Source organism: Salvelinus fontinalis, chromosome 1 (assembly GCF_029448725.1).
Source record: "Salvelinus fontinalis isolate EN_2023a chromosome 1, ASM2944872v1, whole genome shotgun sequence".
NCBI lineage: Eukaryota > Metazoa > Chordata > Actinopteri > Salmoniformes > Salmonidae > Salvelinus > Salvelinus fontinalis.
The window spans coordinates 27,323,694-27,467,872 of NC_074665.1; the positions used below are offsets into that span (position 1 = coordinate 27,323,694).

A 144,179-nucleotide genomic window follows, 5' to 3' on the forward strand; every position below is an offset into this window, starting at 1 on the left:
GCTCAATGTAACATCGATAGGTTTAGGCTACTATATTAAAAACTTATTCAGGATCGGTGGATCCCCTGTGGGACGGTTGAGCTAACGTAGGCTAATGCAATTAGCATGAGGTTGTAAGTAACAAGAACATTTCCCAGGACATAGACATATCTGTTATCGGCAGAAAGCTTAAATTATTGTTAATCTAACTGCACTGTCCAATTTACAGTAGCTATTACAGTGAAAGAATACCATGCTATTGTTTGAGGAGAGTACACAGTCTACAACGTTAATAAACATGTTAATAAACAAGTTAGGCACATTGGGCAGTCTTGATACATTTTGAACAGAAATGCAATGGTTCATTGGATCAGTCTAAAACGTTGCACTTACACTGCTGCCATCTAATGGGCTGGAATAATACATTATGGCCTTTCTCTTCTTTTTAAAAGATGATGGTAGAAAAAAAATACAAAAAACTGTTGTTTTTTTCTTTGTATTATCTTTTACCAGATCTAATGTGTTATATTCTACATTCCTTTCACATTTCCACAAACTTCAAAGTGTTTCCTTTCAAAGGGTACCAAGAATATGCATATCCTTGCTTCAGGGCCTGAGCTACAGGCAGGTAAATTTGGGTATGACATTTTCGGCGAAAATTTTAAAAAATTAAAAAAGGGTCCGATTCTTATTAAGGTGACCAGATTTCTGAAATGAAAACCGGGGACATTTCCAGTTCGGTGGTCAATATATCATTAAAATATCCAATGTTATTGTCTATTAAATAAAAAAGGGGACAATTCCGATTTCATGTATTTAGTCTAACAGGCACACTGTGATAGACAGAGAAAACAACTATATTACAGAAACACTATAGACAAGACAGAACAGCCTTTCAGTGGTCTGGGTAGAATAAGAGCAGAAGAGAACATGAGCTAAATTTAAGAAAACAGAGAAATGTCACGCCCTGATCGGTTTCACCTGTTCCTGTGATTGTCTCCACCCCCTCCAGGTGTAGCTTATTTTCCCCATTGTATTTATCCCTGTGTTTCCTGTCTCTCTGTGCCAGTTCGTCTTGTACGTTTAGTCAAGTCAACCAGCGTGTTTTTCCCGTACTCCTTTTGCTACTCTCCTTTTTCTAGTCCTCCTGGTTTTGACCCTTGCCTGTTTCTGGACTCTGTACCTGCCTGCCTTGACCTTGAGCCTGTCTGCCACTCTGTACCCCTTGGACTCTGATCTGGTTTTGACCTTTTGCCTGTCCACGACCATTCTCTTGCCTACCCCTTTGGATTATTAAACATTGTAAGACTCCAACCATCTGCATCTGGGTCTCGCCTTGTGCCTTGATAAGAAAATAGTATATGTGAAATATTTAACAACATAAAAAAAGAAATAAGATGATGAGATTGGTAACTACATAATATACTTAAACCAACCTAATCTGTATATTTCTCAGAATAATGTATTTTTTTCTCTGGCCAGCTTCTCTGTGAACTCCTGGCAGGGGAGGTTGAAGTTTGTCTTCACAATAAGCATGACCTTGATGGTAGGAACAGTGAACCTACTTCTTGCTGTTGTCCATAGATCATTAATTTGGGAGAACACTCTCTCGACTGGTGCATTACTTCCAGGTAAGCACATGACAACAGATGCTAATCTAGCCAGGTTAGTGTGTGGGATATCATTTTCTTTGAAGTGGGTAACCACCGTGCTCCAGCTCTGACTAAGCAGTGTCTCAGATGTTTTCCATGCACCAAGCATTTTTTTTTCCCCCTTTAGGAAATCTTGCTGGCCATTAACCTCATCAAACAATGCATCCTCATTGATGGTCACATTGGGGCATTTTTCCTGCAGTGTGGCTGCTGCCTTCTGGATCTCTTCACCCTGAGGTTGCCTTTTTAAAAGGAGACTATGTACATATTTTGGATTATCTGTGTGCTTTCCCCATGCTTGCAAGTAGTTCACAGCCGTAGTGAAGAATGATCAGGATGTTTTGAGAAAGCTCTCTTTAGACATGGTTCTATTGCCCTCTAGCTTTGTCCTCTAGCTTTTCCATTGTCCTCTCAGAAGTCCTCTGACCAAAACTGGAATGAAGTCGTCATCACGTCTTGCAGTCAATTTTGCCTCAACGTTTCTCAGAATTGCAGCTGACCTCACAGCACAGCGGTCCTGGCCTTCAAGCATCTTGATCAAGTCACTGAACACGGTCAGGTTTCTATGGACAAAGGCCAGCCAAAGTTCAGTCAGTAGATCTTCGAACGTTGTTCGCAGGACAACAGGGTATTTGTCTTCAGAAAGAAAAAAGGATTTCAATGGCACATACATTTTCAGCACTCTTTCTAGAGCAGGGAGCATGGACATCCAGCGAACATTGTGGTGTCCTAAAATGTTATGGTACTCCTGGCCAACAAACTCACAAAAGCTCTTCAGTCTTTCTACTCCGACGGCGAACATATGAAAATATCCAAATACCTTTGTGAGCAGGTACTCAACATCAAGGGGAATCATATCCAAAGCTGTTCTGGTCGTGTTATGAATGATGTGGGCAGGACAACCTAAGCCAATCACCTCCCGCTGCAGAGCATGTTTAATTTTGGTATGGACATTGACCATCCCCAGCCTATTCAGTCCTCCAAAGTTGATATTTGTTATCGGCAGAGAATGCCACGACTTTGTTTTCCAGGTTACATTTTTGGATGACCACCAGGACCTCCGCTGCAATCTCCTCTGCTGTTTCTCCTTTCAATTCAACAAAATCAAGCAGTTTTGTTTCCACAGATGTGTTGCCATCATATATCTGACTTCTATTGGCAGCAGCTTTACATGTCCATGATTGGACGCATCAATGGACAGGGTCACAAATTCAACTTGGTCTAGGTTCTGTGTTACCAAAGTAGTTGCTCATGGTGCTAACACGTTACTCACTGTGGCGTCACATTTTGTCCTAGCACATGTAGACTTTGGCTCATAAAGCTTCTGTGTCAGTTGTGCTGTGCAGTCCATAGATCTGTAACTATGATTATGTTGCATAGTGTGGTATGCAAAGACACACTCCTGCACAACTAAATCATATTCTTCTTGGGAAGGCTCTACATTCTTGAAAAATGTGGTGACAGAGGGCATACCAACCCGGGCAATCAGAGAGGCTTTATGCTTTTTCGATCTACCACTGCCATTCTTCCCCCCCACTGCCAATTGAAAAAGAGGAATTACAAAGGGTGCAGTGAACCATTCTACCGTCTTGACCTGAGTGTATAAAATTCTCTCATCATGTTGTCATTAAAAAGGCATTTCCACTTCTTGGAAAGAGCCATTGTACCTCCTCTGTCTGCTTCTCTTCACTCTCCTTGTGTCACTCTTCTTACTCTCAACTTTTTCTTCTCCAATATTTCTCCTCCTCTTTTCTTCACTCGTCTTCCTGCTCTTTCTTCCTTTCCTTCTCTTTACCTTTCCACCTCACTCTTCTACACTCTCCTCGCTTCACTCTTTTCACACCCTTAATTTTTCCTTCTCTCTTTTCTCCTTCCGCTCCAATCTTTCATAATAAATAGTACACTATTAGATAAAATACCTTGGTTAACAGATTCCCAATGCTTGCCTAATTTTTGTATTTTTATCTCAAAAACATTGTTTGGTAATAATAAATTGGCAGGCTGTGTAATCATATCTTTACCTTTCCTCCTCTGTCTCCTTCACTCGTCTTCCTCTCCAGTCTTCCTCCTCGCCTTCCTCTCCACTCTCTAACAGAAAACATTATGCTAATGTTATCTATGAAAATGGAGAGGGGGCTCCCTTTTTAGTAATTTGTGTATCTTAATTTTTAATCGCAATGCTTAAAGCACGTGCCCGTGGAATCATGCTCAGATCACATAAAGAATTTGCGATAGTAAAGTTTTGAAAAACGCATTTGTTATTCAAATTAAAAGCCCAATGAATACTCGCCTTTGGGTAATGATTTAACTCCCAGCGTTTGTGGGACATTTATTTTGAAGGCACGTATAAATAACAACAGCACGAGGACAGACAGTGACTGACAGGCTGACACACACGTCATATTCTTACTAGGCATAACCCCAGACTTTGAAATTACAGAGGCGCTTGCTGTCAATGAAGAGCACATCCACAGGGAAAGATATATTGGAGGAGGTTAATATGTGTGTGGCAAAGCTGGGACTGAGTTTTTAAAAGTTATCCAGTGTGACCACTGATGGGTGCCCAAACTTGACAGGAAAAAACGTTGGCCTTTTGAAAAGGATACAAGATCAAGTAGCCGAGCTGAACCCAGATCAGAGAATTATTTTCCTGCTTTGAATTATTCATCAGGAGGTGCTCTGTAAATGTGTTCTGAAAATAAGCCATGTTGGGGATACAGTCTCTAAAGTGGTAAACTTCATAAGAGCAAAATCTTTAAACCACAGACAGTTTGTCTCACTGTTGGAAGAGAAAGTCGGGTCATGCAGATCTCCCCTACCACACAAACGTGAGATGGCTGAGTTTGGGGAAGGTGCTTAAAAGGGTGTGGGGCCTGAAGTCGGAGATTGCCGAGTTTTTGCAAATGAAGGGAAAATATGTGGATTTCCCTCAACTGCAAGATAAAGAATGGTTGGCTGATTTTGCCTTCACTGTGGACATCATGGCCCTCATGAATTAATAACTGAATTCCAAACTACAAGGGAATGTACAGATGTACCGCCTTGTCAAAGCCTTCAAGGGAAAATTACTCCTCCTGACTCACCAAGTAGAAGCCAACAATCTCACCCACCTTCCGCCACTACTAGTCTGTTCCCTATCAGGTGACCAGCGGGAGAAGTATACATCGCTGCTGCGTGCTTAGAACAGTGAGTTTTCTCATTGTTTTGAGGATTTCAAAGTGTTAGAAAATGGCATGCTGTTGGTTTCCTCTCCTTTCACCTTCAATGTGGATAACGCTCCCACTGACCAGCAACTTGAGCTTATCGATCTTCAGTCTGATGCAGTGATTGGAGAACTATTAAAAAACAAAACTTTCCAAAGATTAGGAGTCATGCTCAGAAGATGTTTGTACTGTTTGGGTCAATCTATGTATGTGAACAGACATTTTCAGTGACAAAATATAACAAGTCAAGGCACAAATCATACCTTACTGACTCTCACCTCTCAGCATAGCGACGTCAGAAACTATACCGGACTTCACTGCTCTAGTCAATGCCCATCAGAGACTTCACTCCTCACACTGATTGAATAGTTTAAATGGCATCTCTCTCTTTCTCGTGTTTTTGTACATACCCGTTAACAAGAGTTTTGTCCGTGGTGCTGAATGCACAGAGTACTTTTCCCTCTGTGTAGTTCATTGCATGTTTAATAATGAAAATACCTACCAAAAGGAGAACATGGATGTGGTTTATTTCTGTGCATGTTAAAAAAGTAAAATAAGTATCATATCTGGACATGATTTACAGTAGATATACCTGTCAACACAGTCATACACATGATAATCCTGTAATATGACGGCAAAAATATATTCTAATGTGGCCCTCCATGGAAAATAATTGCCCAGGCCTGACCTAGCCTATGAATGAAAGTTTACAACGTACGCTAGGTGCACAGGTCGAGAGGAATTTGAGGAATCAAGGTGACACATTGACACACATTACAGCCTTGCACTCTCTTGCCTGCATCTAGCTGATGTAGGGTGTAATCATTAGTCCAGCAGTTGCAAAAGAGAGTTTCTATTGTACAAATTCAGGTATGTTTACCCCTGTTTCGTTCCGTTTGCTTCTGTTTAAGAAACGTTTTTGAACAGAATCGGCAGAATGAATAAACCCGTCACACGCAAACACAGGTCACTTTCATAGCAGCCATGTACACACAGCATAATCCCTTTGATCGTTGTATACTTTCTTCTCTCATCTATGCTCTCTCCTCCTCTCACCTTTTCTTTTCACTTGTGGCCTTCAGTGCACAACACATCAGCTGTCTGTTACCAGGCAAAAAAATAATAATCAAGCCAAACCTTCATATCATAACCGCTAACCGCCACACACAGCCTATATTGTTGTCACCATATTATAACGTCATAGTCAACATAGCTACCATAACTAACATGTTAGTAAACCTGCTGCAGTCATGCAGTACCATCTACAGTCAGCAAGGAGTTTAGCAGTTATACCAGCGGTGGCAATAAATGAATCAAACCAAAAGCTTACCTTGACTTGGAAGAGTTCCAGTGTTGGATAGCCATAGCCATAGCCATAGCCAGCTAGCTAACATAGCATCCCTCTTGGTTTGTGAGCCAGGTGTTTGAGTAGGTTAAACTATCTAGCTGCATTCGCTAGCTAAGTAAGTGAAAGTGAAAAAATATCTAGATATATATAGCTAGCTCTCTTGCTTCTACTTCATTTTTGAAGAAATGTATTTGTTCAAAACTATTCAACTATTGTATTTGTCTCTTGAGTCAACTACTCACCACATTTTATGCACTTCAGTGCTAGTTAGCTGTAGCTTATGCTTTCTATGTTAAACCCCTCATACTCATACCCCTGAGTCAATACATGCTAGAATCACCTTTGGCAGCAATTACAGCTGTGTGTCTTTCTGGGTAAGTCTCTAAGAGCTTTGCACACCTGGATTGTACAATATTTGCACATTATTCTTTAACAAATTCTTTAACGTCTGTCAAGTTGGTTGTTGATCATTGCTAGACAGCCATTTTCAAGTCTTGCCATAGATTTCCAAGCCGATTTAAGTCAAAACTGTATCTAGGCCCCTCAGGAACATTCAATGTCATTTTGGTAAGCAATTCCAGTGTATATTTGACCTTGGGTTTTAGGTTGTTGTCCTGCTAAAAGGTGAATTAATCTCCCAGTGTCCTAATCCTTGCAGATGACAAGCATACCCTTAGCATGATGCAGCCACCATCATGCTTGAAAATATGAAGAGTGGTACTCAATGATGTGTTGTGTTGAATTTGCCCCAAACATAACACTTTTTATTCAGAACATAATGTACATTTCTTTGACACATGTTAACAGTTTTACTTTAGTGCCTTATTGCAAACAGGATGCATGTTTTGGAATATGCATGTATTTTTATTCTGTACAGGCTTCCTTATTTTCACTCTGTCATTTCGGTTAGTATTGTGGAGTAACTACAATGATCCACCCCCAGTTTTCTATCACAGCCATTAAACTCTGTAACTGTTTTAAAGTTACCATTGTCCTCATGGTGAAATTCCCCGAGCGGTTTCTCCGGCACGGAGTTTGGAAGGACGCCTGTATCTTTGTATTGACTAGGTGTATTGATACAACATCCAAAGTGTAATTAATAACTTCACTATACTCAAAGGGATATTCAATGTCTGCTTTTTAAAAATCCATCTGGATTTGATCTCGACTTCGTCTCGAGCATAACACCCGTGCCAATATATCCTCCAAACATCGGCTTCTCGGGCATTATCAGTTAAATATTTAATCCAGTTTCTTTGGTGAAAACAAGCATTAATAATTAATTCACGTAATTCCCAAAGGGGGCAGTATTTAGGCACAAAACATGAAAACCCGGCCATTACGTGTGATAACGCCCTCCTAAGGGCTGTTTCCTCGGGTTTAAGAACAGCCCTTAGGAGGGCGTTATCACACGATAATTCCCGGGTTCGAGGGCCTTATTACTTTTATAAAACGGTTGCAAACATGTATATTTTTTAAGATGAACAGCATGTTTTCAATTAAACGTTATTTTAATTAGTAAATTTGTTTTATTTCATCCTTCCACCAGACAATATAGTCTAGGCAAAAGTCCGTTTTTAGTTCTGCAGTTGCTAACCAAACAGGCTGGTCATTAATACTCATGTTTTGAATCATTGGCATGGATCTAGCTAGCTGAGGTTTCATGATAACAAGAGAGACAATAACTACAATAAATCATTATTTAGTAAATAAATTATAAATAGACAACAACCAACTGATTGTTGAGTAAATAAGATAGCTATGGAGGATAGCTAGGCTAACGTTACTTCTGTTTTACTAGCTAGCTAGCCAACTACAGGTAATACACAATGACATTAAACCACGTGCATTTTTGTTTGTTTTACTTTTGTTTCTTTTGCCAATTCTTTGGATATATCCATAATAATGATCCTGATAATCATTGAGTTCATGCACATGGCACAGTGGAGATCCACCCCAAAAAACGTTGAGGTTTATATGACTGCGTTTAGAGAGGCAGTCCAATTCTGATCTTTTTTCCACTAATTTTAACCAGTCACATTAGATCTTTCACATCAGCTCTTTATCAGAGCTGTTCTGATTGGTCAAAAAAATATCAGAATTGGGCTGCCTGTCTAAACTCAGCCGATTAACCCCCTTGTACCAAACCAAATGCTAGGCTAGTAGCATGGGGAAATATTGTCGAGACACTTTTTTCCCCGGAGGGAGCTAAAGTTAAAAGATTGATTGGCTGGGCTGTGGGACAGTGGATGCGCATTGATTATAAATAGGCAACAACCAACTGATTGTTGAGTAAATAAGATAGCTATGGAGGATAGCTAGGCTAACGTTACTTCTGTTTTACTAGCTAGCTAGCTAGTAAACCTGTTACAGGCATTACCCGTGATATTAATGGATTGTGGTGCTATAACTCTCTGCTATCAATCAATCAGCATACAGGATCCAAACAACCCGTTTTATAAAGTTAGGTAGTTGAGTTAAATTACTCTAAATAAAGTATGGCATTTGTACAATTCTATCACTAACTGATGGTTAGTCATTATGGTTGTAAATAATCTGTAAATGAAAATGCATTGTAGATACAAAACAGAAAGCTAGGCACTATTGGTTTTACCCTGGACAATCATTTTGGGCATGTTGCTTTGAATGTGCTGAAACACATTTCTGATGACCGGTAATTTTGGATTGATATATTTCCTTATATGAATGTTGGAATGTTGGTATCGGAGCAAATATATAATAATATATAAGTAGTATATAAAACATAATAATGCAGCATTAATGTTTACATAACTCCAAACAAGTATGTGCACCCTTAACTTATTGAGAAAAGCTCTATTGCAGCATATGGATTTGTAGTTGTTACCAAAGTGAACCCAATATTTTTTCTCTTTATAATTAAAAAACTTTTTCAATTCGTTGATACCAGTTCAACATTTTCAAGGTTGTTGATTTTGGAAGTAGTCACACCATTGCGATGACATCACAATGAATTTAAAAAATAATAAACATTTTAGAAGCATTACAGACAGACAACATTTTATAGCAATAACTATTGCATGTCATTTTGGTAATTTAATTTTCGTTCTGTGAAAACGTGGCTTTGTAGAAATGTGTGTCATTCTGTGAACCACTCAAATTTGGCCTTACAACGGTTTTAAGGAAGCAATGGCGCCCTCATCTGACCAGAGCCTAGAGAACAATGCCTTGAAACAGGTAGTCAAAAATAAAGATTTCAACCTTCCTTAGTAGGGAAAGGGGATACCGTCAACTGAAATGTGTCTTCTGCATTTAACCCAGCTCTGAATCAGAGAGGTGCAGGGGGCTGCCTTAATCAACATCCACAGTGCCCGGGGAGGTCGGGCACTAGTGAGGTCGGGCACTGATGTGGTGATTAGGCCTGGTTCGAAGTCAACTTTCCAATTCATCCCAAGGTGTTTGATTAGGTTGAGGTCAGGGCTCTGTGCAGGCCAGTCAAGTTCTTCCACACCGATTTCGACAAGCCAGTCCTGTATGGACCTCGCTTTGTGCACAGGGCATTGTCATGCTGAAACAGGAAAGGGCCTGCCCCAAATTGTTGCCACAAAGTTGGAAGCACAACATCTTCTAGAATGTCATTGTATGCTGTTACATTAAGATTTCTCTTCACTGGAACTAAGGGGCCTAGCCCGAACCATGAAAACCAAACTTTACAGTTGCCACTATGCATTGGTGCAGGTAGTGTTCTCTTGGCATCCGCCAAACACAGATTTGTCTGTCGGACTGCCAGATGCTCCTTAATTATTTGTTCCTTTCATTTATTATTATTTATTTTTTTTAATCTTAAAACTGCAGTGTTGGTTAAGAGCTTGTAAGTAAGCATTTCACTGTAAGGTGAAATACCTGTTGTATTCGGCGCATGTGACAAATACATTTGATTTGATTTGAAGCGTGATTCATCACCCCAGAGAACGCATTTCCACTGCTCCAGAATCCAAAGGCGGCGAGCTTTACATCACACCAGCCAACGCTTGGCATTGTGCATGGTGATCTTAGTCTTGTCTGAGGCTACTCGGCCATTGAAACCCATTTCATGAAGCTCCCGACAAACAGTTATTTTGCTGACGTTGCTTCCAGAGGCAATTTGGAACTCGGTAGTGATTGTTGCAACCAAGGATGTACTTTTTTTACGCGCTTCAGCACTTGGCAGGCCCGTTCTGTGAGCTTGTGTGGCCTACCACTTCTCAGCTGAGCCATTGTTGCTCCTAGATGTTTCCACTTCACAATAACAGTTACAGTTGACCGGGGACGCTCTAGCAGGGCAGAAATTTGACAAACTGACTTCAACGTGGCATTCTGTGACGGTGCCACGTTGAAAGTCATTGAATTCTTCAGTAAGACCATTCTACTGCCTGTTTGTCAGTGGAGATTTCATGGCAGTGTGCACGAATAGCCAAATCCACTAATTTGAAGGGGTGTCCACATATTTTTGTATATATAGTGTATTTCCCTTGCTATGAGGTAAGATAAGTCAGAGGTTAGTCAATAGACACTTGATACTGGATTAATTCAGGGGATCTTCTGTTGTGACCTTAAATGACTCCTCTCTAGGCTACACAGATGTGAGAATATCCCAAAACTGGATGTGAGCACTCTGCCTAGACTTTAATAGAGCTCAATATGTGCAAAGATGACATACCTTGTCTCCATGACAACCAAGCTGACCAGTCAAGGAACATTAACACTTGGTGAAACGTCCCCCTGTACTCTTATCACAGCCCCTACCTGCCAGAAAGTGAGGATGATGCTTTCATCAATATCAAGTTCAATGCGATCCATCACGCATTTGAGTTAAGCAATCCCCTTACTGGTCATGTGTCAGGCAGAGGAAGACACATACGCTGAATATAGTGCCACTCATCCATGTCTGTTTCCTGCACCACAGCACATCCTCAGAGACCCATGGGCCAAACACATCCTGAAGGAGACAGGAAAGAGCCTGATATGAGGGCTGCTAGCTTTAACAGGAAAGTTATGTAGCTAGTAGTATACCCACCTCACCCACTGGAAAAAATATGTTCTGCGTGGAGAATAAATGCTTTGGTAGGTATTCAATACTTGCATCCATTATATTAGCTTGCATCAGAATATAATTTTTTACATCTACTGTAAGAGTTTGGCATTTATCAAGACAAGCACCGAAGGTTTTGAAGTTGTAACTCTCCCTGCTATGTGAAGTGGGGGGTATAATAGCCCTGTCTATCTCTCAGTGGGTTTGTACAGTACACAATTCTCTATGCATCGTACGTTTTTTCCTGAATTCCTCTGGAGGTAGGCAATAGAAAACAGCCTAATTTCCTCAGAAACTCCACACAGTAAATATCAGATATGTCCCAAGTTAGAATTATGCCATTAGACGCCTCTGAGTGTTTGTTTGGGTCTTGTGTGCTGATCTCTGTCGAGCCCAGTGGGTTTTGGTCTGGTATGAGAAAAGCTCATGGCATTCACTGAAAATCCAACACTCGTTGACGAGTACCAAGAGGCAGGGGTGAGCTGCTGTCATAGAGACACATTATATCAGTACCATCCGAGCTCTCGCTTTTATACAGTATGACCATATGCTGTTGTCAACGTGTTATAACATGAATAGCCACATTATATTCTTATTTTTATTTGTATATTCGTGTTAAGTGTGCCCCCAACCTTCATAGCAATACATTTGGCCTTATACAGTACAGTGGGAAGACAAAGTATGTGAAACCTTTGGAATTACCTGGATTTCTGCATGCATTTGTCATAAAATTGTATCTTATCTTCATCACAACAATAGACAAACACGGTCTGCTTAAACTAATAACACCCAAACAATTATACATTTTCATGTCTTTATTGAACACACCGTGTAAACATTCACAGTGCAGGTTGGATTCAATAACTGGTTGACCCTCCTTTGGCAGCAATAACCTCAACCAAACTTTTTCTGTAGTTGCGGATCAGACCTGCACAACGGTCAGGAGGAATTTTAGACCATTCGTCTTTATAAATCTGTTTCAGGTCCACAATATTCTTGGGATGTCTGGTGTGATCCGCTCTCTTGAGGTCATGCCACAGCATCTCAATCGGGTTGAGGTCAGGACTGACTGGGCCACTCCAGAAGGCGTATTTTCTTCTGTTCAAGTCATTCTGTTGTAGATTTAATTCTGTATTTTTGGGTTGTTGTCCTGTTGCATCATTTAACTTCTGTTGAGCTTCAAATGGCAGACAGATAGCCTTACATTACAGATAGCTCCAGGTCATCTATAAGTCTTTGCTAGGTAAAGCCCCACCTTATCTCAGCTCACTGGTCACCATAGCAGCACCCACCCGTAGCATGCGCTCCAGCAGGTATATTCCACTGGTTACCCACAAAGCTAACTCGTCCTTTGGCCGCCTTTCCTTCCAGTTCTCTGCTGCCAATGACTGGAACGAATTGCAAAAATCACTGAACCTCGAGACTCATATCTCCCTCACTAACTTTAAGCATCAGTTGTCAGAGCAGCTTACAGATCATTGCACCTGTACATAGCCCACCCAACTACCTCATCCCCATATTGTTATTTTAATTTTTTTGCTCCTTTGCACCCCGGTATCTCTACTTGCACATTCATCTTCTGCACATATGTCACTCCACTGTTTAATTGCTAAATTGTTAATATTTCACCACTATGGCCTATTTGTTGCCTTACCTACCTAATCTTACTTCATTTGCACACACTGTATATGTCCTTTTCTATTGTGTTATTGACTGTACGTTTGTTTATTCCATGTGTAACTGTGTTGTTTGTGTCGCACTGCATTGCTTTGTCTTGGCCAGGTCGCAGTTGTAAATGAGAACTTGTTCTCAACTGGCCTCCCTGGTTAAATAAAGGTGAGATAAAAAATATATAAAAATTTTAAAAAATTCTCCTGCAAAATGTCTTGATAAACATGGGAATACATTTTTCCGTCGATGATAGCAAGCTGTCCAGGCCCCGAGGCAGCATAGCAGCCCCAAACCATGATGCTCCCTCCACCAAACTTTACAGTTGGGATGAGGTTTTGATGTTGGTGTGCTGTGCCTTGTTTTCTCCACACATAGTGTTGTGCGTTCCTTCCAAATAACTCAGCGTTAGTTTCATCTGTCCATAGACTATTTTGCCAGTAGCGCTGTGGAACATCCAGGTGATCTTTTGTGAACTTCAGACGTGCTTCAATGTTTTTTTCTACAGCAGTGGCTTCTTCCACGGTGTCCTCCCAGGACGACGTATTGTAGACTCGTCAACAGAGATGTTAGCATCTTCCAGAGATTTCCGTAAGTCTTTAGCTGACACTCTAGGATTCTTCTTAACCTCATTGAGCATTCTGCGCTGTGGTCTTGCAGTCATCTTTGCAGGACAGCCACTCCTAGGGAGCGTAGCAACAGTGCTGAAATTTCTCCATTTATAGACAATTTCTCTTACCGTGGACTGACTTTTAGAGATATTTTTTTAGAGATACTTTTTTTGTAACCCTTTCCAGCTTTATATAGACAAGAAAAATACAATAATTTGTGTGTTATTAGTTTAAGCACACTGTGTTTGTCTATTGTTGTGACTTAGATGAAGATCAGATCAAATTGTATGTCAAATTTATGCAGAAATCCAGGTAATCCCAAAGGGTTCACATACTTTTTCTTGCCACTGTATCTCTATAGAACATTGTTCATCAAAGCACCATGTGAACCTACACAATATACTAAAGCTATTAGAGCTACCTGTATTGTTAAAAGGGTCTGGGGAAACCTGATTTAAACATAAAGGGAGCAGTAAGATTTTCCCTGCAGTAAATCATCCTTACCAGAAAGAATTTCCTCCATATTTCACTGAACAATGGCTCTGCTCCCGGCCTGCTATCTTTAAAAGCACATGTTGGGCTTTTATTACATAGTTTACGAGTCCATTGTCCAGGAGCACATTCCAGACGTCTTAAAGCCAACTCTATGCACCCCATAGATCTCAGAGGACACCAAGAAAACAGTACACTTTTTTTATAATTCTCATAATCAATAACACATACATTTTATAAATCATATGTGTACTCAGCATTGATTCTAATGAGATTTCTACAGATGATTGGACATACTTTCACAATGGTAAAACGTTGTATCTTATAGTAAACACGTGAAAGTAAAACCTTTATGTTCTGGTCACATTCAGCACGTAATAAGGTGAACCCACAATCACTGTCTGTTTTAAAAATGTCTTCACAGACTGTGACGTTCTATGCCTGGTTACAAATTAAGAAGAAGATGGAGTGTTTAATGGTAGGGTGAAAGAAAGGAGGGTGTGGGCAAAAGAAATTCAATAGTATCAATATTTTTCCTTTATCATACATGCATTATCACATATTACCAGAAGATGTCAGAATGGTTCTGAGGTAATGTATCCATGTGTCTGTGGAGGCCTGGCCTGGACTGTGCCATCCACCAACTGTATGAGGTGTTCAACTACACAGACCCAAAGATTTATGTGGGCAGCCTATGGACCACAGAGCAAAACCAAATAATTATACATCCTTCTTCAGGTATGTGACTTTTTGTTTCCCCTTTTCTCCTTTTTCAGTAGTTCTGTATGCTGAAGTAATTTACTATTGTGTAGTATCCTTTCTATGCCAATAGATCCAGTTGCAGCATTTGTCTTTGATACAGACCTACTTAACCATGACGTGGCGATCAAATACTTTCCCTTTGCCTTCAGATACCATTCTTTAATTCTGTCTTTTTATCCGACAAAATTTCAGCCTGGACAGAAAGAGGTATGAATCTCTGGAGTCACTGGCTGTGAAGGTCCTTTCTGATTGGAAAAGGCTTTTCTGCTTACTGTAGTCCTACCTGGATGAAAATCAGTATTCATTACCTATTAGTGTTGTGATAAACTGAGTTTATAGATGATATGGCCACACATTGATTCATTCACCTGCGTGCAGCTAACTAGGGGGGAACTGCACAGGTGCGAGTAGGACTGGTTAGGAAACCCAGTTCTCTGGTGTTGGGAGCAATTGCGTTTTGGACGCTGCAAGGAGAACTCCTTCGTTGTGGTGAAGCTACAGCAAGAGTTGTTACCAGTATTGTTGGGCAGAGCCCAAAGAACAGTGGGTGTATAGATGCAAAGACTGAGTGTTGGGTATTAGACCGAAAAGTATCGCACTAGCTAACATAGGTTAGCCTGGTTTATGCCGAAGATGGGAGTGTGCGAGCTAGGACAGCGTTTGGCATTAATTTTAAATTTGAGTCATTTAGCAGACACTCTTAGCAACTTACAGTAGTGAGTGCACACATTTTCCCCGGGGGAATTGAACCCACAACTCTGCGTTGCAAGCGACATGCCCTAACAACTGAGCCACAAGGGCATTTGTTTGAAGATTTAGGAGTAGCGTAACCATTTCACACAGACTGTGTTTCTGACCCTCGGCTGAAGAGTGATTAGTACTAGGTTGGCATCGGCCGAAGAGGAGGGGTGCTCACATGAACTTTGTCAGGACTTTGGTCTGAAGAAGAGTACGGTTTGCACTGTTCAATAGGAGACCGAACCTGGGTGGAGCCAAAAAAATCATTGCCTAATGGATACAAACATTGCCATTGGCGTTCCGGCTAGGGCTGTTGCGGTGACTGGCCTCTATTAAAAAGAGGAGGTTCCCATGAGCTTTCTTATAGGCTAGGCCTACTATATTTATTTCTCAACATTCCTAATATTAAGCACATTGCTTATCTTTACAACAGCAGTATTGTCTACCTGACTGGCATGAACATGAACCACTGGAAAAGCTTCCTCCATTTGCTATTTAATAGATGACATGTATTTTTTCCCCTGCCCCTGTTTCGAGTCAGGTGCATGATAACGGTCCATTTTAAATCAAAACAAATTTCACACATATTATTTAGTATATGTAAAGACAAGATTACATCAAGAATAGTCTGATGGGTGACAATATTAGCCTATTTCTTGTGAATTATATATGATCACTTGTGAATGATGCCCAGCTTAAGGCAAGAATCATAGTCACACACCTCATGTAGCCTAGCCCATAGGCCTATATGTTTTGATAAGGTTTGTATCACAACTAAAGTGGCCAAATAACTTCTTAAAATTAAGCACATAAATCCGCTTTACAAGTGGTGTAGAGTCGAACTGGCATACATAAGCAGTGCGAGTTTCAAGTTTGGGGAAGATAATTTTCACCGTAAAAATGCACCTTTATAATAAAAGCATTACATGCAAAATCGCGTTTGTGGTCACTTTGATAATGGTGTTTTCCCGCTTAATGGAACATTCACGCTTATAGCCTACAGCCTTGTGCGCATTGCTGCGCTTGTAATGTGAAGAAATAGCCTAATAGTTTATCAACATGTTAAGCTAAACGTTCTGATCTGTTATGTCAGCCACATTGTGGCCAATGTCAATTACCGTGAGACCGACAGTTATTTGCTTGACAATCACCGGCTGATGAAATTCCATGACCACCACAGCCCTTGTTCCAGCAACAAGGATTACAGGAACAAGCGTGGTGTGACAAACTTCCTGTCTGGTTCCTACAGCTATGGGGCTTCTCCCCTGGGCGAATTTATCCCGCTCTCTTCTGCTCCATCTAAATATAGCGCTCTCCACACCACTTCCAATTTCCCTCATTTAATAGACCCCCCCCCCCCCTTCCTTAACATTCATAGACAATATCTGATGTCCCTTTGCTTTATCATCTTATTTACCCCCCTATGTTTAGTTAATTTTAGAGTGTTTAGGGATTAAGGTAGAGTGTTTAGGGATTAAGTGCAGGGACCTGGTGAAAGGCAGGGTAAGTTAGGGAAAGCGTAAGGTTACTGGGCTGTCTATTCATGGGATCTGCTTCTGCTAGCTTCTGCTAGCTCTGCTAGCTTCTGCTAGCTCTGCTGGGCGATTGGTTGATATTCTATGTGTTTAATAAATGGATTACTGTGAACTACAAACTCTGTGTTGTATCCAATGCACACTCTACCCTGTGAGGGAAAATGTTATGTTTGTGCTTTTCTAATAACCAATTTCTGTGTTCTCTGTTTGAGCTGTTCTAATAACCAATTTCTGTGTTCATGCAAGTGACTGATTGAACGTGCCTGGGAGGAATCCTCACTATCAGTAGAGCAATTTGGTAGTACGCCCAGAACCTTGTTTTGAGAACGCAAGGACTCAGTTTCTCAGTTTCAAGGTCTCAGCTTGGAGAGGAAGCCTTGTGAGGTATTGGTCGGTCATATGCATGAACCAAACGTTAATGTAGAATTAATTATGAATGATGAATAAGCTCAATCATGCACGTGTAACTTGTCTGTGTAAGCAGTATATAAGAGAACTAACGGGACTGCCCCGGGAGAGCTCACTTCAGACCGGTACTTTATGCATCGAAGTTTGACTGTGACCTCTTCAGCATGCTGTTAATGAACAATGATTCATTTAAGTGTGGATATCGAGTGTCCCTGTGTAGAATTTCCAAGAAAACCGCATAATAGGTTTTTACTGTAGAATGAATCATAAAGAGAGGGGAATCTCTGAGGGCACACTGTTGAGTGTATCTTTCCACTTATTTGGAAACTCTAGTTTCTAGTGAATGAGTGATCTTTACATCTTTCTTTCCATGAGAAACATGATTTGCTTTATATCCTGCAGGACACTGTGAGTGGTATAAAATTACTAAAAGCACAGCATTTCATGTCATTGGAAATGTCAACTTTATTTTGAAAAATAACTTTGAATTATGATACATTATGCATATTGAGATATTCCATCCATGTACAACTTACTGTAAATCTACAATATACAGATATCACAATCTTTTGTCTTTAGATCCCAGTCCTGACAAAACATGTAGGCCTATCATGCATATTGACAGCATTTACTGCCTCTCAAGTTGCAACAGATGTATTTTCTACTTGATTAGAGTATTTAGAAGTACATTAATTGCGTATGATACAGCTACAGCTGTGCTACATGTACAGTACTACAGAGTACATTATTATTTTAATAGGAGTACATGTTGACCATGATGAATAACTCATTGGTGTTGTACTATACTGTTGTTCACATTTCTGAAGTCAATACTGGATAACTAACTGTTTTGTTCGTTCTGTGGGATTTGTGTTTTCTAAAATTTGATGACCTCCATTCCTGTTGTAAACAACGCTGGACAGTTTTGAGCAGTTGGAATTGACTTCTGCTGTATTTCAATTCGATGTCAAGGCTTTGAAGCCATTTTAAATCATCCTTTTCAAAGTTTCTGTGTTGAACTTTCCTTCTGTAGTTACCCAGTGAGATTTCCAAGGTACCATGGCACTTGCCTGTCTGTTATCAAAGGAAGCTCATAGTGATGTAACTAAGGTTGCAAAATTCCAGTAGCTTTCCCAACATTCCCAATTTTTCAAGGAAGCCTGTTTGGAAGATTCATGGAATTACGTGGGAAAAGCAGAAAATACGGGAATATTCCAACCAGGATTTCTGGAAACCCAGGGAATGTAACCGTGGTGTAGAAAAGCTTCATCACCGTTAGCTTGTCAAACCAGACTTGCATGTCACAATAAAAAAATATATATCTTGAAGATGAACATGTGCAACAGCAGCCTCTGATAAAATACATGTTGCAGTGATATGAAATTATTCTTTCTGTTTTTTTTTTCCATAAATGTTTGAGAGGAACATTTAAAAAACCTTGGGGCAATGCATCACAAATGTTTTCTAGCGTCCTCAAAGTGTTTTTTATCATAAGGGATCTGGATCCCCTATCTCCAAAAGGTATACATTTCCATCATATAAACATAGGAATTTACAGAGGCATACCTCCCCTCCTGTACATACACAATGACTGTACACAATTAACTTTTGTTATATACAGTACATTCACACAACATCGCCACGATCTATTATCCCTGTATAGTGCATGCACACACAGCCTCGTAGGCCTACACTCAAAACAAAACAAGAGAATTCATACAAAATATGTTGAATAGTTAAGTACAATCCTGAAATATGTATGATATGTGTGTTTCACATTTGTTCAAGGGGGCATGTGTAAGAGCTGTCGCTCTCCTCATCCTCAGATGAGGTGAGGAGAGAAGGATCTTCTGACCAAAATGCGGAGTCTGGGAAATATGCCATCTTTATTATATTTACAACGATGAAGATGGTACCACGAAACAAAAACAAAACACTTTCAAACTACAAAATAACAAAAACAACGTAGAACGAAAACCTGAACATAAACTTACATAACTGAAACGTAAACTCACGAACAGGCAACAGACGACATCGAAACAAAACGAACAGCCAAACAGTCCCGTTTGTGAATATACATCGAATAACGACACGAAGACATCACAAGAGACAATCACCCACAAACACACAGTGATAATGCCCTACCTAAATATGACTCTTGATTAGAGGAAAATGCAAACCACCTGCCTCTAATCAAGAGCCATACCAGGCACACCGAAACCAACATAGAAACAGATAACATAGACTGCCCACCCAAAACACATGCCCTGACCATAAACACATAAAAAACAACATAAAACAGGTCAGGACTGTTACAGTACCCCCCCCTCAAGATGCGCACGCCGGGCGCACAAGCACAAAGTCCAGGGGAGGGTCCGGGTGGGCAGTTGACCACGGTGGTGGTTCCGGCTCAGGACGCTGTCCCCATACCACCATAGTCACTCCCCTCTTCTTTCTACCCCTTCTAATGCCCACCCTAACACTACCTTCCCCTAAATAAACAGCTAGCACCAGGACAAGGGGCAGCACCGGGACAAGGGGTAGCACCGGGACAAGGGGCAGCACCAGAACAAGGGGCAGCACCAGGATAAGGACCATCACTGGGACAAGGGGCAGCACCGGGACAAGGGGCAGCACCGGGACAAGGGGCAGCACCGGGACAAGGGGCAGCACCGGGACAAGGGGCAGCACCGGGACAAGGGGCAGCACCGGGACAAGGGGCAGCACCGGGACAAGGGGCAACACCGGGACAAGGGGCAGATCCCGGCTGAAGGACTCTGGCAGGTCCTGTTTGGACGGCTCTGGCAGGTCCATGCTGGCTGACGGCTCTCTACGCTCATGGCAGGCTGACGGCTCTTGACGCTCATGGCAGGCTGACGGCTCTCGACGCTCATGGCAGGCTGACGGCTCTCGACGCTCATGGCAGGCTGACGGCTCTCGACGCTCATGGCGCTCTGACGGCTCTGGCTGCTCATGGCTCTCTGACGGCTCTGGCTGCTCATGGCTCACTGACGGCTCTGGCTGCTCATGGCTCTTTGACGGCTCTGGCTGCTCATGGCTCTTTGACGGCTCTGGCTGCTCATGGCTCTCTGACGGCTCTGGCTGCTCATGGCTCGCTGGCGGCTCTGGCAGATCCTGTCTGGTTGGCGGCTCTGGCAGATCCTGTCTGGTTGGCGGCTCTGGCAGATCCTGTCTGGTTGGCGGCTCTGGCAGATCCTGTCTGGTTGGCGGCTCTGGCAGATCCTGTCTGGTTGGCGGCTCTGGCAGATCCTGTCTGGCTGACGGCTCTAGCGGCTCCTGTCTGGCTGACGGCTCTAGCGGCTCCTGGCAGACGGGCGGCTTTGCAGGCTCATGGCAGACGGATGGCTCAGACGGCGCTGGGGAGACGGATGGCTCAGATGGCGCTGGAGAGACGGATGGCTCTGTAGGCGCTGGGGAGACGGATGGCTCTGTAGGCGCTGGGGAGACGGATGGCTCAGATGGCGCTGGGGAGACGGATGGCTCAGATGGCGCTGGGGAGACGGATGGCTCAGATGGCGCTGGGGAGACAGATAGCTCTGTAGGGAGGAGAAGGAGAGACAGCCTGGTGCGTGGTCTAGGCACCGGCTGCGCTGGAGAGGAGGAAACAGCAGGAGAGAGAACCCGGAGAGACAGCCTGGTACGGGGGGCTGCCACCGGAGGACTGGTACATGGAGGTGGCACCGGATATACCGGACCGTGAAGGAGGACACGTGCTCTTGAGCACCGAGCCTCCCCAACCCTACCAGGTTGAATGAACCCCGTAGCCCTGCCAGTGCGGCGAGGTGGAATAGCCCGCACTGGGCTATGCAGGCGAACCGGGGACACCACCTGTAAGGCTGGTGCCATGTACACCGGCCCGAGGAGACGTACTGGAGACCAGCTACGTTGGGCCGGCTTCATGGCACCCGGCTCGATGCCCAACCTAGCCCTCCCAGTGCGGCAAGGTGGAATAGCCCGCACTGGGCTAAGCACGCGTACTGGGGACACCGTGCGCTTTACCGCATAACACGGTGTCTTACCAGTACGACGCCTTCTACCTCCACGGTAAGCACGGGGAGTTGGCTCGGGTATCCTACCCGGCTTTGCCACACTCCTCGTGTGCCCCCCCCCAAGAAATTTTTGGGTCTTACTCACGGGCTCCCAACCGCGTCGTCGCGCTGCCTCCTCATACCAGCGCTCCTGGGCTGTGGCTGCCCTCTTCTCCTCCTTAGGACGGCGATATTCCCCTGGTTGAGCCCAAGGTCCTCTACCGTCCAATATCTCCTCCCAAGTCCAGAAATCCTTATTGCTCCCTCGAGCATTCCCATACCGCTTGGTCTCTGTATTTTGGTGGGTGATTCTGTAAGAGCTGTCGCTCTCCTCATCCTCAGATGAGGTGAGGAGAGAAGGATCTTCTGACCAAAATGCGGAGTCTGGGAAATATGCCATCTTTATTATATTTACAACGATGAAGATGGTACCACGAAACAAAAACAAAACACTTTCAAACTACAAAATAACAAAAACAACGTAGAACGAAAACCTGAACATAAACTTACATAACTGAAACGTAAACTCACGAACAGGCAACAGACGACATCGAAACAAAACGAACAGCCAAACAGTCCCGTTTGTGAATATACATCGAATAACGACACGAAGACATCACAAGAGACAATCACCCACAAACACACAGTGATAATGCCCTACCTAAATATGACTCTTGATTAGAGGAAAATGCAAACCACCTGCCTCTAATCAAGAGCCATACCAGGCACACCGAAACCAACATAGAAACAGATAACATAGACTGCCCACCCAAAACACATGCCCTGACCATAAACACATAAAAAACAACATAAAACAGGTCAGGACTGTTACAGCATGATAACCAAAGCGATAGTTCACCCAAACACAAAATTACATATTTGTTTCCTTACCCTGTCATGGGACCGATATTAGTATTTTTCAAGCATCATGTTCAAATAATCTATGTGACTTTGTTGAGTTTGACAAGCAACTTTAGATACTTTTGAATTATTTTTACCTTTACATTTTAGTCATTTAGCAGACGCTCTTATCTAGAATTTAAATCATGTATTGATTTGGGCATGATGCGCAAATAATATTGGTCCCATGACTTGAATGGGATTTGTGCCACAAATGCTAAAATGCTAGCATGTTGAAACAGTGGCAGGGAAAGTAAACCAAATGATGCATTGCTGTCATAGCTTGTCCATAGACTGCTTATAGTGTAAGGAAACCAATGTCATTTTGTAATTTGGGTGAACTATCCCTTTAATTTCACCCCAGAATATTGTCTAGGCTATTTCTTAGTTGGAACAACCATATCAAATAGTTATTGTTTTCTTCAACACATAGTACTGAAATGTCAATAACATAACATATATTTCGAGAAAGCATTACAATATGAATTGAATAGAAAACGATTATAGTACAAGATTAAATCATTTGTATCGTACTCATGTACATTGTGGAGTACATGCATGTCTATTCTCATATAAATACCAATGTTCCCTTATCTGAGACAATAAAATCCCTTAGTTTAGATTTTTATCTCAAGAGAGATGTCCATGACCATCCCTCTTTTTGTTTTCTTTTCACTCCTCACTCAAAGTTTTGTCATCCATCACAAGTGTTATTTCTCACATCCCCTCCTTTCACACTACCCTCTCAGTCCAGTCAAGAATCTGTGCAACTTCACCTTATCCTCTTCCGGACATTCTCTTCTCACTTCAGGCCATCTGTTTCGTATCTGAGAAGAAAACAAAGACGTTCAGTGTGGGCAGTGTTACAAAAGTGTTGCCTCTTCACCTCTATGGATATCTTTATTACACATGTACGCTGAGAATAGATCATACGATAGCTGCTAAATCAGTTGTGCTCTTACATGCACAGCATGCTTCCAACATGTTTCACTACGCATTAACAATATTTTGCGTCAGAACTTTGTGTACCAACAATGGTTATCGGGGCCACTGGAAGTCCAGTTTGTTCTGATGGCCCAAGGCGATCATGGAGTTCCTGTTTCTTCCTGGTAGGTCCACTGGTCCCAGGTCAGGGCTGTAGGGAAATGGGTCATTGTTATTGGTGTGCTCCAATGCTATTACAATGAGCAATGCATTAGTTTGCACAATGCTAGAGACCAGGATGGTTTTTCCACATGCATTTCTTTCCAAGAGAGGGTCTCCCTTTTGATAAATTCTGCATATCTCTATATATCATTGGACCACTCTGAAATACATGTGGAATTCTCCAACTCCTCCCTGCATACCTCAAACCTGACACTGCAACCCCTCCGCTATTTGTCTGGGTCCGTGCCAAGCTCCCTCCCTCTGAGGAGTGCCCATCCAAGTTGTGGAATACATTGAAGGGCACAACAAATAGCTGTTTTTTCCTCAAGCTCTTCAACTCCCACCAGATTCTTATGTTCTACAACCCTCAAACAAAATAATACCACAATCCATCCACTGACACACCCGTCTCGCATTAACAAAATAAAATACAATCTTGAAGTGCCAAGAACCTGTCATAGTTTGGTATTCGCCTAAAGTCGCTAAGGGTGTCAATACTTTCTAACCCAAAATAACCACGTCTTTTTTGTCTACTCCAAATATGTTGGCGTAGATTCCTGCTTGCAAAAAAAGCTGACATATTGTTAGAAGGGGCCAATTGTGTTTTGTTGAACAAATGAGGGAGATTAGTTTGTTTTCAGTGGTTTTGAGCTTTGGCCATTTAAACCCAGTGGTGCTAGTCACCAATTACCACCAGTGAAGAGAGCCAGTGAACTTGGGAAGTATAATTTTACAAGCTTGTGCTCAGATAAAAACACTTAAGCTTATCATGTTTGCCTCAGTCATATTGAAATAAACGGTGAGTAGTCGCTCCCTGACACTGAGGAGTGCATCTGCTTTGTGTACAAGTCTGTTTTTTTGCTTCATTGTGACATTTTACGGACGCTATTTAAGATGGATACCAGTGGTTGTGGGCTAAGTTCTCCATGGCGTATGCTGAATGTTGTAAAATAAAATATTAAAGCCGTGGTTATTACTCAAAAGATAATTTGTCAAGGCACATTTTCTGATTAGTGGTACGTTTATTCTCACAATCAATTTGATTTTGATGTGTTTAGCTTGGCTGATAACTTGTCACAGGGGAAAGTTAAATCGCTACTTACAAGTGATGTGTTAGAACTGCATTTTAAATAGCAATATAAAAGTAATTTTATTTAAGTAATTATCTCTAAATGGTAAGATGATATGAGTCGGTCGGGCATTTTCAGTATTTTCAGTGTCAATATTCTTTCTAGGAAGTAGTTGAATCATTCTGCAAACACAACCCATGACCTACTGCCAATGACAGTCTTAACTCCTCTTTCTGCTAAGACTAAATTATCTAGAAGTAATAGGCACCCACAAAATATGAAACTAAAGCGATCTGTGATTAATGACAACTTAACCTCTCCTTCCATGTATCATGATTAGCTCAAGATTTTCAAACATCCTTGAAGGAGCAACAAGCTCCAACTGTTATTTTTTTATTTTATGAAGTTAAAGGTAATCCTAGTGTTAGTTGCGTGTTTGTTTACAGATAATGTAGTAAGAGATACAGTATTTTGAGTAGACTGAGTGTTTCCTTCGAGAGAGAGCGGGGGTGGGTGGGCGGGGAGTGTCCTCACCGGTAAAGCTGTGGACAGGATCTCTTGAGGGAGGTGGATGTTTGTCCCAGTCTGCTCTGGTTCCTCAGCTTGGTCTTCTTCACCAGATCCTTCACTCTGCCCCACGTGTAGTTCTCACTCAGCTACACAACCAAACACACATCTCTCATCATTAACGGGTAACATCGTTTACCCACTGCTTGGTCGTGGTAAAATCGTGTTGCACTGATGTAGATATTTGCACCGTAAACAGGGGTTGAGGGTATTGTGCAGAGCCAGTGAGTCAGAGGAGGGATGTAAGAGTGACTCACCCGTCTGTGTGGGGCAGAGAGACCCTCTGTACTATCAGAGAGATAGGAGCGCGTATCTCCCTCTGTGTAGCTCATCCGATACAGGCCCCTCTTCCAAAGGGGCACCAGGGGCTGGCATCCACCCTGGTCACTCTCTATAGAGAGAGAGAGAGAATAAATGAATCACAAGATCTGTTTATACCTGGTTCTAGCATGCATCCTTTGTTCTGATCTTGTCCACATTCTGATTGTGCCCACATTTTCAGACCGGTGTAGACTGGAGATGATTAAAATACGCATTGTGATCTGATTGTGATTTTTCTGACCACCTACGAAGGTAGTCAGGCACGCATTGTGTCTGGATACCTTACAAGTGTAAACGGATCTGGACAGTGAAACCGTTTAATTCATCATTATCCCACCTTCTTAAATCATTGACAGGTGGCACCATTTGACTTATGGCATCAATATGGGTCTTAAAATAAATAAATATTTTTTTTTTTTAAAGAATAGCTGATCACAATGCAAACACAGTGAGACACATTTTAATACCATGTGTAAACATATTTCTGAAAATGTGGGCACAATCAGAATGTGGGAAAGATCAGGACAAAGGACGCATGTTAGCGCCAGGTATAAATGAGGCTAGAGTCACAAGGGTTGGAACCACTCGCTACTCATGGTGGGGGGAAACTGTTATGACACATGGTGATGGGAATCAGCAGTCCCAGAGGAACCCCTTCTTTCAACCTGCCGCCACTGCCCACTCAACCTCCCCACCTCCTCAATCTGTTATTGCAGTACAGAGAGGACCGTTCGCCATCCTCCTACTCCACAGCTCCAATTTCCTGAATCCTGCCTATCGGAAAAGCAAGAAATTCCTGAATCCATGGGACTCTATATGTTCCCTCCATTTAACTACCTCATCAGTATGTTTTTTTAATCGTTAGATCTTTATCAATCCAAACGCACAGATATTTGTAGGCTGGAACCCGCTCGATGAGAGAGCCGTCCAATGAGGGAATATGATTGCAGCTCTAACATAGCTCAGTCAACAGTCAGTGCAGTGGCATACATAACCGTATTGTCTGGATAGTGATGAATACTACAGGATTGAGTACATAGACCAATATTATTTATATAAATAGTGAAGAGAACAGGTCCCAATACAGACCCTTGCGGTACACCTTTCGTAATATAGTGGCAACTAGACTTGACACCATGAGAAAGCACACATTGTGTCCTGTCGCAGGGTTCGTTAACTCGAGGTCCCACTTGTCTCCATAAAGTAAACCTGCCTTTAGTTTTAACGCACCACAGTTCTAGAATATCTTACAAAACAAATTACACCTGGATTCCCTGGTGCCGATAAGGAAGTTTAAAACTCTGTTGTTAAATGAGTTTATTGAATTGTGCAATTGTTTCAATGGACTATTATAACTTGTTGTAATAACCTTATGTAATGTATTTTTAGCTATCTTGTGTCTTATCTTTTGTTGTTGTGTTGATGGAATTTCTGTCCTCAGGGCACCATTACAAATGAGACACTGGTCTCAATTGGTCTTCCCTGAATAAATAAAAGTCAATAATAATAGTCAGAACCACGACACTGTCACCAGCCCACCTGAGGGAACGTGAGCCACTCCGAAAACAGGAGAGTACAAACATTTGGGGAAATAATTATATTTCTGGGGGACTATTGTCGCTCGGAATGTTATATGAGATGATGAAAAGGTGAACATTGGGCGAAAACACACCTGGGGTCGTCGCCCGGTCACATTTTGAAAATCTCTAATGATTTTTAAATAAACCCAGAAAATCCATTTCAGGAAAACTTTGGGCAAACATTACTATAAATCGGTCTTGTGATTGTTTGTGACTGAATGATTACTGCAGGAGCAGGTTATGAAGTGCTAATCTACCTGCCAGTGAAATAATACACTGTGGTTTTCCGAGGGAAACGAAAGGATTGGGCTGGAAACATCTGATGAAATTACAGTCAAACTGGGACAAAAATACGTTTGGAGAATGTATGGGAATATCCATTGGATTTTGAGTGAGGAGAGACAACTGGATGTAGATTATGGGTTGTTATCATGTTATTAAGTAGTTAACTGACCTCCCCTGGCAGTGAGTCCTGTGTGGTGTGTGACCTCAGGGATGGTGGAGAGGTCAGAGAGGGTGCCGCTCATGGAGGTGGTCAGGAACTCACTCCTGGAATGTCTTTTCTGCTCCTGCAAGGCCATACCGGCCGTTCCACAGCTACAGTGCTGCAGGAAGAAGTCCTGGGGGACAGACAGGAAGAGAAGGTACAGGACTGTGAGTAGGAGGCATATGAAATGTATTTTACAATATCCAAATCTAGTTTTGTTGTTTTTCTCGCTCGTTGGTCAAGAATGGCCCTCCAATACTGCAGACTTGGCTCAGGAGAGTGAAAATGTGTTATGGCCATCACACTCTTGTATTTCTTGGCCTTATATGCTACCACATTTTTTACAAGAGTCTTTGGGATATCTGAGTTTATTTTTATTGTTTTAAACCTACTTTAACTTAACTTACTTTAATTGTTGTTTTCACAATTAAAGTAATATACTGTGTATTTACTATTTATTTTCCAGATTGAGTTGGGTTTGTGCTAACCTAACCTCAAAGATAAACTTCTGAACTCGACATTAACTTGTCCAAAGTAGGCCTTACAACCTATGTGCTATGCCGATACATGTATGGCAATTCAAAGAACAATGAGCGAGACTTTCCGAGTCATTGTGTGAAGTTGGAATTTGCCAGGAAAATGTTCACATCCTTTTATCCCAGCTGAGGAAACTCTCGATGTCACATCCACGCTAATGTAAAAAAATCCCATTATAACTCAAACAACGCAGACACCCAGCAGTAGCATAAACGGAATAAGATGAAAGCCTGGAGACAAGTGTTGTTTTTTCCTGCTTCATTGTTAACATTTAAACGTGTAGTGTCACTTCTACAGTAGGGGGATTTTTCATCACGTGAAGGTTACACACTCGCCACTTGCACAACTTTAGAAGCCAGGACCGATGCCCAGGGGGCTCATTAGGTGAAGTCCCTTCCTAATCTTGTGCAAAATAATTTCCTTCGCCGCACTGAAGTTACCTCTACCCTGGACACAAGGTGCAAACTCTACACTAGAATAACATTATCTCTGGGCAGTGCTCTCTCCCAGAATTCCTTGTTCGAACTCTGAATAGCCTGTTACGAAACCACTGGACGTTTAAACATAGAAAGGGGTAAATAGCATGATGAATGACCACTGAAGTCATTCTCCACGGCTTTGTTTGTGTTTCACAGAACTTTGACCATAGTCTGACATCCCCGCTGGAACCACGGCCACCCTCTCCACTTGGTGAAGACACCGCCTCATACTGAGAAGGGGCTTGGCTCAGGTTCCTGGCCCAGGTTCCATGAGCGATAACAGTGTGGTCTTTACACTCTCCAAGGACCTACCCCATCTGTGTGTGCTTAGCCCTTAGAAGGAGGCAGCCCACATTTGGGGACTCAGAGGGCCGGCCACACCAGGCCTTTGACCTCGGACCTCTGAGAAGAGGATTAAACTGTTGCCTCTGTGCACTCGGGAAAAGGGAAGGTCCAGAACACTTCGGCCCTGGAATGTTCCCCTCCATCCAATCCCGTTCCTCAATACCCCAGAGACAGCCTGCAGATGGCTCCATTGTCTGAGGTAGTACTGCTTTGAGGATAGGGAAAGGGGGAAGCTTGAGTCCGTAAGAGTGAGCTCATGTTCATTGCTCACATTAGGAACTTGATTACAAGTCTTCTTCCACTCTAGTATTGACTCTTGCATCTCAGTTCATCACGAGAAACCCCAAAGGACGCTGGTCCTGGTAGAGAACAGATGAAGCTAGAAAAGAGGGCTCTGTGTAGGTGGTAACTGGCCATTGTCTCATTGATCTCTGTGTTTATAATGAGCCCAGCGGGGACCCTGGTGTTGATTTGAAAGGTGGGGTAGACGTGTGTAGGCACAGGGAACCATGGGTGTCATTCATGGAGCTTAGATGTGCCCCAGCTGACTTGCTCCTCCTTTTGATGTGTCATCTATGAGGTTCAGCTTGTGGCGTAACCATAGAAACACTCACAGCAGGGGAAAAGACCAACCGCTTGGGAGGCCAGCCGGTGTGGTCCTAAAAATCTTCTTTCAAGTCAGGGTTTGGCCCAGAGAGAATAACAACACCAAGTTATCTGGACAAATATAATTATCGAGGTGAGATCATGTCAGATTTTGATGACCTCAAAGAATTGTAAGTTCTGCTAAGATTGTTAAGAAATAGCTTTTGTAAGAGAGGATGCGGTTGTCTTTGAATGAGCACTTTTTGGGATCTCGCTCTCTTACTGTCCCCCTTTCTCCCTCTCTCTCACTCTTTCTCCCTCTTTCTTTTTTTCTCTCTCTTTCTGTCTTTGAAGACTTTGTAGTGTATGCTCCTGCTGGGCTCACCCTTTGCTTCAGTGGAAAGCTTTTCCGGCCCCCAGGCCCAAACTGACAGGGATAGTTTGGAACAAGCTCTCTGAAACCCCCTGAACAGAGCCGCTTCGGTATTGTGCCAAAGTCTCAAAAAGAAAGGGAGGCATCCACACAATGCCAAAATACTTTTCTTTAGAAGCACAGGCAACTGTCACAAGAGAGGGGGCAAAGTTGAATACAATGCAATAGGGTTGGGAGAAATCTTGTGCCAATGTTGTTGTTTTTCATATTCAAGGTCACGTTTTCTTCTTGTGTTGAGCTGAAAACAAAAACATAACATTGAGGTAGCTTTGGGACTCTGTGAACTCTACGAGCCTCATTTTCTATTCAAGTGTGTTTAAATGCCATCCATGTGCCCATGTTATTACCATACGGATTTTCTAAAAATGACAACAATGCCACAACTTTTAAAAAGCCATAAATTATAAAAGAATGTCTCTCTGGCGTTGGTAAGATAACATTCAGAGCGAACGCATTCATCCTGTTTGGGAACGGAAAGTGAGAGCGAGGTGAGCTGGCCTGGGAATTTTATAGGTTACACATTGTTAACTGAGCAGAATTGTAGCTATTTTATGAGAGTTTACTGGAATACTACTCTAAATGGTGCTTACTACAGAAAAACAAGAAGCGTAATTTGCCCTATTTTACTGCTGATATTGTGCTTGCATTTGTACATTTTCATAGCCACATTTGTTTGTTAAACCTTTGTCTATCTAATTTTGGATAGCTGTGAGAGAGTGATGTTACAGATACAGTACATGGTTAGCAAACATGGACATTATTTCAGATATAAACAGATTATTCTTATTTTTTTACACCAATTCTGGTAAACCGTCTCTTTTGTACGATGTTGTTTGGGTTCAGATGTAGATTTTTCAGGTTTTTCAGGTTATCATCATGAATGATGCATCGTTGGCCCAGCCACAGACTCTAACTTCTCTGCTCTCTCTAAACAGGTGACCGGAAAGCCCCTGATGTTTGTTATTAATAAACATAAATATGTTATAGCACGGTAAAGGGGTAGTTATAGCATTGCCATGCTATAACAGCCCCGTTACCGTGCTATAACAGCCCCGTTACCGTGCTATAACAGCCCCGTTACCGTGCTATAACAGCCCCGTTACCGTGCTATAACAGCCCCGTTACCGTGCTATAACAGCCCCGTTACCGTGCTATAACAGCCCCGTTACCGTGCTATAACAGCCCCGTTACCGTGCTATAACAGCCCCGTTACCGTGCTATAACAGCCCCTTTACCGTGCTATAACAGCCCCTTTACCGTGCTATAACAGCCCCTTTACCGTGCTATAACAGCCCCTTTACCGTGCTATAACAGCCCCTTTACCGTGCTATAACAGCCCCGTTACCGTGCTATAACAGCCCCGTTACCGTGCTATAACAGCCCCTTTACCGTGCTATAACAGCCCCTTTACCGTGCTATAACAGCCCCTTTACCGTGCTATAACAGCCCCGTTACCGTGCTATAACAGCCCCGTTACCGTGCTATAACAGCCCCTTTACCGTGCTATAACAGCCCCTTTACCGTGCTATAACAGCCCCTTTACCGTGCTATAACAGCCCCGTTACCGTGCTATAACAGCCCCTTTACCGTGCTATAACAGCCCCTTTACCGTGCTATAACAGCCCCGTTACCGTGCTATAACAGCCCCGTTACCGTGCTATAACAGCCCCTTTACCGTGCTATAACAGCCCCTTTACCGTGCTATAACAGCCCCTTTACCGTGCTATAACAGCCCCGTTACCGTGCTATAACAGCCCCGTTACCGTGCTATAACAGCCCCTTTACCGTGCTATAACAGCCCCGTTACCGTGCTATAACAACCCCGTTACCGTGCTATAACAGCCCCTTTACCGTGCTATAACAGCCCCTTTACCGTGCTATAACAGCCCCTTTACCGTGCTATAACAGCCCCTTTACCGTGCTATAACAGCCCCTTTACCGTGCTATAAGGACCCCTTTACCAGGCTATAACGACCCCTTTACCGTGCTATAACGACCACTACCGTGTACCCAGCCGTTCTATTTATTAAATACACTTTCCTCCGGCATGACTTACAGCTCCTACTGCCGTTCTGAAACCGCTGGATTAGCACTGGGACCTAATGGTGAGTAATCACTCACTTCAAGGCATGGCTCTCTCTGCACCACCTGGACAGCAGTCAGCTGCAAATCAAAGATCAATGGTCTTAGGTCTGCCCTGCACGACCTACAGCTACGTTTACAATGTCTTTACAACATTTGTAGGAGCTTTGTATCTCTGACAAATTAGGTAGTAACTGAGATAAATCATAATACCGTAACATTAGAACATTCACACTGTTAAGGCCCCTTTGTTTGCTGTAACTCATTGAGAGAGATGGTTTGACCATAAGCTAGCTTTGTCTCAGTACTTACTGTCTTCGCCCTCCCTGATCTGACAAGACTGGATATGTCATGCAAAAGCTATGTGACGGAAGCCTATCTTTGATAAGACGCACAAGTCCAAACCAGATGTTTTAACCTGGGATTCTTCCCAGGGTGCTCACCAGTGACCAGCAGACACACTCACTGTGTGAGTATGCTGATAAGGATGATAGCGCATAGTATGTGTCTGTATGTGACTCACCTCTTTGGTCTTGGTCATCCTTCCATCCTTCTGCAGCCCACAGATTTGTTTCTGCAGCCTGAGGTTGTGTTCCTGGAGCTGACCAATCTTCTCAATGAGCTGGCAGATGTGCTCCAGGTAGCCCAGACCGGAGCCCAGGGGGTTGGAGCTGGCCTGGTGGACCTGAGGAAACAGAGAGACAATTTGGTTGGTGAGTTTAGTGAGGTCATTAGGGCTCTGTAGGGCTACCATAGAGCGCAAAATCTGGAACAAAAAGGAAACTTGGCTGCTGAGAACTAGTGGTCAAAGGTATTTGGTCAAATGATTCCAGAGGTTTATATCACCCTGTCATTCATGAAAACCAGATTAAAGAAAGGGCTACTGATTTACTGATCCCCAATCCACAAAATGTTCCTGTGTGATAAAAATATCTTTATGTCCTCTGAAATTCTTAGGTCCAGATATAACATCGCCTTAAAGGTGCCCCATGTGATCGGTGGATTTAACAAGGTGATGTTTGATGAATGATGTAACCTGCCAGGCAGGTTATCCATCCACTCTGATATTCAACACATTTTTATTTTATTCCATTTTTATCATAGTCATGTTTTTATGGGATATTTTATGACTTACAAAAAACACTGTTACATGTGAACCATATAGACTGAGTCTGTTTTACTACGCCGAATCATTGTACAAACTCGTAAATACATTCCCCCGCTGCCGCGTGGGCCACTTGTCTTCACCTAGCTTCGTCTTCATCGTTGACCGGGAGGAGACGAGTCAGAGAGTCTGAAAGGGATTATGTGTGACTCATATGAATGTATCTTAGGGTCTAGCCTCATCGTGACGGTATTGCATAATCTATCGACATACCATACTGGCAGTGCATACGTTTCTAATCGTTTGATGGATGGTAATGGCGGGTGGTTGTTTTATTCCCATGGTAGTTATGAAGATGTTCAATTTAAACATCAAATCGCCCATGAGGCCATTGGCTGGAGATGGGTAAGTGAAAGGTCTGCGATAACAATGTGAGGCATAGTGCCTTTGGTAGGAGTGGAACAGAGTCATTGCCTTTGGTGTGGGAACACAAAGTCAGGTGTGTGCCATTTATTTGTTTGTTTGTTTTATGGTGTGACCGTTACCCCGAGAGGCGCAGATGCTAACGCTTTCAGAAATATGAAAAGGATATTTTGAGCAAATATTTATACAATCGTCCACCATTCCACAGTGTCCAAACAAAAGCAGGAAGTAAGCTCAGGTCGAAGCCTTTCTCCACCCAGAAGGCTTTTCCGTGCCACTTCTGTGAAACTCCAGTAAGGGATCTGTCCACTAATGGAAACGCAGGCCAAACAATGGGACAAAAAGTCATAACAGTCAGGAGAACTGACATCACTCGTTTCCTTCGACGGAGAAATTAACCGTCTACCCATTACACACGGTCTTGACTTACTACTCATTTCCCAGACAGTGGTTTTGAAGCATTACATTTTGTCAATGGCTCATGGAGACATCCAGTACTGTCCTAGCTCTCCCCTTATCTCCCCAGATATGCAGGTGTCTGGCCAGGGCCTCAGCGATGATATGTCGGGTGGACAGTGAATTGGTGCCTGTTCCTCTAACCTGTAGCCTGTAGCGTGTTGCCTGGCCATCCCAGCTTTGTTTTACAGGGGTTCAATTAAGATGAGGAGATTCCTCCTCACACACAGTAAGTCATGGGCAGAGGGTATGAGACCGGCCGTCATTAGCAGTCTTCCTGGCAGAGGCGGTGATGGAAGCAGGTTGGGACTGATCTTATCACCCCTCCATGTCCCTCCTGGTCCCCCGTGGGTCATGGAAGGGGACTAGAGGGGAAAAGAGAGGGGAAGATATGCCCCCACTCCCTTCCTCAGAACTTCCTCTGGCCCCTTATGTTGTGAGGGGGTAACAATGTTTCAAACGTGGGAATCGCTGACGTGTGGAGGAAATGCCAGGCTTTGGCCTAGTTAGTGAATTACTTTTCACTTGGCTCTTTCCTTTAAAGTTGTGAGAGTGTGAAATAGAGAGAAAGGAGAGGTGCATGTGTTAAAATGGCATTCATGGGCAGGTCCATTTTCCAAAGCAAATACACAAGACCATCCATTGCCTTGACAATGAGAAACATATAAAAAACCAACAACTGTGGATTATTTTTCTATTTTTTCCATATCATACAGTATCTTAACGATGTTATTCATTTAGCAGACATTTATCCCAAGCGACAGCATACATGGGAATCGAACCCACAACCCCGGCGTCGCAAGTGCCATGCCCTACCAAGTGAGCCAGACGCAACGTAGAAAATATGAGCATGATACGCCAACATATCAAAGCTGTGGAAAACTGAGACTCTCCTCGGGTCTTGGTTCTGGACATTCCACTGCGTCTACTGCATCACAAAATACTTTCCTAAACATGACAGCGTTGGAAAGGAATTGGCCGTCAGATGTGGGATGCACACAGAGATAGGGAGAAAGACAGAGCGAGGAAGAAAAGACAGAGCGAGGAAGAAAAGACAGAGCGAGGAAGAAAAGTATGTGCTGAACACGTTTACTCGTTTTCTATCCAGAAAGCCCCATTTATTTTCAGCACACACAGTCTGGGGAGAGAGTTGAGATAAACAACAAAGCAGAGAGGCAAGAATATTATCTCCCAAGGCACTCTCTGGGGAACACTCTGTGTGTCAGTGCTGGCTCTGTCAAACTTTAACAGGAAAAGGGGATCTTGAGGATTTACAGAGAGACAAAATGTATGACGTAATTCCGATAAGGTAAAAATGCCGACAAGGTACAAATCTGTCGTTCGCCCCCTGAACAAGGCAGTTAACCCACTGTTCCCCGGTAGGCCGTCATTGTAAATAAGAATTTGTTCTTAACTGACTTGCCTAGTTAAATAAAGGTTAAAAGAAAAGATGGGTTAGTGGTGAGATTAACTACCCTAATGATGCTAGCTACCTGTCTCAATTAGCCACCAACCACACCTCACCAAAACGCTGGTCTACCCCAGTAGCTCTTACTACCTGCCAACAATAACCAGTGTAAGTCCTTGGGTGTCTTGCATCAATTCAGCAGCTGTACTTCACAGATACCTTGAGAAAAAGGGCATATAGGAACAAGCACCACAATACACACAGGCCAGCTCATCATAAACAGACGAATCAGTGGAATGCATCTGAGGCCCCTAGGAAGTGTGTTTGGTACTGTACATCATGTGCACGTTTATGGGCTGCAGCTGAGGAATTCGACAGGACCGCCATTTTAATTAACCGGGGTTGCCATCTTCCCCGGTCTTCATAGTTTTATGACACCATATTCCACAGTGTTCCACACATCCTTCAGCGGAGGGGAAAATATGCTTTGAATACCCTGTGGTTCCTCCTATGGATAGAGTCCTGCACGCTGAAGATCAGACAGATAGCTAAACACATCCATATGATAAACCTCTTCTCCTCATGGTGAAATATGTCTGCGCTGCACTCTGCACTCTTACGCTGCCCTGCAGCCCTGTCTCTATATACAGTAGAAGGCAGTGTTATTGGTTACTAACTGACATTACTGTTTCCATGTTCAGCATGCTTAGGGAACGTTCTCTTCAAAACATTTGATTGACAGACCATCTTGAGGCCATCATACCACTTAAAACTATAAATCAGGGGCAGAGGGAGAGAGAGAGTCTTTGATGTTTGACTGAGGGTGGGGGGGGGGTGGGCTTCCAATATCTAAATTCCTGGGGCCACAGAGCCCCATTTGGCAAGCAAAGGAATGGCATTATTAGCTGTGGTGACAAGTGATGATGATGATGATGATGACGAAGAGTTTTACTGCCGGACTGCCTGTCAGCAATACACCTCTAAAGTAAGCCACGGAAGGGCCCCTTAAAAGAACCACCACCCGCTGGTAGCCGGCTGTTCCCTTAAAAGGGGCCCTAGAGGCTATCAAAGGGGCTTTATCTAGGTAAATATGTGAGTAATTTGAGCAATTTGACACCTGTTTGATGCGTCCAGGTAGATCGTCCATCTCTGGGCCCAGGGAGCGGCAAGACCCAGATGAGAGAGAGAGAGAGGGGAGCTGGCTGGCTGGCTGGTTCTCCAGGACAATATCACCACAGTCATCTGCACAGTCACTCAGCACAGATGAACAGGTGCTGTTTGACATGCGGCAGCATGAAATAGGCCCCCGCACTGTAACACATGCCCTCTCCACCTTCCCTTTCAGTCTGTAAGCTACTAGGCCCTGTGTTAAGATTCCCCTGCTGTATGCCATAATACAGCCTTGTCTTCACCGGGTCTTTGAACGTGACATTGTTGTGAAAGGTCTTTGAGGGAGAGATGGGGAAGTATGTGTTAAGAGGTGCAGGGCTTTGAAGTATGGCCTAGTTTTTCTAGTTTGGCCACCTCAAATTCTTTAACAGATTAGTTTGCTCGTTAATATTGGATTGTTGAACATTTGATGTATCATGTAAAGGATGTGAGATCAACTAACAGCTCGTGTGTCATCCAAGATATGATCCGAGGAGATACCCATCTGTGTCCTGGGAAATTGTCAAAAGGTCATAGATGTCATGGGCATCACTTTCACCTTGCCTGGCTTGACACAGCACACCAAACTGTCCACGGTAAACTCTTATAGCTCACGTATCCCTTATTGCCTAATTAAATGAATCACTAGGCTACTTACAGTGAAATAAATGTTACGCAGATTTTTTTTGGGGGGGGGAGGAGATCAAAGCGTCTCAGACTCTTCACTCAAAACCAAAATCGGCCAGACATTCAGATGAGAGAGCATTTGACGCCGCATCAAAGACAGAGCTGAGAGCTGATAGTGATGTGTACAGAGGCACATCAAACAGGTTATCGTGGGTTGGCAAACCTCGACAGTTGTCAGGTGCGGCTCTGCAAAGACAACACTGTTTTCTCATCTGGAACATGAAAAATAAGATGTATATTTTTTTCCAAACATGAATGAAAGCACAGCTGTCATTCGCAAGCTTTCATTAGGGAGCGTGCCTCTACTGGTTCTTTTGAATGGGTAAAGTAGCTCTTTGTTGCTCAGCTATCTCACTAAGGCCAAGTTGAGGTCACAGCTATCTTTTTATTTGTACCTTTATTTAACTAGGCAAGTCAGTTAAGAACAAATTCATATTTACAATGACGGCCTGGGAACAGTGGGTTAACTGCCTTGTTCAGGGGCAGAACGACAGATTTTTACCTTGTCAGCTCGGGGATTCAATCTTGCAACCTTTCGGTTACTAGTCCAATGCTCTAACCACTAGGCTACCTGCCGTCCCTATAATGGAGATTCAGTATGAGAATACTGTATGTATTTATTTTTTACCTATAATTAGAGATTTAAGCTGTGCTGTTTGTAAAAATCAACAAGCACTTATCTTATAACAGCGTGATGTTATCTTATTGCAATAATGTGATGAGGCGGTCTACACCTCTATTGGCTGAGTTCTAATCTAGCACTTACTTGTAAACTCAAAGACAAAGTTTAGTCATTTCTCTCGAAATACACCCAAATTCCCTGAAACACTCTCCTGCCCATAGAGATACTTTCCTAGAGCCGTGATGTCGTTAGAGGTTCCATGATTAGCTGCTGACATAGAGACTGGAAAGGGCTGGTAATCAGGGATAATTAGGGAGCGTAAAGATCTTTGTTGTCCACCACCCAAAATCCATCAAACTACTGAGGGCATCATGTTTAAATTAGTGAGAAGTCACTATAGTATCCCTGGTTTGAATCATTTTAAGAGATGTGCGTTTTTCATATGAATGAAAAATGAGGTCCTTGATTCTGTTCAAGTAGCCAACACACTTAATGCTGCAGATGAAAGTACACAGATGGCATAGCTACAACACATTTCCCCATCAATAAACCTTTATCGTTCATACATAAAACAGAATAGAAAACATTGGGAGTAGATAAAGTGTGGGGGGGCGGGGATATCTTTACCTCACTCAGTCTACAGCATTCCTCCATATACTCCTCTAGGCTGTCGCTCGTCGTGCTTTTCCTCAGAGGCCGCTGCTCAAAGTTATCTCCTGTCATATCATCACAGGCCCCTGTAGAGCACTGGCTCTTGGACCTTGTGTTCTCGGAGTTGATCCCGTCAGTCACAGCCCTGTTCTCACCCAGCTCCTCTGAAACCCTATCACTGTCCTCAGCAGTGTCCTTCAAGGCCCTGTGTTGGGCCCTCTCCATATTTATGTCCTTCTCAGTTATATGAAGGTCTACCCTCTCAACTTCTGTGTTGAGTTCAGCCCCCGACTCCACAGTATTGCACTCCAGCACAGCATTGTCTACAGTCGTACACGGTGTGTGTCTCATACCCTCTGTTTGTTTGGTGTCAGAGCACTGTTCAATGGTGAGGAGTGGACCTGGGGTAGGGACAGGAGTATTGAGGTTACAGGAGTCATAGGAGGGTTCCCGGCTGTGGACCACAAAGCTCTGCTCTGAGCCGGTGGGTGTGGAGGGAGAGTTGGTTCCACTGGGCAGTTCCACTCCAGAGTCCTCCGACTCAAACTTGTACAGCATGGGAAGCTGAGAGTCTGAGAAAATGTCAGAGAGGTAGCCTGAGTTTGACTCCATCAGGGGCTGTCCAGGCATGTTATCCAGGTCAGCATTCCCCTTCAAGCCTTTGACAGGCTCTGAGATGTCCTGCTCAGATACTGACATGGAGATAGTGGATGAAGAATCATCAGCGTTGTTGAGGAGCTTCTCATGGAAGTTGTTGAAGAGCTTCATCTTGGTCAAGACAACCTCATTATCCAGCACATTGTCCCCCTTCCCTGTGAATAATGAAAAGCACAATTAGTCAAGCAGCTTTTTTTTGCACATTACCCGAGTTGCCTATTTCGAGTGTTCCCACAAGTGACATGAATTTCACTCACAATTATCCCCAATTAAATCAAATGTATGCCAGTTTTCAAGTGTTGCATAGTAGTCTACTCTAAGGGATACAAAAAATACCACATGCCAGAAAGCTTCAGGTGCACTAAAGGGATGGTGAAGCAAAAACTCTTTCAGATTACAAAATGTACTTTTCTTGACCAGAGACATAGAATACCTAAGAACATCACTAACATCTAATTACAACATCTCTTTCTTAAGGACAGTAGATGTCAAGAGTAAATGTAAGACTGGAGCCGCTCAGGTATTTGAAATATTCTCTCTTTTTGTGTAAGCAGGAGGATGGTGTTTTTGTTCCAAAGGACTCACAGTTGCATGTCCAATTCCTTTGACCATGAATGACAGATGTACTCTCAAAATATACATCGAAGAGGTATTTGACGATCTTCCAATGAAACCTGAAGACTGGTTTTATACAAACCAGCATTCTTTAACTCGGGCGTACACAGGACACACACTATTTATCTGTGCCCCACACTGGACTGTCCAGCTTTGATCTTAAGGTCCGGTTAATACTATGATGGGGTGCATTCATATGTGACATCTCCTCTTTCTCGCCACGGGCAATCTGATACTCCTCGGTGTCAATCAAACATTATTTTTTCCCCCTTAATTCGAATTCCAAAACAACAAACTTACATAACACCATCTCCTAGAGGCCTTCATGAGTCCACCTGAATCCGAATACCCAAGACCCGACCCGAGTCCAAAATTCTAACTTTTCCTTCCAGTCAATGTCAGGTCCTGTTTGATTGTCATTGAGTCTATGTAACTACAGCTGATAGACGTGAATGGCCCCAAATGAACCCGACCACGGCTCTGCATGGCCTATAGCATAATTATTTGACGCTAATAAGGTGCATGTATTGACTTATAAAAGGCTTAGCCAACATATTGTTACGTTACCCAGCTTCTGTGTTGTGGTTTGTGTATTTGTATGTATTTCAGGAAATGGCTTCCTGGAATCCCCCAAGCAGCTGATTGTCGACTCCATGGCTAATTGGAGCTGACCCCGCCCCCTCGTCAGGATACAGCTGTATCCCATTAGACTCCTTCTCCAGCTATAAAAGCCAGTGTTCTGTTGCTGAGAAAAGGAGATGATTGCTGAGAGAAGAGGGTGATATCGTGTGTTGGTTGTTGTTAGGAGAGAGAGGATTAGTGTGTTCTGTGTTGGTTGAGTGAAAGCGCTGATTGGTTATGTCTGTTGTCTGTCAATAGGATGCAGTGTTTTGATTATTGAAATTGTTTTTGTTATTCTGTTTTTGTTCCCAGGGGGAATGGTAATTCTCTACCTTTTGTCATCCTTACTCGCACCTACAGTCCCATACCTCTTTCACTCCACGGGAAGTTGAGTTGTAGCAGGGTGTTGCGTTCCCTCTTCCTAGAGGCGTACGTAACACATATTAAGACCTATTCATTAACCAGCAGTGCAACTTGGCTGATTAACATATTGTTTTTGTCACTTGGGTCAGGTCTGTCAATGTATTATATATACTCTAGATGACTAATAGGGGCCGCTGTGTTGAAGCCAGCATGCCTCCATCTTGGCATACTTTTAAAGTATATTATGTGAGCTAAACATGTTTTATATATGAAGACATTAGAGATTACTATTGTAACTGTTCCCACTACAACAAGAAAAATACTTAAATACATGTAATTATGTCTTTAAAACATTTCTTGGAAAATATTGTAGAATTCCATTCATTCCTGTGGAGGACTGCTCCTACTGGGGAGTGCCAATATGGCCGACCTGTGGCTTCAAAGCCTCTCAGTGAACACGTTTACATGCGTACAGTATTCCGGATAGTAGCTGGACCTTTGATATCCCACTCATGAGTTTCCCTGTAACCATGAATAAAGAGAATATTCTTAATTTAAATTAATATGGGTTAAATGGAATAGTAACTGAAATCTGGACACTGACTGTAGGTATATAACCTCTCACATGTAGCATAATATTAACTCCTGCAGAATTATGTGTTTATTGCAGTAAAATGATACAAATGTTAATTTTGTTTCAGGAACAGGAGTGGAGAAATATGATTTCTTTCATTCAGTATCTCCTAAGAAAATGTGAATGTGCACATGTAAATGTGTTATCTTTGACACTGTTAAGCAGACAGTATTTCAACCACATAAAATATGCACCCAAGATGAGTTGAAGTCCCATCAGAAAGGTATTTCATAGTTTTCTCAGCTTTTCATTTCCTTAAAACCGGTCAAACGTATGACATTTGGACATTTTACACAGGACCAATCTGTTTTGGAGTTATTGCGTTTTTCTCCCCGGTCCCTAAACAAAACAGTCAACTTTACAGGTGTTGACTAGATTTCTAATGCATTCATTCTATCGATGTAAGATATTATTCTGGTGAGCACTACTTTATTTAGTCTTCTGGGTCAACAAGTTATGACAGAAGAGAAGCTGCATTCATCTAACTGTAGCTGACAAACAAATGGCCTACCTAATGTCGGAAATTATAAATCAGATAGTTGTCTAGATATGGGGTGAAAGTCACTAGTAGGCTATACGGTCCAGTAAGGAGTATCAGCAAAATAAATAATTATGGAATAATAGGGGATGGAACTGCGAAAGTAGCCTACTTTTTAAAGTGATTTCTTTGACAATCAGATGAAAACCTCATCACAACAACACCCATGTTATGTGAAACTGAGCCTGCGCAGACCGCGAAAAACAACAATAAACTAGATAAGATGTTTACATGCCACAGTATCCCCTCTAAGATCAGCATATCCCAGGCATCTTAGCCGGGTTTCTCATAACTGGGATACAAGCGTTTTCGGGTTATTGTAAACGGGATATGATGTTTACATGTGTCAACTCAAAACCAAAATACTTGAGTATCCCGAATAATAACAGGATATTGGTGTGCATGTAAATGTGGTCAGTGACCAATACACAGTAACAGCAATCCAGGGTTTATATACACTGCTCAAAAAAATAAAGGGAACACTTAAACAACACAATGTAACTTCAAGTCAATCACACTTCTGTGAAATCAAACTGTCCACTTAGGAAGCAACACTGATTGACAATAAATTTCACATGCTGTTGTGCAAATGGAATAGACAAAAAAAATTTGGGCCTGCTGGAGGTCATTTTGCAGGGCTCTGGCAGTGCACCTCCTTGCACAAAGGCGGAGGTAGCGGTCCTGCTGCTGGGTTGTTGCCCTCCTACGGCCTCCTCCACGTCTCCTGATGTACTGGCCTGTCTCCTGGTAGCGCCTCCATGCTCTGGACACTACGCTGACAGACACAGCAAACCTTTTTGCCACAGCTCGCATTGATGTGCCATCCTGGATGAACTGCACTACCTGAGCCACTTGCGTGGGTTGTAGACTCCGTCTCATGCTACCACTAGAGTGAGAGCACTGTCAGCATTCAAAAGTGACCAAAACATCAGCCAGGAAGCATAGGAACTGAGAAGTGGTCTGTGGTCACCACCTGCAGAATCACTCCTTTTTTGGGGGTGTCTTGCTAATTGCCTATAATTTCCACCTTTTGTCTATTCCATTTGCACAACAGCATGTGAAATGTATTGTCAATCAGTGTTGCTTCCTAAGTGGACAGTTTGATTTCACAGAAGTGTGATTGACTTGGAGTTACATTGTGTTGTTTAAGTGTTCCCTTTATTTTTTTGAGCAGTGTACATCATTGGTCTAGGTTTGGTTGTCGTTGGGTCCATTCGGATTCGGGTCTGATTGTTCTCGGCTCGGTTTGGGTCCGCGGTCCCACCTTTTTTAAAATTATCGGGTCGGTTCGGGTCCTGGTCTGATTGTCCTCAGGTCCCTTTGGGTCCAGGTCCAACTTTTTGGACCCGAGAAGACCTCCACCATCTCCTTGAGCATCTCATATGTTTTAATTAAATCTGAGTATTACTTTATTCTATTTATTTCGTCCTGTGCTGCAAATCTAACCCAAGCATCTTTCTGGTATAACGTAATAGCAGATTGTTAGATAAGACTTCAACAATAGAGGCTATTATAGAGGCTATTTAAATTGAAGATCTGGCCAAGGCAAATGTGAGATTAAAAAGGGCTTTGAAGATGTAATCTAGTGCTTTCATTCACTTTAGTGAGGGGAGTTTTTGAAGGAAACGTTTGTGAGAGCTAAAAGAAAAGTAAAACGGAATTATTTTGAATATAAATACTAGTTGAATCTCATTACCACCTTACCTCAATACCAAACAAAACAAAACTTCCTAACATGATGCCTACTTAAATTATGCCTACTTAAGGAGTTGTGGTAGGCCATTTAAAATATTTTACTGCAGTGGGCTGCAGGAATATATAAACCCTCCCAGGGGAATTCCATAGCTGATTGTTAGGAAATTAGGCAGGCAGAGTTTGTGATTGGATTGGAGGGGACATGGATAGAACGATGAATGATCAAATTCACAGGAGCGCAAGCTGAGTGATGATCCTAAAACCTAATTGGCAGGAAGTTGGTCACTGAGATGAGCACACAAAACTGATTGGAAGTAGGTGTAACCACCATGTTTTGTTATAACATTCTACTGCCAAACTATTTGGAGATGGTGACGTGTCAGATTTAAAAGCAGCCAGTCAATTACATTGTAATAAATCATATTACAGTGATCCTATTCCCTCATTTTTGAAGTTGAATGAATTATCTTAGCATGGAATTGCATTTGAATATTAGTGGGGGTTGTGAGGTGGAGATACTTCCACCCTGTTTGCTCGCTGCTTTTTCTCACAAAACAAAACCCATTGTTTTATTATTTCACTGTGAATAACATCCACAACAATGGAGGCACACCCATGTTTTCCCTGAGAAAACAATCAGTTGTGATAATACTGTTTTGGGGTTAGATAACAGCTCCTATCAGCCTTGGTTCTGGCTCAGGTCTCTTCCCATTTCAAACAATGGCCTTGTTTTCCCAGTTAGTTTACATTTAGCGATTCTGGCCTAAGCTTGTGAATCAAGGTAGCGGAGCAGTTACGTGGGTTTTTCCAGACCACAACGTTGGCCTCTTGGAAATATTATAAGATTCAGAAATTCCACTGGTGGACAAATAACTTTAACATTAGTATCAGAAAGCAATACTTGCTAGCATATACTGTCAAATGTAGCCTACATGTGTTTTCTCTTTCAAATTCTGAGTTCAATGCGTTCAACCGAAGAACATTCAGTCAAAATTCCACTGTTTATTTAAGTAGATATCATGAATGAGTTTTAATCGACAAAATTGTGTGTGGTGTACATGTGTCATGTGTCATGTGTCTCACTTAACTAGAATGAGATGTGTACTTTCTACATGACATTCCCATAGTGCTAATGTTACATGTGGAAAGAATTTCACTGGCTTAACTCAAGACAGTATTCTCAAAGCAAATTATTGCAGTAGAGGCAAGGGAATGTATTTCCTGTTTTCTTCAAATGCCGGTAAAATGTAGCACAACTGTTTCCACTGTGGTCAGAGCAAAAGTACAACTACAGTGCCTTCAGAAAAAAACATCTGTGGAAAGACTTGAAGATTGCTGTTCACCGCCACTCCCCATCTAACTTAACAGAGCTTGAGAAAATGCCCAAATCCAGATGCGCAATGCTTATACAGACATTCCTAAGACAACCCAAAGCTGTAATTGCCGCCATAGGTGCCTCTACAAAGTGTTTATTCAGGGGTGTGAATACTTATGTAAATGAGATTTCTGTATTCCATTTTCAATAAATTTGCAAAAACATATTTTCACTTTGTCTTTATGGGGTATTGTGTGTAGATGGGTGAGAGAAAAAAAAGATTTAATCCATTTTGAATTCAGGCTGTAACACAACAAAATGTGGAATAAGTCAAGGGGTATGAATACTTTCTGAAGGCACTGTATTTGAACAATATTTATGCCCTATTGTGTCAACAATTACCTAGCAACATCAGATGAAAGACTTGTCCAAGTGTGAGTTATTTCTGAGTCATTCTTTAACATGTCTCTGGAGTCTGGAGAATACAGCCTTTGATCAAATCAAATCAAATTTTATTGGTCACGTACACGTGTTTAGCAGATGTTATTGCGGGTGTAGCGAAATGCTTGTTCGTGCTTGATCTAGCCTGAGTCCTGAACAAAAGCTTATACAGGATCATATGGTGCTTCCCTTAAAAGAGGTTTCACCAGTACAAACAACATCAAGACTGCAAATAAAAACACACTTAAAGACACATTTAACCAAGCCCTATTGCTCCCAGATGAACACATAGCATGGACACTCCTGAATCCTGAGCAGTCCAATCAGAAGTATGGAAATGGATGTCTGGGATGGCCCTCAAGGTATGACTGTACACTAAAGAACTTGTAAATCTCATATGTATACCCATTTACAGCAGCTCCCTAAGCCTTGATAAGGCTGTGGTCCCTTGGGGGAGATATGAGAGACTGCAGTCCATGTGTAACCCTCTAGCAGTACCGCTCTGACTTTCTCTTAATTGTCTTTATCAGGTCAGTCTATGGTCAGTCATGTGTTATCAATACGAGTGTAATGGGAACTGGTGTATCTCACACGATGGCAACAGACCAGAAGGAGTAGATAGTTAAAGAGCAACATTGATGATCTCCTGCATAACAGCTCCCAGAGCCGGTTCCATGAGCTCAGTCGAGGTCTCAACTTACTATTGAGAGTAAGAATAGTAAAATACACTGCGCAATTTAAAAATGTGGTTATGCATCAGCATTTTTTCTCTTGCTATGTCAGTCACTGACAGTCACTCAATTAGCCACTGACAGTCACTCAATCAGCTAAACATTTTTTTATTGGTAGTTAGTCCAGCCAGCTATATAAACTTGTAGTAATCGTGGTTTGTTAGTCATTCTCACTCAGATATCATATTAACATGGCATAAGTCATTACAAAATGGGTAGAATTGCAGGAAATTTGCTGTAAAACTGCACGTTTGTTCTCTCTGCCCCATGGCAAAAGGAGTAGAATTGCATGAAATGTATTATGAAATTGCAGTTCTCTCCGCACCCATGGCAAAATCTGCAGAATTACAGGAAATTAACTTTAAAACAAAAAAAATTCTCTCCGCCATCAAGAGGGGGGCCACTAAAATGTTTTGCCGTGAGGTGGGGAGCCCCTAACCCAATTTTGCTTAGGGCCCCCACAAGACTAGAGCCGGCCCTGACAACTAGTGTACTGCATTTCATCCTATAGACCGACATACTGCACAACATGTAGGCTGTTGTATTTTGGCTGAAAGTTACTAAATGTTTGTATCTGCTACTGTAAACTAAAGCCCCCAACTGTCCCACCAAAAATAACTCACCTGAGTTTTCTTTAACTTCTTAGGGCTAGGCCCCTTTTTTCTCAATTTCCGCCGAGTTTTCTGTAATTAACATGCAAGCAAATTGTAAACTGCATTGCCATAATGTTTACGCTAGCAGCCAAAGCTTTACTCTCACAAGGTGTCATTCACCTTGTACTTCGAAGTTCACTGACATCCTGGGTATTGATATGCACTAGTATTTAAAGCAGTGCTGGGCTTCTAATTGAGCACAGGGATTTGCTGATGAGGGGGCATTTTTTTCTGTTGTCCTGAGGAGAAAGCAATCTGCATCCAAATCCCTTTGGATTTTCAATTAATGACCTAGAGACCTGGCTCTCTGTTCAGAGAGATCAAACAGCACCTCACCCAGCTCCAGGCAGCTTGGAATGTGAATAATGCAATACAATGTAAGTGCCCAGGAGTATGAATAAAGTGGAGGTATGTGTTTTGTAAAATACAAACAAGAGAAATAGGTCAATGCCTGTGTTTGCAGAATATGTCGAGACCCTATTTCCCAATCAGTTTTCTTCCATAACCTCGACCACAAACTCTTTAATCAAGATCTTATCTTTCAGCAGAAGTACTGGAATGACTTCGTTGGAGAAGTTGACCTGGTTTTGGTCAACTGGTTTTGGCTATAGGTTCTCACTCAATAGCAAACCAAAGAACTAAAGGGTTGCTATGTTTCAGGTTGTCTACACAGAGCAAGCTTAGAGGAAATCATTTCTGAAGTCCCTTTATGCAAACCATCTTTTTCAACAGCACCAATTGACATTTTGATGTGCAAAGCGCTCTGTGAACGCCTTCGGGTCTCATACCTTATAAAGCCAGGAAGCCCCATCTGTGTCAGGTTTCAGAACCCACATTTGCATAGGGAGTAACGTGTTATGTTTTCTGGCCTATCCAGACAAATAATCTATTCCCTCTGAGTGAGTGAGCCCAGCCTGGGAGAGCCCAGCCCGTCATATGAACGGTGACAGTCTAGCGATTCCAGTCGTTATGGTTTCATCTGACTGCGGGGTTGTTCCACCTCAAAAAAGCACAATATAGAGGATTTCGACACCCACCATGTCAAGTTGTTCGGAAATCATTTCTGTTGTTAGAAACAAATAAGATTAGCATTCCTGCAACATTGTTTTGTTTAAATATAATTTGATCTCTGATAAGCTAAGATAATTGATTGCACCCAAATTGGCAATTTTAATTTATAGGATTAATTTAATATTCAATAAATATAGTACCTAACATCCGATTTGGATCAAAGTCGGAGTATTGTTTCTTCGCCATTTGTTATGTATTCTCAGTGAATTCAGTGATGTTTTTCCCACCTGTTCAGAGAAATTAGTAATTGAAGTTGTTAGGTCTATGTCCCTTCATACATCCTGATATGACCAGGTTCTGTCCACTAGATGGTGCTGTTCCTGCTGTTAGGTGATATTTAAAAAAAGACCCCCCCCCCCTCAATGTTAAAGTTCACCCTAATTACAAAATGACAATTTATAACAAACTATTATTAGAATGGTGAGTTCCAGACCTTTCTAAAACTATGTTATTGTTTATGGCCATCTCATGAAAAATAATTATGTTTGGGTATGTCTATTTAGGAGGAAATAGAAGAGGTTTTAAGAGAAAACATATATTTTTCTGGGACTGAAGAAACTAGGAACCTATTTTCAAAACCAAGAATGTGGAAATTAATAAAAAGTGTAGATTAATAAAAACATTATTTCATGGATTAAAGTTAATCAAGAAACTGGTTCAATAAATTAGAAAAACAACATTCTTGCTTTGTGAGAAAAAACATTTGCCTCTTTTCTTCTCTGTTTATGTTATCTTATCCTTACTCATGAATGTAGTAATTGCCGGTTCCTCTGAATTAGCAGCAGACAGAAATGGGACCAGATTGACATTAATCACACACTGAAGTCACCTTGCTTATTCAACCATGTAATCCAACTACCCATCATTGTGATACAATCTGCTTGGCTTGATCCCTCAAATTATCTCGTATTGCACCCAAGCAAGTTACCCATCATTGTGATACAATCTGCTTGGCTTGATCCCTCAAATGATCTCGTATTGCACCCAAGCAAGTGTCAACATCATCCAGGTGTCATCATCGGAAAGACAAAACAGATCTGAAATCCCACACTGTAGTTGAACAGACAGCTGAGTCAGCCAGTTTTCAGTAAGGCTGAGTAACCCCACAACATATAATTAGGCTACACACTGTCCGCCCCCCTAGACTCGTCTTTAGCGTCCTTTCTGTCATAAAAGACGGAGTCAGGTGTTTCCCTTAACATTCATTTCACATTCCAGACACACAGTTGATTACTGTCAATCAGCTTAGCCAACAAAAATAAGCCCCGGATAATCAACTTCACAATGATCTCTCTAAAGGGGAGTTTAGATAAATGGATCGCCCTGCCGCCTTCCCAAATGCCTGGAGTCTCCACTCTACTGTGAGAACAACGGTTTAAGCTCCTGGATGGCTGTCACTCCCTCACAGGGAAAACACAGCCAGCCAGCCAGTTGGCAGAAGCTGGTCTGATTGGGGAGGGGCTAAAATATGTGCTGTAAGGAGGGGTAATATCCATTCCTCCCCTCTGCAGTGTGTGTGTATGTGTGTGTGTGTCCTTCATTAGATTTCACAGACCCTCCCTGAGGTGTGTTGACCTGTGTATGTGCAGACTCAACATTCCACTACTGCTCTCGCAGTAGGGTAGAAGCAGGGATTCCAACAAACAGATGATTTACAACTAGAGAATGACAGATGTTGTTAGGTTGAGCATGTACAGTATATTTCTACTGAAATGCTCCCATTAATTAAACTAGGCCAAGAAGAGTTTCAAATAAACTTTTTTTCCACTCACTGAAAAGGGTGTTTTCCTGCTTTGTGTTTTTGAAAGTAGGCTTTATCTCCCCAAGCAGGTGTGCTCCTCCGAATGCAAAAGGCGGGCTCCAGTAGCTCAGGCTCTGGGCAATGGCATGTGTAAGCCCCGGGCAAAACTATTAATTCAGTTGGCCCCTTGGATCCTAAGTGGAAAGGTCAAAAACAGGTTGTGACAGGCGTGCTATTTTTACGGCCGGGGGGCTTTGGAGAATGTCCGTTCTCTGTTAGCACTTTGAGTGGTTAGTTGAACTGACCATAAGTCTGCTGGTAGAACTTCATGCCCACTACTAGTCACTGTCATGAAATGTTTTTTAATACAAGTTTCAACCTCAAGTTGTTATGGATGTAATAATAACTGGAGGTGAATACTCAAGAGACACATTTATAATTCAAGGAAAACACCATTATGATCCAATTGACCGAAAGAAAACAAAAAACATATTTTCCAACATAATTTCAACTGCAGTTCAGGTGACAGAAACAAGATGCCCTGATGAGGTGTGAAATACCACAACACACCTTCCCTCTCACCCCTTCCCCATCTCTCACCTCATCCCCCAAGGAAACCCACCAGGGCACCTCTCAGCTCCATGTCTCTCAACACACAGGCCTTGTATCTTTTTTCCAATTCCACCTCTTCCTTGGACGTAATGTCGACCCTAAGTAGGATTCCCAGACTGCGAGCTAGAAGCTAGCAGGGACCCCGCTCCCCACTCCTCCACTATCAGACGCCATTAGGATAAGGCAAGAATGAGCTAACTCAAGTCAAGTCTCCTTGGGGCTAGTTTCCTCCAACACCTCAGGTCTGTAGTTTGAATCCTCCCACAATCCCCCTCACCAACCAACTCTGATGTTTCAAAATAACACATATTACTTCAAAATTGAACACAAATCACCATGAATATGTTTAAATAGGTAATTCCCAATCTTGTTGGAGATTTGATGAAGGAATCCTATAATCCTACTGCTATTGGCTTTTGATTATTGTGATGATCAGGAATTATTGTGGCAGGATCACACTGGAAAAACTAGGGCATCAAGACACAGTTGAACTTCACACATAGTTGAAGTAAATCTGATGTTTGACATGTAAAGTACTCCCCTTACTCCCTTCAGGTGCTCAAATTCCTCAGGATCTGAATCATACCTGTCAGCCTGTCCTCACAGGATGATTCCATTCCATATATCAGTGAATTCCACTGTGTGCCGTTCTACCTGGTTGTTTATGAGTCAGGGTGATGAATACGGGGAGGCAAGTGGGGACTCTTGATTTGTTTATCGCTATAAAGTTAACATTTTAAAACATTGCTGATATAATTCCTTAGTATGTGCTCAGGGAAACGCTATACACAAAGGGTGTGTTTGGAAATGCATCAGTTATTCTGCGCTCTGGCACACTCAGACGAGAGTGCTCTGAAATCAGAGTAGATAGCCCGAGTGAATGTACAAAGTAAGAGCCCAAGGATGTTTCTGATTGTTAGCTCTTTCACACCCTGATCTGTTTCACTTGTCTTGTGCTTGTCTCCACCCCTCACCAGGTGTCTCCTATTCTTCCCCATTATCCCCTGTGTATTTATACTTGCGTTATATGTTTGTCTGTTGCCAGTTCATCTTGTTTTGTCAGGTCTTACCAGCGTGTTTCCCATTTTGCCAGTTCTCTAGTTCTTGTTTTTTAGTCTTCCCGGTTCCGACCTTTCCTCTTTTCCGACCTTTCCTGTCCTGACCCTGAGCCTGTCTGCCGTTCTGTCCTTGATTGACTCTGCCTTGGATTACGAACCTCTGGCTGCCCTCGACCTGCTCTTTGCCTGCCGCTTTATTATAATAAATATTCTGAGAACCAAACTATCCGTCTCCTGTGTCTGCATCTGGGTCATATCCTGAGTTGTGATAAACTCCTTTTACCCCCCAAAAATTTGTGTCATTGTATTTCACGATCCTCTTTCTGTGAACTAAACAGGGATTGCAGACGACAATAGGGCCACACAAGAATACACCAATAAATTACTTGCCTTGATGTACTGTACACAATGTGAGTGTTATCTTTACAATGGTTATTTTCTTCCAACCCAAGGATCATGGCAAACAACATGATTCCTGCCAATGGGAGTCTAGACTCTTTCACAACTACAACAATGCTGGAAATTCTCGGTCTCAGGACAAAACAAATTGAGGATCTGGGGGGGACAATCCTTCTCAACATGTGTTGGTCATACTGTACATAAACTGAGATCATTTTCTGATAGAGGCGGATTCTTGGAATGTAGATAAACCTGTAAGCTACAGAATAGTCCCATTATAAAGGTGTGGAAGGAGAATGAGAAGTTACACTGTATCACAAGAGCCCCATAGATTCTGTGACTATTAACAGGTCCTAAACACAAGATGATAACTATGTTTTTGAGTCAGGATATTTCAGACTTTTTTCCCCCTTTAACATGCAATATGTAGCTATTATGCTTTATCCGATGTGATTCGTCAAAGCACTTGGTTTTGCATTGTCATATAACATCAAGCTTTTCGTCTGCTGATTACCATCTGTAATGTAATATGATGTTCTTCAATTACCACAGACATGAGGATGTGGATTGATATGAACGGGTTTCACAGCTTTTTTCAGAACGGCTCCACAACACCGACTATTAATGTCCCTTCCTCTTAGGTTTGGTTATTTCATGACACTGCCGAGTTTTGAAGACTCAACCTAATTTTTGGTGGCACGTCTGTACAATATGCTTTGCTTTAGCTTGGATCGTATATAACGAACAGATGGTACATAAATTCGTTTTTTTTTTTTTTTTAATGTCTCACTCCCCAATGGTATAGTAATTAAATGGAAAGCAAAAGTTGGAAAGCAAAAGTAATTGTTCTGTCTGGGCTCCAAATTAAAACCATGCTAGGCTATATAAGAGCATATTGTTGCTTATTCTAATCAAGAGACCATTACACTGTATCAAGTCCAGTTCTCCTCAATCCATTCTATTGGGACATACAGTGTGTACGTCAGTAAAACTCTGAATTTAGAACCTGCAGATTCACAGCAAAGCAAATGTGTTGTCTTGCCCTTGCAACTTTTCACAACTTTTCACAAAATGCATCCCTAGTCAATTGAACTACAGATGTGAGATCTTAATTTGAGCCAGTTTGCTACATCAGGAAAATAATCCTTCAGCAACAGGAAATGTGAATTATTATGTGGATTATAAATAATGGACATTTCTCTAAGGGTTGATACATTTTTCATTAGGGCAAATAAATTGGAAATTTCAAAATGGAAATTACAAATTTAGAAGACTTTAAAAAATCAAATACACTAGAAGTTTGCATTTCCTGCTTTTCAGGAAGATTCTCAGCAACAAGTGATCAAAGTAAGATCCTACATCTGTATTTGTATTTATTTATTTAACCTTTATTTAACTAGGCAAGTCAGTTAAGAACAAATTCTTATTTACAATGACGGCCTACCCCGGCCAAACCCGGACGACGCTGGGCCAATTGTGCGCCGCCCTATGGGACTCCCAATCACGGCCGGATGTGAACCAGGGACTGCAGTGACGCCTCTTGCACTGAGCTGCAGTTCCTTAGACCGACAGGCAACAATACTACATTACTCTCCGCTGTTCACTGAGAAAAAGTCCATGTGGATATGAGTCAATATATGTTTGTTTTTGTCTATGTTAGCGGTTCCCAACTCTAGTCCTCGATTACCCCAACAGTATTTTTTTTTATTGTAGCCCGGACAAGCATACCTGATTCAACTTGTCAACTAATCATCAGGCCCTCAATTAGTTGAATCAGGTGTTTTTTGTCTGGGGCTACAACAAAATATGTGTGCTGTTGGGGGTACTCGAGGAGTTGGGAACCACTGGTCTATGTGATGAGACTATCAGTCTCGGGAAAATCCTGACACCATAACAACCCAATGCTCTTAACTAAAGACACCCTCTACTTTCAGACTGAAATTACACGTGTCTCAAACCACAAAAACACATCCATCAGACACTCAAATTACAATTTGTGCTGGCAAATCTAGCTGGTAGGATGAGACAACATGATGGCACAAGGGACAGAGACAGGTTCAACATGAAGCATACTGTACCTTTCCTCCAGGGGTTCAGGATGGCAAATGACTTTTGCCAGCTGAATACCATGCTGGCTTTAGTCCTCCCCTGGCTCATAGATGTAATTCCACAGGTTCAGCAACTACAGAAAAAGTGTGTAAAATACCCCCTCCTCCTCAGCCTAAAAAACAGCAGTCAAGAACTCCTCATCCCGTCTTGTTATTTGTCTTATTTTCTGCTTATTCCAGCTCCACTGAGGCTCTCAAAGTAAACTTCAGTGTTCAGTTCTGTGGGAGGCATCTGTTGTCACAGAGCTGAGTCTGTCCCCTGTTTGCGTCATGGTGCCTGCCTCCTGCTTACCTGTCTGCCAGTCTGTCTGGTAGCGTGCCTGCCTGTGGCTTGTTGCGTCTGTATGTGTGTCAGTGAGCTTCACTCCTCCATCTGAGAAGAGAGAGGGGGCCGGCCTCAACCGACAACATACACCACTACCACAGGCACAGATCCGCTGGGAGGAGTGGCAGCCAGCCAGAGAGAGGAGGAAGGGAAGAGAGGGAGGAAGGAAGAAAGGAGGAGAGGGAGGAAGGGAAAATACTAGGGAGAAGCATGGGACTCAAATTCAACCTGAGGGTGAATGTCTGAGAATAATAACAGATGGATAGAAGGAGAGAGAAAGGGGTAGAGGGGGTCAATTGCCAGATAAGGTATTATTCACTGAGATATAGTATTTTTTATCCCCCTTGTCATAGGGAAAGTGAGGGAGTGGAATCTGCATCATGTGTCAATTACTCTATTGGGAAAACAGATATGTTTCACTTTTGCATCTCAGAAGAGAGACAGGGTGGAGAATGTGCTGTCTTTCATTATAAACACTCACATCGGCCAGGAAATACCAAAGGAAAATGAACTGGATGATCCAGTCTGCCTCACAGTAGAGTTCCTAATCTACTTTTACACCAAAATAAAATCCCCAGGTAGATTCTTTACTAGATATCTGACATTTTATCCCATTGTTAAAGCCAGACTGTATTGGCATCTGCTAACATATAACATCTCAACAAAACAATGGCTCTGGAAATGTTTCACTGCACTTCAAGCCTGATACTGTACTACTGTTAATCAATGATACCCAAAGTGAGACATTTGAAAAAATTCCAGAAATATACACTACATGGCCAGAAGTATGTGGACACTCCTTCAAATTAGTGGATTTGGCAATTTCAGCCACACCTGTTGCTGACATGTGCCTATGTGTCCAATGCAATTTGATTTGCTTTGATTGGACAGGTGTATAAAATCGAGCACACAGCCATGCAATCTCCATTGACAAACATTGGCAGTAGAATGGCTCGTACTGAAGAGCTCAGTGACTTTCAATGTGGCACTGTCATAGGATGCCACCTTTCCAACAAGTGAATTTTTTAAAATCTCTGCCCTGCTAGAGCTTCCCCAGTCAACTGTAAGTGCTATTATTGTGAAGTGAAAACGTCTAAGAGCAACAACGGCTCATCCGTAACGTGGTAGGCCACACAAGCTCACAGAACAGGAGTGCTGAAGTGCGCAAAGCGTAAAAATCTACTGTCCTCGGGTGCAACACTCACTACCAATCCCCAAACTCCCTCTGGAAGCAACGTCAGCACAATAACTTTCCGTTGGGAGCTTTATGAAATGGGTTTCCATGGCCGTGCGACCACACACAAGGTTAAGAGCACCATGCACAATGCCAGGCGTCTGCTGGAGTGGGGTAAAGCTCGCCACCATTGGACTCTGGAGAAGTGGAAACATGTTTCCCTAGAGTGATGAATCATGCGTCACCATCTGGCAGTCCAACGGACAAATCTGTGTTTGGCGGATGCCAGGAGAATGCTACCTGCCGAATGCATAATGCCGACTGTAAAGTTTGGTGGAGGAGGAATAATGGTCTGGGACTGTTTTTCATGGTTCGGGCTAGGCCCCTTAGTTCCAATGAAGGGAAATCTTAACGCTACAATATACAATGACATTCAAGACGATTCTGTGCTTCCAACTTTGTGGCAACAGTTTGGGGAAAGCCCATTCCTGTTTCAGCAGGAAGCGAGGTCCATACAGAAATGGCTTGTCAAGATCGGTGTGGAAAAACTTGACTGGCCTGCACAGAGTCCTGACCTCAACCCCATCGAACACCTTTGTGATGAATTGTAACGCTGACTGCGAGCCAGGCCCAATCGCCCAACATCAGTGCCCGACCTCACTAATGTTCTTGTGACTGAATGGAAGCAAGTACCCGCTGTTCCAACATCTAGTGGAAAGCCTTCCCAGAAGAGTGGAGGCTGTTATGATAGCAAAGAGGATGTTGTGGAAATTCTTACACAGGGACACTCAAAGTCAATCTTAAATGAATCACTGTTTATTATTAGCGAGCTGGCGAGGTTCCAACAAACTTAATGCACCATAGTGGCTGTCTGTCAGGAGCTCCGCTAGGGCAGTCCCAGCAGTTGTCTTATATATGGCTATTATGGTTCATCCTGGCACCAGAGGGCAACAGAGACCGCCCTAGAGACTTGTATTAGACTCAGGTGTGTCATATTATTTCATGAGTGTGTCCCTGTTAAAAGAGGTGTGTTTTCTGTGGTCCTTTGCAGAAGCTTGAATTGTTTACTGTGTGTGTTCATTTCCTGAGTGAGTTTTTGAGACGTAGTGTTTGTTGTTTTCTATTGTACTGTGATCCTGCGGCTACTGTTTCTCAGTAAAGTATTTATGTTAATCCTTAACCACTGATTCCTCATCTGGTCTCTTCTCTGCACATGGGTCCAACCTCATCACTTCACAGCAAGCTTCTGCCACAACATGGACCCAGCAGAGATCACCCAGATCCGGAATGTGGTAGCCTACCAAGGAGCACTGTTAGGACGGCAGCAAGAACACCTCTCCCAAATCTCCGGGACCCTTCAGGGACTTGCCAAGTCTATCACATCTGCTCCTGCCACACCCCCTAGTGGACATACGGTGTCTCCTTGACCTGCAGCCATTCCCCCAGTACCCTCTCCCTCTCTCTGTGTGTGATTGTATGGTTGGAGACACGTGTGCTGGAGTCAGAGCAGATCCCCACCAGCTGCAACCTGTTCCATAATCAAGACCTCTACAAATACTCAGTCCTGCCACTTCCACTGCCAGATCGTAATCTCCGTTCAGTCAGTCATTCTTCAAGCTTTTTGTTGTTATTTAAGATCCTGTTGTGCCTGTTTTCCTGCCTGACACTGTTTATCCTTGGGGCAGCAGGTAGCCTAGTGGTTAGAGCGTTGGACTTGTAACCGAAAGGTTGCAAGATTGAATCCCCGAGCTGACAAGGTAAAAATCTGTCATGCTGCCACTGAACAAGGCAGTTAACCCACTGTTCCTAGGCTGTCATTGAAAATAAGAATTTGTTCTTAACTGACTTGCCTAATTAAATAAAGGTAAAATAAATTTTAAAAATCCTCTCGCTGCAGTTCTTCCACTATGGTTCCTGTTCCACATCTCACTGCTACCCTGTTCTTGATTCAGCTCACCACCACTCCCTTGGATTCCCCTTCGGACCTGTTAACCCTGTCCCAACCCAGCTCACTCCAACCTCAGCCTCCACATCTGGTTTCCTACAATTCATCCGAGCTTCCCCGGATCTGCACTCCATTTCTCCCTATGTTACAATAAATACCGTGGTTCATTCATCCCTGTGTTTCCTTGTCTGAGTCTGCTTGGCTTCCCCTGTGCTGCTCCGCCTAACAGAATCGCATGCAGCTGGGTCACACGTCTGAGCCCACAGGAGCGTGACAGGTGCATGTGCGAAGGCTGCTTCCTCTACGGCGGAGGTCTCAGCAATCTCTGTGCTACCCGCCCAGAGTTTACGGAATATGCCAGGGCTCGCCAGCATAGGGGAAGAAACTGACGAGCTGTGCAGTTACCTCTCGGCTACCCAGTCACCATCTGTTACTACCCACAACCCTCCACTGGGACAACTGTCAGCACCAGATTCAAGCCTTTGTGGACTCCGGGACTGCGGATAATTTCATTGATCAAGACATCGCCAGAGATTTACTGATCCCTTGCATGAAATGTCCCATCGATCTGCAGATTCAAGCCCTCAATGTACGCCCCATTGGCTCCGGTCAGGTGGAATATCAGACCAAGCCCATTCTACTGCAGGTTGGGGTGAACCACTGAGACTCTTAGTTTTCTGTTGATCGCTGCTCCCGAGAACTCCCTTACACTAGGGTACCCCTGTGTAACAGTATAGCTTCCGTCCCTCTCCTCGCCCCTACCTGGGCTCGAACCAGGGACCCTCTGCACACATCAACAACAGCCACCCTCGAAGCATCGTTACCCATCGCGCCACAAAAGCCGCGGCCCTTGCAGAGCAAGGGGAACAACTACTTCAAGGTCTCAGAGCGAGTAACGTCACCGATTGAAACGCTATTAGCACGCACCACTGCTAACTAGCTAGCCATTTCACATCGGTTACTCTTGGCTTGCGCTACATAACCCACTAGTTTCCTGGTCCACGGGACACCTACTAGACTGGGGTATGGACTGCCAAACTAAATGTCTAAGACCCCCACCAAGAGCCTCATCGTGTCCTCCTGCATCCCTTGAAGACCAATGTTTTTTTTCTGCTCCTCAACCTCCGGGAGGCCTTCAGTAAGAGGCAGGCCGCCACCCTTCCCCTCATCGTCCTTACAACTGTGCCATAGAACTCCCCAAGATCATCTGTGCTCCCTTTCGACCCCTGAACGAGCAGTCATGAACAATTACATCCGGGAGTCACTGGAGGCAGGTTTCAATCGCCCCTCTACATCCCCTGCTGGTGCAGGCTTCTTCATGGGTAAGAAGAATGGAGGCCTGTGTCCCTGCATCGACTACAGAGAGCTGAACCAGATTACGATCAAGAATTGTTACTCCCTACCCCTGATGTCCTCCGCATTGGATTTGGTCCAAGGGGCCCAATTCTTCACCAAACTGGACCTCTGTAAGCGTTGCAATCTGGTGAGAATCAGGGAGGGAGATGAGTGGAAGACTGCCTTTATCACCCCTAGTGGCCACTATGAGTATTTAGTCATGCCCTTCGGATTATCAAACTCTCCGGCAGTCTTTCAAGAATTGGTCAATGACACCCTGAGGGACATGTTGAATTGGTTCATCTTTGTTTACCTCGACGACAACTTGATCTTCTCCAAGAGCATTCCGGATCACACACTGCATGTCCGCCAAGTCCTGAGACGCCTCCTGCAGAGTCAACTATATCAAGATAGAGAAGTGTGAGTTCCACGTATCCCAGGTTTCCTTTCTGGTCACATTACCTCTACCACAGGCATCCAAATGTACCCCGTAAAAATTGAGCCAGTTGCCGACTGGCCCCGTCCCACCTCACTCAAGCAGGTCCAGCGGTTCCTCGTGTTAGCCAATTTTTACTGCCATTTTATTCACAACTTTGGTGTGGTGGCAGCGCCTCACACAGTCCTAACCAGTAAGTCCCAGACCCGTTTTTGCTGGACCCCCGAGGCTGACAGGGCATTCATGGAGCTCAAGGGACATTTCAACTCTGGACCCATCCTCATTCATCCTGATCCAACTCATCCCATTGTGGTGGAGGTGGAGCAGAGACGGTCCTTTCACTGCGGAACGAGGAGGACAAGAAACTGCACCCATGTGCCTTTCTCTCCAAGTGGTTCTCGCCAGCGGAACAAACCTACGATGTAGGCAACCAGGATCTCTTGGCAGTTGTGGGCTCTTAAGGGGTGGAGACGCTAATTGGAGGGGGCACCTCCTCCTTTTGTGATCCGGGAGGGTGGGGGGGGCTGTCATTGTTCCTCTTGGCACCAGAGGGTATTTTATTGGAGGTGTGTATTATTATGCCTAGAAGACCAGCATCACGGAGTCCCCTCTTCGTTGTTGAGACTGATGTTTTGCGGGTAATATTTAATGAAGCTGCCAGTTGAGGACTTGTGAGGCATCTATTTCTCAAACTATACACTCTAATGTACTTGTCCTCTTGCTCAGTTGTGCACTGGGGCCTCCCACTCCTCTTTCTATTCTGGTTAGAGGCAGTTTGCTCTGTTCTGTGAAGGGAGTAGTACACAGCGTTGTACGAGCTCTTCAGTTTCTTGGCAATTTCTCGCATGGAATAGCCTTCATTTCTCAGAACAAGAATAGATTGACGAGTTTCAGAAGAAAGGGCTTTGTTTCTAGCCATTTTGAGCCTGTAATCGAATCCACAAATGCTGATGCTCCAGATACTCAACTAGTCTAAAGAAGGCCCTTTTTATTGCTTCTTTAATCAGGACAATAGTTTTCAACTGTGCTAACATAATTGCAAAATGGTTTTCTAATGATCAATTAGCCTTTTAAAATGATAACTTGGAGTAGCTAACACAACGTGCCATTGGAACACAGGAGTGATGGTTGCTGATAATGGGCCTCTGTACGCCTATGTAGATATTCCATAAAAAATCTGCTGTTTCCAGCTATAATAGTCATTCGCTGTATTTCTGATCAATTTGATGTTATTTTAATCAACAAAAATGTTGTTTTTCTTTCAAAAACATGGACATTTCTAAGCAACCCCAAACTTTTGAACGGTAGTGTACCTTAAAAAAAAGTTAGGGGCGTGGATCCTAAAACCACTCTGCATTTGGTGTGACCACCATTTGCCTCATGCGACACATCTCCTTTGCATAGAGTTGATCAGGCAGTTGATTGTGGCCTGTGGAATATTGTCCCACTCCTCTTCAATGGGTACGCGAAGTTGCTGGATATTGGCGGGAACTGGAACATGCTGTCGTACACGTCGAGCCAGAGCATCCCAAACATGCTGAATGGGTGACATGTATGGTAAGTATGCAGACCATGGAAGAATTGGGACATTTTCAGCTTCCAGGAATTGTGTACAGATATTTGCGACATGGGGCTGTGCACTATCATACTGAAACATGAAGTGATGGCAGCGGAGGAATGGCACGACAATGTATTAGGATCTCATCATGGTATCTCTGTGCATTCAAATTGCCATCAGCAGTCCGGGTGGCTAGTCTTAGGCGATCCTGCAGATGAAGAGCTGACGTGGTTACAAGTGGTCTGCGGTTGTGAAGCCGTTTGGACTTATTGCTGAATTCTCAAAAATGACGTTGGAGGCGACTTATGGTTGCGAAATGAACATTTCATTATCTGGCAACAGCTCTGGTGGACCTTCCTGCAGTCAGCTTTCCAACTGCACGCTCCCTCATCACTTGAGACATCTGTGGCGTTGTGTTGTGTGACAAAACGTCACATTTTAGAGTGGACTTTTATTGTCCCCAGCACAAGGTCCACCTGTGTAATGATAATGCTGTTTAATCAGCTTCTTGATATGCCACATCTATTAGATTAATCGATTATCTTAGAAAAGGAGAAATGCTTACTAACAGGGATGTAAACAAATTGTTGCACAACATTTTAGAGAAATAAGCTTTTTGCTTATAAGCATATGTCAAACTTTTGGGATCTTTATTTCAGCTCATGAAACATGAAACCAACACTTTACATTTTGCAGTGATACTTTTGTTCAGTATAGTTTTCATGCATCTAATTAGCCTATTTCTCAGCGGCGCCGACGGAGGCCCGCCTCGGCCTCCTCACCTAATTGCAGTGATGTAAAGTACTTAAGTAAAATTACTTTAAAGTACTACTTTAGTAGTTTTTGGGAGTATCTGTCCTTTACTTTACTATTTATATTTTTGACTACTTTTACTTCACTACATTTCTAAAGAAAATAATGTACTTTTTACTCTATACATTTTCCCTGACACCTGAAAGTACTGGTTACATTTTTCCAACTCGCTGGAGGTTGAAACCAGAGATCTGTATAAAAGGACAAGATGCTCATGTCTCCGCCCTAACAATAGGAGTCTTTGTCCCAAAGGCAGGAAGGCAGGAGACAAGCTTAGGTTTGCATATTATGCCCATAGAAACATTGAGCTTATTCTGGACAGAGTTTGGCAAGAGTGAGACCTCTCGCTTCGCATCTTCCTCTCTGCTCAAACAGTGCATTTGGAAACTATTCATACCCCTTTACTCTTCCCACATTTTGTTACATTAAACATAAATCTACACACATTACCCAATAATGACCAAGCAAAAACAGTTTTTTATACATTTTAGCAAATGTATCAAAATAAACTGGTTTACATAAGTATTCAGACCCTTTGCTATGAGTCTCAAAATTGAGCTCAGGTGCATCCTGGTTCCATTGATCATCCTTTAGATGTTTCTACAACTTGATTGGAGTCCACCTGTGGTAAATTCAATTGATTAGACATGATTTGGAAAGGCACACACCTGTCTATATAAGGTCCCACAGTTGACAATGCATGTCAGAGGAAAAACCAAGCCATGAGGTTGACGGATTTGTCCGTAGAGCTCAGAGACAGGATTGTGTCGAGGCACAGATCTGGGGAATGGTACCAAAAACTATCTACAGCATTGAAGGTCCCCAAGAACACAGTGGCCTTCATCACTTGAAATAGAAGAAGTTTGGAACCACCAAGACTCTTCCTAGAGCTGGCCGCCTGGACAAACTGAGCAATCGGGGGAGAAGGGCCTTGGTCAGGGAGGTGACCAAGAACCTGATGGTCATTCTGCTGAGCTCCAGAGTTCATCTGTGGTGATGGGAGACAATTCAAGAAGGACAACCATCTCTGCAGTACTCCACCAGCCTTTATGGTACAGTGGCCAGACGGAAGCCACTCCTCAGTAAAAGGCATATGAAATACCGCTTGGAATTTGACAAAAGTCACCTAAAGACTCTCAGACCATGATAAACAAGATCCTCTGGTCTGATGAAACCAAGATTGAACTCTTTGGCCTGAATGCCAAGCATCACGTCTGGAGGAAACCTGACACCATCCGTACGGTGAAGCATAGTGGTGCCAGCATCATGCTGTGGGGATGTTTTTCAGCAGTACGGACTGGGAGTCTAGTCACGATTGAGGGAAAGATGAACGAAGAAAAGTACAGAGAGATCCTTGATGAAAACCTGTTCCAGAGTGCTCAGGACTTCAGACTGGGGTGACGGTTCACCTTCCAACAGGACAATGACCCTAAGCACACAGCCAAGTCAAGGCAGGAGTGGCTTCGGGACAGGTCTCTGAATGTCCTTGAGTGGCCCAGCCAGAGCCCAGACTTGAACCCGATCGAACATCTCTGGAGAGATCTGAAAACTCCCCAAATACAGGGGTGCCAAGCTTGAAGTGCCATACCCTAGAAGACTCAAGACTTTAATTGCTGCTAAAGGTGCCTCAACAAAGTACTGAGTCTGAATACTTATGTAAATGTGTTATTTCAGTTTTGTATTGGTTATAAATGTGCAACATTTTCTAAAAAAAACTGTTTTTGCATTGTCATTATGGGGTATTGAGTGTCGATTGATGAAGTTTTAAAAATATATACATTTTTGAATAATTCTGCAACATAACAAAATGTAGAAAAAGTCAAGGAGTCTGAATACTTCCCGAATGCACTGTATGTATCACAACCAGCCGTGATCGGGAGTCCCAAAGGGTGGCACACCATTGGCCCAGTGTCATCCGGGTTAGGGGAGGGTTTGGCCAGGGTAGGCCATCATTGTAAAATAAGAATTTCTTCTTAATTGACTTGCTTGGTTAAATAAAATAAAAGTGTCACCGGAAAAAGCATCAGAGCAAGCTAAACTTGCCCTTCTATATCTAGCCCATGTATCTGATGCTGTCTGGCCAGAAATAGTATGACATGACATACTCTTTTGATCCAGATAGCATCAGATACATGGTCCACAGATACTGAGACAGAAGACGGGCAAGTAGATGCGGTAGGGTGGACCAGGCACCCTAAGTCTCTCCCATAACGCCGGACCTGCCAATGTGTCATTTAAATAGGCTACCAGCTAAATACTGTATATAGCTACTGATAGGCTAGAAGGCATTGTCTACATAATGAAATAATCCCTATTGGTTTGACAGTGGACTTTGTCACATGCGCAGAATACAACACTTACTGTGAAATGCTTACTTACAAGCCCTTAACCAACAATGCAGAGTTCTTTTTTTAAGTAAGTAAGAAAATATTTGCAAAATATGACCTGAAGATCACTGACGTCATGATATTACCTAGTTTTCTTTTCTCCAGGTTCCCAATTGTCTTGAAAGCAACATGACCATCAGTCCTACAGAACTGTTTTATTAGCTTAATGTTACATTTTTTAAGTCATGTTTAAAAAAGAATCTGAGCGGTAGATCTTGGCTTGCTTTCTGACTGCAAAAGTGATCTTGACTCAGAAAAGGTTGGTGACCACTGCAGTAGGGGTTACATATTTTAGTTGTATCAGCTTGAACATTTTGAGTAACTCCACTAAACCACACCTATAATTCCCCAGTGTGCCTTGCCTTTGAGTGAATTGTAGTTACCACCCACGACTCTATTTGTTAGTGATAGAAACATGGTTGTTGAATTCAGTAATCTTCAGTTCTGTGCCCTTCACCAAGTGAGTTCCTAAGGGCAGTGTTTCCCAAAATTGGTTCTCGGGACCCAAAGGGGTGCATGTTTTGGATTTGCCCTAGTGTTACACAGCTGATTAAAAGTATGAAAGCTTGATTATTTTAATCAGCTGTGTAGTGCTCGGGAAACGCTGATATAGAGAGCAGCTATTGCTTCATGATGTATCTCTACCTGAAAATACATGATACATGATAAGTGATTGATAGTTTGTATTCAGCAGTCATAAAACTATGCTTATTTACTTTAAAGAACTATAAAATAGTGGTTTTGTCAGACAGCATAGGCAGCAGCTCTATAGAGATGAGATGATGACTTGGAATAAAACAAATTATAATATACACAACTGAAATATTTGAGTAAAGTAATGTGAATAAATGGCTAATAAGTGATAAGCAGTAATGGGCCGTCACTACCATCATGGGACTTATATTCATTGTTTTATTCTGTGTAGTTAGAGCATGCAAAGTGTAAAATAAAATAATCTTGAAATTGAAAACTGTGATTATTTTTTAAATAATCGAACCAAAACCGAACCGACCTCAAAAAAGTACTCAACACTAGAAGGTATTCGCTCCCCTTGACTTTTTCTAAATGTTGTTGTGTTACAGCCTGAATTAAAAAATATATATATTTTGTGAATTATGTTATTTTTTTTTTTAATAAATGAATTAAAAATGAAAAACTGAAATGTCTTGAGTAAATAAGTATTCAAACCCTTTGTTATGTCAAGCCTAAATATGTTCAGGAGTAAACATTTGCTTAACAAGTCACATAATAAGTTGCATGGACTGTGTGCAATAATAGTGTCTGTACCCAACACATACAATTAGCTGAAAGGTCCCTCAGTCGAGCAGTGAATGTCAGACACAGATTCAACCACAAAGACCAGGGAGGTTTTCCAATGCCTCGCAAAGAAGGGCACCTATGGTAGATGGGTAAAAAAAAGTTATTAATTACACTTTGGATGGTGTTTCAATACTCCCAGTCACTACAAAGATAATGGCGTCTTTCCTAACTCAGTTGTCGGAGAGGAAGGAAACTGCTCAGGAATTTCACCATGAAGCTTTAAAACTTTAAAGAGTTTAATGGCTGTAATAGAAAACTGAGGATGGATCAACAACATTGTAGTTACTCCACAATACTAACTGAAATGGCAGAGTGAGAAGGAAGCCTGTACAAAATAAAAAATATTCAAAAACATGCATCCTGTTTGCAATAAGGCACTAAAGTAAAACTGCAAAAAATGTCGCAAAGAAATTAACTTTATGTCCTGAATACAAAGTGTTATGTTTGGGGCAAATCCAACACAACACATCACTGCGTACCACTCTTCATATTTTCAATCATGGTGGTAGCTGTATCATGTTATTGGTATGCATGTATATTGGCAAGGACTAGGGAGTTTAAAAAAATAAAAAATAAAGGGAATGTAGCTAAGCACAGGAAAAATCCTAGAGGAAAACCTGGTTCCGTCTGCTTTCCAACAGACACTGGGATACAAATTACTTACCAAGACAACATTGAATGTTCCTTAGTGGCCCAGTTACAGTTTTGACTTAAATCGTCTTTAAATCTATGGCAAAACTTGAAAATGTCTGTCTAGCATTCATCAACAACCAACATGACAGAGCTTGAAGAATTTGAAAAAGAATAATGAGCAATTATTGTACAATCCAGGTGTATAAAGTTCTTTGAGAATTACCCAGAAAACTCACAGCTGTAATTGCTGCCAAAGATGATTCGAACATTTATTGACTTAGGGTGTTAATACTTATGTAAATTAAAATATTTCTGTATTTAATTTACAATACATCTTTTAATTTTTTTAAAATCTAAAAACATTTTTCATTTTTTTATTTTGTCATTCATTTTGTCATTGTGTGTAAATGGGTGCAATTATTCTTTAAATCCATTTTGAAATCAGGCTGTGTTACGCACGCCTCTGAGAAGAGGGAACGCAACTCCCTGCTATAACTCAACTCTCTGAAGTGCAAGAGGTATGGACTGTAGATGCGAGCAAGGATGACACAAAAGCAGATTTTACCGTTTACTTGGATTTATTTTCTTACACGGTAATATGGGGAAAAGGGGCTGGACGGAACCAAAGCAAAGAAAGTAAATATCAAAGTTCCCCCTCTCCTATCTAACCTGCCTACCCACTTAACTTACCTAACTTAACACAGCCTGGTGCCCTAACCAAAATACAGGGGGTGGTCCGCCCAGGTCACACCCTGACCTTAGAGATCCTTTTAATTCTCTATTTGGTTAAAGACTAGGGTGGTCAATCTATGTTTTCTATTTCTTTGTTGGCCTGGTATGGTTCCCAATCAGAGGCAGCTGTCTATCGTTGTCTCTGATGGTGGGATCATATTTAGGCAGCCTGTTCCCACCTAGTGTTTGTGGGATCTTGTTTTTGTGTAGTGCCTGTGAGCACTGCATTTGCTTCACGTATCGTTTATTGTTTTTTGTGAGTTTCAATATTAAAGATGTGAAACTCTACGCACGCTGCGCCTTGGTCCATTTATTCAACAAATGATCGTGACAGGGGGGGGTCGTTTTTATTTCAGATCAAGCTCTCTCGAGGAGGGAGATGACCTCAGTAATCTGATTACTGTCTGTGTTATCATAAGGCATTCTGACTCCTTTTGAGTAAATCTAACTGTGTGTCTGCAATGGTGTTGCTGCTAAACAAACATATTGGGTTTTCCTGAACTTTAGTAAAGTTATATAGACTGAAAGCACCGGGGTGCACCTTTAACCTGAAGCAATAAGATAGGGGCTTATTATTTAAGATGTCAGTCTAATATGTGACAATTATTTGTGAAGATAATGGTACTGGCAAATCATCTCTAAAGAGTTATGACTAACATGTCAATCAAGGCAATTACCTGTCAATATTAATCAGACAATATACTGAATGTTATTTGATTAATCATTTTATGTTAACAACTGTGGTCATAATAGTGCCCACATTAGTAGAAATGAAAGAGCATGCACGTCCAGTTTCTTTTTTTCTTTTTGACAGCAAACTTGGAATGACGTTGTATGTTTATTTTAAATGCCGACACTTCAAAACCCATTGATAAAAGTGTGTGTTGATTTGGAATTCTAGCCATTTCTGTGTGAAAACCATAACAGGTTCTTGAAACCAATTTAAGTTCTGATCCAGCACTTTTTCCTCTTGATCTTTAAAAGGCATTTTGAACTACATTTGGCCTTAATGAGATTAGTTTATGCACACATGATAATGACTATAAATCAGAACAAATGTCAGAATGATTTTATTCATTGTTAAGGCGTGTGGGACTTGTGCTGTGTCTTTCACAGTACTTAGAATACAGTGTTTTCCACATGCAGTATGTGGACAGTTGCGATGTATCATTATCATGTTAACACTGGAAAATAATTGATGTTTTGACACCCATAAAAACCAAAGTACTCAGCTCCATAAAAGTATGTCAACGTAAAGCATTTGACCTAGCTGTACAATTTAACGCTTTAAAAGCTAAGCGTTGTTACACTTTTTGATTAATATGTTATTTTGTTCTGCTTGTGTGAGATAACAATAACAATATGACCTGTGGGTGAAAAAGCTCGAGAAATGCTTCAACATTACATATATCAGGAGATATCGCGACAGGGAAACACAAACAGTAACTGAAGAAGCAAATGTAATGAGTCTTTGCACCAGGGTACACCAAGATCAACCGTCCTGAATCACACTGTAAGACACTGGCAGGGAGTCCTATCGAATACTGCCATGTATAGGTTACAGTGTATTTACAGCTCACACCTTGACTACCACATCGCAACATGAACACTCTCCCCAGTAATTCAAGCCTGCTTGACTCTCCTTACCGAGGTTGACTCGATGGAGGAGGCTTGCCTTTAGCCTCTAGATTTATGATGAGGGGGGGGTGGCCTTGATGTGTCCACAACAAAAACCCAGACAAGTCGTTTCTTGCATGTTGCTCTCTTGGTTGAGGGTACAGTGAGAATAACAATTTTAAAAGGATTGAACAATCAGGCTTTGATGAAAGTCGTTGCAAATGAAGGGTGGTGGGGAACTTGGTGTTAACGACATTTGGTTCTATTTGGAACAGTAAAGCAAAGGAACAGTAGCCCTATAAAGTATCAAAGGGTATAGGAACATGTACAGGCCTTTTAAAAATAAAGTACAAAGCTTCCTACACTATGGGACAAAAAGAAAACAGAGTTGAGGAGCCTTTTGCTAAACTAACAGATGCAGCGATGCAATGGAGGAAATTGGTTAATGGGTCGTTACCATATGTTTACAGCTAGCAGTCTCGTTGATAACCTCACAGATAACCCAGGCCTATTTCTCTCCACCCCCAGCATGTGGGCCCAAAGCCTGCACATGCTGACTCAACAAAGAGCATATTTACCAGCCCAATGGCTGCTCCTTAGTGCGGGGTTTGTAGTCTAAAACTGGCAAGTCATCCTGGGGTTACAGTGCTGTTTCACAGTTTCTTTTTTATCCTCACCACACACTGGCATGACTCACTCCTGTGAAATTGATATAGGCCAGGGTGTGATGTGGGGGATTGTATGTTTTCTGATATCTTACCAAAGGTCAATTTGTGGTTGAATAGGGTTCCCATTGCGTCGATGGACCATGAACCGCAGTAAATAATGCAGAGCCCACATGTAAAATGACTTTATTCCTTATGTACTTTTCTTTCTGTTGGATAACAGATAATCTATGTTTTTTTTTTACTTTTTCAAGTGCCTCCTTGATTGAGCAACATCAGTGATTGTAAAAACATGGGCACACAAAACGCTGCTCTTCAGGACATCTTTGCCACAGATTTACACAACATGGTTAGCTAAGCCTGGGCAAAACACCCAGGAATGCAAGAGGCACACAGCAGCAGCTAGTTTACGCCATCTACAAGTTTCCAAATACACTGTCTCCCTGTCAAGAAGCCTATCACATGCAGTCTAACTGTCTACGATTGAACAATCCATATCATTTGATTGGTGTAGTCTCTCAATCTTGTGTTATGGTAAAATAACCAAAAAGTAATTATCTAAGGCAAAAAGCAGGACCACAAAGAGAGGGCCACAGAAAAGGGCTCAGAAAAGGAGAGGGCTAACTTAGGATGGGGACAAGCTGAACTGAAATGTGACACAGATCACTCACTTGCCCTGGGAGAAGATAAGATGGTATAGGGGAGAGGGGGGCAAGAGCCTTGTCCCTGGACCAAAAGTTGTTTTGTAAAATGATCCACTGTTATCAAGCATGAAGAATTCTAGAAGCGCTTTGGACTCAGCCTTTTCGCTTGCGGCAGTGGTCTCTGGAGCCATGTCTGCACTGCATTAAAAATACAAAAAGAAAACCCCAAACCAAGAAGGCTTTGAGTCAAGCATTGCTACAGTACAACATCCTGAGACTTCAAAGCTTTGATTCCTATAGGAATAATTTAATATCATACAGATGAAATAGGGGAAACCACAGCACAGGATCCAACTTCCATTAATAAGTACAGGGTTTCCAGCACACCCTGTATACATGCAGTGTGAAGTCTCTGCGTTCACAGTAGTCTTTGTTGCATGAGACTTTGTTTCAATTCATTATTTCAGAGCCAGCACTATATGATCATGGGTTGAACCAGAGACAATGACCCTATTGTCTAGTCTAGGATAGACATACAGTGCCTTCAGAAAGTATTCACACCCATAGATTTTTCCCACATTTTGTTGTGTCACAGCCTGAATAAAAATGGATTCAATTGAGATTGTGTGCCACTGGCCTACACACAATACCTCATAATGTCAAAGATGAATTATGTTTTTTGAAACGAAAATGAAAAGCTGAAATGTCTTGAGTCAAGTATTCAGCCCATTGTTATGACATGTCTAAATAAGTCTAGGAGTAAAACATAATATGCTGCATGGACTCACTTTGTGCAATAATAGTGTTTCATGTGATTTTTGAATGACTACCAAACACTAATTCAACCACAAAGGCCAGAGTTTTTGCAATGCCTGGCAAAGAAGGGAACCTATTGGTAGATCGGTAAAAATACAAATAAATCTGACACTGAATATCCCATTGAGCGTGGTGAAGTAATTATTTACACTTTGGAATGTGTATCAATACACCCTGTCACTATATTATACAGGTGTCCTTCCTAACTCAGTTGCCAGAGAGGAAGGAAACTGCTCAGGAATTTCACCATGAAGCGTTAAAACTTTAAAACAGTTAAAGAGTTTAATGGCTGTGATAGAAAACTGAGGATTGATCAACAACATTGTAGTTACTCCACAAAACGAACTGAAATGACAGAGTGAGAATGAAGCCTGTAGATAATAAAACAAATTCAAAAATATGCATCCTGTTTGCAATAAGGCACTAAAGTAAAACTGCAAAAACTGTGGCATAGAAATTAACTTTATGTCCTGAATACAGTGTTATGTTTGGGGCAAATCCAACACATCACTGAGCACCCCTTGTTATATTTTCAAGCATGGTGGTGCCTGCATCATGTTATGGGTATGCTTGTCATCGGCAAGGACTAGGGAGATTAAAGAATCCAGGTGTTTAAAGCTCTTCAAGAATTACCCAGAAAAACTCCATTTGTTCGTTGCCAAAGGTGATTCTAACATGTATTGACTTAGGGGTGTGAATACTTATGTAAATTAGATATTTCTGTATTTCATGTTCAATACATTTTTTTTTTATCCTAAAAACATGTTTTGACTTTGTTATTATGGGGTATTATGTGTAGATGGATGAGAAAAAAACGAACAATTTAATCAATTTTGAATTCAGGCTGTAACACAACAAAATATGGAATACGTCAAGGGCTATGAATACTTTCTGCAGGCAACTAAAACCATGTATCCTTTAGTACATATACAGTAAATTACAATATACAATAATAATTTTATTGGCACTTTATGTTATGGTACAGAAATGACCAGGGAACTCAAAAATAAATACATATATATATATATATATGGTCAAACTATAATTACATAGTAGTGACCTCTGAATTACTTATTTGTTGGGATTAGATGAATCAGGCACCAGTAGGGACTATTTGTCAGAACATCTGTAATTTGCATGTCTTGTATTCATGGAGTATGTAAAATGAACTATGCAAAACTAGCTAGTCTACATCCCAGCATATTCAAATATTCAGAGGAACAAGATTTCTAAGGTCTGCTCTCTAAAAGTATTTTTGACATAATCATGTTGAATGTATTGTTTGTAGCTTATAGCTATTTATACTATTGCACACACACACATACACACACACATATATCTAAACATCTGAGTAGAGGGTTTGTCCATTGTGGTCCTCCCAGGTGACACACACCCTAGGTCTGTAGGCCATCCTAGTGACATCCAGCTCAGGCTTACACTGGAACCATGTTTGAAGCAGTTGATCCATCTGTTCCTGCTTGGTGATCCCATGGAGTCTCTCCTCCTCTTCATCCACCATGTCTTCCTCCCCCCTGTACCTGACTTCGGGTGAGAGAGGCAGTCTGAGTACTGCGTCTTCCCGCATGCCCTCGAAGAACTGCACAACGCACTTGCGGGCAAAATCGCGGCAGTGAAGAACGCAGGTCTCATCGAAGAGCTTCTGCTCGATGTCCAGGTAGTTGCTCCAGTAGCGCGTCTGGAGGTTGGTGGCGTGGTCGTCGAAACAGGGCTTGATGAGACGGCCCAGCGCACCCAAGAGAATGAAGAAGAGGAGGATGGACCAACCAATCGCCTGTCAGGAAATACAGTACAAAGCATTGGCATTCTCGAATGGAGAGTGGAGGACATGGGTGATAGTTTCTGACACACCCCGGTTTAGGAATGGGATTTGACTGTACAAATAACGAACAAAAGCCAGCCTACCTAAGTAGTGGAGCAACATTTTTTTTATCCCTTTGAATACTAAACCCATCAACTCAAATACGCAAAGTAAAGACATGAGTTTCAGAGGTATTTAAAAATGGGAGTGCACTCACTTGGGAGTAGCAGCGCACGTAGCGTGAAACAGCTTTACGAAATGTGCTGTTCCTGAAGATCATATCCTCCTTGCAGGGCACTTTGGCCATGAGCTTGATCAGGTCCAGGCCAGTATTGTTGGGCATGCCTGTGAAAGTATAGAGTACAACTAAAGTTTGTGTTTGAGTCCAAGTTCAAATATTATAGTGGACAAGACTACACTATTTTGACTCTGGGTGAGGGTTTGGGTGAAAGTCAGAGTTAGTTACAGGGCTATGAGTTAAGGTTATGATTGACAGGTGTTTCAGGCTATAGTTACCTGAGAAAGGCTTGGGGTCTACACTCATGCTGAAAGCACAGATGAAGATCTTCCCATCCAGCAGAGTGACCAGAATCCACACCATGGGCGCCAGTAGAGCCCTCTGCATCATGGCAGAGAACATGTACCTGCAGAGGGTTAGGAATAACATCACAATAATCACAGGAAGTAGTAGTCGTTTTTTGGACGAAAAGCTGTGATGGTAGTGGTCGTAAACACAGGAACATGAGGTGGTTTGACAGCAGCACTTGACAACTCACTTGACAATGGCAGGATTTTTGCTTCTCTTCCCAATCGGTCTCAACCATTCGTCCATCATGACCCCTGTGTGTCGATTGACCAAGATTCCCAGGAAGAAGAATATTAAAGGCGGGACAAACATCACCCCCAGTGCGTAGAGTTTGTTGTATTGTGGAATACAGGGGCAGTTGAAGTCAAAGCTGGTGTAGAGCTTCACACTGATCAGGGCCAGTACAATACAGATTCCATTTGATATGGACTCAGAGTTGGACTGGAAATACTGCAGAACTAACTTCAGACGATCCATGGTTTAGTGAGACCGAAAACTTATGGCACACATATGACAATGATCCGGTAAAGTGGTCAGACTAGGTTAACACACTGTCAAAATACACTGTACAAAATTAACCTCAAACACCTTATTTTTTTTTAAAAACAAGATTTGCCCTACCACAAAATAGTCCTCACTGAAGAAATCAACTTAATTCCATTGTTGAATAAAAAAGCTCAATACCGTACTAGTTTTTTTTAGGTCGAGTCAAGAGTCAGAGCAGAGATTGAAAACGCACCAGCCAGGTTAGTGTGATCGGACCACACCCCAGTAGTACGTGTGCAGGTCGCAGCACACTGACATCAGAGGCTTTAGGAGAGAATGGAGGATGTGTTCACTAGCTGCTCCTGTGCAGGTGCAACAGAGTTCAACACTGTATAACAATTACTGATCTTTGAATGACAGGTGCTTGTAATGACTTTGCTGTACTCTTATAAGAGCCAGAGCCTTTCCTACCAATTATTATTTACTCTGAATAACCCCAATGTGAACTGTTCACGGCAACTTTGTGGCTCACATTGCTTCCCAACCACGACATATGATAACATTGTTTTATTAATACATTTGAAAACATTAATACTCCTTTCAAAGACAAAGGTGCATTCACCAGTGCTGCTTACACTATGTACCTCAATAAGAAACAGAACTCACATGATCGTAACTAAACATTCAAGTGGTAGTTTATTTTTAGAACACGAGTTGCATACAAAACATTTAAAAGGACATGGTCTCAGCATGCGTAAAGTGCTTGGAGTTTTGCTCCAACATACAGTGTCAATGAACCCATTAAGCGAACAAGATATAGGAGTTCAGCATTTACTTTAGCATGCATTATGAAAAGTAATTGATTCCAATTCAAGTGGTGCTTACGAATGATTACTTCAAGTGATTTAATCGTCACACCTAAAAAAATGGGTAAAGGTCCAACCAGCATCCAAATCCACAGCAAAAATAGCAGTTATGAGATTTGTCCAAGAAGCAAAATACTTCATTATACACCGAGTATACAAAACATGCTCTTTCCATGAGACTGACCAGACGAAAGCAATGATCACTTATTGATGTAACTTGTTAAATCCACTCCAATCAGTTTAGATGAAGGAAAGAAAAGTTTAAAAGTATTTTTAAACATTGAGACATGGATTGTGTATGTGTGCCATTCAGAGGGTGAATGGGAAAGACACAATTTAAGTGCCTTTGAACAGGGTATGTATGGTAGTAGGTGCCAGGTGAACTGGTTTGAGGGTCAAGAATTGCAACACTGCTGGGTTTCACACAACAGTTTCCCATGTGTAAGTAAAATGGTCCACCACCCGACAACTGTGGGAAGCATTGGCGTCAACATGGGCCAGCATCCGTGTGGAACGCTTGACACCTTGTAGAGTCCATGCCCTGACAAATTGAAGCTGTTCTGAGCAGAATTCAATATTAGGAAGGTGTTCCTGAAGTTTTGTACACTCAGTGTATATGAACACTATCTTCTGGAAGACATGATTCGGTCTCCACTATAACAAACAGCATTTGACAAACTCCACAACCAAAAGATAAACATTTACCATAGGCAGTAAAGAAAGACATCAACTTTAGTATAAACAGTAGTTTCAAGGGAATGGGTTGAGTAAGTCCTCGGGTTTCCATCTCAGTTGGTTCAGTACTACAACGAACAGCAGAGCAGTGGACCCTTAGGATCCAGCTCTAGCCATTAGGAGTATCACATCTGCGCCTTTCAAACTTAGGTCAAGCTGATCTCCGATGATTCTTTGGCTTCGATCACCTTGAAAACGCCAACCTTCAGTTTGGAGCTCCTCTTGGCCTTGTCTGGAAAAAGACAAAATGGTTTCATTACACACAATACAACAGAGGCCAAACAAAAGCAAGGTCATCAGGTGACCATGTTACAGGGAGAGGCACTGGTGCTCTGCAGTGGTAAAGCATCCTGACAAAGGCCGAGGACTTTAGTATATTGTGACGCAGATATGATCAACGTCATTCATGATAACAGTAGTTGTGAATCAAACCCACAGCGTAACTCACCCAGAAGGTCACTGCGGTCCAGCAGAGCCTCCAGGTCCTTGTCACTAATGACCTTCCCCTTGGTGCTTTTCACTTCCCTGAAAAAGACAAGTCATTAGATAACCATAGACTTCTGACCAACCTAATGTAAAACATTTGAGTTTCATAATGAAAATACAATATGAAAATTGATCGGGGGGAAATAACACAAAAAAACTAGTACTTCTCGTAATCTCTGGCGTTGAGAAGATCCATCAGCTCAGACACGTCGACGCAGCTCTTGGTCTGTTTGAGCTCAGCCTTTCCCCCTTTGAATTTTTCTAATAAAATAAAAAAGGTAGTCAATTCAAAGAATTAAATTCCCCAATTGTCACACTCAAGCTGATCATGTCACTGTTCAGACAGCCTAGCTATACAGGAAATCTAGTTTTGATAGTGCATTAGTAACATTAATGTCTCAAAGTCAAACCATTGGGGGGGGGGGGGTCTACTAGGTTAATAAACATATGGAATGGTTAAGATGTTCATACCATTGATCATTTAGTCAGATTTAGAATTTTAGGTACACTATTATTTGATAAAATATTGAATTTGGCCTTTACTACTATAGCCCATAGAAACGCATTGAACATTCATAAATGTATCATAAGGAATATGGTTTTAAAGTGTCTGTCCTATATCTAGGAGATAAGGAAGCTCAGGAAATGTTTTTTGGGACATATTTAAAACTAATTTGTGGTGGTTGTAGAGCAAAACAGAGAACATCGTGTTTGTGAGAATCATCTTTACCAGAGTGGACTGTTTGTAGGCCAAACCATTCAGACATTTGGGAAAATACTGATTTTCAGGATGTCTCACGGTCTGGCAAACGCAGCTGTAACTCGGCCACCTTAAACCGCAGATGAGGAAGGCTGACATAGGCGGATTTAGATGCAGCCCATGCAATAAAACTGCTCCAAAACTGACTGATTTTGATGGGGATGTTTTGTATTATGTCACTTAAATTGACACGGGTGAATTCAAGAATTGGAATTTCAAATGAACACCAGACAGGAGTTCAAATGCTGTTTCAAATCTCAATTACTTTCAAAGTAAGTATTCAAATATATTTTATTTAAGACAAGTAGTTGAATATTTAAATGTATTTGGAAATAAACTTGGAAAGGTTGTTTTTTGTCCTAGATCAAAAAGGGGCTTAGGTGGTTGGGGTGGCAGGGGGCATGGTCGCCCATTTGAATTTGACAACATTTTAGAGGCTCCCCATCTTGGCGGTATAGAGACAGGTTAGCATTTAAGTACATTCCCTGTAATTCTACAAATTTCTCCATGGAGCCAAGATACAATTTATAACCCCACCCTCGGAGAGTGGGGCCACGGCCAGGAATCAGCCATTATTGACGGCGACCTTGGCGCAATTACAGAGAAGTGCCTTGCCTTTACCTTGTCGGCTCGAGATTTAAACTTCTGCCTCAACGCTCTAACCGCTAAGCTACCTGCCACCCCATGTCTCAAATACATTCCTATGCATTTGAAAATAGTATTTAAATTATACTTAACAAAAATATTTAAAAGCAAAATGCAACAACTTCTTTGATTTTACATAAGAGGAAATCAGTTGAAAAATTAGGCGCTAATCTATGGATTTCAAATGACTGGTAATACAGATTTGCATATGTTGGTCACAGATAATAAATGTAAAAAATCTTCAGTGGGCCTCAGGATCTCGTCACAGTATTTGTGTACGTTCAAATTGCCATCGATAAAATGCAAATTGGGTTTGTTGTCCGTAGTTTATGCCTGCCCATACCCCCACCATGGGACCATGGGGAACTCTGTTCAATGTCGACATCAGCAAATTGCTCGCCCACACGATGCCATACAAGCGGTCTGTGGTTGTGAGGCCGTTTGGACATACTGCCAAATTCTCTAAAACGACTCGTGGCAGCTTATGAAAATAACATTACTTTATTTCAGTTCATGAAACCAAACTTTACATGTTGCGTTTATATTTTTGTTCAGTGTAAATATTTGATAAAAATACATGTTTCGCGCCGTGAATATACCAGACACTCAAATACACATGCATTTGAATCCAGGTCTGGAAGACACGCACCACAATAGTTTTCTATTCTGACATACTTACCAGCTCTTCCATGCACCTTCTATTCAGGTGGGTTTCACATTTACCTCAATGTAATAACAGTTTTGATGTGTCCTGGATGTGAGAGGAGTGGTACTCTACTCACTCTTGTGAATGACCATCTTCTCCAGCTTCCTCTTGGCTGACGCTCTCTCCAGGATCTTCTCGTCGATGGTGTTAGCAGTGACCAGTCGGTACACCACCACGGGTTTTGTCTGCCCGATACGGTGGCATCTGTCCTGGGCCTGCAGGTCAGCCTGAGGGTTCTGACAGAAGAAGAGGCCATTAATTATCGTGTGGCACTAGAAGAATCAGTACCAAACATGTAGCAGTAAGCAACAGTTGTTAAGCTCATCCTGAGAGCATGAGTTCTACACCTACCCAGTCACTGTCAAAGATGATGACCGTGTCAGCAGCAGTCAGGTTGATGCCCAGGCCACCTGCTCTGGTGCTCAGTAGGAAGAGAAACACCTCTGGGTCAGACGAGAACTTTGTCATCTGCAACAACAAAAAAATGATGGCAGGATAAGCTCACAACCCAAGAAATAGTGAGGGAGAAAGACTGCGACATGATTATAAGTAGAGGTGCACGATGTTGGCAAATGTAATTTGAGCAAATACTGCGATTTACTTGCGATATTATTCTAACTCGATGGTTAGAATATAGTGGGCAACTCGAATAGTGTTGTTTAGCATGACAATGATTGTGGCCTGTTGTCCCTCAATTGATGTGCGAAGTTGCTTGATAGTGGTGGGAACTGGAGCACACTGTTGTACACGTCAATCCAGAGCATCCCAAACATGCTGAATGGGTGATATGTCTGGTGAGTATGCAGGCAATGGAAGAACTGGGACATTTACAGCTTCCAGGAATTGTGTACAGATCCTTCCGACATGGGGCCGTGCATTACCATGCTGAAACATGAGGCAATGGAGGCGGATGAATGGCAATGGGCCTGAGGATCTCATGATATTCAAATTGCCATCAATAAAATGCAATTGTGTACGTAGCGTATGTCTGCCCATACCCTAACCCCACCATGGGGCACTCTGTTCACAACATTGACATCAGCAAACCACTCACCCACAACGCCATACACACACACACACTGTCTGCCACCTGCCCGGTACAGTTGAAACCAGGATTCATCCATGAAAAGCACACGTCAGTATGCCAGTGGCTATCGAAGGTGAGCATTGTCTACTGAAGGTTACAACGACGAACTGCAGTCAGGTCAAGACCCCGGTGAGGACGACGAGCTCCCCTGAGACGGTTTCTGACATTTTGTGAATAAATTATTTGGTTGTTTCAGCTGTCCGGGTGGCTGGTCTCAGACCATCCCGCAGGTGAAAATGCCGGATGCGGAGGTCCTGGGCTGTCGAGGTTACACATGGTCTGCAGTTGTGAGGCCGGATGGACCTACTGCGAAATTCTTTAAAACAACGTTTGAAGGGGTTTATGGTAGAGAACTGAACAGTCAATTCTCTGGTGGACGTTCCTGCAGTCAGCATGCCAATTGCACACTCCCTCAACTTGAGACATCTGTGGCATTGTTGTGTGACAACTGCACATTTTAGAGTGACCTTTTGTCCCCAGCACTAGTTGCACCTGTGTAATGATCATACTGTTAAATCAGCTTCTTGATATGCCTCACCTGTCAGGTGGATGGATTATCTTGGCAAAGGAGAAATGCTCACTAACAGGGATGTAAACAAATTTGTGCACAAAATTTGAGAGAACTAAGCTTTTTGTGCATATGGACAATTTCTGGGAGCTTTTATTTCAGCTCATGAAACCAACACTTCACATGTTGCGTTTATATTTTTGTTCAGTCTAGATTTGAGATGACATTAATCACAAGGTAACATTCATGCGTCGCCCATTACTCTCCGACATACCGTTGCAAACAATATGCTGATCTGGTCCTACAGCACCATAGCCTGACGACTCACTACATTCTCCCGCTGCTCTTGTCTTTTGCTACATACTTTGGCCATCATTGAAGTCGTTTGTGGTGACGAGGGGCATTGTACAAAAACATCAGCGATTGGGTCGCCTCTAACCAATCAGAGTATCAAAGCCAATGATGAATTTTCAACCGCCGCTTTACCTACGTGTTTTCAGGCTCAACCCATCGGTTTCTGGACCCGAGTCTGGGTAGCCAGGTAAACCACACCAGTGGTATCAGACTGTACTAGTGATTAGCTGCTAACAGATTATTTTGGCACCAACTTGCTAAGACTGTGTATTGAACTCTGCAAACAAAGTAATAGCAGAATTATAAAAAGCGTGGATTTATGTTAAGATGCAAAGTGGAAAGCAGCATCTTTGTCATTAAGCTTTTGTTTCGTTAACGATGAGCGAACTTGGAAGGAACAGCAAGTGGGTAAGGCGAGCGACTGCGCTCCTTGAGTGACGGGCTGGGGCTTGGTGTGTGCGTGCAGCGGGAGAGAGGCGGCTCAAGTAACAAACTATATAAAAAAAATATATATAAAAAAAAAAATCACACCTTAAACACTGGAGAGGAGCTTCAAAATATTGCAGACATTTGCAATTTAAACATTGCACATGTCAATATCAAAATTATATTAATCATGCAGTCCTAATTATAAGCGCTTTATGACAGCTTTGAGGATAATTCCATTGTGGGGAGTAGACCATGCCACTACTCACGTTCTCTTCTCTGTCGGGATAGGCCATGCTCCCATCCAGTCGGCTGTACTGGTAACCCCGCAGGTAGCAGTAGTCCATTAGGATATCCAAGATGGACGTCATCTGGCTGAAAATCAGCACCTGTCGACAAGGTACACAACAGGTCAGAAGTGGTCACAAACATCTTACAATAAATACATATTCATGGCCAAGTTAAATTTTGGGGGATTAAAAATCAATCACTTGCCTGAGGACATTAAGTATAACAACTGAATTTGGACGTTTACCTTGTGTCCTCTCTTCTTCAGCTCTGGCAGCATTCTGTCTAGAATGAGGAATTTCCCTGAGGTCTGGACCAGTTGCTCATCAATCTGCAATGGAAAGAGATTCAAAGGGTGAAACAAGATCATGTATTTACACGAGCTACACCAACTGGCAGTCTAACTCCCTAAACACTCTGACAAAGCCTCCACTTAGCAGTGCTGAGAGATATCATGAATGCACCAACAACATTCATTGGCCATGTCATTTCTACATAATTTGGTCACAGCCATTTCAATCCCGCGGGGCCTTTACCTTGAACCCCTGAGTGGCCGGGTCCAGTGGGTACTCTATGAGGTAGGGGTGGTTACAGCACCTCTTCAGCAGCATGAGGATGTTCTGCAGTTTCAGGTTGATTTGGGAGTCCAGGGGCATCTGCACGTCCACAACCGGGGCAGGGCTGGAGAGGACCGGGAAAGGCAATGAGTGAGTTGCCCCAGCAGAGGTCTCACGTGCAACTATCAACCTCTAGTCTTTGGTTAATTTATTTTAAAAAGGGAGCACACATTAAAATGTTTAACATTCACAGGAAAAAATTGAATTGGTACAATCATGTAGTTTGTCTTCATGGACACGTGTGTATCAGATGTATCAAGTCGTATAACAGAGAAAAGATAGACTTGATAAACTATCATTGGTATGACCAGTGCACCCCCTAGTGAGTAAAGGCACAAGCATAAAAATAGAATCATCCCATTTCTATGGGCACCGCAGTGTTTCCTTCACACAGAACACTACCATAGTAGAAGATATTCTGACCTCTGCTCAGCCTCCTTCTGAACCCTCTCCAGGTATTTCTCCAGGTCGTAGGGCGTGTCACCATCAGTCTCTTTGTAGTCCACAGGCCTCCTGGTCCTGCGCTTAGGCCTGCCGTCGGTCGTCAGCACCACTGGAGCCTCCACCTGACACGTCAAAGTCTGTTAGAAAGCTCCTTCAAACAAAGTCTGGCCTCTGAAAAGTCAGCAATGCATACATTTGCCATTCTATATAACAGTGTAGCAGTGAACAGAGGGCCTTACCTTCACCTGGCCCAGCATTTTGGCGATGGTATTGTTGACCACAGCAGTGTAAAAAGACTCCTGTTTGGCAGTGAGTGGAGCGTACACAACAATCTCCTTTTTGGGCGGCACCTCCAACGTCACGTCAGACTTCAGTCTTCTCAGCAGGAATGGTGTCAGAATCTGCAGATGAAAGAGAAAGTTTATAGACTACCTACTGGTTTAACCATTTTATCTTTCCCAGTGTATTGCAGAGCTAGTCAGTCTGAGGGCTTACCTGGTGGAGCATGTGCAGGATGTTCTGCTCTCGTTCGTTAGCCACAACATTTTTTGCATCCGAACCAATGGTGTCAATGTCAAACCACGACTCAAAGCTGTAGAGATATAGGCGAAGCACAATTACACTTTTTCTATTTTAAAGACTAAAGAAAAACATTCCATTTAGCCCCATTCCAACAGTAGAGACAGACATGTCCCCTACCTCTTGAGGTCATCAAACACCTCAGGCAGAAGGAAGTTGAGCAGTGACCACAGCTCAGCTAGATTGTTCTGCAGCGGTGTGCCCGTCAGGAGCAGCTTGTTGTCCGTGGGCAGCATCTTCAATTCCCTCACCAGTCGACAGTTCAGGTTCTTGATCCTGTGGCCCTCATCCACAATCAGGTACTTCCAGTGGAAGCGCTGGGGAGGAAAAGCAAGGGGGTTATCAGTGAGAGGCTGAATGGGTTAAATAGGTGGCACAACTTGATGCATGCATAACTAGAAACTTGCACGCAAATTTACCTTTGATACCAATGCATTATTTGCACAAAAAGGAAAGTTATGCTCATCCCTTTCAATAGATAAGAGCTCAGTATCGTAAGTTCCAACCAACAGCTATATCAGAATATAACAGAAAAATAACACATGTAACACAAAATAACACAGCCTACATAGAAATGATAGGAGTAGGGGAGTTGGGCATACCTGCAGAAACTTCCTGTCAATCATGGCAATCTCAAAGGAGGTGACCACCACAGGGAACATATTGTGAGGTCCCTGGGGCTTACGAATCTGCTTTAACAATGCCATCCTATCCTTAGCAGGCCCATGGTACAGCTGCACTGACACCTTACAACACAAGATGAACAAAGACAATTTAACAGTGAAGTCAGTAATTGGCATTGGTGATACACATGACATGAATTCACTTTGAAAATTGTATCAATAGCACAACTTCTGTAATACCTTGAATGCTTATTTTTAGCGAGGAGTGTTTGTTTTTATTTTACCTCTGGAGTGAAGCGCTTGAACTCGTTGATCCAGTTGGGCAGAGTGGACAGGGGGGCCACTACCAGGAAGGGACCCATCACCTTTCTCTCCAACATCATGGCCACGTGGGCGATGCACTGGATGGTCTTCCCCAGACCCATCTCATCTGCCAGGATCCCATTGATACCATTCTCCCACAACATCTGGAGAAAACAAAATACAAACACACCAAGGATGATATGAAATACTGCATCTATGATCTATGATCAAACAAAAGAAAAATGTGCATAACCAACAGTCCACACTCACCCTGAGCCACTCCACACCCTCTATTTGGTAAGACCTCATGACTCCCCCAGTGAAGAGCAAGGGCTGCTGGGCGGGCACAGCCTGCCCGTTCACCTTCCTGTCTGGGTCCAGTAGATGCTCGGCATTGTCTCTCACAGTCTCCGACAGACGCCCCTTGATGTCAGCATTGGAGTCACTCATCTTTTCGATGTCCTCTGCTTCTAGCTTCTTCATCCAAGGGACATCCTGTTATTCATGTACACAGATACATTATTGACATTTGAGGTACGGTACATCTAAAAACACCCTCCAAGTTCTTGACTCTTAAGAGTAAATCAGTCCAAAAATGTCCCTTGCAGTGAATTAACAAGTCCTTTACCTCCTCCTCCACTTTACGTTTCTTGGCCTTGGACATAATTTCCTGAAACAAAAACATGGCCAAAAAAAAAACATGTTAAAAAATGTCAAATAGTGAAATAGGCCTTGATTTATATGTTGAGACACCGTTTACCTCTTTAGACATGACATCAGCAATTTTATAGTCTTCCTCTCTCTCCCTTTTATTTTTTTCAACTGAAAAAAACAAAGAAACTTAAGTTGGAAATTGTCACTATAAACGGTTTCCACATCAACTATAGAGAGGAACTCAATTGTCATGGATGCAAAGTAACAGAACACAAGTGCTGCCTACCTCTCCCAGCCTTCTTGCCAATGCTCTGTGACAGAAAAGTTGATAAGGTTAGTGATTAAGGACCTGCAGGCAGTAATTGTAACTGAACGACTCAAAGAAAATAAAACTCACTCACCTTCTCTGCCTTCTTTACCAGTCTTTCTTTCTTCAGCATTTCCTGAGTTTACAGGGAAAATGTACAGTTAGACACAGCTTTTCAAAGACTCCTCACACTCCTTGGGTAGATTTGACCATTGCCTTTCCATGTATTTTCTGACCATCAAACATGAGACAGAAAGCAATTAAGGATAGCTAGAGCAGAGTTCTATATGACCACAGAAGGGGACTGGGAAGATCAGGGCTAAATTACTGTGGTCATTTGCATTTGTTCACCCATGAGCTGTAACAGGATAAGTAGTTGTACAATATGCTGTGCAAGGGCTACTTCTAATATTAATATCCTTTGCACTGGTATTAGACTTACCTCCTGCTGCTGCTGTTCCATCTTCGTAAGAAGGAATTTGGAATATATGTTACTTTTCTCCAGCAAGTGTTGCAGTCTCTTGAAGCGAATGTCATGAGTTTCCTTCTTCTGAGCTTCTCGAGCCTAGTAAAAAAATACAAAAATGCCAATGTTAGGCATTAACAACATCCACACTTGCCAAACAAGATCAATAGTTTTCAAATATGTTCAAAAAAAATTGAACAAAGAAACCTTTTTCATAATCTCCTCTTCTTTTTTCTCTCCTTTCTCCACCAACTGCATCTCCTCGTCCTCCATCTCTTTTGTGATGACAACTTCAGACACCGCATTTTCAGCGTTCACACTTGCATCTGCTGAGAACAAGTGGTGATATGGTTATGATATGGTTCATTTACATGAAAGGGAGAATTCTCAGTTAGCAACTTCTAATGATAGTTACTACATGCCATTTAGTTAACGCATTAATTGGCCAGCGGTGGCTAACTTTACTTACAATTTCCAGGCAAAGTCTCCTCCATAGCCGTACCCAGCGGTTCTTCAGATTCGTTAGGCTTCGGACAATGAGGAGACACGCTTCGGGTTTCTTTCTTTACACTGGGTTGTGAGTGAATATTCAATGAATAAGAGTGTGATAAATAACCTTGCCTGTGTTAACTATGGCAAGTTACCAGTTCAGCTAGCTAGCCTTGAAGCTATGAAACACCACACTAATGTTAGTAACATCACGCTCGGGCAATAGCTTCGGCCCGCAACTAGCCATTGCAGACGGCTCGTTGCGGAAGCCAAGCATCCTAGATAAACCAAATCTAAAATATTCAGTTTCACCAAGATAACGTTTCCAAACAAGAGGCATATCCAATAGCTCTAGGAACAACACTTAACGTTACAATTTGATGTGTTGAATGTGTCCTTCACTACCAAATAAGCATTTAAAAAACACGTTATCCAGGGTCTCCCATTTTCCGCATGTAGAAGATCGACGGTTACGTATGTAACCATGTTTATGTGAGTTATATGGATCACTCTAATATATTGATATTGCATCACTCCGTGGCGGAGGGATACATCCGAGGTGAGGATTTACAGATTGATCCATATAGCTCACATAACCGTGGTTACATATGTAACCTTTGTTAGGTTTCACTATATTGGATCACACCAATATATTGGTATACCCGTACCAGATTAGTCAGTGCTAGAGGGACCTGGCCAGCCAGCGGCAAAGTCCAGCGTGGGACCGAGAGGCAGGGGCCGTCAATGTGGAAGGGGTGTCCCGGCACAATCCCTGGAAGGGGAGGCGACACCCAGGACCGCTGAACCAACCACAGAGGGAGGTGCCACATTTACCTGATTTGCATCTTTGCTAGGTACAGAGGAAGCCCAGCTGGCCACAGCACAGATATCAGCGAGGGGCACTTGTCTCAGTAGAGCCCAGGACACAGCCACACCTCGTGTTGAATGTGCCACCACAGATCCCAGCACTGGCCTGCCAGCCAGGCGGTACGCTGTCGTAATCATGTCCACGATCCAGTGAGACAAAGAGCTGGTCTGTTGATTTCACTGACCGTGTCCGCTCCACATATGAGGTGACAGGCTGCCTAAGGCACAGCATGCCAGAGGGAGGCCCAGACTCCCCTGCCACTGCCGGGGGACTCGTAAACAGACAGTATATAAAGGGATGCTCACATACCTGTGACAGAACCGTCGGGAGGAATGAAGTGTTAGGGCGGAGAGATATATACTCCTCCCCACAGGGTCCATCCGGTAGCACTCAGAACTTAACGAAAGAGCATGGAGCTCACCCACCCTCACGGAAGATATCTCTACCAAGAATACCACCTTCATAGAGAGGTGTTTCAGGGAGGCAGAATCCAATTGTTCGAAAGGCGGCTTTGCCAAAGCTGCCAAGACCACATCCAGATCCCAGCTCGCCATTGAGCGGGTCCTAGCTGGACACGTGCAACAAACTCCCTTCATAAACATGGAGAACAAGGGATGGCGCTCCACTGGCCTGTCTATCCAACCCGCATGGCAGGCAGATATAGCAGCCAAATACCCTCTTAGTGTAGAGGCTGCCAAGCACTCATCCAAGCGAGACTGCAGGTATTGGAGAACATACTGCACCCCACATGACTTGGGGTCTTCATGGTGTTTATTACACCCTCTTGTAGTCCTAACATAGACCATTGGTGCCGTTCAGTGGCCAAGCCCACAGACTGAGGTGGTGCGGCCTCGGATGCCACAGAGTTCCCCCGACCTGAGACAGCAGGTCCGGTCTCAGGGGAAGTTGCCAAGGTGTACCAAACAGGGACAGCAGAAGGCTGAAACAGAGTTGTCTGGAACTATATGGGGCCACCGGAAGCAGACGATGTACTGCCATCCTGGTCCTGTCCAGCACAGCCTGGGTCAGGGGAAAAGGGGGGATGTGTAAGCAATCGTGAGCCAGAGCATCCAAGCCCAGAGGCCCTGGTGGCTTTGACATGGAGTACCACAGGGGGCAGTGTGCATTGCCCAGGGAGGCAAACTGGTCCACCTGCACCCCCACGAACGTGTCCCACAGGCACTGCACCACCTGGGGATGTAGGCTCCAGTCCCAAGGTGACGGTCCCTCCTTCAAGAGCATATCCGCTGCCACATTTAGTATGCCAGGAACGTGTGCTGCGCGTAGAGACGCTAGACATCCCTGAGCACAGAGAAGGAGCTCCCGTGCCATAATATGGAGGCGGTGGGACCTCAGTCCACCCTGATGGTTGATGTAAGCCACCACTGTGGTGTTATCCATTCTCACCAGGACAGGTCTTACCTTCAGATGTGGAAGGAAAGACTGCAGGGCCAGCAGTATAGCTCGGAGCTGTAGTGTATTGATGTGCCTGCCGCTCCAAGGGGTTAGCCAACAGCCGACCTGCCCTTGGTCACACCCCCCAGGCTGATCTGGGAGGCATCTGTGCTGACCAGCTCCCGGCGGCACATCCTCAGCTTCTCCACCCCATCTGACAGAAAGGAGTGACAGCCACCTCAACAATGCCCTGAGGCACTGTACGGTCACTCCTGAAGAACAGAGGCCGGCACCGGAATTGGAGTCAGTACCCCTCGACCATTGAGGTCAACACCCATGGGGACTCCACACACTCCTCCCACTTTGCCCTTTGAGACCGGGAGAAGCGGCCGAGGAAGGGTGTGTCAGGGGACCTGCCAGGGCCCGCCTCTCCTCTGGCACCCCCAGGCACGTCACTATGGCGATTGACACCATCACACCTGTCACAAAGGGAAGCCATAAGCTCAGCCAAGCAAACAAGGCCACGGAGCAAGGGTCCGAAGCCCTGGAAGAGCTTATGTCGTGACCCACTTGGAGGAATAGGAACCCGGCGAGGGATAAATTACCCAGTAACTCTGCCAAAACCAGGGGAAAACCTGTGTGGGAAAAACAGACTGTTGCTTCACCTCACTGTGTCCCTCTCTGCTGTCGTCCCTTAGCACGAGGCGATGGGGCAGGAGAGGGACCCCACCGTCGTTCGGGTGGCGACAGTCCGTCTGCCTTGAACCCAGGGCCTGAAGAGGTGGCATGAACCGTCTCAGGGTCACCAGGTCCCCACGAACATTATCGGTCTGCTCTATAATGTCATCAACCCAGGGGTGATGGGCAAATGTGCTCTGGAGAGCAGCTGCCAGACATGAATGGGCCAGCCAAACACGTCGCCAGGAGATAACCATCTGCGCCATGGCCAGTCCGTTGGCAACATTCCTTCTGGAGCAGAGAAAGCAGGCGAGACACCTCCATCACTTCCCGGAGGACCTCCTTAAGGACCTCCTGTAGCCAGGAAAACAGAGTATGCAGGTAGGCCTGCAACAGCATGGCCGTGTTGGTAAGGCGGCCAAGAGAGCAGAGAGACCCATATGTGGCTCTCAAGTCCGCATCAGACTCTTTGGGGGGGGGGGGGGGCTCAAAAGTTAAATGTCTCAACATAGTGGCAGCCCACCACCATACTCTTACATTCGGCAGGAGAAATAACAAGAAAACCCTGTAGAGGAATTAGCTGAGAACCCATGTAGGGTAATTAGCAGAGAAATCAAAGCAATTCACAACACATACAAAACAAGCCAGTCGGCAAGTTGTAAGGTAAATACAGTTTGTGGCAGCAAGAGCAACCAATATATTAATGGATGCACACAGAGTCGTAATGAATGCTAACGAAACACAAGTACTACAAACCACGTGCGGAAGATACAGCTCAACCGCACGCTGTAATTACAGCACTCAAGAGGGGCTGGTCATGTGGCCAGCTGCAAACAGCCAGTGACTTCCACGCAAGTTATTACGATTACTAGTGACTTACCAAGCGCGCTTCAAAAAGTTTGTACCTCAAACCATACGGAAAATGAAAGGGAACGTGTGTCACGGCCATGGGGTCTTTACATAAGGGAAGACCCCAGCCGTGACACAGGTATAAACGGGAGTAAATCTAAATCCTCACCTCCGACACCCGAAAGAGTCTTTCCCTCCACCGCGGAGTGATACCAATATTGGAGTGATCCAATATAGTGAAAACTACTATGTGGTAGAACGAATAACAATTGCAGCCCAGTGGCACAGGTGGAAAATAGGAGATACTGCTGTATACAAACGTGTTTTAAAACACTTATTTGACAGCGAAGGACACATTCAAAATGTCGAATCGTAAGCATTCTTCTAGAGAAACTAAAATACCTCGACTGCAAACGTTATTTTGGTGAAACCGAACATTTTAGATTTGGTTGATCAAAGGACGCCAGCCTACGGAAGCTTCTCCAACGAGCCATCGACATGGGTTACTACTTACCTTATCTAGCTGCTTGGAACAACAAATACAGTTTTGAAACAAACAGAAGGACTTACCAACTCATATTGAAAAACTGCCAAACTAGATATGTAGTAAAATGTTTACTACAATTTTCCTGGGATATTTGTATGAAGAACCCGTTACAGCAAATTACACAACATAAAGCATGCAGTAGTCTTTGTGTGATTGTATAATGAAGGCGGGGCTTTAACATTTCGCGCCAAAGTGAATGCAACCAATGTAAAAGACAGGGGTGTCTGATATTTTGCAAAACCAAGTCTCTATATTTTTGGTTTGCAGAGCATCGAAAGAAAGAAGACTTGCTAGTATGATCATTACCAAGATCATATACACATTTTACTCACAATAGAATTGTTCAGACTTGCGATATGAAATTGCTTCATGAAACATGTACCCCTTCTTAGGAAATCTAGATCCATTGCCTTAATATTTCCCGCAAAACTCTTGTGTTCATTCATTCGCGGACACAGTGGGTGATTCGTTTTGCATGGCCTGGCCAGGCGCCAGCTGTACATGTTAGACCATTCCAGTGGTCCTTCAAAGGAAATTGCAAAATGTTTTTTCAGAATCTCCAGCACCACCCCAACATCAACATATGTGAAAATGGCACGATTCTATGTTTTGTGGGGGAAAAAATATAGAAGATGATACTTATGATTTGTCGCCACAGTGGTTTGTTTACAAAGCAGGTTAGGATAATTAACGTGGCTGGTTAGGTAAATTATCGTGGCAGGTTAGGAGAATGAGGTTAGGGGTAGGCTTAGCTACAATGCTACAGTTGTTGATAAATTAGATAAAGAATGATAGCAGCAAACTCAGCTGCATCCTTCAATGTGGCAGAAGGTGTGTTCAAAACAAAACCCTTTAATATTGCCAACCACTTTAATAACTTTTTTGTTGACAAGATTAGAAAACTTAGCTATGACATGCAAACAACAAACACAGAGCCTTCATATTCATGCATAATGGACCAAATAATGAAAGACAAGCACTGTAATTTTGAGTTCTGCAAAGTTGGTGTGGAAGAGGTAAAAACATTGTTGCTATCTATTAATAAGGACAAGCCACCTGGTACTGACAACCTGGATGGTACAGTAAATTGATGAAGTTGGTAGCGGAATACATTGCGACTCCTGTTTGCCATATCTTCAATTTAGGCCTAGAAAACTGTGTGCCTGAAGGGAGGCAAAGGTCATCCCTTTAATGGTTCAAACGGTCGACCAATCAGCCTGTTACCGATGCTTAGCAAACTTTAGTATTTGGTAAAACACCATTTTTTCCAATGTTATTTTACAGAAAACAAATGAACAACAGACTTCCAGCATGCTTATACACTGACACAAATGACTGATGATTTGCTAAAAGAAATTGATAATAAGAAGATTGTGGGAGCTGTTTTGTTAGATTTCAGTGCAGCTTTTGATATCATTGATCATAACCTATTGCTGAAAGAAATGAGATGTTATGGATTTACCATCCTCTGCCTTATCGTGGATTGAGAGTTCTCTATCTAATAGAACACAGAGGGTTTTCTTTAAAGGAAGTCAATCTCTCCTGGCTCAAAGTTGAGGAGAGACTGACTTCATCACTATTGGTGTTTGTGTGAGGTGTTGATGAGTTAAAGTTACCAAACTGTCTGTTTATATATTTGGCACACAGTTTGGACACTCATTGATACTACACAAGACATTCAGCCAGAGGTCTCTTCACAGCCCCCAGGTCCAGAACAGAGGCTGGGAAATGCACAGTTAAATAGAGCCAGGCCTACATGGAAATCTCTGCCACCCCAGGTAACTCAAGCTAGCAATAATACAAGATTTTAAGAAAAAACTGGGGTCTGTGAAGAGACACAGACATTTTACATATTTTGAATTGTATTTTTCATTGTATTATGTATTGTAAAATGCAGTGTTAGTTATTCTATGTATTTTATTTGTTGTGCCTTGTTTCCTGGTTGGACCACAGGATGAGAAGCCTAATTGGGGATCCTAATAAAATACTAAACACTGGTGTCCCCGACGCGACCACTAGATAGAGCTGTAGGCCTACAAACCATCTGTAGCACAAATCATCAGTATCAATAAGTAGGCTGTTCATCATACTATAACCTATTAGTAATTGAAGACATCTGAATGTAATGAATGTTTTGTAAACAAAGTCCTTTGTTTGGACAAGAAAGATGATGCCTTATCATAACACTATCCATTCCAGATGAGAATATTGTGTTACTTTTTCCTCCTCAGTAACCAGGTTTCCCTCCAACCTTTTCACGTGAGTAAAGTAAATGCCAGATATAAAATGACAGGTCTGATGGAAACAGAACATTTTCCTGTAAACTTTCCAAATGTCTACAAAATAAAATACGCTAGACACGGTGGGATCTTTTAGTGTTGGTAAAATTAATTATGTGAGAAATGTTGGTGGAGACGCTTTTATAATAATAAGCAAATATTGATATAATAACCATCATATTGAAGTAAACTTGGAGACGCGATGACATGTTGTGTGGTCCTCCCACTATGACTTGTCGGCAAAGCATGCAGTTTATTAGGCTACAGATTAAATATATTATGATGACCACAGGGTGGTGAACGTGCAAGGTGATGAGCTTGATGTTCCTTTTCAATAAATATCAAGGGTCTTATGATGGTGACATGATCATCGATGTTTGGCTGCCCTTTGACAAAATTATTTTGTCCACTATAATCTCATCATGTAGGCCAGCGGGTCCCAACCAGGGGTACTAGGACTTACTTGGCCTATCTACAAGGGATACTTGAAAAGACTCATGAGTCCATATGGTTACTGGTACAATGCACATGAAGGGGTACTTCAGGAGTACTCCGGGCAGAGAAAAATTCACTTCTGTAGTAGGGTAACCAAAAAAGGTTGGGAACCACTGATGTAGGCTATATGTGCGCTCAAGCCAACAGTGGGGAATAAGAGTACAGTGATGGGCCTCAACATCATGATCTAACTGGACAGCACTACACAGGGCAGAACCAAAGTCGGCAGGTCCAGAGTTATTCTCCCTGTCAGGTCCAGCATCAGTTTCTGTGGCAGGACCAGCGTCATTCTCCCTGTCAAGTACAGAGTAATTTACCTTGTCAGGTTCAGAGTCGTTCTCCATGTCAGTTTCAGATTCGTTCTCCCTGTCAGGTCCAGAGTCAGTTTCCCTGACAGGTCCAGTCAGTTTCCCTGTCAGGTCGAGAGTCAGTTTCCCTGTCAGGTCCAGAGTCAGTTTCCCTGTCAGGTCCAGAGTCAGTTTCCCTGACAGGTCCAGTCAGTTTCCCTGACAGGTCCAGAGTCTTTCTACCTGTCAGGTCCAGAGTCAGTTTCCCTGTCAGGTCCAGTCAGTTTCCCTGTCAGGTCGAGAGTCAGTTTCCCTGTCAGGTCCAGAGTCAGTTTCCCTGTCAGGTCCAGAGTCGTTCTACCTGTCAGGTCCAGAGTCAGTTTCCCTGTCAGGTCCAGAGTCGTTCTACCTGTCAGGTCCAGAGTCAGTTTCCCTGTCAGGTCCAGAGTCGTTCCACCTGTCAGGTCCAGAGTCAGTTTCCCTGTCAGGTCCAGAGTCGTTCTACCTGTCAGGTCCAGAGTCAGTTTCCCTGTCAGGTCCAGAGTCAGTTTCCCTGTCAGGTCCAGAGTCGTTCTACCTGTCAGGTCCAGAGTCGTTCTCCCTGTCAGGTCCAGAGTCGTTCTCCCTGTCAGGTCCAGAGTCGTTCTCCCTGTCAGGTCCAGAGTCAGTTGCCCTGTCAGGTCCAGAGTCGGTTTCTCTGTCAGGTCCAGAGGCGTTCTCCCTGTCAGGCCCAAAGTTATCAGCACTAGGCTCTGAGCCTTCAGCCGTTAAGTTTCGCTGTGTCCAGCTCTAGTCGGCCCTCAGTCCACTGCTCTGCCAGGCTATAGGCTTTCTGCCCCACTAGGTCTGCAGCATCTGCCCTCAGTTGGTCCGTAGCCCCCAGCCTCGGTCGGCAAGCAGTCAGCTCCCTCAGTGCTACAATCCAAACCACCGCCCTAGTTCTAAACCTTGGGTCTCCTGCCCCGCTAGATCCAGAGTAATCTGCTCCTCTAGGTGTGCAGTTAGACTGTTCTCAGCCCTCAGCCTGTGCCCAGTCGCCTATACTAGCGCTAGACTACACAATCCCTGCTCGGATAGATTTGCAGCCTGCCGCCATACCTGGCTTGAAATCCTCAGATTTAGTAGTGAGTTCCAATTCCCCTGCCCTGCTAGGCCCTCAGCTCCCTGACCTGGGGGAATCACCATTCGCTGACCCGGGGGGCCTGCTGTCTCTAGTTCTGGGGGGGCCGCCTGCCACCTGCCTTGGACGACCCTCCCACGTGGGAGACCACCTGACCTCTACTCTGGGGCCCAGCCGCCTCCAGATCCCTGATGATCATTGCCCAGGGATCGCCACATGGTCCACCATGGGAGTCATCGCTTTCAGCAGTGGTGAAAGAGTCACCAGCCTCAGCCACAGCCAGCAAGCTGCCAACAACAGTTGTGGCCGGCATGCAACATTCCTCCACCACAGTAGGCGAGCCACTTGCTTCAGCCGTGGCCAGCCTCTAGCATTGCACTCAGTGTCTAAGGATGGGGCCCAGCTGCCCTGCACCAGCTGAGTTAGAGGGCCCTCCCCCACCCGCTTGGCGTTCCACAGGGCGGCCCAGGACTGTCTCTGCGTATCAGTGTGATTTCAACAGATGTGTCAAATTAATTAATTTCTGTCTTTTGTTGAATTTATTTAACAACATTACAACCTTGTTTAGCATTATCTAGTCCAAATTTGTCATGATTCCACTATTTGTATCCATTTGTGTCACTTTCAAGAGGGGCTTTTATTTTGAAGGCAAACTATAAATACCACTATTGTGGCTAATCCTTACTGTGGCTAGTTTCACATAGGTGTCAGACCTGGTCCATTTAAGACACGGGAGCCGATGAAGCTAGTTAGCTGCTTATAACGTTAGCTTGGTCATGTGGTTTGGTAAGAAGAATGCCCCTTTTCCCACAGGTGTTATTATTACCTCTGAGGGTTTAGAGCTTGAGGTAGTCACCTCATACAAGTACTTGGGAGTTGTTAATGAAACGTTTACTGTTGACAGGAGAACAAGAGGAGACAATAGGACGAGGTGGATAATTATATAATAAGGCCGTTTAATTACATGTAAAGATATCTTAGTAAAATCTTGCAGCAAGGCTCTTTCATTCTGACTCCTAGTGAATCGTCCGGAAAAGAGGCAGTTTCCAGAAATGTTCAGTACTATATAGTCAACAAGCAAAGTAGGTAGATCTGCGAGTCCGGCCTTCCGGTTGGTCGATCTGGGTCTTGGGTAGTCCTGATCAGGCCTGGTGTCCACGTTCCATTGGTTCCTGAGAGTTCTTTGTCCTGAGGTCCAACCATGGGTTGGGTGTGTCTGTGTGATTTTCATGGGGGAGGGGAATTGTGGGTGCCGTGTATATGTCCTATGTGTCCAGCATATGTCCAAGAGAAAGAGGGGGTGTGTATGTTGTGTCAACTTATAGGTAATGTTGAGAAGTTGTTAAAACAAGTTACCAATATCTAATACAATTTCTTACAGAGTATGGCAAGACGGTGCACTGTCCTTCTCTCAGCACATATCAAAGCTGCAGGCTAAAGTTAAATCTAGACTCGGTTTCCTCTATCGCGTAATCACTCTTCTTTCACCCCAGCTGCCAAACTAACCCTAATTGAGATAACCATCCTACCCATGCTAGATTACGGAGATGTAATTTATAGATCGGCAGGTAAGGGTGCTCTCGAGCGGCTAGATGTTCTTTACCATTCGGCCATCAGATTTGCCACCAATGCTCCTTATAGAACACGTCACTGCACTCTATACTCCTCTGTAAACTGGTCATCTCTGTATATACCTGTTGCAAAACCCACTGGTTGATACTTATTTATAAAACCCTCTTAGGCCTCACTCTCCCCTATCTGAGATATCTATTGCAGCCCTCATCCTCCACATACAACACCCGTTCTGCCAGTCACATTCTGTTAAATGTCCACAAAGCACCCACATCCCTGGGTGGCTCCTCTTTTCAGTTCGCTGCAGCTAGCGACTGGAATGAGCTGCAACAAACACTCAAACTGGACAGTTTTATCTCAATCTCTTCCTTCAAAGACTCAATCATGGACACACTTAATGACAGTTGTGGCTGCTTTGTGTGATGTATTGTTGTCTCTACCTTCTTGACCTTTGTGCTGTTGACAGTGCCCAATAATATTTGTACCATGTTTTGTGCTGCTACCATGTTGTGTTCCCACCATGTTGTTGTTATGTTGTGTTGCTACCATGCTGTATTGTCATGTGTTGCTGCCTTGCTATATTGTTGTCTTAGGTCTCTCTTCATGTAGTGTTGTGTGTCTCTCTTGTTGTGACGTGTCCTATATTTATATTGTATTTATTTATTTATTTTTATCCCAGGCCCGTCCTCGCAGGAGGCATTTTGCTTTTTGGTAGGCCGTCATTGTAAATAAGAATTTGTTCTTAACTGACTTGCCTAGTTAAAAATGAAATGAACAAGGGAGAGGTTAAACGTAGGCTGTCTGGCATAAACTTAATCCCAACACTTTAGAATAACTCTGCAGTGGCCTGAGGTTGTCTCTTTATAGGCTATTCCCTCCATCGCGACACTGCTGCCCAGTTGAAGAGCTTGTGTTCTCCATGCAGCACCAAAGCACCATGCGCCTTCTGAAAAGCCCTTCTGGAGGCATGCAGCCATAGTCATTATACCCTAATGTAGGCCTATTTTCCTACTAGCCAAATAAAGTGCAGAACATGCATGATGCGTGCAACTCCTCATTCCAACATATTTGAACATTTAATTAATTAATCCTTCATTCAGTTCAGTCAGTCAGTATGTCATCCATTCTGCCATTTGTCTGAGTTGCAATAGGAACTAATGTAAAGAGAATAGAACAGTCTTATCCATTTATTTATTGAAATCCATGTGTGTATTCAAAATTATCTAAATTCTCAAAAGTTATTTTAGTCTATCACTTTAATAATTCAATGTTTAATATAAGCCTATTCAAATAATAAATATAGGCCTTCAACTTGTAGGCATTGCAATTTAGGCTATCATTTGGGGTACTGGTGTCTTGTCGAATCATTTTAAAACTCTATTTGTGTTATATAACTGTTTTTTATTATAGGCCTGAGGACAGGTTATAGATATGGATATAGCCTCTGCATGATGGGGTTGTGCAACGCAAATGGTTATAACAAGCCTACGTACAGAGTGGAATTCACTAATAAAACAGTCAAAATGCCTAACATAAGGCCGACAGTCCGTGCTCCCAAATACTGGAAAAGGTGTAATTCATTAGGTTACATGATCACCACAGTAGCCCCACGCGGCTATAAAAATGTATTAAAATAATTATATGGCCATTAAATAACACGCTACATTACGGTATATTTAGATAGTGGAATAGGCCTAGCCTAAATCATATTTGCTTTCTATTTTGCTGTGTCTTTAAAGTATAATTCTCACACAAGTAATTTGCTGAAGGCCCAAGTCTATACTACGCCATCTATTGGTATAATGTCTTTATTGACTGCAGTTCTAAAACAAGCTATAGACTTTTATTTTGTAAATGAATTCGGAAGCTGCAAAGTAACTCTATAGTCTGGGCTAGAGTTGCTTGATTGACTAGCTAACTTTGACTAGCTTCTTTCGGTTCATGTCCTTTGCAGATGCCACATTCCTGACAAGTTTGTATATATAAAAAAGATCTGTAACCGAGTAAAGGGAGACGTGAAGTAAGAATTGAGCGTGTAAATATTCATGCATAGTCGTAACATAGTGTTTGTACGTTTACAGATCAAATTTAACAGTTACGTTTCATGTTTCACGCATGGCTTTTCTTATGATCCTAACAATTTACGTATGGATATTCTTATGATTCTAAGGATACATGCGTTCAATCTTTTGGCAGCTATCTGGCTCTATAAAAACTTTACCAGCATCATAGCATATTTATCGGTGAATCGCTGTGACATATGAAATACGAATGCTAGTGTTAATCAATGTGTAATAACTACGTAAATGTTTTATTAACGTGTTAAATTATTGTGTGACATGCAGTCATATTCAGGACCTGATTGGTGAACAAGTTTATTTGACACGCAAATACCCAAACGGCTTTCCATAATCTGGTGCCCGACGACTCAATCAATGACGTCACACGCAACCATCAGCACGCAACGAGGAGATGGGAAGCTCCATTGTAGTAACAGACATTGTGTACATTGTGCCGCGTGGAGCATTCTGGGTGATTCTGGGACAAGGAGGGGTCTCCAAGGAGTGAATGGGAGTCAACTGGGCGCTAGCTCAAAACCCAACATTAGCATGAATTTAGTGAACAAGAAGTATAACATTTCAAATATTTTCCGAGATGTGAGAATGAACTTGTTCTCTGTAATATCAGTATAGGTCGTTATCAGTAAAAGTTATCAATAAAACGTCACAATAAGGTGCAGAGCGTTTGATTTGCCTGCTGGGGAGCAAAGAGACCCCCAACTCCTCTAAAACCATTGATAACTGCGTGCCGTTTTCAAGGGATTGTTAAATAAATGTAAATTATTTGGTTGTAATATCATCACCTTTTGAAGAGCATAGTCAGAACTACACATTTTCGATTATTCCATCTAAAACAATTGAGCAAATATAGCTCCATCAGAGTTATACAGCAAGTAACTGCATGCTTTCATAATCATTAAACATCAATTGATCATGTCATTTCAGATACGTGAGATTAGCCTCAACATATCTCTCAATATTGCCCACCATTATTTGAGTAATATAAAATCAAAGTGAACTATACCTGACAAGTTTAATTGATTTAGGTCAATTTCCCATATTTGTGGGCTCTGCCTTCTAGCAGCTTAAGGGCGCATTTGCTGATAGTGTTTACTTTGCAAGCTACGGATAGAAACGTTGTACAGTTGGCTACAAAGTGGTAAATAGACATAATCTACTTTTTTCTCCAACCAACATAGGCCTACCTAATGAAGTTAGCTAACATTATCCCCTTTTGAACAGTGTTTTTAAGAGTGTTTAATCACGATTGCTGCTGACAGGCATGATAAGCTACATTGATTGATGGACCATGTTAAATTGGCAAGCTAGCTAATAACAGATCACGTCAATATGGCTAGTTAGGAAACTAACTTTCGGGGGATTAACTAGGTGGCTATATCCAAATAGTGTTTTATTTGTTTACCGTCTACACTGAGTGTACAAAACATTAAGAACACCTGCTCTTTCCATGATAGACTGACCAGGTGAATCCAGATAAAAGCTTTATTGATAACGACCTATACTGTAGCTTTGGAATCGTGACGTTACGTACTTTTGACGAAAATAGGCAGGTTTTGACTCATACCCTGACTTTGAGAAGGGTTTGCTGACGCTTAGCAACCGCGTAACGCAGCATGACGACGTGAACGCGATTGATCGACAGTCTGCTGGTAGAGGCGTTATACGTCCATCAATTCATTGCTCAATGGGATTACTATCTCCTCTCTCTAATAGCTCTGCCTTTTCTGCTCAGCGTTAGCGGATTGACTACATTTTGTCCCTATAATCAATATCCACATGGTGTGACAATTCTGTGATTAAACAACGAGCCAGCCATTTGGGCACCATTGCAGGGGAAGGTTCTCCTGCAATGTGGAAGTACAAAAATTGCTGGAGCACATGGTCTGAACAGATTGTAAGCTTTATCAAAAATATGAATAAAAATATTGTACTTTTCTGCCATCATCAAAGAGATTTCTTACATGCTGACCACACCACTCACATACATGTTATTAAATAATTGCACCCACACTGCTTGCGCACGTCAACCAGTTTCTGCGTAGCCAGGCACTAAAATAGAACTTGGTTCTATTTGTGATGCAAGTCTCGCCTCTCTCATTTCCTCATTGGTTTTAAAGAGCATATACCCATGTGGGTGATTGAAAGATGAACTGAGGTCCACACTCCAGTCCAGTTTGTGATGGTAATGCACCTTAAAGTTGGTTGCCACCTTAATATAAAGTCCAGAGAAGAAGAAGAAGCCTGAAGGAGGAGAGATGACTAGAAACTAACTCAGTTTACCCTTTTATCTAGTAGAGGACCTTGTGCATTTCAGGTAAAATAACAACCCAATGTTTATATCCCAGGACAAATTAGCTAGCAACAGCAAGCTAGCTAGCTAAATTGCCATAAATGTTTAATGCTTTTCGACTTGTCCCCAAATTAATATAGTTGGTTCAGAGTTTGTTTTGATATTTCAACCTGCATGTCCTGATCACGTCTAGTGTGGGTGGACAAAATCAACATGCGCACAATGACACACGCGGTGTGGTCATCATGTTAGTCATGTGGTGTGACGGCTTTTGAATGTATAATTGAAAATAACTCATATTTGTTTAACAATTGAAATATAAAAGCAATGAGAAAATGTTCTGGTGAAATCAAATGGAAGGCTTATTGTTAACAGTAAGGACCAAAATGGACCATACAGCCTGAGATTTCCAACGCTGTGACAGCTTTTTTTGCTTGGTGGGACATGAATGTGTCACATTATAGGAAATAGCTGCCACTCCAAGAGACATGAATACACTTCTATAATGACCATTTTAGACTTTTTTTTCATCAAATAACACTTTTTTTGTATTAGACTTAATTGTATCCTGTTGCAATTTGGATACTTTTAAGTGGTTCTGAGTGCAATAGTTAAATTTTCATTCTACCAGGTCTGATTTCTCACACCCTGCAGGTGACCATTGCTTCTCCGACCACTGGGTCACCCTAACACCGGCCAGAATCAGTGACACGTTGTGTTTTTCAAACCTTGTTATTGGCTCCATTGTGCGGTATACTCCAACAGAACACATCTCGAGTGGTGCCTCAGCTCCCACAGCTTCCACGTCTTCAGCTGTTGGTAGGTTGGTGCCTATCACTGGGTGCGCTTGGTTCTCCCACTTCATTATGGGCCAGGTACACCTCAATGTTGTGGGGGTCTACCTAAGTGATCCGGCCAGTCTTTTCCCAAAGATTAAGCCATGTAAGTCTTAATACACACGGCCTGTACAGTGAAACTGCCAATGGCTCATTAAATTAGTTATGGTTCCTTTGATTGCTCCAACGTTACTTGGATGACTTCAGCAGCTATAGAGATAATACATGCCAACAAAGTGCTGACCTTCGCGGATGCATGTGCTCTTCTATGAATTCCGCTAGCTCGGAGTGGTGTCCGTCCTAACATAGTTGGCCCTGCGCTCGTGGGTGGAGCTAGCTCGGAGTGGTGTCCGTCCTAACATAGTTGGCCCTGCGCTCGTGGATGGAGCTAGCTCGGGGTGGTGTCTGTCCTAACATAGTTGGCCCTGCGCTCGTGGGTGGAGCTTGGTTGGAGTGGTGTCCGTCCTAACATAGTTGGCCCTGCGGTCGTGGGTGGAGCTAGCTCGGAGTGGTGTCCGTCCTAACATAGTTGGCCCTGCGCTCGTGGTTGGAGCTAGCTCGGAGTGGTGTCCGTCCTAACATAATTGGCCCTGCGCTCGTGGTTGGAGCTAGCTCGGGGTGGTGTCTGTCCTAACATAGTTGGCCCTGCGATTGTCGTTGGAGCTAGCTCAGAGTGGTGTCCGTCCTAACATAGTTGGCCCTGCACTCGTGGTTGGAGCTAGCTCGGAGTGGTGTCTGTCCTAACATAGTTGGCCCTGCGCTCGTGGGTGGAGCTAGCTCGGAGTGGTGTCCGTCCTAACATAGTTGACCCTGTGCTCGTGGGTGGAGCTTGCTTGGAGTGGTGTCCATCCTAACATAGTTGGCCCTGCGCTCGTGGGTGGAGCTTGGTTGGAGTGGTGTCCGTCCTAACATAGTTGGCCCTGCGCTCGTGGGTGGAGCTTGCTTGGAGTGGTGTCCGTCCTAGCATATTTGGCCCTGCGCTCGTGGGTGGAGCTTGCTTGGAGTGGTGTCCGTCCTAACATAGTTGGCCCTGCGCTCGTGGTTGGAGATAGCTCAGAGTGGTGTCCGTCCTAACATAGTTGGCCCTACGATCGTGGTTGGAGCTATCTCAGAGTGGTGTCCGTCCTAACATAGTTGGCCCTGCGCTTGATGATCCCTGCTCTAGTGCCTTCATCTTATCACTTTTTTATTCAACCTTGAACAGTTACAAATGTATTTAAAACAACTTAAATAGTACTTTAGAGTATTTTTACTTAAGTACTTTACATCACTGAGTGTTCTACCTCGATGGTGGCATGCTGAATAAGAGTACCTGGGACCTGGTGTCTGAGTGGAGCAGCTGCCTTCGCCGTCTTAGTCACTATCATTGGCCGAGCGGCCGTGGCTCTCGTGACTTGGACGGTCATCTGACTATGACGACTCTGGAAAGGGGTTAGAGGTCCTGGGCATGGCTTGAAGCGCTGCTGCTCTCCCCTTGGCTACCAACAGGAGGCGTACTGGTCCCAGTTCAGCTCCTAAGAGCATGACCTTTTCCATGCACGCACGAGTGAAAGAGAAACGGGAGGAGCACCAGAGGGCCAGCCATATCTTTAGTACAGTGTGGAACTGGATCTCTGGGGTCTATCTGTACAGAGAGAACAAGGGACTGCCCCTCTACAGCCGCTTCAACAAGTGGGCCCAGTACAGTGTGGAGAACAACATTGAGGCCATAGAGAAAGAGATCCTGGGAACCCAGAGGTACTGCAGGCTTTTGTACCAGCCCAGCACTGACACATTCAACTGATTAACTGTATAGTCAAGTCCTGATTTAGTTGAATGAATCAGGTGGTGTAAGCACAGGGATAGAACCAAAGCATACACTCCCAGTGGGTACCCAGGACCAGGGTTGAAGAACACTGGCCTAGGTAGATTAGTCCTTTACTTGTATTTTCCCACATTGATATGTGTAACATCCTTCAACTTGTGATAAATGTAAGTAATTGGAATAGACTCAAATATGGACTGAAATAATGTTCCCCATTTACTTCTGTTCTCTTCCAGTTGTCAAATGCTTGTAATGGCTGATAAAGGATTTCTGAGTTTGTGAGTTTGTGTTTATATGCTTATTGTGTCTAGTTCACGGTCCATGTTTAACAGGACGTTGTATGCAAGGTGTTTTACCCCTCCCCCCTCAATAGCTTTTCTTTAAGATGGTCAGTTACTGTAACATCCTGCACTTCCAAACATCAGCCAGTAGACAGAGCGCCTTTCTCTCTTTTTTTACCTTTAATTTAATATTTTCCTGTCTTCCTGATTATCTCTAAGATAGTTGCTAAGTCTGTCAGTTTCTGTGTGTGTTTATCTGATTGCTTATCTGCTTGTCTGACTATCAGATTCACTGGCTGCCTGATTGTCCGACTGTCAAACACACCTGTCTGCTTATCTGTCTAGGAGCCTTTCATGTGTACCTATCTTTTTGTCTGTTTGTCCTCATGTCTGTCTGTCTATGTTACCATGGTCGAGTTCCTGCCCAACTAAATGCGCAGGTGTTGCGTTGCATCAACCAACGGGTTGCGTGCCACGTAATCGACTGCAGTCAGGCATCAGATTTTGCTATATTATATGTGGTTAGCTGATATGTTAAATCCATATGCTTTGTAAGATCTGTCATGCGTCTGCAATTGTGTCAGGCAAGAACTTGACCATCTGTCTGCGATCCTGTCTGCCTGTTGTCTGTCTGCGATCCTGTCTGCCTGTTGTCTGTCTGCGATCCTGTCTGCCTGTTGTCTGTCTGCGATCCTGTCTGCCTGTTGTCTGTCTGCGATCCTGTCTGCCTGCCTGCCTTCCCAGCTCCCAACAAACATTCCCACAACTTTAGGGAACCTTTCCTTAAGAGTCTCATTAGGTCATTAACTAACGTTTTCATATGATTTTTTTAAAATTTAGTTTATTATTTCAACCATTTAAAAAAACAAGCACACATAAAATGTTGAAAAGCCATACATGCACATGAGTAAAATCACAGAGCTTAACACACATTAAAGTATGTGACTTATTTCCATTGTGGTCCTCTTGAAACAAGATGGCTAGGCAAGATCGAACACGATTGAACACAGTATGGCATTGAGATAATAAAACATAAAAACAAAGAACAAGAACATCTATCACATCATTGCAGTTACGTCGGGGGTTATTCTTATACAGAAAACAGTTTTTACTTTATTTTTTAAAGCTGCCCAGAGAGGACGTCGTTTTTACGGGCAAAGGCAACTCATTCCAATGTTCCAGTGATGTGCAAGGACTGTTTCCAACAGACCATTCCCTTAATGTCAAATAGAACTTACCCACAACATGGTTACCATGTTCTCAGAATTTAACATATTAATGTTCTAGATACGTTTCATGGGAACGTTGCAAGAACATTCATGTGTCCAGTTTTCTGTGGGTTCTCAAAACGGGGTCCGCAGACCCATGGTACTGCAGGGAGTCCGCAGCCATATCTCTCTCTCTCTACACACACGACCATTCAAAAGTTTGGGGTCACTTAGAAATGTCCTTGTTTCCTATGAATAAATACATTCAATTAGTTCCAAAATTAAGAGGAAATATTGTCTTTCATCAAAGAATCCTCCATTTGCAGCAATTACAGCCTTGCAGACCTTTGGCATTCTAGTTGTCAATTTGTTGAGGTAATCTGAAGACATTTCACCCCATGCTTCCTGAAGCACCTCCCACAAGTTGGACTGGCTTGATGGGCACTTCTTACGTACCATAGGGTCAAGCTGCTCCCACAACAGCTCAATAGGGTTGAGATACGGTGACTGTGCTGGCCACGCCATTATAGACAGAATACCAGCTGACTGCTTCTTCCCTAATTAGTTCTTGCATAGTTTTGAGCTGTGATTTGGGTCATTGTCCTGTTATAGGCGGAAATTGACTCCAATTAAGCGCCGTCCACAGGGTATGGCATGGCGTTGCAAAATGGAGGGATGGCCTTCCTTCTTCAAGCACCCTTATACCCTGTATAAATCTCCCACTTTACCACCACCAAAGCACCCCCAAACCATCACATTGTCTCCACCATGCTTGACAGATGGCGTCAAGCACTCCCCCAGCATCTTTTCATTTTTTCTGCGTCTCACGAATGTTCATCTTTGTGATCCGAACACCTCAAACTTAGATTCGTGTGCCCATAACACTTTTTTTCCAATCTTCCTCCAGTATCTGTGTTCTTTTGCCTTAATCTTTTCTTTTTATTGACCAGTTTGAGGTATGGCTTTTTCTTTGCAACTCTGCCTAGAAGGCCAGCATCCTGGAATCGCCTCTTCACTGTTGATGTTGAGACTGGTGTTTTGCTGGTACTGTTTAATGAAGCTGCCAGTTGAAGACTTGTGAGGCGTCTGTTTCTCAAACTAGACACTCTAATGTACTTGTCCTCTTGCTCAAACTAGATACTCTAATTTACTTGCTCAGTTGTGCACCGGGGCCTCCCGCCAGTTTGCGCTGTTCTGTGAAGGGAGTAGTACACAGCGTTCTGTGAGATCTTCAGTTTCTTGGCAATTTCTCGGATGGAATAGCCTTCATTTCTCAGAACAAGTTTCAGAAGAAGATTTTCTTGTCTGGCCATTTTGAGCCTGTAATCGAACCCACAAATGCTGATGCTCCAGATACTCAACTAGTCTAAAGAAGGCCAGTTTTATTGCTTCTTTAATCAGAACAACAGTTTTCAGCTGTGCTAACATAATTGCAAAAGGGTTTTAAAATTATAAAGCCTTTTAAAATTATAAACTAGGATTAGCTAACACAACGTGCCATTGGAACACAGGAGTGATGATTGCTGATAATGGGCCTCTGTACGCCTATGTATATCTTCCATAAAAATCAGCTGTTTCCAGCTGCAAATAATTTACAACATTAACAATGTCTGCACTGTATTTCTGAACAATTTTATGTTATTTTAATGGACAAAAAATGATGTGCTTTTCTTTCAAAAACAAGGACATTTCTAAGTGACCCCAAACTTTTGAACAGTAGTGTGTGTGTGTGTGTGTGTGTATGTATGTGTATATATTTATATATATATATATGCATATATACAGTTGAAGTCGGAAGTTTACATGCACCTTAGCCAAATACATTTAAACTCAGTTTCACAATTCCTGACATTTAATCCTAGTAAAAATTCCCTGTCTTAGGTTAGTTATGATCACCACTTTATTTTAAGAATATGAAATGTCAGAAAAATAGTAGAGTGAATGAATTATTTCAGCTTTTATTTCTTTCATCACATTCCCAGTGGGTCAGAAGTCTACATACACTCAATTAGTATTTGGTAGCATTGCCTTTCAATTGTTTAACTTGGGTCAAACATTTCAGGTAGCCTTCCACAAGCTTCCACAATAGGTTGGGTGAATTTTGGCCCATTCCTCCTGACAGAGCTGGTGTAACTGAGTCAGGATTGTAGGCCTCCTTGCTCGCAGAACGCTTTTTCAGTTCTGCCCACACATTTTCTATAGGATTGAGGTCAGGGCTTTGTGATGGCCACTCCAATACCTTGACTTTGTTGTCCTTAAGCCATTTTGCCACAACTTTGGAAGTATGCTGGGGGTCATAGTCCATTTGGAAGACCCATTTGCGACCAAGCTTTAACTTCTTGACTGATGTCTTGAGATGTTGCTTCAATATAACCACAACATTTTCTTCCTCATGATGCCATCTATTTTGTGAAGTGCACCAGTCCCTCCTGCAGCAAAGCAGCCCCACAACATGATGCTGCCACCCCCGTGCTTCACGGTTGGGATTGTGTTATTCGGCTTGCAAGCCTCCCCTTTTCCTTCAAAACATAACGTTGGTCATTATGGCCAAACAGTTCTATAATTGTTTCATCAGGCCAGAGGACATTTCTCCAAAAAGAACGATCTTTGTCCGCATGTGCAGTTGCAAACTGTAGTCTGGCTTTTTTATGGCGGTTTTGGAGCCGTGGCTTCTTCCTTACTGAGCGGCCTTTCAGGTTGTCGATATAGGACTTGTTTTACTGTTGATATAGATCCTTTTGTACCTGTTTCCGCCAGCATCTTCACAAGGTCCTTTGCTGTTGTTCTGCGATTGATTTGCACTTATCACACCAAAGTACGTTCATCTCTAGGAGACAGAACGCGTCTTCTTCCTGAGCGGTATGATGGCTGCATGGTCCCATGGTGTTTATACTTGCGTACTATTGCTTGTACAGATGAACGTGGTACCTTCAGGCATTTGGAAATTGCTCCCAAGGATGTACCAGATTCCTGGAGGTCTACAATTTTTTTCCTAGGTCTTGGCTGATTTCTTTTGATTTTCACATGATGTTAAGCAAAGAGGCACTGAGTTTGAAGGTAGGCCTTGAAATACATCCACAGGACCACCTCCAATTGACTCAAATTATGTCAATTAGCTTATCAGAAGCTTCTAAAGCCATTACATCATTTTCTGGAATTTTCCAAGCTGTTTAAAAGGCACAGTCAACTTAGTGTATGTAAACTTCTGACCCACTGGAATTGTGATACAGTGAATTATAAGTGAAATATCTGTCTGTAAACAATTGTTGGAAAAATGACTTGTGTCATACACAAAGTAGATGCCAAAAGTATAGTTTTTTGTTAACAAGAAATTTGTAGAGTGGTTGAAAAACGAGTTTTAATGATTCCAACCTAAGTGTATGTTAAATTCCGACATTGAATTCAACTGTGTATATATATATATATATATATATATATATAATTACATGTAATTTTTTAAATTAATATTATTAGCAACAAAGCACCCACCCAGGGATGTGGGTGCTTTGTGGACATTTAGCAGAATGTGACTGGCAGAACGGGTGTTGTATGTGGAGGATGAGGGCTGCAATAGATATCTCAGATAGGGGGGAGTGAGGCCTAAGAGGGTTTTATAAATAAGCATCGACCAGTGGGTCTTGCGACGGGTATACAGAGATGACCAGTTTACAGAGGAGTGTAGAGTGCAGTGCTGTGTCCGATTTAAGAAGCATTGGTGGAAAATCTGATGGCCAAATGGTAAAGAACATCTAGCCGCTTGAGAGCACCCTTACCTGCTGATCTATAAATTACATCTCTGTAATCTAGCATGGGTAGGATTGTCATCTGAATCAGGGTTAGTTTGGCTGCTGGGGTGAAAGAGGAGTGATTACGATAGAAGAAACCATGTCTAGATTTAACCTTAGCCTGCAGGTTTGATATGTGCTGAGAGAAGGACAGTGTACCATCTAGCCACACTCCCAAGTGTATGAGGTGTCTACCTCAAGCTCTAAATCCTCAGAGTTAGTAATCACACCGTGGGGAGAGGGGCATTCCTCTTACCAAACCACATGACCTTTGTTAAGGGCAGAGAAAGCTTGTTGGACACTAAGAAAGCTTTGTTGTAGAGCATTTAACACAACATCCGGGGAGGGGTCTGTTGAGTATAAGACTATATCATCTGCATAAAAAATGGATGAGAGAGCTTCCTACTGCCTGAGCTATGTTGTTGATGTAAATTGAGAATAGCGTTGGGCCTAGGATCGAGCCTTGGGGTACTCCCTTGGTGTCAAACAGTGGCTGAGACAGCAGATGTTCTGACTTTATACACTACACTCTTTGAGAGAGGTAGTTAGGAAACCAGGCCTGAGACACCAATAGTTATTAGCAGGCCCACAAGAATGGAATGGTCTACCGTATCAAAACCTTTGGCCAAGTTAATAAAAATAGCAGAACAATATTGCTTAGAATCAAGGGCAATGGTGACATCATTTAGGACCTTTTAAGGTTGCAGTCACACATCCATAACCTGACCGGAAGCCAGATTGCATACCAGAGAGAATACTATAGACATGAAGAAAGCCAGTCAGTTGATTATTGACAAGTTTTTCAAACACTTTTGAATAACAGGGCAAAATAAAAATGGACTGAAAACAGTTAGGATCAGCTTGCTCTCCCCCTTTTAAGTAAAGGACAAACTGTGTCTGCCTTCCAAGCAATGGGAACCTCCCCAGAGAGGAGAGACAGGTTATTAAAAAGGTCAGAGATAGGGTCATCAACCTTAAAGAAGAAAGGGTCTAAACCATCTGACCCAGATGGGTTTTTTGGGTCAAGTTAAGGAGCTCCTTTAGCACCTCGGACTCAGTGATCGCCTGCAGGGAGAAACTTTGTAGCGGGGCGAGGTAGAAACTTTGTAGTGGGGCAGGGAAAAAAGAGGGAGGAGCATCGGGGCTTGTTGCATTAGAGGGGGTGGGAGATGATGAAATGTTGGATGGGCAAGGAGGAATGGCTGAGTCAAATAGGAATCCTGACTTAAAACATCTACGGGATCGGTGTCCCTAAACCGGGACTGTTGTTGCTCAATATGCGATAATGTGACTAGAAAACGTTACAACAGCCAACTTTCCAGGACATAGACATGTCTTATATGGGCAGAAAGCTTCAATTCTTGTTAATCTAACTGCAGTGTCCAGTTTACAGTAGCTATTACAGAACAAAACATACCATGCTATTGTTTGAGGATAGTGCACAACAACAAAACACTTTTATCACTGCAGCTGGTTTGACACACTCACCTCTGAATATACTTACATTCAGTAATCTGGCTCTTATTTGTCATCTTGATGGTCCCAGAGATAAAATTTTGTTTTGTTTGAAAACATCTATTTTTATATTCAATAGTAGGAACTGGGTTCTGCAGTTTGACCCCACTGCTGTCTCTGGCTCCACACCCACTCCACCTGGCCGTCTAGATGTGGGAAGGTTAGTGTTTTCTGTAGGGAAGCTAATAATCCATCATGTATGACATTCCTGGGAGTGTGTAAACTATTATTTTTTATTACCAGAACATTTTTGTATGTTCTCTATAGTTATGTACTTGAAAATGTATAAATTGACCAATTCGGAACATTTGGGCAAACTCCTGGCAGACTTTATGCAAAATATTGTGTCGTGAGGTAATTCTTCACTGGATCAGTCTGACACTTTGCACACACACTGCTGCCATCTTGTGGACAAAATCTAAATTACACCTAGGATCCTATCTTAGCGTATGGCCATTCTCTTGCATTTCAAAGATGATGGAGAAAAAAATATATAGAAAATGCATGTTTTCTTGTTTGTATTATCTTTTACCATATCTAATGTGTTATATTCTCCTACATTAATTTCACATTTCAACAAACTTCAATGTTTTCCTTTCAAATGGTATCAAGAATATGCATATCCTTGCTTCAGGTCCTGAGCTTCAGACATTTAGATTTGGGTATGTAATTTTAGGCGAAAATTGAAAAAAGTGTCCGATACTTAAGCCATGTGCTCCTTGTCAGTAACGACCACATCATCAACATTAAGGGACATGGGCAGCGGTGAGGAGGAGGGTTTATTCTCCAGGTCTTTAACCGTTATCCAGAACTTATTGGGGTTAGACCCACAGAGAGAGAACTGCTCCTTAAAGTAACTAACTATGGCCTTCCCGGATAGCCTGAGTGCACTTATTTCTCATTTGCCTGAACAAGAGCCAGTCAACCTGAGTATGCATGTGCCGATCCTTTCGCCAAATGAAATGCCCGAGACTTGGTTCGTCCAGCCAGGCACTGCAGACGTCATAGAAAAACTCTTTGTAGGCAATTTTTATTACACTCGAGTTGTGTTGCAATGGATGGCTACTGTTTTTCGGGCTCCTGACCAATTCTTCTATTTTGTGTCTTTTTTTGCAATGATATTAACCTTTTTTTGTACATAATGTTTCCGCAATCATTTCCAATGACCGACAACAGCTTCTGGACATCAGAACAGCAATCACTAACCTCGATTTGAATGAAGATTTCTACTTCAACGAGTCGGCGGCACATGACATACTGCTCATCCCGGACCAGACCCTAATCCCTGAGACTCAGAAAAGGAAGATACGGCTTAAGAGAGGCCGACATGCAGGAATCCTGACAAAACTAACTCGGAGAGTAAATAATCTGACTCTACTCTCCGTTCTTTTGGCTGACGTACAATCACTGGAGAACAAATTGGACGAGCTCTGTTCTAGACTATCCTATCAACAGGACCTGAAGAACTGTAATATCCTATCTTTCTTGGAGTCGTGGCTGAACAAGGACATGGATAATAGACATCTAGCTGTTTTTTCTACGCATTGGCAGGATCAAATGGCAGCCTCGGGTAAACTCAATGGGGGAGGTGTGTGTCTCTTTTGTTAACAACATCTGGTGTGCGATCTCTAATATTAAGGACACTTTGAGGTTCTGCCCGCCTGAGTTAGAATACCTTGTGATAAGCTGTAGACTATTCTATTTACCAAGAGAGTTTATCAAAAAAATTTGTAGCAGTCAAAATAATGCTAGCACGAAAACCCTACTCAACGAGCTGTATAGGGCCATAAGCAAACAAGGAAAAATGCTAATCCAGAGTCAGCACTTCTAGTGGCTAGTAAAAGTAGTAGTATTTATTTGGATCCCCAATTAACTCTTCCTGGGTTCCAAACAGGAAACAAAACAACAAATAAAATACATAATATAATAACATAATATACATAACACTACATCATACTACATAATCTCCTGCTGCAAGCGTCAGAAACAGGAGATGGCTCCCGCCCTATGGGTGATTTTAATGCAGGGAAACAGAAATCAGTCTTACCTAATTTCTACCAGCATGTCACCTTTGCAACTAGAGGAGACAAAACTCTAGATCACTCGAACTCAACTCTGGACCTCGAAGCCAGTTCCACTGCATTTTTTCATTGTTCCCCTTTAGTCAGGGACTGTTAGACCTGGGGCACCAGATGGGTGCAATTAATTATCAGGTAGAACAGAAAACCAGCAGGCTCCGGATCTCATAGTGTAAGAGTTGAATACCCCTGCTCTAGATCACCTTTACGCCACACACATAAACACAAACAAAGCTCTACCTTGCACTCCATTTGGCAAATCTGACAATAATTATATCCTCGAGATTCCTGTATACAAGCAAAAACTCAAACCGAGAGTACCAGTGATGCACTCAATACGGAAGTGGTCCGATGAAGCGGATGCTAAGCTATAGGACTGTTTCGCTATCACAGACTGGAATATGTTCATCCGATGGCATTGAGAAGTTTACCACATCAGTCACCGGCTTCATTAATAAGTGCATTGACGACATCATCCCCACAGTGACCATACGTACTGTACATATCCCAACCAGAAGTCATGGATTACAGGCAACATCCGTACTGAGCTAAAGGCTAGAGCTGCCGCTTTCAAGGAGCAGGACACAAATCTAGGCGTTCATAAGAAATCCTGCTACGACCTCCGATGAGCCATCAACCAGGCAAAGTATCAATACAGAACTAAGATCTAATCCTACTACGCTGGCTCTGGCGCTCGTCAGATGTGGCGGGGCTTGCAAACTATCAGATTACAAAGGGAAACCCAGCTACGAGCTTCCCAGTGACACAGGCCTACCAGATAAACGAATTGCCTTCGATGCTCGATTTGAGGCAAGCAACACTGAACCATGCATGAGAGCACCAGCTGATATGGAGGACTATGTGGTCACGCACTCCGTAGCCGATGTGAATAAGACCTTTAAACAGGATAAAATTCACAAGGCCACAGGGCCAGATGTATTACCAGGATGCGTACTCAGAGCATGCGCTGACCAGCTGGCAAGTGTCTTCACTGACATTTCCAACCTCTTCCTGACCCAGTTTGCAATACCTACATGTTTCAAACAGACCACCACAGTCCCTGTGCCCAAGAATGCCAAGGTAACCTGCCCAAGAACGCCAAGGTAACCTGTATAAATCACCTCGTAGCACTCACATCTGTAGCTGTGAAATGCTTTGAAAGGCTGGTCATGGCTCACATCAACACCATCATCTCAGATACCCTGGACCCACCCCAATTAGCATACCGCCCCAACAGATCCACAGATGACGCAATGTCTATTGCACTCGGACCCCAGTAAGACTAGCTGTTGCCATTGGCGTCGGCTAATGGGGATCCTAATAAATCAAATCACTCCACACTGCCCTCTCCCACCTGGACAAGAGGAACACCTATGTGAGAATGCTGTTCATTGACTTCAGCTCAGCGCTCAACACCATAGCGCCCTCCAAGCTCATCACTAAGTTAAGGACCCTGGGACTGAACACCTCCCTCTGCAACTGGATCCTTGACTTCCTGACGGGCCACCCTCAGGTGGTGAGGGTAGACAACACATCTGCCACGCAGAACCTCAACACGGGGGCCCCTCAGGGATGTGTGCTTAGTCCCCTCCTGTACTCCCTGTTCACCCACAACTTCGTGGCCGCACAGGATTCCAACACCATCATTAAGTTTGCTGATGACACGACGGTGTTAGGCCTGATCACCGGACGATGATCAGACAGCCTATAGGGAGGAGGTTAGAGATCTGGCAGTGTGGTGCCAGGACAACAACCTCTGCCAAGAGTGTGCAAAGCTGTCGTCAAGGCAAAGGGTGGCTACTTTGAAGAATCTCAAATATAAAATATATTTTGATTGACTTTTTTGGTTACTACATGATTCCTTGTGGTATTTCATAGTTTTGATGTGTTCACTATTATTCTACAAGGTAGAAAATAGTAAAAATTAAGAAAAACCCTGAAATGAGTAGGTGTGTCCAAACTTTTTACTGGTACATCAAATCAGTGATGAGAATAGTCAGATTAACCAATACTTAACAGGGACATGGTGGTGTAGCAAGAAGATTGGTGTAACATGAACCTGGACAGTTTTATCTCAATCTCTTCATTCAAAGACTCAATCATGGACACTTTTACTGACAGTTGTGGCTGCTTTGCGTGATGTATTGTTGTCTCTACCTTCTTGACCTTTGTGCTTTTTTTAATTGTCTGTGCCCAATAATGTTTGTATCATGTTTTGTGCTGCTACCATGTCTTAGGTCTCTCTTTATGTAGTGTTGTCTCTCTTGTCGTGATGTGTGTTTTGTCCTATATTTATATTAAAAATAAATAATAATCCCAGGCCCCGTCCCCACAGGAGGCCTTTTGCCTTTTGGTAGGCCATCGTTGTAAATAAGAATTTGTTCTTAACTGGCTTGCCTAGTTAAATAAAGGTTCAATAAAATAATTAAAAACCAAGAGGTTGTGAGTCAAATCCCAGGTAAGGGGAAACCATGTGTTTGATATTGTTGATACCTTTCCACTTATTCTGCTCCAGCCATTACCACGTGCCAGTCCTCCCCAATTAAGATGCCACCAATCTCCTGTGACATGAATGTGTCTAGAACATTAATGTTGTATATATTCTGAGAACATGGTAACCACCTTCTGGGTATGTTCTGTTTGACATTAAGGGAATGTTCTAACTCCAATGGCAAAATATGCTAAAATGGTTAATGGGAAAATTGGGCATTCAAACATTAGGGGAACATCAAGGGTAACATTACAAATTTTTTCTTTTTGCCTCTTTCTGTTAGCTGGGTTTCTGCCTGTCTGCCTCTAGGGCTCCTGCTCTGTTGTCACCTAGTAATAGCTTACAGCTGGAAAGAGGGGGAGGGAGGGAAAATGAGAGAGGGAAAGTGAGCAAGGCAGAGAGAAAGGAGGGGGAGGGTGAAAGCAGAGCTATGATGCAGACAGCGAATCACATGAGCAGGGATATGTTTACAAACTGAGCTGAGGAGGTGTGCTCACTAGCTCCATTGTGAGGAAGAGGGACTGAGAGCAGAGAGAGAAAAAGAGAGAGTGGGACCAGAGAGCGGCTTCCTGGGTTAAAATTATCAGTGTTAGGCTAATTTTTGCTGTCTCGTTTTTCACCCCCTCTTTGTCTGTTTTGGAAGAAGGGGAGCAGATGGTTGGGCCTGACAGAGCAGAGAGCACAACGCAAGTGCAGGCAAAATAGCTGCTTTTACAGGAACCCTGGGCACTGCAGGGAACCATTCAAGTTCTTCCTTTGTTTCCCATAATTAGCAGGTTTTCACAGCAAGAGAGGAAATCTATGTCGAGACGAGTATTCAAGGAAGGCGGAGGCAGAGAGAGAGAGAGGGAGAGGAAAACAGGACTTCAGAGGATCAGGGGAGGGAGGGATAAGCCTTGTGACAATGTTTTGAAGGGGAGACAAAGCAAAGCAGCGACTGCACTCAGCTGGATAGATTGAGTTAGCTGCATGGGAGTTCTCTCCAGTTGGAATATTAACAATAACATTGATGTGTCTTTAACCTGCGAGGGTATGATGTTTATCCCCTAATATAAACACGGCTATGCTCTGGAAATCCCTTTGTTTATTTGAAGAGGGGAGGCATTGCAATACGGATATATTTGATTCTGTTGCCTTTAATAACTTCACACTTTTTAGCATCATTTGGGATTTTAAAAAGTAGCTATCAATTCCTGATGAAATTGTTGCTTGATTATTCACATAATGACAAACCATCACAAAGAAGAGTGTGGATTTCAACAATGAGTGAGTTGTTTTTGTAATGTTTTACTGGATAACAGAGCATCATCCACAGGAGAGCTTCTTGGGGAACTGAGAATGTTTATCACAATGGGATTGACTCATAGCCTACAAATAAAAGTCATTTTCATTGGGGACACAGAAGAGGTTGGACTCACATCATTGTCTGGAAGACAGTGACTTTTTTGGGGACAACCTCCTCGATCTGTCGGCACCCCAACATAGACCCAGGACTGGCTGTGACCCCAGACACAGTGACTCTAGAGGTTGTGAGTAACTTCAGACGTTTTGACCCCCATCCACTGATTCCCTGGGTCCCTCTGGCTCTCTTGAGGCTGATTTCACCCAGTCCAGGGTGTCACGGTGAGTACGTTCTCCCTATGTGTATTGTCGTAATAATGATCTTTGTGTTTGTGGTGTAACAATGTGTTGTCTCGTTACAATTGGTTTGCATTTGAGTGGGTATGACTTGTTTGGTCCTGGCTGTTTTGTTGTGTGCCTTTCCCTTCGACGCTAGGTCCTAGACGCTCTCCCAGACAGCATGTGTTCACAGTGGCCTACCTCTTAGACCTCGACTGTCAATGATTTACTAACATCCTACTAAGATTACAGATGCCCCTTCCCTCACCCAAACCCAGCACCCCACCCCCCTCAGAGACAGATCTGGTGGAATGGCCCTTCTGGCCAGACCCTCACACAGGCAGAAGTGACCTTTGACCCAGGAAGTACTCTACTTATTGTGGGACATTGGGTGGCATTAGACATTAAGGTTGCTCACCATTCTCTCCATAGGTAGTGCTGCTGGTGATGGTCTGAAACGGCTGCATGGACTGAAAGGACCAAATTCCAATTCCCCATCACACACACACACACACACACACACACACACAAAAAACACATACACACACATCCCCAGGCCGACAAACAAGCGTAACACATTCAAGTCCAACAATATACTGCATATTATACTACAGTGGTATTCAAAATCGGGATTAGGAGCAACACATTTAAGAGTACAGATTATGGTATGGGACAATATACAAATGTTTAAAAATATATATTTCATTGAGTAAATGTATTTATTGGTTTCTTTTCATTTTTATAAGTGATTAACATGCAATGAATTGAAGGTTATTTCTTAATGTAAAAATCTAAATGTACCGATTTTAAGGTTTTGTCATTAGATTTCTTGTTGTCATTGTGGAGTGCCTCATTGCTGGGGTGGCCTTCAGATATGGGACTCACACACACCTGTCAAACACACATGCACAGGCCTTACTGGGGGAGCTGGTTCAACACACACCCCACTCCCACTGAGAGCTCACTTTTCAGTAGAAGTAACGGAGTATATTTTGAAAAGCTCATGCAACACAATGAAGTTCAACAATGGAAGTAGTGTTACATTGATACAGCACGTAAAACAAGAAGCTGCTGAGTGGCTAACAGTATGCAATATGCATGTCCACCCTGCCTTAGGCACACACATGCAATGAGATGAGCCGAGAGTCCAGTACCGGTCAGACATACGATGCGCAGCCCACTTCACAGTAAATAACGAACGCATTTATGCTAATAGGACATTCCAAATTTAATTTGATTCAGTCTGCTTCATAATCATATGTAAAACATATTCTGTGCACTTAGTAGATGAACACACAGCACAATGTTTTAAAATGCCACGTACTAATTTCTTGAATGTACAACATCCTCCCTACATTGTATTTTTTTATTTTATTATTATTATTATTTTTTTAACCCCCTTTTTTCACCCCAATTTTGTGGTATTAGTAATTACTATCTTGTCTCATCACTACAATTCCCGTACGAGCTCGGGAGAGACGAAGGTTGAAAGCCTTGCGTCCTCCGAAACACAACCCAACCAAGCCGCACTGCTTCTCAACACAGCGCGCATCCAACCCGGAAGCCAGCCGCACCAATGTGTCGGAGGAAACATGTGCACCTGGCGACCTTGGATAGCGCACTGCACCCGGCCCGCCACAGGAGTCGCTGGTGCGCGATGGGACAAGGAGATCCCTACCGGCCAAACCCTCCCTAACCCGGACGACGCAACTTGTGCGTTGCCCCACGGACCTCCCGGTCGCGGCCGGCTGCGACAGAGCCTGGGCGCGAACCCAGAATCTCTGGTGGCACAGCTGGCACTGCGATGTAGTACCCTAGACCACTGCGCCACCCGGGAGGCCCCTCCCTACATTGTAAATTAAACACTCACGCCACTGAAACGTGCTTCAGAATCCATTATTGAGGATGACGTATATACTGAACCCCTTTTGTTTTTTTGCCTGTAACGACAGAAGGGCCTGTAGAGTTTGGTCAAGTAGACTCAAGGCTCTCTGTCTTCCTCCTCTCAGGATGTCTGTGTGGTTTAAGATCGTAGATCTCAGACCTTTTACGGCAAGATGACATCGGAAGACATCTACCACCTGCCCCTCAACATGTACGTTATCATCCTGGGCATTGGCCTCTTCATCTTCATGCTCAGCCTGATCTTCTGCTGCTACATGTTCAGGTGAGACTTAGGGGAGAGTGGGGTAAGTTTAGCCATTATTTTACATTCGGCATCACTCCGTCAAGGGAGCAATAGTATTCTTTCTATCAAAGATATCTACATATATTTCACGATGTTGTGTATCCCTGGAAATAATCTGAATTCATGTAAACATGACAGTTTATATACTTCTGTTTAGATACAAGCATTATGAAACCTCTAACACAAATTCAATTGACTTGGTGGAAATCTGTTTTTTGGACCTAACTTGCTTAGCACTTTTCCCATGAGGTTTCTTCCTTCACAGACTCCTACACTACCAGTCAAAAGTTTTAGAACACCTACTCATTCGAGGGTTTTTCTTAATTTTTTACTATTGTCTACCTTGTATAATAATAGTGAAGACATCAAAACTATGAAATAACACATATGCAATCATGTAGTAACCAAAAAAGTGTATTTGAGATTCTTCAAATAGCCATCATTTGCCTTGACAGCTTTGCACACAGGTAGTGTAAATATTTGGTCAAATATTACATTTTGTGTATGGTTTCCTAGAAAGGTGACTCAACTTACCCCTTTGGCAAAACTTACACCACTCTCCCCTACTGCACAGCAGCGATCACCTAGCTCGGGCAGGGTTCCCCAACTGAAAGGTCATTTTATTTGGCCCCCAAGTGTTTTGAGCAAAAACATAATAAATGTGATTGTATACAAATGTAAGCAAATTTTGAAAATATTTTCTATTCAAAAATTATACTGAACAATAATGCAACATGTAAAGTGTTTGTCCCATGTTTCATGAGCTGAAATAAAAGTTCCCAGAAATGTTCCATATTCTCAAAAATTTGTGCTCCAAGTGGGTTTACACCTCTGTCAGTGAACATTTCTCCTTTGCCAAGATAATCCATCCACCTGACAGGTGTGACATATCAAGAAGCTGATTAAACGGCATGATTGCTCAGGTGCACCTTGTGCTGTGGACAATAGCCACTCTAAAATGTGCAGTTTCGTCACACAACACAATGCCACAAATGTCTCAAATTTTGAGGGTGTGCGCAATTGTCATGCTGACTGCAGGAATGTCCACCAGAGCTGTTGCCAGAGAATTTCATGTTAATTTCTCTACCATAAGCCGCCTCCAACGTCGTATTAGAGAATTTGGCATTGCGTCCAACCGTACTAACAACCACAGACCACGCACCATGCCAGCCCAGGACCTCCACATCCAGCTACTTTACCTGCAGGATCATTTATATTTTTGTTCAGTATATATCTGTTTGGGTTTTTTGTCAATTTGAAGTTTTGTTTGTAATTACTCCGACTCCCTGACCATCCACTCAAGAAAAAGATCTTACCTCGGCTGAATCTAGTTGATGATCAATGAGTTATGGGCTTGTTAATCACAATAACCCATAGTCAGCTATAGCTTTCTTTATAGATCAGGGCCTGGTTTCCCAAAAGCATCTTAACGCTAAGTTCATCAGAACCTTTGTAGGAGCATCGTTAAATTTATTTAGATTTACTTTACTATGTTATGTCTACCCGATGTCACGTTCTGACCTTTATTTCCTTTGTTTTGTCTTTATTTAGTATGGTCAGGGCGTGAGTATTTCTGTGTTTGGCCTGATATGGTTCTCAATCAGAGGCAGCTGTCAATCGTTGTCCCTGATTGGGAACCATATTTAGGTAGCCTGTGTTGGGTTTTGTGGGTGGTTGTTTTCAGTCTTTGTGTGTCTGCACCAGATAGAACTGTTTCGGTTGTCACTTTTGTTGTTTTGTATTTTGAGTGTTCACCTTTATTAAAGTAAGATGAACAATTACCACGCTGCGCATTGGTCCTCCGATCCTTCTAACTTATCCTCCTCAGACGAGGAAGACGACAGCCGTTACACCCGAGTCCAAGTTGAAATACAAAGTTGCCAATGTCTTTGCACTTGATACAAAATGAAAACTGAGATGACTGCATTCATGTTCAGTAAATGTTGTTTTATTTTGCTACTTGTAGGCTACTGTCAAATATTTCATGATGTGTAGCCTAACATGTGCCAAATTGGTGATTTTGTGCATTTTTATTGGGTAAGCATTAGAATTGTTGTGAAATTGTTAGGTTAGATTACTTTTAAGATATTACTGCATGGTCGGAATTAGAAGCACAAGCATTTCGCTACCCTCGCATTAACATCTGCTAACCATGTGTATGTGACAAATAAAACTTGATTTGATTGGAATAATCCGCCTCAATATTTGCAGCCGCATTTGATATTATCTCTCCAAGAGCTGATCCGTCATCAGTATTGTGAAATAATAAAAAAAAAAATATATATATATATATATTTGAAATATATATAAAAAAAACATTTTACTTTACTTTTTTACCCCTTTTTCTCCCCAATTTCGTGATATCCAAATGGTAGTTACAGTCTTGTCCCATCACTGCAACTCCCATACGGACTCGGGAGAGGCGAAGGTCGAGAGCCGCGTGTCCTCTGAAACACGACCGAGCCAAGCCGCACTGCTTCTTGACACACTGCTCGCTTAACCCGGAAGCCAGCCACACCTATGTGTCGGAGAAAACACGACCGTGTCAGCGTGCATGCGCCCGGCCCGCCACAAGGAGTCGCTAGAGCGCGTTGGGACAAGGACATCCCGACCGGCCAAAACCTCCCCTAACCCGGACGACGCTGGGCCAATTGTGTCTCTCCTCATGGGTCTCCCGGTCGCGGGCGGCTACGACATAGCCCGGGATCGAAACCGGATCTGTAGTGACGCCTCAAGCAATGCAGAACCTTAGACCGCTGCACCACTCGGGAGGCCCTTCCTTTTAAGGTAAGATTGATTTGAGAAAGCTGATCTGAGAGCAGCGCTACCTTTCTTTCAATCCCATCAGTATCGAGATATGCTTCAACGACACACTTAGTGACTTTTCTCTCTGCGTGGTGTTTTGGGAAACGCATGTTACATCTTCGGCCGTTGTAGGAAAGATGCCTCGTTAAAACACTCGTAAGCCTAAGTTCCATCGCTATCGGGAAACCGGGCCCAGAACATTTGAGTTATGTTTTTGTCAAAGCTAGCTCAACTGGCTAACCTATTAATCCTGCTTTGGAAAATACAACCCTGAGGCAGACAAAATCAGGTAGTACAATATGTTTTAAAGCTGCAAAATTTAACTTTTTTGCGCGACTCGACCAAATTCACATAGAAATGTGAGTTATAGATCTGTCATTTTCACTGAAAGCAAGTCGAAGAAGTGTTCTATGTGTGTTATTTCTATGCTTCCCATTCTTAAGTTTTGTTTTTGCGTCTTTTACTTTTGGTTTTGTACACCAGCTTCAAACTGCTGAAAATACAAAAATATTTTTGGTTATGGAAAATATATTTCACAGCAGTTTAGATGGTTCAGTGATTCTCTACACTATACTTGCTTGTTTTGTCACAGAAAGTGAAATTAGGCAAACTATTAGAGTTTTAGCAACCAGGAAATGTCGGAATGATTTTTGCATAGTGCATCTTTAAACATCAATGTGATCAATGCTAGGTGTTGAACAACCAGCTGCGAGCCTTTTGCTAAGACGGTGTTTACACCTGGAGCAAAATGTGTTTTCTGGCCAAATCTGAGGCGTCTTCTTTTAGACTTTCTTGTTGTCGAGATGTGGAACCAAAAATACATACTCAAATCTGCTCCTGATGAGGTGCTTTGCAGCTGTAGCACAGCCAAGTGTAGACACATTGTGACTTGCATTTGGCATACTGTTCATGGGTTGCATGTTTCGTCACAATACTGTTTTGAACGTTCGCTTTGGACTGATGCCCGACTGAGCGTTCTACTCAATTCATCGTCAATGAGCGCTGATTAAGATTTCATCAAATGTGCATTATAGTGGGATGGAAATACAATGCATTCAAAATGAGGCAAATAATTAGCAGGAAAACCATTTGTCATGATTTTGATGTCGCCAGATTGACTTTAGACTTTAGATTGAGGGGAGGCCAACGGATTTTAGCTAGCTTACGCTAGCATTACTAGCTATTTTTGACGAACTTTGCAAGCTAATGACAACATTGCCATGTCTAAAGTAAATTTGACGGCATGATAATGCTGGCAAAGTTGTTTCCTTCTAAATATTTGAATACTTTAGCAATATCGTATTTCCAGGATCTATAGTGGAATTTAGACGAAACAGTAGTTAGCCTCCGTCCAGAATGACTGTGCTTCTTCTTCTCTAAAGTTTTATGGCAGATTACACCGATTGGTGTATTGCCACCACCTACTGTACGGAGTATTGAAACAAAGCAAAAGGAATACTGTATATTCCATTGCAGAGGGGGGGGGGGGGGGGGGGGTCCCGAGATAATAGAAAAATAAATCAAACAACCATCAAACTCTTTCAGTCACATTCAAATCAATCCCTACACAGGCTCAGGTGTCTGTGACGATGGTCATTCATCGACAGGATTCCTTGTCTCTGCAGAAAAGTCCCGAGGCCCCAAATAAACTCTCAGCCGCACTCACGATGATGCCTATTTACTCCGATTTCCTCTCCGTTTGCGCTGTGCAATTGATAATCAAAGTAATAAACGCTACAAAGTCCACCTTCTTAACGTGCAACATGTCAGGATCCCTCTGTTGACAAGGAACATCATCCTGTGTCTCTACTACTACCATTACTTCATGAACTTCACTCCTTTCTTCCACACTTCTCAGTGCCTCCGGATCATTCTGGACAGCCCTTATTCTTGCCAACTCCATCTCCTTCACCCTAACAGGACACTTCAGAAATTCGGGTGAATGTTCACCACCACAATTGCAGCATTTAGGCTCAGCTGACATTTAATACTTCTCCGGTCTACATACACTTGACACATTTATCCCACTGCATGGGTTTTGGCACGGAGGCTCTAACAGGGAATCTCATGTAACCTAAATACAAGTGGGAAGGGAGCGACTCTTCATCAAAAAACAATAGAGTGGATGGAGTGGGCTTCCGCTCTCCATCTACCGTACAGGTCAGTCTTTGTGCACCAACCACTTGATCCTATTCTTCACATATATCCTTTGCATTTACTTCTAGAGCCACCCCAGAGATAACACCCCTGATAGGTGCCCTGCTTCAAAGATCCAGACACACAACACATTCCAATCCGACATCTTGAGGAGCGAAGCACGCTCCTTCTGTTCCGTAGAAAACACACAAAAAAAAAAAAAAAAGCCCACTTCTCGTTATTCTCATCGACGCCACCAACGCATCCACAATTTTAATAGAGACTTCAAACGGCTCTCCCAGGTAACAAAATTGATCCAAAACCCTTATTCCAACCAAAACATACTCAGACCTAGGTTTGGATTTACTCGTTTTCACCACCACTTTACTTCTCTTGTTTCCTTTTACATTCGCCACTGTAATCCAATTCTACTCATTCTCATCTCCACTCGACAAGCCATCTAATTCAAACAGAACATCTGCTTCCATGACTGTGCTGATCACCACTTCAGGGTACCACTATGGCGCCGCCGGTAGAGGGCGGCTTGAACGTTCATAACAATGGCATGACGAGGTGCAACCTATGAATAGCGGTCTCCATGACAACACATCAGGCATGATGGGACATATGATCGAAAGATGAAAAGTAATGGGACAAGCATTCATAACAGATCAATGTAATTATGAAGTGTCAATTATAAACAGATTATGTGTATCAGTCAACGTCAAAAATCCTTTTTGAATATGCCTTTTTATATAATTCTGTTTCAGGTTAAGGCGACAAGGCACAAGGGAGCAATATGGATATAATGAGGTAATTTCATCTTGTATTAATACAAAATCTCTCAAACGTGGTAAATTTCACAATGAGAATGACTTTGATTTGTTTCTTGATATCTTTCTATTGCCAGTTGTTGTTTCTAAAATCGATCTCTATTATATTAACTTAAAAATGTGTTATTTTGCTATGCTTTTATTGTAGAAAAGATTTCCCTCTGTCATAAATTCATCTTTGTCTCTAGGTTGTTTTGAAAGGAGCAGGAAAGAAACTGAGTCTTCTTGGAGTAAGTTGATTTTGTTGTTCCAGCTATGCACTTAGCAAATTGTTTTTTGCAAGGGAATAGAATTTAGGCCTCAGCATCAGAGGGTTAGGGTGGGGAGTGAGAGATTTGTTTCCTTCCAAGGATAGTGTTAACGTGATTTCTTTTCCATCCTACAGCAGACCTGTGCCGTGTGCTTAGAAGAGTTCAAAAGCAGAGACGAGCTTGGAGTGTGTCCCTGCTCACATGCCTTTCACAAGAAGTAAGGCCCCTCCCACAGTCCTGGCTTTGATGGCGTGAAGTGAACAGCTGAAGGCATACACAGGGAAGAAGAGATCAAAAGCTAATTTAATTAAAAAAGAGGCAAAAGCCTTGACAAAGCCCTCCAGGTCTAGTGTGAAACTGACAGGCATTTACTGTCTGTGTGACTTTCAGTCATTTGACTATATGCACCTGTTTACCCCTAAGGAAAGACCCCGATGACATTGTTTGCAGACTGTTTGCTTGAGATGATAGACTACCATCTGTTTCTCCCTGGACCAGGGTAGAATAGTATAACGACCTCTCCCACAGGATATGTTTGGCATGTTAGTAGTCAATGGGCGTATATAGTAATATACAGGGTAGTGTGTACTGTTGAACCTTCCCTGAATTGCATCTTTCTCTCTCATGCGTCCTTGCTCTCTTTGTATGCCTGTCTGCCTCTCTCTCTCGCTCTGTCTGTCTCTTTCCCACTTTCTCACTCGCTCTCCCGCTCATTATCTCTCTTTTTCTTCTCCACATCTCCATGTCTTTCTGTAATATAATATGTTCCCCTCTCTACCCCTATGCAGGTGTCTGTTAAAATGGCTGGAGATCCGCAGTGTCTGCCCCATGTGTAACAAACCCATCTCCCGTTTGCAGCCAGACCCCCCTCAGGGCGCAGAGAGGCCCCAGAGCCCAATGGAGGTGTGAGATGAGCGAGGGACCACACTGCAGCACCACAACACCCCTAATTACAGTTCCCACCTACCTAATCCCACTCCACTCCGCCGGACCCCTAAAAATCACACCCTGGTCCAGTTGAAGTGAATCAGGCATTCCATCCTGACGTCTTCCATATACCCCCATCCTAGAGTTCTGACAGACTCTACTCTTGTTTTGAAGGTGTTAGACCCCTGAAGGTGTGTGTGAGATGAGACTTTGAAGTGGAACTCATAGAACAATATTGGAGAACAAACTGAATGTTTTTTTATCTAAAAGGCAGGGGATGGATGAAGAGACCCTGTCCCATGACCACCGGCCAACCCCTACAGGAGAAACAGTGGGTACTGAAAAAGAGTTGGGATGCTGTGCATTGGGCCCTACTTTCCCAAATCATAATCAATAACCCGCCATCCCATGTTGCCAAGTGAAGATAGGGTGTCCTGATTGGTCGATGAGTAACATGGGGCCTGGATGGAGGTAACACGCACATACCATGCCCACAGCTGCCATCATGGGCCTATGAGGTATTCAGCTATGACATAGGGTGCAGTGACCCTGTCACTAAATAACACTTCAGGGTCATTCTTGACTTGCATTGCCATTTGGGCATGGTATTTTGGAAGAAATTAACTTCATGTTTGTTTGTTTTTATTTAAATGTACAGTATATGGGTACATCTTACTATTCTAAATCAACTTTTATGGCAGCTTAATGACTTTAAATATCAATTATGGTAATGACACATTTTAGGTAATTGAGTATTTTCTTAAATGGAGAGCACAGATGCTCAAATGTCCTTAACCCTAAAGGGAAATGATTAATCTTTTAATCACAATGTAATTTCCCTTACATTTTTACATTTAAATTGAGTAATACCAATGACAATTTTTATTTAGACACCAAGTCATCAATGGAATCCTCAAAATTATGACATGCTAAAAGGGTGTGATTAGCTAAGAACTTTCTTTAATATAGACACCTCCCCCAATAACAGTTTGCAACTGGAGGGAATGCTCAAGGTCCTTGTATATTTTTTGGGTAATGAGTAATTTTAGAAACGCCTAACTAAAATCTGCCGTAATTGCATCAGATGCCCGATTAGCTTCTGGGGGAGATGTATGAGAAAAGATAGGCCTACTAACGAGACAAGAGAAGTAACTTTAAACAATGCATTAAATATACAGTTTTGCAGTAGAAATTGATTTATCTATATTTTATCAATGATAAACAGTACAATATAAACAAAAACATGTATGATGTGTAAGTATTTGTTATTTGAAAGTGTTTTTCATTGTTGCAAAGCCGAGGGACGCAAATGCCACTGCAATTCAAGAATGACCCATCAATGAAATATATAATTTTAAAATTATTTCTAAGGAATTGTTTTGTATTATAACTGGCTTTCAATAAAGTGTATTGTTTCAGTGATATGTGATATGATGTTATTCATTCTGAAACATTAACCATGCAAATGTTATTCAGTTGGGGCATAGTTATAACCATTTCAAGTATCTGCATTTACATAAACATTATTATTAAAAAATATATATTTTTTTACCTTTATTTAACTAGGCAAATCAGTTAAGAACAAATCCTTATTTACAAAGACGGCCAAACACGGGGGACGCTGGGCCAATTGAGCGCCACCATATGGGACTCCCAATCACGGCTGGATGTGATATAGCCTGGATCCGAACCAGTGACTGTGGTGACGTCTCTTGCACTGAGATACAGTGCCTTAGACTGCTGCGCCACTCGGGAGCCCATTTGCATGCGCCATTTCGGAAAAAAATTGTTAGCAATGGATGTGCCACCAGTCAAGAAGATTTTAAAAACATGAGGATGAGTTTTTTTTCAAATGAGTGCAAAGGATTGTAAGTACCCCTGGCACCACCCCTGGCAAAGTAGCTGGAAAATGTGTGCTTCCAGCTTAGATGTCGTTAAATTCATCACAGTAATTATGGGCCATGAAGATGTGTTCCATGTGTTAAGACTTTGTTTGGTGCTATCATGATCATGGCAGTAGAGTAGAGTAGAGTAGAGTAGAGTAGAGTAGAGTAGAGTAGAGTAGAGAGAGAGAGAGAGAGAGAGAGAGAGAGAGAGAGAGAGAGAGAGAGGAGAGAGAGAGAGAGAGAGAGAGAGAGAGGAGAGAGAGGAGAGAGAGAGAGAGAGAGAGAGAGAGAGAGAGAGAGAGAGAGAGAGAGAGAGAGAGAGAGAGAGAGAGAGAGAGAGAGAGAGAGAGAGAGAGAGAGAGAGAGAGGAGAGGAGAGAGAGAGAGAGAGGAGAGAGAGAGAGAGAGAGAGAGAGAGAGAGAGAGAGAGAGAGAGAGAGACCAGAAACAAAGCCATTTTTGTGAACCGCAAAAATAGCCAATGCTGTCGCATGGCTAAACTTATGAACTCCACTGGGGCAATCGCATGTGGTAGAGAGAATCCCCTGGTCACCTATAGAGACCTGCCAAGAGGGAGGATGTTAAGTGCCACATGCCTTTCAATTCATGACTTTGAACACCTTGAAATGCATTGCTTGTAAGAAATGTAGTATATAAAGTTTGATTTGATGGATGACATTACAGCTGTAGAATATTTAATCAACTCAAATTGTGCAATTTCAGTTGATTAAATATTGTGCCATTTTTCCATAAACTTTTAATTGATAATTTGGGATTTTATCACTTGACATATCAATCATTTAGTGGGAAGGATCATATAAATCAAGTCTGTGTGAATGCATGTACCACCCTGAATAAATAAATACTGTGCCTTTGAAGATTTGTCTCTGGTCATGAAACTACACCAGCTGGATGTCTAAACCATGTCAATTCTGATTGTCAATAGATTTTATTTTTTTATTTTTCAATAGAGTCATTCTCTTCAATGACAACATTCTATAACTGAGTTATCACTCATCGAAGTCTGGTATCTTGGGTAATCTGGTTAATGATTATATCATTGATTAAGTGGCTCTTTTCTTGTAGAATCTTGATAGCTGTATAGAACATTGCATTGCTACGATGCTCAAACTTAACTTAATAGCTACACTCACCGACAGAGGATAAACTGCATCCCTCATGCTGGCCCTGACCAAACCGATAAGTTGCCCCTCACTATGGCTGCACTGTCACGTTTCTGACCTTATTTTCCTTTGTTTAAACTATGTTTAGTTGGTCAGGACGTGAGCTGGGTGGGTAGTCTATGCTATGTGTTTCTATGTTGGGTTAAATGTGTTGCCTGATATGGTTCTCAATTAGGGGCAGGTGTTTGACGTTTCCTCTGATTGAGAACCATATTAAGGTAGGCTGTTCTCACTGTTTGTTGGTGGGTGATTGTCTTCCGTGTCAGTTTATGTACCACACGGGACTGTTTCGTTTTGTCTAGTCTGTTCCTGTTCGTGCGTTCTTCGTTTTATTGTAAGTTCTCATGTTCAGGTCTGTCTACGTCGTTTTGTTGTTTTGTAGTTATTCAAGTTTGCTCCGTGTTCGTCTTGTTTAATAAATCAACATGTATTCATCCCCCGCTGCATTTTGGTCCGATCCTTGCTCCTCCTCAGACGAGGAGGAGAACATTTGTTACAGAATAACCCACCAACCAAGGACCAAGCGGCGTGGGAGAAAGCAGCAGCAGCGATTGCAGGATTCCTGGACATGGGAGGAAATATTGGACGGTAAAGGTCCATGGGCACAACCTGGAGAATATCGCCGCCCTCGTGAAGAGCTGGAGGCAGCTAAAGCCGAGAGGCGGCGGTATGAGGAGGCAGCAGGGAAGCAGGAGAAGGATCTGGCCTATACAACCTGGGAGGAGATCGACAGGTGGGCGATCGACCCAAGGAGAGTGCCGGAGCCCGCCTGGGATTCTCTGGCGCAGTGTGAGGAGGGTCAGGTAGGAGACCTGCGCCAACTTCCCGATCTTACCGTGGAGAGCGAGAGTACGGGCAGACACCGTGTTATGCGGTAAAGCGCACGGTGTCTCCTGGACGTGTGCATAGCCCGGTGCGGGTTATTCCACCTCCCCGCACTGGCAGGGCTAGATTGAGTATTGAGCCAGGTGCCATGAAGCCGGCTCAATGCGTCTGGTCTCCAGTGCGTCTCCTCGGGCCGGCATACATGGCACCAGCCTTACACATGGTGTCCCCGGTTCGCATACACAGCCCAGTGCGGGTTATTCCACCTCCCCGCACTGGTCGGGCTACGGGGAGCATACAACCAGGTAAGGTTGGGCAGGCTCAGTGCTCAAGGGAGCCAGTACGCCTGCAGGGTCCGGTATATCCGACGCCACCTCCCCGCCCCAGCCCAGTACCACCAGTGCTTACAACACGCACCAGGCTTCCTGTGCGTCTCCAGAGCCCTGTTCCTCCTCCACGCACTAGCCCTGTGGTGCGTGTCTCCAGCCCAGTACCTCCAGTTCCGGTACCACGCACCAAGCCTCCTGTGCGTCTCCAGAGCCCTGTTCCTGCTCCACGCACTAGCCCTGTGGTGCGTGTCTCCAGCCCAGTACCTCCAGTTCCGTTACCACGCACCAAGCCTCCTGTGCGCCTCCAGAGTCCTGTGCGTCCTGTTGCTGCTCCCCGCACTAGCCTGAAGGTGCGTGTCCTTAGCCCGGTACCTCCAGTTCCGGTACCACGCACCAGGCCTACAGTGCCAGAGTCTGCCGTCTGCACAGCGGCGCCTGAACTGCCCGTCTGCCCAACGCCGTCTGAGCTGTCCGTCTGCCTAGCGCCGCCTGAATTGCCCGTCTGTCCTGAGCCTTCAAAGCCGCCCGTCTGTACTGAGCCTTCAAGGCCGCCCGTCTGTCCTGAGCCTTCAAAGCCGCCCGTCTGTACTGAGCCTTCAAAGCCGCCCGTCTGTACTGAGCCTTCAAAGCCGCCCGTCTGTCCTGAGCCTTCAGAGCCGTCTGCCAGACAGGAGCCGCTAGAGCCGTCCGCCAGACAGGAGCCGCTAGAGCCTTCCGCCAGACAGGAGCCGCTAGAGCCTTCCGCCAGACAGGAGCCGCCAGAGCCTTCCGCCAGACAGGAGCCGCCAGAGCCTTCCGCCAGACAGGAGCCGCCAGAGCCTTCCGCCAGACAGGAGCAGCCAGAGCCTTCCGCCAGACAGGAACAGCCAGAGCCTTCCGCCAGACAGGAGCAGCCAGAGCCTTCCGCCAGCCATGAGCAGCCAGAGCCGCCCGCCAGACAGCAGCAGCCAGAGCCTTCCGCCAGCCATGAGCAGCCAGAGCCGCCAGCCAGCCATGAGCAGCCAGAGCCGCCAGCCAGCCATGAGCAGCCAGAGCCGCCAGCCAGCCATGAGCAGCCAGAGCCGTCAGCCAGCCATGAGCAGCCAGAGCCGTCAGCCAGCCATGAGCAGCCCCTCAGTCCGGAGCTGCCCCTCAGTCCGGAGCTGCCCCTCAGTCCGGAGCTGCCCCTCAGTCCGGTGTTGCCCCTCAGTCCGGTGCTGCCCCTTAATCCAGTGGGGTTAATTTGGAGGGTGGCCATTTGGAGGAGGCTACGGAAGCGGGGATTGACTATGGTGGGGTGGGGACCATGTCCGGAGCCGGAGCCGCCACCATGGACAGATGCCCACCCAGACCCTCCCCTTGAGGTTCAGTTTTGCGGCCAGAGTCCGCATCTTGGGGGGGGGGGGGGTACTGTCACGTTCCTGACCTTATTTTCCTTTGTTTAAACCTTGTTTAGTTGGTCAGGACGTGAGCTGGGTGGGTAGTCTATGTTATGTGTTTCTATGTTGGGTTAAATGTGTTGCCTGATATGGTTCTCAATTAGGGGCAGGTGTTTGACGTTTCCTCTGATTGAGAACCATATTAAGGTAGGCTGTTCTCACTGTTTGTTGGTGGGTGATTGTCTTCCGTGTTTGTGTTTGTTACCACACGGGACTGTATCGTTTGTGCTAGTCTGTACCTGTTCGTGCGTTCTTCGTGTTTATGTAAGTTCTTATGTTCAGGTCGGTCTACGTCGTTTGTTATTTTGTAATCTATTCAAGTGTTCTTCGTGTTTTGTCTTGCTTCAATAAATCTTCATGCATTCCACCTACGCTGCATTTTGGTCCCATCCTTCTCGCCTCTCCTCATCCGAGGAGGTGGAAGAAATAGACAAACGTTACATGCACTTCTTCACATGGCCAGACTTCTAGTGGTCTTCTTGCCTTTTTAAGCTTTTATGCTCATCCTTGAAAAATGCCATAATGTGTGAAATAGACACACGTCGACATACTGTACAAACCGTAGGCTAAGTAAAACTAAAGATTTTTTGATCTGCTGCTCTGCTAACTAGTTAACTAAAGTGTAGTCAATGGCTAGCTAAAATAGAGAATGGGGACAGAAGACCTTTGTGGTTTGGACACGGGTCTCTGATCGTGCTGGTGAACAGTAGTTGACAGTGTCGTCTAGAGATGTAATTAGCATTTAACATTTTTGCAAGTAAATTGAGGCTAATTTAATGATAGAACTCACCTTGTCTGAGAGAGTCTTACAATGCTATCAAAACGTTACGCCAGCCTACACGAAACACAGACCTTATATCAAGTTCTAAAATCCCAAATGCCCCCCCAAAAACATTACCAGGTTTTACTGATAGATTTAATGGGTATTATTAATGGGCCCTGTGCCTGCCTATAAATGTCTTCGGCGTAGGCAACCTGCATCGCAGAACCCCACCCCCAAACAACTTCCCGCAGCTATGTAATTGTGTAAAGTGGAGATTGATTAATTTAATTTGGACCTTTCATGCCTACCTTTAAAAAAAATGTAAACAGTTTTTAACTGTGTATGTTACTGGTTATTATTACAGTATAATTATTGTATTATAAATTGGAAATATTACGTTAAGTTACAAACCACCCAGCTAGCACATTTGGCTCCTTGGAAGCTGTGGAAACGTGCGTTTTTGGTTTTCCATTGATTCTGGGAACGAAGCTATACATTTCCTGACCGGTAAAACTGAATGTTTTTAAAATATTCTGAGAACAGAAGTAAAAATTGTGCCTGTCCTGGGATTGTTCATTTTTAGGTTCCAGGGAGGTTATGAGAAGCTTTTTGAATAACTTAAAACTTTCACTGAATGTTTCAATAAGACTTTTAATAACACTGCTAGCTTAGTTTAACTGTTTTGAACTCCAAGCACAGATAAGACACGTGAAAATGTATTTGCTTAGGTGTTCATCATTCAAACACATTTATTTTTTACTGCGTCAGTGAGATTCAAACCTATGATCTTTTGTTCTCTATCCATGGAATTAGTCCACTGCGCCACCAGGAAGAAGCTAGCATGTTTATATTTATTTAAACAAAGCTACACATTTTAGTCTATTCAAACAGACCCCATTTCAAAGGAAAGAAGCACTCATTAAGATCAGGTGTGGCCAATTAGTGGGTATGGCCAACACCTGAACACACTTAACAAGATAGAGGATAGAGTTTGGTTGACGCTGAGAACGGAATGTACAGTGAATTTGGAAAGTATTCAGACCCCTTGACTTTTTCCACATTTTATTACGTTACAGCCTTATTCTAAAATGTATTACATAAATAAAAATCCTCATAAAAAATCCTCACACAATACCCCCAGTAACGAAAACGTTACTTTAAATGTTACTTTAATTGAGAACATTACTTTAAATAGAACCACGAGGAAACATGTAAGAAATGTTATGCTGAATCATTGACATTTCCACAGAATAATGTTTTCTTAATGTTCTCTGAACAATTTGAGAACATGACTTTAAATAGAACCGTGAGGAAGCCTGAAGGAAACGTTATGATGAAGTACTGAAATTCCCACAGAAGAAAGTTGTTTCTTAATGTTCTCTGAACTATTTGAGGTGAGAAATAAAAGGTGAGAAATTTAATCTGCAGTGGTTATGAAAATAAAATCAGTAGGAAATATATTCCTATGTCTCATAATTTTAGATTCCAAAAATAAATCACAAACTATGTTCGAATACTCATGTGGCAGCGTCTACAGATAATCACAGACTACAAAAGGAAAACCAGCCACACCGACGTCTTGCTTCCGGACAAGCTAAACACCTTCTTCGCTCGCTTTGAGGATAACAGTGCCAATGACGCGGCCCGCTACCAAGGACTGTGGGCTCACCTCCGTGGCCAATGTGAGTAAGACAGTGTGTTAACCCTCGCTAGGCTGCCGGCCCAGACGGCATCCCTAGCCACGTCCTCAGAGCATGCGCAGACCAGCTGGCTTGTGTTACCGGACATATTCAATCTCTCCCTGTCCAAGTCTGCTGTCCCCACATGCTTCAAGATGGCCACCATTGTTCCTGTACACAAGAAAGCAAAGGTAACTGAACTAAATGACTATCGCCCCGCAGAACTCACTTCTGTCATCATGAAGCGCTTTGAGAGACTAGTCAAGGATGATATCACCTATACCTTACCTGTCACCCTAGACCCTCTTCAATTTGCGTACCGCCCCAATAGATCCACAGACGATGCAATCCTCATCATACTGCATACTGCCCTATCCAATCTGGACAAGAGGAATACCTACATAAGAATGCTGTTCATTGACTATAGCTCAGCATTCAACACCATAGTACCCTCCAAGCTCATCATTTAGCTCGAGGCCCTGGGTGTGAACCCCAGCCTGTGCAACTGGGTCCTGGACCGCCCCAAGGTGATGAAGGTTGGAAACAACACCTTCACTTCGCTAATCCTCAACACTGGGGCCTCACAAGGGTGCGTGCTCAGCCCCCTCCTGCACTCCCTGTTCACCCAGGACTGTGTGGCCAAGCACACCTCCAACTCAATCATCAAGTTTGCAGACGACACAACAGTAGTAGGCTTGATTACCAACAACGACGAGACAGCATACAGGGATGAGGTGAGGGCTCTGGGAGTGTGGTGCCAGGGAAATAACCTCTCACTCAACGTCAACAAAACAAAACAAAGGAGATGATTGTGGACTTCAGGAAACAGCAGAGAGAGCACCCCCCCTATCCACATCGATAGGACCGCAGTGGAGAAGGTGGAAAGCTTCAAGTATATCGGCTTACACATCACTGACAAACTGAAATGGTCAGTGATGGCACCTAAAACCTTCACAAACTTTTACAGATGCACAATTGAGAGCATCATGTCGGGCTGTATCACCGCTTGCTACAGCAACTGCACCACCCACAACCGCGGGGCTCTCCAGAGGGTGGTGCAGTCTGCCCAATGCATCACTGGGGGTCAACTACCTGCCCTCCAGGACACCTAAAACACACAGGAAGGCCAAAAGGATAATCAAGGATAACCTCCCTAGCCACTGCCTGTTCACCCCGCTATCATCCAGAAGATGAGGTCAGTACAGGTGCATCAAAGCTGGGACAGAGAGACTGAAAAACAGCTTCTATCTCAAGGCCATCAGACTGTTAAATAGCCATCACTAGCACATGGAGTCTGCTGCCTATATATACATAGACTTGAAATCACTGGCCACTTTAATAAATGGAACACTAGTCACTTTAATAATGTTTAAATATCTTGCATTACTCATCTCATATGTACTGTATATATTGTATTCTATACTATTCTACTATATCATACTCTATGTCGCTCTGACATTGCTCGTCCATATATGTTGTCGTGTCTCTGACTGATTAAATTATATGACAGGCTATTTTATCAAATCGATTACCTAACGTTTGATTGATTACGTGATTGAATAAACCATGCAACAATTAACCCGTTAATAACCTGGGGCACCACGGAAAAGTGTTTATAGAGCTGCTGTCTTCTGAATAAACTCTTAAAGATCTGAAGACTTTTTATATCAATAGCAGTCAATTATTAATCATCACCTTCTATCAGTCTCATTCTGATTGTCGTAAGTACGTGGTTATCTTCACGAACCCTGGCTAACAAGTTGAATCAGCAATAGAAAATTGGCTTAATTATTAATTTATTAAATACCTAAATAGTCGCACATAAGTACATATACACAGGATGGATCATACATCGATTACTAATCATGTCATAAAATAAAAAGTCCCTCGCGGACGAAACCGATATGACGGCTGGTTACACAAAGAAATTGGGATGGGTTTGAATGAAAGAGCGGGAGACTGAGGGACAAAAGGTATTGGGTCTCTATCGGACTTTGAGAGGCTATGCTACCGTCAATACAGAATCTTATGCATTCTAATAACCGCCCATTCGCAAAAGGAAAATGCAAGATATATATTTACATTGAGCTGCGCTTCGATTGATGGGTCGAAGATGGAAGACTGGTTTGCCCAGCAGGGATCGCCATTGTCCTTTAAATAATCTTTCTCGTCGTAGTGTTGTAGAGCGGATATATTGAGGTACCCTGTCGTTCTCATTAGGAGATTGTCTGTCCTTTCCTAGGCCACGTACGTTTACAGCTGCAGCTGATAACTCGACTTCTAGGATGTATCACTTCTTCTTTAGTGAATAAGAGTTCAAAGTTCATACCATTTTGCCATAATCAGTTCGCGCTGTGTTCTGGCTGGTCTAGTAGAAATTCATCCTTCCAGCGTGGTGATCGTCACCTCCACGTGATCTGGTCTCATGTAAATTTCGTTATGTAGAATGGATATTCCACCTTTCGCAACCACAGCTCACGCTGGGGTTTGCTTAGTCTGACGCAAATTGGGTCACGGGGGTTTTATACTGGCGAAGAGAAGGGCATGTTTCATCCCTCTCCAACCAATGTCTGTTCACTTTGGCGTTGTCACGATCGTCGTCAAGGAAATGACAGGACCAAGGTGCAGCATAGTAAGCGTACATTCTTTTATTTTAAATGTCACCAACAAAAACAATAAACAACAAAACGAACATGAAGCTCTTTAAGGCTATACATGTCACTAACAAAGACAACAACCCACAAATGAGAAAAGGAAAAAAGGCTGCCCAAGTCTGATTCCCAATCAGAGACAACGATAGACAGCTGTCCCTGATTGAGAATCGTACCCGGCCAAAAACAAAGAACCTGAAAGCATATACTTTCCCACCCGAGTCACATCCTGACCAAACAAACATAGAGAATAAAAGGATCTCTACGGTCAGGGCGTGGCAGTACCCCCCCCCCCCCCCTCCCCCCCAAAAAAGGCCGCAAACCTGACACTATAGAGGAGGATCCGGGTGGGCATCTATCTTGGTAGCGGCTCCGGTGCGGGACGCAGACCCCGCTCCACCTCTGGCTCCCCCCACTTTGGTGGCGCCTCTGGTGCGGGGACCCTTGTCGCCGACCCCGGACTGGGGACCCTCTCCACAGGCCCCGGACTGGGGCCCTCGTTGTAGGTCCCGGACTGGGGACCCTCGCTGCAGGCCCCGGACTGGCCCGTGGAGCAGGCACAGGACTCACCAGGCTAGGGGGACATACTGGAGGCCTGGTTCTTGGAGCAGGCACAGGACTCACCAGGCTGGGGAGACATACTGGAGGCCTGGTCCGATGAGCAGGCACAGGTTGAACCGGGCTGTGGGGGAGCACTGGAGATCTGGTGCTTAAAGCTGGCACCACTCGTCCTGGCTGAATACCCACTTTGGCCCGGCACGCGCGGAGCGCAGGCACATGACGCACTGGGCTGTGACAGCGCACCGGAGACACAGTGCGCAGAGCCAGCGCAGGATGCCCTGGACCGAAGAGGCGCACCGGAGACCAGGAGCGCTGTGCTGGCACAATCCGTCCTGGCTGAATGCCCACTCTAGCGCAACACATGCGGAGAGCTGGCTCAGAGCGCACCGGGCTGTGAACGAGCACTGGAGACACCGTGCCTTCACCGCATAACACAGTGCCTGACCACCACTTTCAAAGTTCTTGAAATGCTCCGAATTGACTGACCTTCATGTCTTAAAGGAATTATTTGCTGTCATTTCTCTTTGCTTATTTGAGCTGTTCTTGCCATAATATGGACTTGATCTTTTACCAAATAGCCCGATCTTCTGTATACCATTTCTACCTTGTTTCAACACAACTGAGTGGCTCAAACGTATTAAGAAGGAAAGAAATTCCACAAATTAACTTTTAACAAGGCACACCTGTTAATTGAAATGCAACCAGGTGACTACCTCATGAAGCTGGTTGAGAGAATGCCAAGAGTGTGCAAAGCTGTCATCATGGCCAAGGGTGGCTACTTTGAAGAATCTCAAATATAACACTTTGGGTTACTATATGATTCTATATGTGTTATTTCATAGTTTTGATGTCTTCACTATTATTCTACAATTGTGAATGAGTAGGTGTGTCCAAAATTGACTGGTACTGTATCTGCACATATGTGACTCGATACACTTTGTACAATAGAGCTACTTTCAGAACGACTGGCTAAAAAGTAGGCTTTACAAAGTACAGGATAAACCCTTTTAATGAGTACTTGATTCCTTTGAAATGGGGTCTGTTTGAATAGACTAAAATAACCAGCTTTATATGTAATAAAAAACCTGACATGCTATGTCCATCCTGGTGGTGCAGTGGACTAATTCAATGGCTACAAAATAGAAGATCATAGGTTCAAGTCTTACTGATGCCATGTCAACTTACAGAAGAAAGTTTGCATGAATAATGCCAAAGGAAATAAAGTTCTATATCTGTTTAGAGTTAAAAAAATATCTGCTTATAGTGTTATTAGAAGTCCAATTGATACATTCAGTGAAAGTTTTTCAAAAACATCCACCTAGATAAGATATAAGGAACCTCCCTGCAACCTAAAAATAAACTTTCCCAGAACAGGTGAAATGTTCACTTTGTTTCTCAGAACCTTTCAAAAACATTCAGTTTTACCGGTCAGGAAACACATGGCTTAGTTCCCACAACTTCCAAAGAGCCAAATGTGATGGCATATTAAACGACAAGGACTTGCAGAGCTCGCTTCTGTGCTCCGATGCCGGATTCCTCATGTTTGACTGTTCCCTGTATCTTGCATTGTCAAATTAATAGTTAGAGATTTTAATGGCCACATCTGGAGGTATCCGATCCATATTTATATAATTAGGCAGAACCTATAACTACCAATAGTATGTATCCCTATTTGGGAGATACTGAACTCCAATCAAGTCTGTTTTTTTTAATGACAGCTTAAATATTTTCAATTCTTCATTAATATCATATGAATCCCTATTCTTCCTAGAGAAGCAAGATAAGGCAAAGCAACTGTGGTCCAGTCTTGAAATTCTATTTCTAGTGGAGTCTGCCCTGTTATGATTTAATTGGCTCGTTTCATTGCCATAGCGCCAGGAAGTTGCTGAAACTTGAGAGACAACCGTAACGTTAGCTAGCAACTGTTACAGTTGTTTTTGTTTTTGTTTTTATTTATTTGGGGTTAGCGATAACATTTAAGCAGTAGTTAGTGGTTAAATCACATGGGGTTTATTGGTAACGTTAGTCCGTTAAAGTTAAGATTGAACTGTTATCGTTGTTTTTTTGTTTTTGTATTCCTTGAGCTAGCCAGCACGTTTGCTAATAATGCCAGTGTCAGGTGAATATCAAATGATTAATTGAAGAATTTATTGGCGCGGGAATCAACCCAATTTGCAGTACCATGGAGGACAGCACCACGGAACTCGAAAGACCCGGTTGTTTGAGTGTCGGTCAGCAATCAGAAGAGGCGACACTAACCGATATTAGCCACCAGAACAGTGTCGACAACGATGGTTCGAAAGACCACAATGGGACATCCAATAATGTTGACTCGGATTCAGGGGATGAGGTACAGTATTGCAGACTTGGACAATATCTAGTATTTTCTAATTTTGCTGGAGTGACGAGAATAATAATAATGTAATGTTATGAATATGATAGCTGCTACACTGGTTGGTACTCTACTGTAACTGTGATGTACTCCAGTTCTATAATGTGGAATGACATTGTTTGTTTTCACAGCCTGAACTCCCTCTTAATCAATTTTACCCTTACATCCGCTGTACTCTCTGCTGCGGAATCCTCATTGATTCCACCACCATAACCGAGTGTCTGCACACTTGTGAGTTACAATGATTTGAGACAAACAATCCTGAAATTTGACTGCTATCCCTTCAGTCTCATTATATCAGTCACACTTCCTTTGTAATCTGTTCTCTCTTCCCCAGTTTGTAAAAGCTGCATAGTGAAACACTTCTTCTACAGCAACAGGTGTCCCAATTGCAGCATTGTAGTCCACCAGACACAACCACTGTACAACATAAAGTAAGCATGCCTGCATGAAATCTACGAGCACACAGACTCTTGTCTTGTTTTACATTTGAAGACATCGGTTCATGTTTTTCTACTTGGCATCATGTTATTTAAAGAGGACATCCCATGAGTGTCTGTTTCTATGGTTACCCTCTCCCTGCTGGGGAGTTACCTGGAACACAAAGTCCTGGTGTGACGCACGGATACTGATGTCTCTCTGTAGACTCCTCTGTTATTCATGTCCACGCACACTCGTCGTCTATTGCACAACTCTGCTTTCAGCACAGGCCAAAGGGACGCAAATGTAAATATTACTGTTGTGCCAACTCATTTGAATGAAAACGTTGCCGCGATAAACTGAGATGTTCACTGAAACAACGTCAGCTTTGAAGTTGATTACTATACCTCTCCCGTTGACCCATTATCAATTAATCCAATGAGCTATAGGCTAATACTCACTTATACACTGGTATGTAGATACTTACTGTATGGTGGGTGTTTTTGCATCTCCACAGACCTGACAGACAGTTGCAAGATATTGTTTACAAGATGCTGCCACATCTGGAAGAAAGTAAGTATCCACAAGCCTTCCTTTTCTCAGATTTTCCCCAAACGCCTCTTTTCAGTCTTTTGTTTTGCAGTTCAAATGAGTATTGTCTTTACTCCTTATTGTCTTTGCAGTGGAGAGAGCAAGGATGATTGATTTTTACAAACAGAGAGGACTGGAGGTGCCAAAACCAGGTAAATAAGACCAATGTCGTCGTCGTTGCTGCTTATTGTGCTTTTTGGTAGAGATTTGGTGCAGCTTTGTTTATATGAAATAGTTTGGGTATTTGAAGACCCTCTGATTGTAGCCATGTCTCTGTCTGTCTCAGTGCTGTGTGTGGAACATTCCCCTAATGCTTCTGTAAACGCTCGTCTTTCTCTGTGACCACAGTGATGGCGGTCCCTGTGCTGAAGAACCAGAAGCAGAGGAGGGCATTGCTACCCCAGTCTGTCTTCGCCATCCCTCCTGAACTGGACGTGTCACTGCAGCTGGAGTTTCTGGGGTGAGTTTCTCCCTAGCATTTTCTATTTGAGGGATGGAAGGGTATTCCCTGAGAAATTGGATTGTTTGTTTGTCTCTGGTCATTCTTGTCTCCACCAGTAGATGGTGCTGGGGTGCTACTGTGCTTCCTTTGAGTGCATATGGACTAGGGCAGCATTTCCCTAACTCGGTCCTGGGGACCTCCAGGTGTACACATTTTTGGTTTTTGCCCTAGCACTACACAGCTGATTCAAATAGTCAAAGCTTGATGAATAGTTGATTATTTTAATCAGCTGTGTAGTGCTATGGCTAATAACTAAATGTGCACCCCCTGGTGTTCCCATGACAGCGTTTGGGAAACCCTGGACTAGGGAGAACGTTACAAGACGGTGGTGGTTAACTGTACAAGATTGGTTCCAGGGATTATGAAACTTCTATGTAAAGTTGTTTTGATTCCAGAGCGGAAGAAGGCATAGACGGCTATAAGGTAATTACTGCTGTCAACCTCTTTTCTCATAATGACTTGTATGAGACTGTTAAAATTAAATAACAGCATAACGCTGCTATCCAGCCACTATATAGTAATGGTCATGCATAAAGCAATGTTGATATTGTGAATTTGAGTTATATTGGTAAAATGAATAAGGGATTGCATGCTCTAACACCGGTGTCTCTGGCCAGCCTTTGGAGAGGCGGTATGTGCGAGTATCGGGGGATGCCACTGTCCGCCATGTGGCGCTCTTCATCAGGAGGAAGATGGAGCTGAGTCCCACCTGCCAGGTCAGTGGGAGGGGTTACACATTGACTTTACCAGGATGTCTGATGCGGTTATGAACTATTTCTCGGAGGTAGACCTGGCAAGGGTGAAATGCATAAATATGTACATATCTGCTCGTTATGTGAGAGAGCTCTCTTCTTCAAGAAAGAGGTATGTTGAACCCATCTCAATTTCATCCCCTGTAAAATACTTTAGAGGCCTAGGTAACCAGGTGAGGGGTAGATGCAGAGCCTAATGCTCACACAAGGACAGAGGGAAGAGTGTTCGTGTCTTATGTAAAACTGCAGAGCGCAACAGCACAGCCCTACCTGTACGTAGGGTGTTTAGCAGTAACAGGGATTGATTTCTTGGCACTCACCGGAGTGGGTAATAGGTGCGCTATTTCGCTTTCTTAGCTGGGTGCTCTGCCATTTACAGTGCATTCGGAAAGTATTCCCCTTGATGTTTTTCATACTCAACCTTATTCTGAAATGGATTACATTGCCCCCCCCCCCCCCCCAATCTACACACAATACTCCACGACAAAGAAAAAAACTTTTTTTTAGAAAACGGGTATAACATTTACATAATTATTCAGACCCTTTAATCAGTACTTTGTTACAGCCTCGAGTCTTCTCGGGTATGACGCTACAAGCTTGGCACACCAGTATTTGGGGAGTTTCTCCCATTCTTCTCTGTAGATCCTCGCTGCACAGCTATTTCCAGGTTTCTCCAGAGATGTTCGATCGGGTTCAAGTCCAGGCTCTGGCTGGGCCACAAGGACATTCAGAGACTTGTCCCAAAGCCACTTCTGCGTTGTCATGGCTGTATGTTTAGGGTCGTTGTCCTGTTGGAAGGTGAACCTTCTCCCTAGTCTGAGGTCCTGAGCATGCTGGAGCAGGTTTTCATCAAGGATCTCTCTGTACTTTGCTCTGTTCATCTTTCCCTCAATCCTGACTAGTCTCCCAGTCCATACTGTTGAAAAACATCCCCACAGCATAGTGCTTCACTGTGGGAATGGTGCCAGGTTTCCTCCAGATGTGACACTTGACATTCAGGCCAAAGTTTCTCATTGTCTGAGTCCTTTTTGTGCGTTTTGGCAAACTCCAAGCGTATTAAGAAAAACTTTTAACAAGGCACACTTGATGGCTGCATCCCGCTACCGGGATCGATATGACAACAGCCAGTGAAAGTGCAGGGCGCCAAATTCAAACAACAGAAATCTCATAATTAAAATTCCTCAAACATGCATGTGTCTTATATCATTTTAAAGGTAATCTTGATGGTAATCCCACCAAAGTGTCCGATTTCAAATATGCTTTTCAGCGAAAGCACTACAAACGATTATGTTAGGTCACCACCAAACCACAATAAGCACAGCCATTTTTCCAGCAAAATATAGCACAAAAAGCAGAAATAGAGATAAAATGAATCACTAACCTTTGATTATCTTCATCAGATAACACTCATAGGACTTCATGTTACACAATACATGCATGTTTTGTTTGATAAAGTTCATATTTATATAAAAAAATATGAGTTTACATTGGCGCATTACATTCTCTAGTTCCAAAAACATCAAGTGATTTTGCATAGCCACATCGTTTCAACAGAAATACTCATCATAAATGTAGATGATAATACAAGTTATACACATGGAATTATAGATATACCTCTCCTTAATGCAACCGCTGTGTCAGATTTCAAAAAAACTTTACGGAAAAAGCAACCCATGTAATAATCTGAGACGTGGCTCAGAAATATAATAAAAATAGCTGCCATTTTGGATTCAACAGAAACCAGAAAATACATGATAAATGTTTCCTTACCTTTGATGAACTTCATCAGAATGCAGTCCTAGGAATCCCAGGTCCACAATAAATGCTTGATTTGTTCGATAATGTCTGTTATTTATGTCCAATTAGCTACTTTGGTTAGCGCGTTTGGTAAACAATTCCAAAGTCACAAAGCGCGTCCACTATAACGTGACGAAATGTCCAAAAGTTCCGTAACAGTCAGTAGAAACATGTCAAACGATGTACTGAATCAATCTTTAGAATGTTGTTAACATAAATCTTGAATAACGTTCCAACCGGAAAATTAGATTGACTTCAGATGAGTGGTGGAACGGATGTCCTCATGTGAACGCGCATGGTGAAAGCATGGTCAGCTCGTGGCAGTGGTGACTAATTCCTGTCTCCTTCGGCCCCCCATCACATTAGTCATCAGACAAAGTTCCATTGACTGTTGACATCTAGTGGAAGCCGTAGGAAGTGAAAACTCATCAATATCTCACTGTAATTTCAATGAGAGCTTGGTTGAAAATCTGCCACCTCAGAAAAAATCTAAACAGGAAGTGGAACTTCTCAGGTTTTTGCCCGCCAAATGAGTTCTGTTATACTCACAGACATAATTCAAACAGTTTTAGAAACTTCCGTGTGTTTTCTATCCAATACGAATGATAATATGCATATATTAGCAACTGGGACTGAGGAGCAGGCAGTTTACTATGGGCACCTCTGTGCACCTTTTCATCCAAGCTACTCAATACTGCCCCTGCAGCCATAAGAAGTTAATTGAAATGCATTCCAGGTGACTACCTCATGAAGCTGGTTGAGAGAATGCGAAGAGTGTGCAAAGCTGTCAAGGCAAAGGGTGACTGCTTTGAAGAATCTCAAATAATTATACACTGCTCAAAAAAATAAAGGGAACACTTAAACAACACAATGTAACTCCAAGTCAATCACACTTCTGTGAAATCAAACTGTCCACTTAGGAAGCAACACTGATTGACAATAAATTTCACATGCTGTTGTGCAAATGGAATAGACAAAAGGTGGAAATTATAGGCAATTAGCAAGACACCCCCAATAAAGGAGTGGTTCTGCAGTTGGTGACCACAGACCACTTCTCAGTTCCTATGCTTCCTGGCTGATGTTTTGGTCACTTTTGAATGCTGGCGGTGCTTTCACTCTAGTGGTAGCATGAGACGGAGTCTACAACCCACACAAGTGGCTCAGGTAGTGCAGCTCATCCAGGATGGCACATCAATGCGAGCTGTGGCAAGAAGGTTTGCTGTGTCTGTCAGCGTAGTGTCCAGAGCATGGAGGCGCTACCAGGAGACAGGCCAGTACATCAGGAGACGTGGAGGAGGCCATAGGAGGGCAACAACCCAGCAGCAGGACCACTACCTCCGCCTTTGTGCAAGGAGGAGCACTGCCAGAGCCCTGCAAAATGACCTCCAGCAGGCCACAAATGTTACGGTTTCTCGTTCTTTGTAGGGTCTGTCGATATGAAGCTTGTACTGGATCTGTTCAGTATGACTGTATGAAAATGTGGATACCGCCCAACCCTAATTTGTATGTGTATATATAATTTCATTAATTGTTGTTTGACTGTTTTGAATACCACTTTGCACCGCCCTGTGGGCAATTGTAATTATCACCTAGGCACTTGCATAAAAAAATAATGGATTTGGCATATCTCTTGATGCTCTGATGAAAGCATAACTGCCAAAATGGATTGGCCTGCCCAGCCAAAAATAAAAAGTGTAATGAGGTGACGTCTTAATTTTTTATTATTGAACTTGGAATTTAGTTTCTAATCAGAAATACCATTTCTGTATCTTATTGAAATGGATCCGTAGCATTTATTACGGTTTTCATTTTCACATCCCAAACTGCACCTACCAGTATTCGTTCACAGATATTTCCTCCCTCAGGTGACTCCATGTATGTTGTAATTCAGTATGTCACTCTCAATTGATTTCATGCAGTCTGTCGCAGTGGTATGATGTCACGTTGTGGTGCAGGTGGAGGTTGTGTGTGGAGACCACCTCCTGGACCGTTACCAGTCGCTACGAGAGGTTCAGCGCTCCATGGGAGATGACGCTCTACAGGTGAGTCCACTCAAAGGCCCTATGTATTTGTAGTTACACTCTGGTCTGGAAATAGTCCTGATATCGTTAGCTTCCATTTATGAGTTTTATGTGTGCTTATTTTCTTGTGTTTTTTATTCCCAGGATGGTCTTTTGATTCTCTACTTTGGACTGGTGCTGGCTGCTCACATGTGAGCAGGGGGAAGGAAGTGGGATGGATGGATGTGATCCTGATATTAACCCTGACCCTCAGGGAACCACGGTCTTCATTCTGCTACTAATGCCTAACAGAATCAAGTCTTCTACTCTCTGCCACTTCTACCTGACGGTTAACAGTGAATTGCTGAATCCTGGGCCCCGAAACCTTCTGATTAGGTTATAGTTTATCTCCAAGACTGTAATTTCAGAGGTCTGAAAGACTACAAGGACCTGTCATGCTACTGATGCCAAAAGCTCATGTTTTTGCTACACTTTGAGTTGAATGTACACTGTATTCTTTTTTTTCTTCTTTTTACATTTTATTCTAAAATGTATTAAATACATACAAATCCTCAGCAATCTACACACAATACCCCATAATGACGAAGCAAAAAGTGGTTTTAGAAATGTTTGCAAATGTATTAAAAATAAAAAACTGAAATACCTTATTTACATAAGTATTCAGACCCTTTGCTATGAGACTTGAAATTGAGTTTAGGTGCATCCTGTTCCCATTGACCATCTACAACTTGATTGGAGTCCAACTGTGTGATATTCAATTGATTGGACATGATTTG

The 144,179-nt window shown here is 43.1% G+C and overlaps 5 protein-coding genes across 12 annotated transcripts; 2 read left to right on the forward strand and 3 right to left on the reverse strand.

The window, feature by feature from the left end:
- Positions 1 to 21,878: 21,878 nt before the first annotated feature.
- LOC129851543 (uncharacterized) lies at positions 21,879 to 54,174 on the reverse strand. 3 transcript variants are annotated; one of them, XM_055918168.1, is made up of 8 exons: positions 53,751 to 54,174; positions 38,505 to 39,340; positions 32,551 to 32,712; positions 27,534 to 27,699; positions 25,436 to 25,569; positions 25,146 to 25,267; positions 23,429 to 23,530; positions 21,879 to 23,222 (listed from the first exon to the last, which is right to left on the reverse strand). In XM_055918168.1, the coding sequence occupies exons 1-7, from the start codon at positions 53,827 to 53,829 to the stop codon at positions 23,434 to 23,436; spliced, it is 1,596 nt and encodes a 531-aa protein (XP_055774143.1). In that variant the 5' UTR covers positions 53,830 to 54,174; the 3' UTR covers positions 21,879 to 23,222; positions 23,429 to 23,433. The 3 variants fall into 3 exon arrangements, with proteins under 3 accessions (XP_055774143.1, XP_055774140.1, XP_055774147.1); XM_055918165.1 differs by having other exon boundaries at positions 23,425 to 23,530; XM_055918172.1 differs by lacking the exon at positions 53,751 to 54,174 and adding an exon at positions 40,101 to 40,344 and having other exon boundaries at positions 23,425 to 23,530.
- A 16,124-nt stretch (positions 54,175 to 70,298) lies between these two features.
- On the reverse strand, positions 70,299 to 73,336 carry LOC129852474 (calcium homeostasis modulator protein 3-like). Its single transcript, XM_055918278.1, has 4 exons — positions 72,776 to 73,336; positions 72,516 to 72,643; positions 72,217 to 72,344; positions 70,299 to 71,972 (listed from the first exon to the last, which is right to left on the reverse strand). Exons 1-4 carry the CDS (start codon positions 73,060 to 73,062, stop codon positions 71,520 to 71,522), a joined length of 996 nt encoding a protein of 331 aa, XP_055774253.1. The 5' UTR covers positions 73,063 to 73,336; the 3' UTR covers positions 70,299 to 71,519.
- Positions 73,337 to 73,748: 412 nt separating this feature from the next.
- LOC129851566 (lymphoid-specific helicase-like) lies at positions 73,749 to 97,671 on the reverse strand. 3 transcript variants are annotated; one of them, XM_055918193.1, is made up of 23 exons: positions 97,589 to 97,671; positions 84,395 to 84,495; positions 84,133 to 84,254; positions 83,902 to 84,024; positions 83,554 to 83,595; positions 83,439 to 83,463; positions 83,259 to 83,320; positions 83,127 to 83,168; positions 82,769 to 82,993; positions 82,480 to 82,662; positions 82,175 to 82,318; positions 81,693 to 81,889; positions 81,489 to 81,585; positions 81,233 to 81,394; positions 80,973 to 81,115; positions 80,469 to 80,613; positions 80,180 to 80,263; positions 79,914 to 80,033; positions 77,621 to 77,737; positions 77,346 to 77,505; positions 75,323 to 75,419; positions 75,121 to 75,197; positions 73,749 to 74,904 (listed from the first exon to the last, which is right to left on the reverse strand). In XM_055918193.1, exons 2-23 carry the CDS (start codon positions 84,417 to 84,419, stop codon positions 74,819 to 74,821), a joined length of 2,478 nt encoding a protein of 825 aa, XP_055774168.1. In that variant the 5' UTR covers positions 84,420 to 84,495; positions 97,589 to 97,671; the 3' UTR covers positions 73,749 to 74,818. The 3 variants fall into 3 exon arrangements, with proteins under 3 accessions (XP_055774168.1, XP_055774160.1, XP_055774154.1); XM_055918185.1 differs by lacking the exon at positions 97,589 to 97,671 and adding an exon at positions 88,775 to 88,921 and having other exon boundaries at positions 84,133 to 84,251; XM_055918179.1 differs by lacking the exon at positions 97,589 to 97,671 and adding an exon at positions 88,775 to 88,921.
- A 15,624-nt stretch (positions 97,672 to 113,295) lies between these two features.
- On the forward strand, positions 113,296 to 125,055 carry LOC129851588 (RING finger protein 122-like). Of its 3 annotated transcripts, XM_055918211.1 has the most exons (7): positions 113,296 to 114,496; positions 114,926 to 115,158; positions 116,503 to 116,660; positions 122,393 to 122,435; positions 122,644 to 122,685; positions 122,841 to 122,923; positions 123,495 to 125,055. In XM_055918211.1, exons 3-7 carry the CDS (start codon positions 116,551 to 116,553, stop codon positions 123,613 to 123,615), a joined length of 399 nt encoding a protein of 132 aa, XP_055774186.1. In that variant the 5' UTR covers positions 113,296 to 114,496; positions 114,926 to 115,158; positions 116,503 to 116,550; the 3' UTR covers positions 123,616 to 125,055. The 3 variants fall into 3 exon arrangements, with proteins under 3 accessions (XP_055774186.1, XP_055774176.1, XP_055774184.1); XM_055918201.1 differs by lacking the exon at positions 114,926 to 115,158 and having other exon boundaries at positions 113,297 to 114,496; XM_055918209.1 differs by lacking the exons at positions 113,296 to 114,496; positions 114,926 to 115,158 and having other exon boundaries at positions 115,182 to 116,660.
- Positions 125,056 to 136,814: 11,759 nt separating this feature from the next.
- LOC129851618 (polycomb group RING finger protein 6-like) lies at positions 136,815 to 144,050 on the forward strand. Of its 2 annotated transcripts, XM_055918212.1 has the most exons (10): positions 136,815 to 137,278; positions 137,452 to 137,551; positions 137,658 to 137,754; positions 138,258 to 138,313; positions 138,424 to 138,483; positions 138,680 to 138,791; positions 139,229 to 139,256; positions 139,451 to 139,549; positions 143,338 to 143,424; positions 143,548 to 144,050. In XM_055918212.1, the coding sequence occupies exons 1-10, from the start codon at positions 137,111 to 137,113 to the stop codon at positions 143,596 to 143,598; spliced, it is 858 nt and encodes a 285-aa protein (XP_055774187.1). In that variant the 5' UTR covers positions 136,815 to 137,110; the 3' UTR covers positions 143,599 to 144,050. The 2 variants fall into 2 exon arrangements, with proteins under 2 accessions (XP_055774187.1, XP_055774188.1); XM_055918213.1 differs by lacking the exon at positions 143,548 to 144,050 and having other exon boundaries at positions 143,302 to 143,419.
- Positions 144,051 to 144,179: the final 129 nt, after the last annotated feature.

Bases quoted from the DNA above. Each gene is read 5' to 3' on its own strand.
- LOC129851543 (XM_055918168.1), bottom strand. From the start codon at position 53,829: ATGAGCCAGGGGAGGACTAAAGCCAGCATGGTATTCAGCTGGCAAAAG. The intron at 25,570-27,533 runs GTCAGTTAACTA...CTCTCTCTATAG, and splicing joins AGGACTCACTGCCAGGGGAG to AGAGTGACCAGGGTGGATGC. The intron at 23,531-25,145 runs GTGAGGACACTC...ATTTCCCTACAG, and splicing joins TCCTGTCCACAGCTTTACCG to CCCTGACCTGGGACCAGTGG.
- LOC129852474 (XM_055918278.1), bottom strand. From the start codon at position 73,062: ATGGATCGTCTGAAGTTAGTTCTGCAGTATTTCCAGTCCAACTCTGAG. The intron at 72,345-72,515 runs GTAACTATAGCC...ATACTTTCACAG, and splicing joins AGACCCCAAGCCTTTCTCAG to GCATGCCCAACAATACTGGC. The intron at 71,973-72,216 runs GTGAGTGCACTC...ATTTCCTGACAG, and splicing joins ACGTGCGCTGCTACTCCCAA to GCGATTGGTTGGTCCATCCT.
- LOC129851566 (XM_055918179.1), bottom strand. The intron at 80,034-80,179 runs GTAAACGTCCAA...CCTTGTCGACAG, and splicing joins TGAAGAAGAGAGGACACAAG to GTGCTGATTTTCAGCCAGAT. The intron at 77,738-79,913 runs GTGAGTAGTGGC...TTGTTGTTGCAG, and splicing joins ATCCCGACAGAGAAGAGAAC to ATGACAAAGTTCTCGTCTGA.
- LOC129851588 (XM_055918211.1), top strand. From the start codon at position 116,551: ATGACATCGGAAGACATCTACCACCTGCCCCTCAACATGTACGTTATC. The intron at 122,436-122,643 runs GTAATTTCATCT...CTTTGTCTCTAG, and splicing joins AGCAATATGGATATAATGAG to GTTGTTTTGAAAGGAGCAGG. The intron at 122,924-123,494 runs GTAAGGCCCCTC...ACCCCTATGCAG, and splicing joins TCACATGCCTTTCACAAGAA to GTGTCTGTTAAAATGGCTGG.
- LOC129851618 (XM_055918212.1), top strand. From the start codon at position 137,111: ATGGAGGACAGCACCACGGAACTCGAAAGACCCGGTTGTTTGAGTGTC. The intron at 137,279-137,451 runs GTACAGTATTGC...TTGTTTTCACAG, and splicing joins ACTCGGATTCAGGGGATGAG to CCTGAACTCCCTCTTAATCA. The intron at 138,314-138,423 runs GTAAGTATCCAC...TTGTCTTTGCAG, and splicing joins GCTGCCACATCTGGAAGAAA to TGGAGAGAGCAAGGATGATT.